This window comes from Toxorhynchites rutilus, chromosome 1 (assembly GCF_029784135.1).
Source record: "Toxorhynchites rutilus septentrionalis strain SRP chromosome 1, ASM2978413v1, whole genome shotgun sequence".
In the NCBI taxonomy this organism is placed as follows: domain Eukaryota; kingdom Metazoa; phylum Arthropoda; class Insecta; order Diptera; family Culicidae; genus Toxorhynchites; species Toxorhynchites rutilus.
The window spans coordinates 93,260,332-93,373,599 of NC_073744.1; the positions used below are offsets into that span (position 1 = coordinate 93,260,332).

The 113,268-nt window shown below is 40.6% G+C and overlaps 5 protein-coding genes across 8 annotated transcripts; 1 reads left to right on the plus strand and 4 right to left on the minus strand.

Moving 5' to 3' along the window:
- Positions 1-239: 239 nt before the first annotated feature.
- On the minus strand, positions 240-2,145 carry LOC129762312 (protein YIF1B). The gene is made up of 5 exons (XM_055760479.1): positions 1,985-2,145; positions 1,320-1,825; positions 1,137-1,260; positions 729-991; positions 240-677 (listed from the first exon to the last, which is right to left on the minus strand). The coding sequence occupies exons 1-5, from the start codon at positions 2,013-2,015 to the stop codon at positions 447-449; spliced, it is 1,155 nt and encodes a 384-aa protein (XP_055616454.1). The 5' UTR covers positions 2,016-2,145; the 3' UTR covers positions 240-446.
- Positions 2,146-6,337: 4,192 nt separating this feature from the next.
- Positions 6,338-12,768, minus strand: LOC129761193 (uncharacterized). The gene is made up of 2 exons (XM_055758907.1): positions 12,551-12,768; positions 6,338-8,242 (listed from the first exon to the last, which is right to left on the minus strand). The coding sequence occupies exons 1-2, from the start codon at positions 12,766-12,768 to the stop codon at positions 6,664-6,666; spliced, it is 1,797 nt and encodes a 598-aa protein (XP_055614882.1). The 3' UTR covers positions 6,338-6,663.
- Positions 8,225-73,659, minus strand: LOC129766153 (neuroendocrine convertase 2). Of its 3 annotated transcripts, none has more exons than XM_055766630.1 (12): positions 72,793-73,659; positions 64,826-64,937; positions 64,520-64,771; positions 61,021-61,058; positions 60,891-60,967; positions 60,354-60,831; positions 59,581-59,681; positions 59,289-59,522; positions 59,064-59,228; positions 58,882-58,999; positions 23,715-23,890; positions 8,225-8,242 (listed from the first exon to the last, which is right to left on the minus strand). In XM_055766630.1, exons 1-11 carry the CDS (start codon positions 72,976-72,978, stop codon positions 23,729-23,731), a joined length of 1,923 nt encoding a protein of 640 aa, XP_055622605.1. In that variant the 5' UTR covers positions 72,979-73,659; the 3' UTR covers positions 8,225-8,242; positions 23,715-23,728. The 3 variants fall into 3 exon arrangements, with proteins under 3 accessions (XP_055622605.1, XP_055622600.1, XP_055622595.1); XM_055766625.1 differs by lacking the exon at positions 8,225-8,242 and adding an exon at positions 22,228-22,822; XM_055766620.1 differs by lacking the exon at positions 8,225-8,242 and having other exon boundaries at positions 22,228-23,890.
- Positions 73,660-81,101: 7,442 nt separating this feature from the next.
- Positions 81,102-82,960, minus strand: LOC129761810 (uncharacterized). Of its 2 annotated transcripts, none has more exons than XM_055759589.1 (4): positions 82,741-82,960; positions 81,658-82,680; positions 81,539-81,598; positions 81,102-81,398 (listed from the first exon to the last, which is right to left on the minus strand). In XM_055759589.1, the coding sequence occupies exons 1-4, from the start codon at positions 82,787-82,789 to the stop codon at positions 81,223-81,225; spliced, it is 1,308 nt and encodes a 435-aa protein (XP_055615564.1). In that variant the 5' UTR covers positions 82,790-82,960; the 3' UTR covers positions 81,102-81,222. The 2 variants fall into 2 exon arrangements, with proteins under 2 accessions (XP_055615564.1, XP_055615565.1); XM_055759590.1 differs by having other exon boundaries at positions 81,233-81,398; positions 81,478-81,598.
- Positions 82,961-88,362: 5,402 nt separating this feature from the next.
- Positions 88,363-92,165, plus strand: LOC129761194 (uncharacterized). The gene is made up of 2 exons (XM_055758908.1): positions 88,363-91,631; positions 91,736-92,165. The coding sequence occupies exons 1-2, from the start codon at positions 88,363-88,365 to the stop codon at positions 92,163-92,165; spliced, it is 3,699 nt and encodes a 1,232-aa protein (XP_055614883.1).
- The last annotated feature ends 21,103 nt before the right edge of the window (positions 92,166-113,268 follow it).

The following is a 113,268-nucleotide window of genomic DNA, read 5'->3' on the forward strand; positions in this document are numbered from 1 at the left end:
AAACAATTTTGTTCGATAGAAGCTGACGAATACGAACGAAGCAAGGGGGAAGCAATGTAACCACACCAATACAACTCAATGTGGTTGTTTAGCTTCACTATTGCATACAATTCGTACGACCACTTTTCTGCATCCAGTGTCACCGCCGCCTAACGCAGGTGTCAAGTCTACGCCACCGAGAACAAAGAGCTGCTGCTGATCAGATTCGAATTGACTATGAAAATGGATGTAAGCATGAGTAGCTGAAACTGGTGGTTTATTAGTTGTTTTTTGAAAGGTTAACAATTTCTCACTTAAATCGATGCATAATTCCTGTTACGACTACTGATTCTATAGATACAGACCATTCACAACACAACTCCATTCTGTATTTATTATTTTCAATATCAATATTGATCGAGTTCATGCATATAACTCGACTGTGAGATTTGTTACATATAAAATTATTACGTTGTTGATGCTATTGGTACCACTGCCGCATTATTTGGAATCAAATGCATTGACAGCCAGAAAGCCAATACTGGTTGCAATCCTGTTACCAAAAACAGAAAGTACAATTTTCTCTTGCGACCAACAGTGTGTTCAAATTGCTGTTGTTGCTGTAGGTATGGATCGTACGTAGGTGGATCCTTGGTTTGTATTGGCTCGGATAACACCTTTGCCTTCAGTGTGCGAAGCTGCAATATATGTTCTTTTATTTATGTACTTAAAAGATAGTAGATTCTTACCAGGAAAAACACCAAAGCAGCACTAGCATACAACCATGCGATGTAATATCCCGGCTTCTTGAGAAAAATGCTGGTCAGTAGAATCGATACAATAGACGCGTATTTATAACCGCTCAAAGCGAGCAGATCTAATGCTTTGAGAGTTGTTGGTATGTTCGCAATATACAAGATGAGGGCATAAATGATTAGCTCAAAAATGCTATACGCCAACGCACTCGATGCCTGGATACCCAACTGTTCTGGAGAAAATCGATTTTGCAATCCTGTAAACAAAATGTGTAAGCCATTGAGTACTTTGTTCCACTCAGATTTGAAAATCGTTTATTGTTATAAAATTTATGAAATTTATTATAGATTTGATTGTGTAGAATAAGAATGAGAATAATCTAATCTAATCACGCTACATACCGAGAACCATACCAGCAAGTACAACGTAGGTAATGTATGCCATGCTCGGTATGTACAAATCAGGAGCATTAATGTCGTATCGCGGTTGAACTGGATTATCCTGATCGTATTTCAGTGACCAATCCTATAATTAAGTGGTGGTGATTATCATTTAAAAAAGAGAAGTTCTAGATTTGTCGTTACATTTTGAGTGAACGGGAAGAATATCAAACGTAATTTGTTTATCACATATTTGTTGTCAACAGCAAAATAGTATTTTAGTTTCGTCACAGGGATATATCTCTCAATATGTGTATGAACTAATTCCTTTCCTTGGTCCGCTAATTTCTGACCGTATTGCATTGCCATATCTTGCACAATCGGCTGCTGGAATACCGTAAATTGCCCCGGAAAACTAGGACCTACGCTTGCACTAGGAGTTTGTTGTTGAACAGGATTTATGTGCTCTGGCGTCATACTTGGTAACGAATGTTGTTGCTGTGGCACGTTGGCATAATTTCCGTAATTTTCATAGCCCTGGTGGTATGTATTTGTCGGAACATATTGCCCAGGATTCGTTGCTGGGTACCCTACCGGATTGATTATTTGTGCAGGGTGTTGTTCATACGAGCTGAATTGAGAAGATGCTGGGCTACCCATTACGCTTACATCACTTACACGTTTGGGCTTTTTAAGACCTCCACCTGTGGCTGGAATGAATCAGGAAACACAGGATATTTAACCTTTTTGATATGATGTCATGTTTCCACGAATCAGTGGTACATTGGTGAACATGGATGCCAAATAGATGTCTATTCGAATGCTTCGGCTCTGTCGCTGTAAACGCCACGGTAGGTGCGTTAACTTACTTTGTCGCGCATTGTTCGCATTGAAATTCATTGCCAAAAGCTAGTTCTTTTCACTTTTCTAAATATAATCAGCTAAAACATTATCGTTCTCTGACCAAGCGACACATTAACGAAATTACTATTTCTCATTACACATCATCACATAACAAATGAAATGAAAACGTCAAACAACAAATGGGTTTGAAAATTCATCACGAAAGCAGGAGAAGTTCCATCAAGAGGCATATACAACAAGGTAGGATAGTTGATTCCAAGGTGTTGTTGTAGTTGTACAGGTGGACCGCAATGTCAAAATTGTTGTTCGGCCATTGCTCGTGAAAAAACAAATTTGTTTACAAAACAAATCGTATCTTTTGGTGATAAATGTATTCGTTGGCGAAATAGCTGCTCGTGCTTTACTGTAGCTAGGCAATCTTTTGTATGTCTATTATACCAATTTCTCAAAACTGCTTCTATTTTTCAGATATCTACAATAAGCGGTCCAATCATAACAGCGCAGAAGGATGTTTTAAGTATACCTTTTCGCTTCTAGCCGCGCAATACATGCCTTTATTTCGCAGCAAGATGTACTTCTGTTTGGCTCCCATCGGTGGGGAAAAGAGTACTATTAGTTGCCGGTGAAAATAGAGTGGATATGAATCGTTCCCCCTCGAGCTGTCGACGCAAGTAAATATTTCAAACGCTGTGAATCTGCCATTGCAATGCCCTCCCCCCTTTCCGCTGCAACATTCTTCTAGCTTTTTTTAACGGTTTTGAACGAGAATTCGAGAAACGATCATTCTGGTGATATTTCAATTTTATCGATGCATCTGTGTGTTACTGTGGCGGTACACGGAAGATGTCTATAGGTGCGATACCATTGGGGTAACACTAAACAACATGAAGCCCGACACTTGATACTCGCAAATAATGCAATGCTCGTTATTGTTATGGGTTGTGGATAATAAAATAGGCAGACAGGCAGTAGAAAGCAGAACTGTGTAACCATGTCCACAAAGTCGGCGGAATATGTCGCTTTGAGGCCGCATAGGAAGCAGTGTGGCTACGTTTATTTATTTTATTTTATCACCGTCTTAGACGTACATACTGAATAGTGGTTGGTAATCTACACAATATTCTTTATCTTAATTTTAAATGTGCTTTTGGACATATTCAGATCAAATTCGTCACTGATTTTATTAAACGCACGAAGACACGAGTCGAACGGATTGTTGTAGCCGTAGTTGGTTCTATGAAGGGGAAGTGCCAACAAAGACGAACTCCGGAAACGTCAAGGTGGAACATAGAACGAGATTTGTTCCAGAAGTTCAGAACAGTCAATATTGCCTCGTAGCAAGTCGAAGACGAATAAGCGCTGCATATTGACCCTCCTGCTGGATAAGGTCTCCAAGTCGATCAGTTGGCAACGGTCGGGATATGGAGGAAGATCGATAGGATCATTCCATGGAAGTTGACGTAGTGCAAACCGTATGAACTTCCTCTGTATGCGTTCCATACTGATTATGTGCGATGTGTAGTATGGGCACCAGACAGTAGCAGCATACTCCAGTATACTGCGCACCAAAGAACAGTAGATCGACTTCAAAGCGTGTATATCGGTGAAATCGGAGGCGTGCCGGCGGATAAATCCAAGAGTAGCAAAAGTTTTAGCGGTCGTGATTCCTACGTGTTCGTTGAACCTGAGTTGGGCGTCAATGGTCACTCCTAAATCACAGATAGATTTGACCCGGTCACGTGAGTCCGCGTCCATAAAATATTCGTGATAAGCAACGTTGTAACGGCGACCGAAGGATATGATCTTACACTTCTTACTATTGACCTGCATGCCGTTATCGCCACACCATGTCAGCACTGTGTTTATATCTTCTTGCAAGGCGACATGATCCAGGGGCGAGGTGATGCACCGATAAAATTTCAGATCGTCGGCAAAAGAAAGCTTAGAAGAAGAGAGCAGTGAAGACAGGTCATTGACAAAGAGGTTGAAGATCAGAGGGCCAAGAACGCTACCCTGAGGTACGCCAGACGTGATACTGAATGGTCTAGATTTTGTATAATTAACCATTAAGTATGCGGAACGATCCGTCAAGTACGACCATAACCACTCCATAAACCAATCGGGAAAGCCCATGTGCTTCATTTTGTTGATAACAGTAATATGCGGAACAGTGTCGAATGCCTTCGAGAAATCAATGTACACCGAATCTACTTGTCGCCTGAGCTCTATTTCACGAGATAGAGCGGTGACATAACACATGAGGTTAGTCGTAGTACTCCGATGTTTCATGAAGCCATGCTGGCTATCGGAGATGATCAAAGATGACACGTTGTACAACACCTTGTGTACTAACTTTTCGAAGACCTTGCTCAAACAACTCAGTATTGATATTCCACGATAATTGCTGACATAAACGCAGTTTCCGGATTTATGGATCGGAACAATACAGGCACGTTTCCATGCAGTCGGGAATGATCGGTCGCGCAGAGAGCGGTTGAATATAAGAGCGATGGGCCCCGCCAAGGTGGAAGAGCAGTTTTTGAGAAGCAAGGGAGATATTCCATCTGCACTCGATGCTTTCTTGGTGTCAAGTTCCTTAAATTCTTTTTTTACATCTTCAGAGGAGAACTGAAGCACTGGAAATGTGATGTCATATGATGGTATGTGAGCAAAGCAATTGCGACGAGAAACGGGCGACACTTTGCTGAACACACTCTCAAAAAATGTAGCGAAGAGTTCCGCTGCTTCTACATTCGAGCTTGCATCAGATTCCCCGTATTTCACATTGAATGGAACGCGGGTAGATGATCTCCGTGTTCTCACAAAGTCTCAGAGTTGAGGATTTAGTTTCATATTCGATTGTACCATAGAAATATAGTTTTCGTATGATAACAGAAGAAGTTCTTTATAACTTGTTTCCACTTCTCGAAGATTGTTGCGCTCTCTCTCAGATTTTGTTCGGAAGAATCTTCTGCGTGCTTTCCTGAGGGTGTTGCGTAAATGTCGCAGCTCAGGAGTCCACCATGGTTTGTCAATAACGGAGGCTCGTCTTCTCCGAGGTACGTGTTCAGTTAATACTTGATTCAACTTGTCGTAGAAAGTCGAAAGTAATTCATCCGCAGTTCCGTCGCTCATTATACCGTCCCAGTCAATGTTGGTGAGTGTGTCGTTCAATCGGTCGAAATCACAGGCTTGAAAATTGTACGACACATTTTCATTGCAGTCTTCAGGTGTGCCTGAGTCGTTCACGTTTTCTTCGAGCAATATAATAAAAGGTGGATGGTGATTGTCCACAGGTTAAAATGGAGTGGATGGTGCTAAGAGATCCAATTCATCTGGTCGGTTAACAAACACTAAATTCAGCAGCCTATTATTTGTGTTCACGAAATTGCAGATTTGTTGGAGGCCAGTGGCAAACATGTTTTCTATAAGAGACTGCTCGGCCTCAGATGAAACGTTTGATGGAATGTAACCATTCACGGCATCGTCAAACTGCCACCGGAGATGAGGGAGGTTGAAGTCGCCTACCGATATGATGATGTCGGCCCCAGAAGAACCATCTGCTATGCATTGCACTGCGTCTGCGTGAGTGGAATACAAATCCGGACAGGAGCACGGTGGGAGATAGATGGCCACGATATACATCGAGCGATGTGCAGTTTTCACACGAACTACGACTTGTTCAAGACGGTCGCAATTCGGTAGAGGAACAAGTTCATAATTCAGGTGCTTTTTCACCGCTATCAGCACTCCTCCTCCCATAGTAGAATTACTGGTTAGACTACTACGGTCACATCGGAAAAGTGTGTATGCAGATGTTATTTCTGCGTCATCAATGTCGGCTCGTAACCACGTTTCGGTAAGAACAAGCACGTCGTAATCGCAGCTCAACAGCAGTAAACGTAGCTGAACAATTTTGGTGCGTAAACCTCTCACGTTCTGGTAATACACCGAGAAAAGATGATCGGTAAACTCCGGGATGCTTTGCGGTGTCCAAACTGATGATGACGAAGGATCAATACACGCTGATGGTCTGCTGAAATCGTTTGAGGTATCCGGTACAAAAATCAACGGCATACGAACATCGGACGGGTACTTGCCTGTGGCGTTAGTGTGGAAGTCCCCGTCTCCATACCCAAACACAGGACCGGGACGACTGCTGGTCAGTTGAAGCATAGGCTCGACTGTGATGGTAGGATTAGGGGCTTCCAAATTGCTAGAAATCGTTGCGTCCCGGGATGAGTGCGTCATGTTATGTGGAGTTGTTGAAGATGTCGAAGGTTGTGGTATCAAAAGCGTTGTTGATTTACGGTCACTCAAATAGAGAGTTGCGCTAGTTAAACATCTATACAGTTCGGGTCACAAAATAACTCTGATTCTTTATTTCTTGTCTGAGTTTAAAAAGGTACAGTTCGTTTTCAAATGTAGATTATTTATGCTAAACAAGGTGGCCTATTGTCCTGGATCGGTCTGAGAATGAAAAACAACACATGTTTGTAAACACATGCTGCCCAAATTCAGTAATGCTAACATCAGCATGTGGTGCGTCGCGTCGCTGGCTCGGTGGTGGTTGGTGACTCGGTGCATGTTGGTGGTCCGGGTTGTTGATGTTTTCAACATGTGGTACGTCATGCCGCTGGTGTAAGAATGTAGGTGATCGGGATCGTTGCTAACTCGTCCCCCTTTAGTGATTCGGTTCCATCTGAATCACGTCTCTGATTGACAAAGTCCTGAACGTGGGTCGGATGTTGTCCAATGGTAGTTGTACTGCTTCCGGTTTCATTGATGTATTCTGGTCTTGAGATGAGTTGTTGGGATGAGAGTTGTTAAGATTGACTTGTATTGTTCTGTTTCTGTAGATGAGAAAACATAAAAAAGGTAGGGAACCGATTATGAATGGCGAAATGGCCATTCCTCCGAAGATACTCCAATGTGGAAAATGCAGACTGGTGTTGTTTAGACGAAGCAATTCCAATTCCTTTCGAGTTTCTAACTGAAGCTTGTGAAGATGTTCCACACTAATGTTCAAGATTTCTTGTTGCATTTTGATTTCGACTCCATCCAAATGAAGTTGAACTGGATTACCTGGTAAGGTTTGTACTCTCGATGTGTATAAAACGTTGTTGACGTATAGTTGACAGTTGCTGAAGAATATAACAAATGATCCTGAAAGATTCCTTTGAGTTATTCCGCAGTTAGATGATAAAGTGAAATTTTTCATCGTATTTATAAGTATATGTCGCTCGTCAAGGTAAAGGACTTCTTCTTCGATTGGGTTTGATGTGTAATTGCAAGTCGCAGGTTCTCCTTTTAACAATTTCGGTATACAACTTGTATTATCCAGCTGAATTTCGTATGTAGCGAATATGGTTGGTTCGATTGAACCTATTCGGTAAATTTCATCATCGTGGGTTAGATAAAGCTGATGGAGTGTATGTACTTTCTTATTGTTGTGTATGATGGGGTATAGACGTATCTTGTTGAAAATCCTTGGGTCTAGCTTTGGCATCTTGATGATAAGGGCAATCTCTAAGTTATTCGATGCTACCGACGTCGTCGCATAATTTGTTGCCTCCACAGCAGTGTGAACTGTAATATTTTCCCTAGCTAAGTCTGTAATTAAAATGTCAATTTCTCTTTGGCTTAAAATTTGTTCATTAACTAATCCTAATTTAGCTAGCATTATAGTATTAATAATTTGATTTAGTTTTTCAGACAAGAAATTCAAGTGAAATAAGAGTTTAGTACAGTACATTTCTATTGATCTAACGTTAAATAACTGTATTGCTTTTTTTGTTTGAAATATAGCCTCTTTTAGTTGTAAATTAACTTCGCGATTTATTTTTACTTGTTCATTATTATTAATGATGAGATTATTTATGGATGAATTTATAATTTTCAAATCGTTGGCGTCTGGGCTACCAGCTAAGAATTTCCAAATCGTACCTAAACTATCCCAGCGCTTATGTCTTCTAATTGGGTCTATGCTTTTTAAAGCGAAATCTATTTCGTTAAATTTTTCAACTATTAAATCCGTGAACTGGTTTTTGCTAAAGTTATCAAATTGATCTCTGAGGCCTTTGATTTGTGTTCTAATGATGGTGAGATTAAAATGGTGTATATAATATTTGTAGTCCAGTCTGAGTCGTCCTTCTCCTTGGTGAAATATCAGGATAGGTTGTCGTCCTAAGTTCTGTAGATGAATTTTCACGTCATGTTTTGTTTCCAGCACTACGGGTCGAATAATGAATAGTAGCAGGAGTCTGAAAAGTAGATGAAGAGGATAAAATTTAGGTATTCCTGATTTTGATATCATTTTTGTGAATACGTCGTCCGTCGTTAGTTTCAACTGTACTTTTATTAACCTTTGAAATATTAATTTTCTTGTATCGGTTGCTGTGTTTGACTCTTCGTCGAGTCCTTTCAAAAGCGTCTATATCATTGTCAATTAATATGTTCTTTTTATTTTTGTTGTGAAAGGACAAATCCTTTGCTTGTTTTGTAGTAAGGTTTTTAAAGGTTCTCTCGACTATTGTCTGAGATCTGCTAGATGGGAGTATTACTTCATATGGGGTGAATTTTGTACTAGAGTGGACTGTCGAATTGTATTTGTGAACAGACATGTAAACAAGGTCAATTACTGTTTTTTCGGGGTTTTCCATTTTTTGTATTCGATAAATTTCCAAAAGTGTGGAATGTAATCTCTCGACGATTCCATTCATCTCGCTGCGACCGGTTGCTGTGATGTACGGTTCAATATTGTATGTATTATAAAAGTTAATGAGTTCTCCTGTCGTGAATGACTTTTCATTATCCATGACCAAGATTTTTGGTGGTTGATATTTTAGAAGAATATCTTTTATAGCTGGAGTTAAATCGATGGCAGCTCTTGATTCGATTAATTTAATTTGCGCAAATTTTGAAAATTTATCGATGTATGTCAGAAAATAAAGATTCTCTAGGAAAAAGATATCGATATGAGCAATTTGGAAAGGACCGGTGGGAATAGGGGTTTTTTGGAGGGGAAAACCAATCGGTTTCCTATCGTATTTGCATTCATGACATATACGACAGGATGCGATGAATTCCTTTAATTTTTGTTGAATTCTCGGGAAGTAGAATTTCCTGAGAATCTGTTGCTTGTTTTCCTCTGCTCCTCTGTGGGCTCGAAGATGTTCGTTTTTGATAACATCCCATTGCTGATTTTCCTCTACTACATCCTGTAAAAGGTTTTGTGTGAAACGGATTTTTAACGCTCTACTACTTCCAAATTTCTCCTTAAAGACTTCTTGAATCTTTCCCATGATATTTTCTGGCGTTAATAATCCGTTGACCTTTGTATGATCGAAATGAGTTTTTAAAATCTGAAATAGAGAAGAATCGTTAATCTCGTTTACTTGTATAGTTATTCTTGTGAAGCCTGGAAATGGTTTTTCCGTAATTATTTTGTCTGGTCCTCGTTTGATGACCACCTGGTGTTTGAACACATTAAGTGGTGCTTCTGTGGATATTATGCAAAAATCGTCACTAGTATCAGTAGAATGTTGTGTTCCTGTCATGGAGCATACGATTCTGCTAAGTGCATCCGCCACAACATTTGATTTTCCCGGTTTATATACAATCTTATAGTCATGTTCTTCTAAATATGCCTTCCATCGTTTTAGTTTGGCATTTGTGTTTTTAGGGGATAAGGCGAACGTAAGTGGTTGGTGATCGGTTAGAATTTGTAGTTTTGCTCCGTATAGGTAATTTCGAAAGGTTTGCAATGACCAGAAAATGGCAAGCATTTCCTTTTCCGGCACTGAATAACCTTCTTCAGTTTTTGAAAGTGTTCTGGAAGAAAAATGGATGGGTTTGTCTTTTCCTAGTTCTCCCTGAGACAGAACTGCACCGATTGCGAAATCAGAAGCATCTGTTGTCAAAATAAAAGGTTTATTGTAGTCGGGGTAAATGAGTATATCGGATGACGAAAGTAAGCTTTCCATTCTCAGAAAACATTGTTTTCCTACGTCGTTGAGTGAAAGTTTTCTGTTTGATTTGGGATTTCTCTCCCCCCTTAAGAGATTTGTTAATGGTTTTGCAATTTTTGCAAAATCTTTGACAAATCTACGATAATAACCCATCATTCCTAAAAATCCTCGCAGTTCTTTAATATTTTTGGGCTCTGGGTATTTGTTAATCGCCTCAATTTTCTTCTGGTTTGGTTTTATGCCATCAGCACAAATAATATAACCAAGGAATTCAATTTCGTTGTGTAAAAATTCTTATTTATCCAACTGAATTTTTAGGTTAGCATCGTCCAGTGCTTTTAGAATTGTTGAAAGATTTTGTAAAGCTTCTTCTGAAGTTTTTCCGAATATGATTACATCATCAATATAGACGTAACATATTTTTCCAATAAATACTCTTAAAACATCGTCAATCGCTCGCTGGAATATAGCAGGAGCGTTCTTAAGACCGAACGGCATACGTGTGAACTCGTATTTACCGCTGTTGATCGAAAAAGCAGTTTTTTCAATATCACATTCTTTCATTTTTATCTGGTGAAAACCAGATGCTAAATCGAGGGTGGTGAAAAAATGTTGACCTCGTAATTGATCAATTACATAATTAATTTCTGGCATCGGGTACCTGTCTGAAACAGTTTTTTCGTTTAATTTACGGTAATCCACTACCATGCGAAATTTCTTTTTGCCTGAAGCATCAGTTTTTTTCGGTACGATCCACACTGGTGAAGTCCAGGCAGAACGTGAAGGTCGTATGATTCCGTTTTGAAGCAGTTCGCTTATTTGTTTATTTACCTCCTCAGCATATGTTGCTGGATATGGGTACACTTTTTGATGAACGGGAATATTATCGGTCGTATTTATGGCACACTCTACTACGGTGCTGCAAGTTAATTTTGAGTCGGGTGTGTGAAATGCTTTTTCATGTTTGTTCAGCACTTCAAGTAACTGTTTTTTTACACTTGTTGAAAGATGAGACGTCCTAAATGTATGTTGTGGGTCATCGTTTGAGTTGTTTCCCTTTTCTTGAGGTAGGTCGGATTTGAATGTGTGGTGTGAATGGTTTTCGTTGTGTGTCATTCCTTGGGATAAATTATTGGATGCGTTTTGTCTTGGGCAATAATGTTCAAGTGGGATATTTAAAAATTCGTTTCTCTTTGAGAGGTAAAACATGCCGCTAGTGAGGTCTATTATTGCATTGAGTGCATTTAGGATTCCAGTTCCAATAATGCCTTTAAAGAAGGGATGGAAATTGTGTAATAAAAACTGAGCTTGATGATTTATTTTGGGACTGAAAAAATTCAAATCGATAGCTGAGGTTGCATTAAATTTCCCGTTGGCGCTAGCGATTTGGTCCGCTGAGAAGTTGTATGGTTTATTATTTTTGCAAGTCCATGCAAGTTTTGGGTTTATAAGATTGATATTTGCTCCCGTGTCGATTAAAAATGGGAAGTTTCCAATTGTTGTTTTCAGATTTATATATGGCAGAGTTGGCTTTACCAACTCATATTCCACTCTAAAAAATTAGCCTGGTTTGAACTAGATTCATTTGAGGTGGATGGCTGCTCGTTAGTTCCTAAATTCTCTTCTTCGGTTGGTAAAGAACAATTATCTATTTGTTCATATGGTGTCTCTTGGTAAGAATAATGTATGTCGTCTTGTTCGTCGTGCTGATCGTAATAGTCATTATGAACTTCATAGGTTTGGGGTTCAGAACTGAACACTACAGGGTTTGCTGACCTCCTAACATTCTGAGATTGTTGTATGTTTAAAATTGGCCGATTACCATAATTCACCCTTCGAGATCTAATACTCTGATCGACCTCCATGGGTTCTGGGTTAGGAAATGGTCTCAGATTATTAGTTTGCTGTTGTTGGTGTATTGGGTTATAATTGTGACTGTTTTGGTAGCTTCTTTGTTGAAAAGTTGGCCGTGGTGGTGGTCTATAGAAAATTGTTTGAGGTGTTGAATAGTTTCTGGGAGGTGGGAAGGGAGTTTGATATCGATTTGTTTGCGTAAATGTTGGAGCTGTGTGCGGTTTCCTTATCGGCGGTCTGGGTGGAGGGTTAGGTGTATTAAAATCCCTAGGTTTTGGAATTGGATGGTTGCTATGTTCGTTCCTGAATGGTGCTGAACGTAAATCCATATTGTGATATTCTAAGCAAAATTGATAAGCTTTGCTTAGGGTTTGCACATTGGCGGATTTGAGCAATATGTTCAAGGGTTTTTCTAATCCTCTAATAAATGAGTCTAGTGCTTTTTTCCTAAAATAGTCAATATGCGGCGCTGCATTTTTTTGCATAGTCTCATCCACTTGAATCTGAACAATTATGGATGAAAGAAGTTCGTTGACTCTGCTGAAATAAGAGCTTAGACTTTCATTATGCGTTTTTTTCACAGTGGTCAATTCGAAGTCCAATGTTTGAATATCTCTTTGGTCACGGTAATAAAGAAGTAAAGTGTTCTTTATTCCCTGCCAATCGTATAGAATATTGTTGGCGTTCAGCACATCTAATGCTTCGCCTACAATTTTTCGACGTATGCTGCGTATCAAAATTCCATACTCGACCGATGTTCTGGGAAGATCTCTATACAGATCAAATATTCCTTCAACATCTGCAATCCAACTTATCAATTCCGTTGGTTTACCGTCGAATTTCCCTAAGTCTTTCACAAAATCGGAAAGTTTACCGACTGTGGAAAAATTGTCAAGTGCGTATCTCTGAGCTGGTGTGGTTTCCTGCTCAGGAACATATTCATTCTGTTCGGCTGGCTGAGCCATGATGTTTCAACCGTAAAACAAGAAAACTAAAATTTCTTATAAAAATATCAAAACTTCCACAATGTTAGAATCAACAATGTAAGGAAACGGCACTTTATTTCACTAAAGATTTTCACTAAATTAGTGAATTGCATTTTCGGCGAGAAAATGTAGCCGATATTGGGCTTCCGAATCATGGTTCTGCTTGACATATGTGTTTATTAGTACGGTCGAAAATGACTATAGATTGGTAGTATTTACCAAAAAATTCGTTATATTTACTAATTATTTCTCTCAGTGTAGTGGTTCGCCCGTATCCCTAATGAGTTTCACTGACAAAATGAAGTACATACCTGATATTCCGCTACACGAAACAAAAATTCAACTAAGAAGCTACTGTGGTAGTCAAATTGAGGTGTATGGCCTTGTCCAGGCAAAGGTGAAATACAATGGTCAAATCAGTGCGTTACGTTTGTTTATTGTTAATACTAAGCGGCATCCACTTCTGGGTCGTGAATGGATGCGTGTTCTGAAACTTAATTGGAATAATGTCATGGAAAAGCCTACAACTACAGTTAACACTATTAGTCCTCACGATCTCGCTCAAAACTCGTCTCAGGATATCACTAGGAGATTGAAGGAAAAATTTCCCATTGTTTTTGATGAATCTGTCGGAAAGATAGAAAAAGTGCAAGCATCCTTAGCTCTCAAACCAAATTTCAAGCCGGTCTTCCTCAAGGCTCGTACCGTACCATTCTCAATCAAAGCGATAGTTGAACAGGAAATTGAAAAGATGGTCGAGAATGGCATACTATTGAAGGTTAACCACAGTGAATGGGGAACCCCGATTGTTCCGGTTATGAAGTCTTCCAACAGAGTGAGATTGTGCGGAGATTATAAGCTCACGGTAAATAAAGGTCTTCTAGTAGATGAGCATCCATTGCCGACAATCGATGAATTGTTCGCTAATATGGCAGGAGGAGAAAAGTTCTCCAAAATTGATTTAACGCAAGCTTACTTACAGATGTCGGTACGATCTGAAGATCAATCTATCCTTACCCTGAACACTCACCTCGGTTTATTCCAACCAACAAGGTTAATGTACGAAGTGGCTTCTGCTCCAGCAATTTTTCAGCGAGAAATTTCTCAAATATTGCACGGAATTCCAGGGGTTTCCGTGTTTTTAGACGATGTAAAAATTACAGGACCTGACGATTTTTCACACATGAATCGACTTTTCGAAGTTCTTCGAAGGTTTCAAGAGTACAACATGCGCATCAACGTATCGAAATGTGATTTTTTTTCTAGTAGCATAGAATATTGTGGCTATGTTATTGACCGACATGTTCACAAAATGAGGAAAAAAAATTTAAGCTATTCAAGCCATGCCAAGGCCACAGAATCGCGATCAGGTGCGAGCTTTCATTGGCCTTGTGAATTATTATGGGCGTTTTCTAAAAGATTTAAGTACAAGAGTTTATCCAATCAATAATCTGCTCAAACAAAGCACACCATTTGTGTGGGACTCGAACTGTGAAGAGGCGTTTAATTGGGTAAAAATGGAAATGCAATCGGAAAGGGTCTTTGTACACTATGACATTAAATTACCTTTAGTGCTGGCTACAGATGCCTCGCCCTATGGTGTCGGTGCCGTCTTAAGCCACATTTTTCCGGATGGAAGTGAGCGTTCTATCCAATACGCTTCACAAACGCTTACCATGACTCAGCAAAGATATAGTCAAATTGACAAAGAGGCATACGCTATTGTATTTGGTGTGAAGAAATTCCACCAGTACCTTTTTGGTCGAAAGTTCGTATTAATAACCGATAATAAACCGGTAGCGCAGATATTCTCACCAAGCAAAGGCTTACCCGCTCTGTCTGCAATGCGAATGCAGCATTATGCCGTATTTCTGGAAACGTTTGCTTTTGATATCCGTTATCGCTGTTCAAAGGAACATGGAAACGCAGATGGTATTTCTCGTCTCCCGATTGCCAACTCCAGTTCTAGTGTAGAACATCTATGCTTCCTGTTTCGGTTCGAGAGTTGGAAGGATGCACGTCGAAGGATTCAAATGTCAAATTCCTAATTGAAGGACTAAAATCAGGAAGAGATATAAATGGTCGAGATCGTTTTGGCGTTGACCAAAAGGAGTTTACATCACAGCAAGGATGTTTATTACGAGGCATTCGTGTGTATATTCCCCCTCTGTTACGGTCAAGAGTTTTGAACGAGCTACACAGTGGACACTTTGGTACGTCTCGTATGAAGTCATTAGCTAGATCCTATTGCTGGTGGGAAAATATCGATCGTGACATTGAAGAACTAGCTCGGGACTGCGTGGACTGTGCACGAGTTCGATCCAATCCAGCTAAAGCTTCAGTTCATTGTTGGGAAACTCCTTCAGAACCTTTCCAGCGTATACATGCTGACTTTGCCGGTCCATTTATGGGATTATACTTCCTGATAATCGTGAATGGTTTCAGTAAGTGGCCAGATGTGAAAATCATTCCATACTACTGAAACCACTATCCAGTATATGAGAGAGTACTTTGCTACTTTTGGTATTCCATCAATTATTGTTACTGACCGCGGAACGCAATTCACCTCAAAACAGTTTGAATTGTTTTTACAGAAGAACGGTATAATTCATAAAATGGGTGATCCGTATCATCCCGCCGCAAACGGGCAAGCTGAGCGTTACGTTCAGACTTTCAAAGACAAAATCAAAGCACTGAACTGTCCCCGTTCAAACGTTCAAGCTGAACTTCAGAATATCTTGATGGCTTATCGACGTACGATCCATCCAGCAACGGGAAAAAGTCCATCGATGTTAGTGTTTGGACGGCAAATGAAATCTAGGATTGATCTTATGATCCCAAAGTTGCCAACGAAATAAAAAAATAATCGGGATGAAGAATTCAATGTACGATCTTTTGAAATCAATGACAGGGTGGCAGCCCGTGATTTCCTTTCACATGTAGAGAAATGGCGATTTGGATTTATTAAAGAGAAGGTCGGTAAACTTCATTATTTGGTAGAATTAGATGATGGAAGAGTGTGGAAGCGCCATATAGACCAGCTGAGACCCGGACCTGTTCCTCGTGCTTCTGAATCAAATATTGCTGATGATTTTGAATGTCGAAGACATGGGTGTCTAAACAAACCGCACCCTATTCCGCAGACCTCGAATGTCCTTGACAATCCGGAAATTGGCTCGAATAGTAGTTCACAAATGAATCAAGAACCGTCTAGATTAGAAGGTCGGAAGGATTCGTACGTTCATGTCCTACAAACGGCAGAACACCTGATAAGTCGATGTTATCGGATAATACACTTGTTAGAAGGTCAACAAGAATCAAAAGACCACCTGTCCGATTGGATTTGTAACAAAGGGTCGCGTATGAACTAACATTACTAACATTCCCCAATCCATTAGTTCCCATCCCTAATTGTATTTCCATAACCCCGAGCAGACCGCGGGTAAACGGTCATCCAAAAACTAACAAATAAAATTAAAAGGATTTCTCTTAGGGAGAAAGAGTTGATATATATTTACCACCTTGCAATTCCATATTCACCTTGATCTATGTATGTCATGACATGACCAGTCTAGTATAGTGCAACATTGTTGATTACCTTTTTCTGTCCATCAATAAAAGAACATTCGGGATTGAGTAACCAATGAGAGAACGTGTCTTTCATCCTTTTATCCGAAAGTTTGCCCTGTACAGTTATAACAACTACCATGGAATCCTGACGCGCATCCGAGAAGCCGTGGCAACGTTGGAATACGCCGGTCCACTGGATGGGTACTATTTTCTCATACTGTCAAATGGCCAGAAGTCGGAGATCACCCCCACATCAAACTTACGAATCCTTCGTTGCATCTTCGCGAGATACGGTCAATTGAAAACACTGGTCACAGATAATGGGACACAACTCACCAGTGATCGGCTCGAATAATACTGCGTCACGAATGGTATCGTTCCCCTGAAGATAGCGCCATTCCACCCGCAGTTCAATGGACTACCCAGCAAACATTAAATCGCATAACAAGCGTATATATAACATCATATGCCCTAAAATTTGGTTGGCATATAATGCGCCTAACTGGCATATGCATGCAAAAGTGGAGGTCATATACATACATGGCAAATGCTTACCGAATTTGTTTGGATGAAAATGCAACTTTAACCGGCTATAATAGCGATTATGTTGGAATTGAATTGCGATCTAATATGAATATATTCATGAATTGTTAAAGCACCAAATACGACTTTTGCCATACTCATATACGATTTATTACAGACATGGAAAAAAAACAAATGTCGCAAAATATTTTCGTTAAATGTTTATTATAACCTCACGAATCATCATTTTTATATATGAGTATTTATGTTCGTAGAAATAATAATAGATTGATTGACTTATGTTGGGAGTGGAATATGAATGTTTAAAATGACACAGATTGATGTTTGGTGAAAACTGCTCCGATGTGGGTTCGAACTCCGGTCGTCTGGATTATCATCCACCAGCTATCTCGCGCGGCTATCTGAAATTTAATTCAACAGCGGTTAAAACTTTCGCGAGCATCAGCATTTCATTGACATTTCAATATGATGTAATATGTTCTTTATTAGGATCTAATATGATTTACTGTTTCATGATTTTCTTCAGCATGCAACACGATTTACTACAGTACTGAATCGATTTAAATTATACGCTTATACGACACACAAACTGCATCAGCGTAATATACGCATATGATGCGGATTAAATATATTTTACGACAATGTACATCATAAAATTGATGTTTATTATACCGAATTGCGACTTAATTTGATAATGATATATAAAATCGTGTTTTTATATTTTATGCAATTTCAAATATACACGATACATACTTTGATTGATATTATATGCGATTATGATTTATTCTGATTTCTTGTAAGACTTAGTACGTGCAAAATTATACGATTTTATGTTTGCTGGGTAGCAGAGTTAATACAACAGCAGTCAGCCACTCGCGATAAACAAAATGCGAGTGATCAGAATATCAATCTGCGAAACATAAACATTCACACGCTACATCAACGATCACGCCATCCGGACCGTTTCCGATAATGTGAACATAAACATCAGGTCACCCAGAGCGTTCCCACCAAATATGCTGAATTAGGATAAGATCAAATATTGTAAACTATTCCATCTAGTATAAAGTTTGCTTCAGAATGAGCGAATTCTCGCGTAACTTTTGAAAAGGTCCAATGTAACATTTTCGTCAACTCGAGAAAAACGAAGTTGAAGACCCGAACATTAATCTGCGAATTGTATTGAAAGGTATCGATCTCTATCGCTACTTTCACCACTAGCAGTAAAGAATAACTCTGAAAAACCAGTCGTAACTGTTGTTCCGTGATTTGAGATTAAAGTTGAAGACTAGGAGCGAAAAATGTTACATTGGACCTTTTGACTGCTTGCATTTGCACATTGGACATATTACGTTGCACGATGCGAATCTGAAACTAACTACTAAACAGCAATTCAAATATCAGCATTTCGTTCTAAAGACTTATTATTGTTGTTATCACTCGTTGAATTGCACTGAAATCGCTAACAACGCCTGTAAGAAACAAAAACCCAAAACGACCGAAGTACGACTTTGTGTTGTTTTGACTGCTTTGTTACTTCGGACGTTCCGAGCGTCGGAGGAAAGTGGCGTCCGAAGTAACAGCCGAGTGCTTAAAATACGAATCTGCACATTGGATATTTTTTGTATCGGCGATAAAAAGATGAAGAAGATAGATACATGAACGATTGTTTTTGTAATGCATTCAATGATTGAAAACTAAGAGCGTGCATCCATTAACTCGATTTGTTTACTTTTGTTACATAGGACCTTTTCAAAAGTTAAGCGAGAATTGTTTTCGCTAAAGTCATTCACATTGAATTACGAAATCATGCGAATCTGTCAAACTATCGTCTTTACAACGAAAACAAGTTGTACGAGATTGGTGAATCAAATTCATATTACTCACAAATGTGAGTTCAAGTATATCTTGAACTTCATACAATTCAATGTTAGAAAATTCAGTAAAGTATAAATAGAAATTTGGAAAATTATTTACTATCCTGCCGCAAGCTTGAATATTGCTCACATCGTTCCATCGATGTGAAGCTGAGCAAAATTTTTCATATCTTGTTGCACCCATCTTGATTGACTTGTTCCAACTTACTGATGTGGGCGGAGGCAACTGTCAGTGTACCGTGAATTCGTAATTTTTCGCAGCGAAAGCTTGGGAAGTTCTATATTTTTCGCTCTTTCGCAAGTGATCCCGCGCTTCGTTCTGATTGGTTGGCGAAAAAAATTCGCAAACATTCGCATGAATTTGTCTTCATTGTAAAGGATTGGAAAAAAAGCTTAAAGGGCAGGGATAATCTTTGTGCAGAGTCAGTTCTAAGTTATAATTCAAATAGTGAATGAAGAAGGAGCTTCACTCCGAAATTTTTTTTTAAATAACTTAAGTCAGAAAAGTATTAACTGCAGAGAGATTTGTCGATATGTTTCAACTAGAGGTGTGCAAATCAGCTCATCATGATGAACAGCTCTGATCATATCAGCTCATCTAAATGAGCTGTTCTTTATGAGCAGCTCTTCAGCTCAGTTGTCAGTGCCGACTTTCAATTTGGTTCCCAAACTCGATAGCCACGAAGCCAGTTTGAAAATGTTAAAATTCAAATGAAATTTTTCACACCATATTATTAATTACTTGAAACACGTATTCCAGACTATTATTTACAACAGACTCGGCGAGTACAACATTTCCGACATTTTTACTGAGGCTTTACATTACAATAGAAAGTTTTCTTCAAAAAAAAAAAATCTTATGAGATTTTTGCACCGCCTGCAAACAATGAAAAACACCATTGAAATAAAATACTCATTTGATACACAGAAGTTAATTTTCATTAATAATTTGAATTTTAAAAACGTGTTCATTCTGCCTGAGAGCCAAGTATTATTTTTGGCGCCCCCTAAACTGGTAAACAAAGCTCAATGCCGTCAACGCGAATATAACAGTTGAAAAGACGAGGGACAAATGAAACTAAACTGATGTCTTAACACGAAGAGCGAGAGACGGTCAGTTCATTTGAATCTTACAGCTCACACACTCTCTTCAATTCTACAGCTCTTTTCTCTCCTTCATCATCATCAAAGTGAGCTGAAGAGCTGTTTGATTTTTTTTGCGAGCTGTTCCGCGTCAACTCACTTCAAAGAGTCGATTCTTCGGAACAGCTCATGAGCGGATGGCACATCTCTAGTTTCAACGGTCGCTCAAGAAATTCACCGCAGTTTACCGCTTACCTGATGTATGGACGTCCGATCCGTTAGTATCCGAAAATATTGGTAGAGTAAAATTATGTGTTCCATTCTCAGTTTTTCAATGTATCGAGTATACATTACTGAATGTTATGCTTATTGTAAGACCATTGTTACAGATTTTATTCATAATTGGGTGGATATAATGCCAAAAAGGCGAAATATAGAGCTCTTTAAATGCTTCAGTTACATTATTACTAATAGCGAATTCGTTTTTAAAACTGAGTTAGTGCCAAACTGACTCTGTAATAAAAAAACGTTTTCAGTTTCACGAATGCGGTGGTTTATTGGTTTGCGTTATATAGTCTGATTTGTTTATATTTGCGACGTCAAATGTACAGTGTCGACGTTTGGTGGCGATAATAGTTCCTGGGGGGGGGGGATCTTAAATTATTCTCTATCAGATCAGAAGGGCCAAGTTCAGTGTAAAAATATAAAAGCTTGAATGAAAATTTTACTTCATATTGTTTGATCACCTACATGTAGTCCTGGCACTCACTTAACCATTTGTCGATGCTTTTTTTGTCTGTTTCACAAATAATCACTATTATAATATAAAATCATCATCAGGCACCATTTTTGTTCAATATGTTTTTGCAATTTCGGAAAAAACCTATTATTTCATCACATAAAATGAATATTGATACGTAATTTTTTATTTATAATTTTTATGTTAAAAGCATGTTAATTCCATCTGAATACCCATCATTATTTTTGCCTCCCAATGGAAGCACACGAAGCTTAATGCCGTCTACGCAAATATACTCATCCAAATCAGAATCCGAATGGGATTACGATTCCAATAACACAAACGCAAAAGCAGCAGGTCTCCATTCTCATAGTCTTTATTTTATGATTTTCCAAAACAATACTCGGAACTTGATAGTTCAGTATAGTTGTATTAGTAAACCCGAGTGCCAACCCGTGAAACATCTCAGTGCGATACTAACAGATTTCGGGGCGAACCTAGTGCTAAACTAGGTTGAAACTGAGTGAATAAAACAACATCTTGACAGCAGTTAGTGTGGCACTTGGGTTTTGGGATTTTGGGTAGCCTATATTCAATTGATGTCTAACCCCTGTATAAAACATTACTACAGTTTATTTAGGGCTATCTGAAAACGTCACTTGTGATGGCAGCCTTTAATAAGCATCATTCATGCTTATATAAGATTCGATAAATCGTCAAGTGTTTTTTCCATTTTTTTTTTCTCGGGAAAAGCCAAACAATCCAAAACCTAAACAATCGACAGAAAACATATACATTTCATGGGCCCACCCACACAGATTTATTGCAACCCTTTTATGGGTGTTATTGAGGTTATAGCAGGTTTCTTCATTATTTAGATCTGCGGCACAATGTTTGGAATGTGTGTTTCTCTGTTGTGCCTTTGCTATCTGGACCACTGTTATGATAGATAAATGAATTGAAAATAGTCCTGTTAAAACAACCGCTCAGGTACCTGCTCAAAACGAAGCATATTTTTGACCTAACATTTACACTGTTTAAAGTTTTTCTTCGACTCTGTTAAACATCCATATTATGTTTATTTTGAGACAAACACTTTGCAGTCAGATGCCAAATGCATTAATGTTTTATCCTAATGCTTGTAAGCATTATATGGTAGCACTAAATGCGCATATAGGACTTTCATTAATGCTTATTTTCATTAATTCTTATGCATTAATAATGTTGATATAAGGCCTATAAGCATAGAAAAAGCAGATATACTGTCGTTTAGCATTAGAGATGTTGAATTAATGCTACAATAGAACTAAAAGTTAATGCTTATGGTTACTTGGGTAGTAGTACCTTGAAACTTCCCAAAGCCTTTTCTTGGTTTTCTAGACATAGGATTGTCTCATTTATCGATAACAATTTCGGATCCGTTTGAAATGGGCTTCAATATTTTACAGTCGTCCATTCGTTACAAGTATTTAGTAATATAAGTAGGAAGAAGTATGGATTTTGGTTATCAGAGTTCAGCATTACCACAGTAAAGGCAGGTGGTATCAGCAGATATGCATGATTCAAATTCAGTGTATTTATCAAACCTCGGAAAAATCATCTCGCATAAAATCGCAATAACAATAATTAATTCATTTCAAGATAATTTATTCTGTCATTTTTTGTTTGTTTATAGAAGTTATTCGTTATCAATTAAATTAACATCAATTTCTCTATTTTGCGCAAAATCATATATGTTTCAGTAGAAACGTTTTCTTTTATATACGTTATTTTGTTTCCTGCTCAGGTAATGCTTTCTCTTCAAATAAATAGCAGAGTGGAATGTCTAACAAATGTTTGGCCCCTAAAAACACAAGTATTGTACAAAAAAGTTATGCGTTGTTTATACAATTCTTATATCATATGTGTATTCTGAATTTTTCATTCTCTGTACTATTACCTGCGCAGGCCTATACAATGTTTGAGCGATGAAAATATGTCATTACTTTTACTCTCTAAAATACAATGTGAATAGGTAGAAAAAGAGAACCACAGTGCGCTAAAACCTGGGCTTTGTATAAAAAATATCTTCTCTATCATATGGTTTAATAACATGCTGAATCAGATAATTCAATGTATCAAAATAAAATAAATTGGAACCGTTAAATCCATTTGGTCAACGTGTTGGCTTCCAAACTTGGAAATTACCATTTTGCGTTTGACATCTGTGTAATCATCCTTCCTAAAAACGAAACAAATAAGTGTAGTTATGAAAAGAGTGGTAAAATAATACAATTATCTTGAACTTGTCGTATGTGCATGATAATGCCACTCATTTATTTATGATTGCTTCTGTGATTCAACACGTTTACTGATTTACTTCATCATTGATACATTCAAATGCTTTCTGCATAATTTGAGTTTCCCCTCTTGATATATACATAACCAACTAGAGGAAACTTATGCCTCTCAAGAGAATGCGATATATACTATAGTCAGGAGTTTTGTTTCCAATGTTCAAAATAATTTTATAACGGATAGAACTGATTCTAGCTTGAGCTTTCATATCTATAATAATCTGGAGTAAGAATCTAGAACGGATTAACTGCTTATGAAAATCGAAATATAAAAAACTTATATGAAAAATTCGAATAAACGTAAATATTGGCGATACAAAGATCAGAAATGTGTTTTTTTTTGTCTTGAGAGAACAATTCACAATAAATATTGTAAAATTTATCCATAATTGAAATTCGTTGGCTATTATAAATAACCAAGCCAACTGAAACATTCGGCATGGTTGGAATTTGTCACGTTAGAATATCTTTACATGAATATCTTCACGAATGGCTAATAAATATTCATGGAAAACATTGTTTGGATATTTTTTATTCCTCTGAATTTAGACAATATTATAGGTTTGACAATATTTTCGATAGCACTGGGTAAATTATTGTAAAGCAATTTTTGCTTCTGGTGTGTTTTAATATACTTCATGTGTTGAGCGCGATAAACTTTGGAAACGATCGTCTAAATAAGAAACCCTCACGGTAATAACCGAAAGAATGACCAATAGCATTTCGCATCGCATAACTGTTTTCATCACTGTTTTTTGGTTGAAATTTAAAAATCACCTGCAGAAACATTCTTATATTTTATCCTGATCCTCGTGAGCTTTCTTCACAATCGCCAACTTGGAATGGGGAGAAGCTGGAGATAGCATTCTGTACGGTGGGTCCCTCGTGCCGTGTAGAACCAACGAAAATTCTTTCAACCAGCCCGTGCGTGGTTCTTTAGAGTTGAATGTTGCCTATAAATATTAGGAAAAACGAAATATTACATTTTGAATTTAAGATATGATTTTAGTATATTCCATTAATCTTCATAGGTGGTGGAATCATAATTTTGCTCCATGATTTAAGTCGATGTTTCTGCATTCAATGATTCCTGTCGCATACATATAAATAAAAACTGGAAGTGGGTTATATCTATGGTATAACCGCAAGGGTGACGTAGGACTCTCGTTGATATAGAGATCATTTGTATGAAGTTGAATCTGAATTCATTCTGAATGAATGAATATTTGGAGAACTTCGAAAACGAGAGCGTTACGTTGGAGGCACAAGGTTTTATGCATCCAATATTGGATACGGAAATATCCTACTGATGGGGAAGAATAATCTTCAGAAGCTATCCTGTTGATTGCGATTGATTGAAAAACCACAAAACCAAATGTATTTGGTCACAGTGTTACATGGATAGAAAACATTCAATTAAACTCTTTCACATGAATATATTTTGAAAATTCCCAGAGGAACTGGTAGATTATTTTCAGTAACGATTAGTTATTTCCACATTTTCCTCGATACTGGAAGCCCACCAGTGGCTAATGCCAACTCGATAACCACCTGTTAATAGCACTTGATTGAAACATATTTGGTCACAGTGTTACATGGATAGAACACATTCAATTAAACTCTTTCACATGAATATATTTTGAAAATTCCCAGAGGAACTGGCAGATTATTTTCAGTAACGATTAGTTATTTCCACATTTTCCTCGATACTGGAAGCCCACCAGTGGTTAATACCAACTCGATAACCACCTGTTAATAGCACTTGATTGAAACATATTTGGTCACAGTGTTACATGGATAGAAAACATTCAATTAAACTCTTTCACATGAATATATTTTGAAAATTCCCAAAGGAACTGGCAGATTTTTTTCCAGCAATGATTAGATCTTTCCGGAACTTTCTCGATGCTGAATGGCATCCTAACGGAAAGAGTTCTGCGCGTGTATGTGTCGATCCTTCGCCGTCCACCTCCTCCAGCACGTTAGGCAACGATGTTGTCTTGTCGATGTCCTCACGAAAAATGAATGTGTCTCACCACCAGAATATCGCTTAAGTATGCTTTTTGTGTGTGATTGAATCGAGAGAAGGTGTGGTTTACGATGGCAATTTGGAAGGCAAACTAGAGGGGAATGAACTCTCTGAGCTCGGAACTTTCGGCGACTGAGCAATAATCGATTGCGGGCGCATACAATATTGGATACGGAAATATCCTACTGATGGGGAAGAATAATCTTCTGAAGCTATCCTGTTAATTGCGATTGATTGAAAAACCACAAAACCAAGTGTATTTGGTCACAGTGTTACATGGATAGAAAACATTCAATTAAACTCTTTCACATGAATATATTTTGAAAATTCCTAAAGGAACTGGCAGATTATTTTCAGTAACGATTAGATATTTCCACATTTTCCTCGATACTGGAAGCCCACCAGTGGTTAATGCCAACTCGATAACCACCTGTTAATAGCACTTGATTGAAACATATTTGGTCACAGTGTAACATGGATAGAAAACATTCAATTAAACTCTTTCACATGAATATATTTTAAAAATTCCCAGAGGAACTGGCAGATTATTTTCAGTAACGATTAGTTATTTCCACATTTTCCTCGATACTGGAAGCCCACCAGTGGTTAATACCAACTCGATAACCACCTGTTAATAGCACTTGATTGAAACATATTTGGTCACAGTGTTACATGGATAGAAAACATTCAATTAAACTCTTTCACATGAATATATTTTGAAAATTCCCAGAGGAACTGGCAGATTATTTTCAGTAACGATTAGATATTTCCACATTTTCCTCGATACTGGAAGCCCACCAGTGGTTAATGCCAACTCGATAACCACCTGTTAATAGCACTTGATTGAAACATATTTGGTCACAGTGTAACATGGATAGAAAACATTCAATTAAACTCTTTCACATGAATATATTTTGAAAATTCCCAAAGGAACTGGCAGATTATTTTCAGTAACGATTAGATATTTCCACATTTTCCTCGATACTGGAAGCCCACCAGTGGTTAATGCCAACTCGATAACCACCTGTTAATAGCACTTGATTGAAACATATTTGGTCACAGTATAACATGGATAGAAAACATTCAATTAAACTCTTTCACATGAATATATTTTGAAAATTCCCAGAGGAACTGGCAGATTATTTTCAGTAACGATTAGTTATTTCCACATTTTCCTCGATACTGGAAGCCCACCAGTGGTTAATACCAACTCGATAACCACCTGTTAATAGCACTTGATTGAAACATATTTGGTCACAGTGTTACATGGATAGAAAACATTCAATGAAACTCTTTCACATGAATATATTTTGAAAATTCCCAAAGGAACTGGCAGATTATTTTCCAGCAATGATTAGATCTTTCCGGAACTTTCTCGATGCTGAATGGCATCCTAACGAAAAGAGTTCTGCGCGTGTATGTGTCGATCCTTCGCCGTCCACCTCCTCCAGCACGTTAGGCAACGATGTTGTCTTGTCGATGTCCTCACGAAAAATGAATGTGTCTCACCACCAGAATATCGCTTAAGTATGCTTTTTGTGCGTGATTGAATCGAGAGAAGGCGTGGTTTACGATGGCAATTTGGAAGGCAAACTAGAGGGGAATGAACTCTCTGAGCTCGGAACTTTCGGCGACTGAGCAATAATCGATTGCGGGCGCATACAATATTGGATACGGAAATATCCTACTGATGGGGAAGAATAATCTTCTGAAGCTATCCTGTTAATTGCGATTGATTGAAAAACCACAAAACCAAATGTATTTGGTCACAGTGTTACATGGATAGAAAACATTCAATTAAACTCTTTCACATGAATATATTTTGAAAATTCCCAAAGGAACTGGCAGATTATTTTCAGTAACGATTAGATATTTCCACATTTTCCTCGATACTGGAAGCCCACCAGTGGTTAATGCCAACTCGATAACCACCTGTTAATAGCACTTGGTTGAAACATATTTGGTCACAGTTTAACATGGATAGAAAACATTCAATTAAACTCTTTCACATGAATATATTTTGAAAATTCCCAAAGGAACTGGCAGATTATTTTCCAGCAATGATTAGATCTTTCCGGAACTTTCTCGATGCTGAATGGCATCCTAACGGAAAGAGTTCTGCGCGTGTATGTGTCGATCCTTCGCCGTCCACCTCCTCCAGCACTTTAGGCAACGATGTTGTCTTGTCGATGTCCTCACGAAAAATGAATGTGTCTCACCACCAGAATATCGCTTAAGTATGCTTTTTGTGTTTGATTGAACCGAGAGAAGGTGTGGTTTACGATGGCAATTTGGAAGGCAAACTAGAGGGGAATGAACTCTCTGAGCTCGGAACTTTCGGCGACTGAGCAATAATCGATTGCGGGCGCATACAATATTGGATACGGAAATATCCTACTGATGGGGAAGAATAATCTTCTGAAGCTATCCTGTTAATTGCGATTGATTGAAAAACCACAAAACCAAATGTATTTGGTCACAGTGTTACATGGATAGAAAACATTCAATTAAACTCTTTCACATGAATATATTTTGAAAATTCCCAAAGGAACTGGCAGATTATTTTCAGTAACGATTAGTTATTTCCACATTTTCCTCGATACTGGAAGCCCACCAGTGGTTAATACCAACTCGATAACCACCTGTTAATAGCACTTGATTGAAACATATTTGGTCACAGTGTTACATGGATAGAAAACATTCAATTAAACTCTTTCACATGAATATATTTTGAAAATTCCCAAAGGAACTGGCAGATTATTTTCCAGCAATGATTAGATCTTTCCACATTTTCCTCGATACTGGAAGCCCACCAGTGGTTAATGCCAACTCGATAACCACCTGTTAATAGCCGCGCGTGTATGTGTGTGTAGCGATGTCTTCCCAGGGAACCGTTTGTGGCATCACTCTCCTCCTGATAGATTCCCTTCTGGCCTAGGGTGCACAAACAGGCTCTTGGTGACACCGTTCATCCGCGCTTTCATGATAAATAAAGAGCTTCACCGCAACAGCGACAACATGCTCCAATCGCTGTTCAATTAGAACTGAGTGGATTTCCGAGCGCCGCTCGCTTATATACCGATTGGTGATTTCAATAGCCTGTTTTGAAAGCAATTTTAAGACTATTGAAACAAGTTTTTGGATCAAAAAGTAACAAGTATATAACGCGTAGACATTTTATCTTTCGAATGAAGTGTTTATCATACCATTTCGTTCAGTTGTTTAGGAGCTATTAACGCTCAAAATCTCGGTCTCCGGCGTAACGCTTTCGTTTTCGAAACTTTGATTTTACACCCCGGTATAGAAAAGAAAGACGTAGTCCTACGTCAAAATAATTCAATTGAACAGCAGAAGTATCATTTTCAATTCAATTTGATGAATGTTTTGGTCAGTATTACTGGTCCTTTGTGGAACACATTACGTTGGGAAAAAAGAAATCTATTATTTTTGCGTGAAATTCAGAACTTTGCTTAAGATGTTTCGGATTGTCCGATTTGGGTCAAATATGCACCATGTTATTGTAAAATTTGTTTTCCATTTTAAATGAACCTTTTAATGCCTCTATCATAGAAGTCTTGATAGAAGTCTTATTGGTGAAAAACTCTAGTAATCGATTTTCACAATCTTCTCTTGATACTAATTTCATTTCACTCAGTAGTTGACGACTACTAACATGCCGGTCAACTTCGATTATTTCTGTGATTTTATCGAAATTTCCAAGACGGATCTGTCTGTGCGAGGTGTGCATTCACAACTTCAGCGGCCTAGCTTGCATCTTCGCCTTTATCGAAGAAAATTTTAAAATGCACCGATTTTTTTTATTCGTTGACTTCTATTATTAACACCCTGTAACTCACAACTGAATGGAACGAACAAAAAAATAGCACATGAATTTGTTTTAGTGCGAAATGTTATCTTGACAACGAGCATAAATACGAAATTATTTAATCGATACACTACAGCCGTCTACCCAGAAAATGATGGATTTCTTTTTCCCCAACCTAATATTTCGCCACATGTGCGAGAATAAACTTCCATGATTTAATTATTTCTAGCTTGGATTGATGTGATTCTAATGGTGTTCCTTTGGAGATCAACAGGTACAAAGTGTTAAGAGTGTAGTTTAGTCCAATCAAATAATCAGTTTGCCATTACCGTGTATACAAATGAAACGTCAGAATAATAAAGATCACATTTCATTCCTGTAACTTAAAAGGTTATGAGCCCAGAATTTTCGCGAGTGATTTAGTGGAAAATTTTTCGATTCGGAACCGCAAAAGAAATCGGTCGGTACTGTGCAATGGAGGAAGAATCAAAAAACCTCAGGTTCAGGCGTTTTGACGGAACGGGGTTCAATAATTGGAGCTTCCAGATGCGCGTGTATCTCCAGCAGTTGGAGGTGCTGCATTGTGTTGAAAAGGCAGCGGAAGAAGAAGATTGTTGGGAGAGTCCCGCTAGTGCATCGGCTGAAGTAAAGGCGGATAAAGCAGGATAATAAATGTCGATCCGTTCTGATTCAAGGTGTGGTGGAGTTACCTTGAATATGTAAAGGACAAAATAAGTCCCAAGGAGATATGGGATGGAATGCATGACGTGTTTGAGCGAAAAAGTCACAGGAGGGTTGTGTCCGAGACACGACCGCATAGTTGACGTAGGATTCCGTTAGACTATCTGTTGATTTTGGATATGTTTGAAGAATTACATCGTTAAACTCTTTGATAATGATATGGTGGCCCTGAAAAGGGCTGTTTTGTTTGGTTGTTGGGTATTGTATGTTAACTCCACCAGTGTTTATCGAGTGATGATGGCAGAAGGATGGTAAACAGTCGTTGGATGGTGCGTATCAGATAAAATATTTCTCTTTTGGGCGAAGCTCCGGCGCGTTGGGCGGGTTCATTTCCTTTGGCACGAAGGTGACCCCATTGGCTTCGTACCACTCCAACACGTCCTTTGAATAGTGGCACGAAGCGAGATCCGGCCAGAAGATGGTCGGGCTGCTTCAATAGTGGTAGTAAGCGCTTCTGTAGGCACTCCTTAAGGTAAACCTGCCCGTTTACCGTGCCGGTCATCACGAAGGGGGCGCTCCGCTTTCCGCAAGAGCAGATCGCTTGCCACACCATGTACTTTTTGGCAAACTTGGATAGTTTCTGCTTGCGAATCTCCTCTGGAACGCTGAATTTGTCTTCTGCGGAGAAGAACAACAGGCCCGGCAGCTGACGAAAGTCCGCTTTGACGTAGGTTTCGTCGTCCATTACCAGGAAATGCGGCTTCGTCAGCATTTCGGTGTACAGCTTCCGGGCTCGCGTCTTCCCCACCATGTTTTGCCTTTCGTCGCGGTTAGGAGCCTTCTGAACCTTGTATGTACGCAGGCCCTCCCGCTGCTTGGTCCGCTGGACGAATGAACTTGACAAATTCAGCTTATTGGCGACATCCCGGACCGAACTTCTCGAATCACGTCTAAACTTCTTAACTACGCACTTGTGATCTTTTTCACTGACGGAGCATCCATTTTTGCCGTTCTTCACCTTCCGGTCGATGGTTAGGTTCTCGTTTTGGTACTCTGCTGACCGTGGATTGGACGATTCCCAGCATCTTACCGATGTCCCGATGTGACAACTCCGGATTCTCGAAATGAGTGCGCAGGATTAATTCACGACGCTCTTTTTCGTTCGACGACATTTTCCAAATTTAGGAAAAATTGACAGTGAAGCATGGCCAACGTGATCTATACACTCTTATCTGATTATAAGCGAAAGCTGAAGATATAATTCCTAAAAAATAAATTTCTACAGCGTTTTTTCCATGATGCAATTTGATGTGACACACCCTTTATTCAACCTAATTCAATTTTAATTGGACTAACAACACCTAATATTTCTTCACTTTTCCAATTTTTCTCGCCGTATAAACTTCCCTCGGGTGAAAATGAACACAAAAAACAGGAAGTGGGTTATATCTATGGTATAACCGCAAGGGTGACGTAGGACTATCGTTGATTTAGAGATCATTTGTATGAAGTTGAATCTGAATTCATTCTGAATGAATGAATATTTGGAGAACTTCGAAAACGAGAGCGTTACTTTGGAGGCACAAGGTTTTATGCATCCAATATTGGATACGGAAATATTCTACTGATGGGGAAGAATAATCTTCAGAAGCTATCCTGTTGATTGCAATTGATTGAAAAACCACAAAACCAAATGTATTTGGTCACAGTGTTACATGGATAGAAAACATTCAATTAAACTCTTTCACATGAATATATTTTGAAAATTCCCAAAGGAACTGGCAGATTATTTTCAGTAACGATTAGATATTTCCACATTTTCCTCGATACTGGAAGCCCACCAGTGGTTAATGCCAACTCGATAACCACCTGTTAATAGCACTTGATAGAAACATATTTGGTCGCAGTGTTACATGGATAGAAAACATTCAATTAAACTCTTTCACATGAATATATTTTGAAAATTCCCAGAGGAACTGGCAGATTATTTTCAGTAACGATTAGTTATTTCCACATTTTCCTCGATACTGGAAGCCCACCAGTGGTTAATACCAACTCGATAACCACCTGTTAATAGCACTTGATTGAAACATATTTGGTCACAGTGTTACATGGATAGAAAACATTCAATTAAACTCTTTCACATGAATATATTTTGAAAATTCCCAAAGGAACTGGCAGATTATTCTCCAGCAATGATTAGATCTTTCCGGAACTTTCTCGATGCTGAATGGCATCCTAACGGAAATAGTTCTGCGCGTGTATGTGTCGATCCTTCGCCGTCCACCTCCTCCAGCACGTTAGGCAACGATGTTGTCTTGTCGATGTCCTCACGAAAAATGAATGTGTCTCACCACCAGAATATCGCTTAAGTATGCTTTTTGTGTGTGATTGAATCGAGAGAAGGTGTGGTTTACGATGGCAATTTGGAAGGCAAACTAGAGGGGAATGAACTCTCTGAGCTCGGAACTTTCGGCGAATGAGCAATAATCGATTGCGGGTGCATACAATATTGGATACGGAAATATCCTACTGATGGGGAAGAATAATCTTCTGAAGCTATCCTGTTAATTGCGATTGATTGAAAAACCACAAAACCAAATGTATTTGGTCACAGTGTTACATGGATAGAAAACATTCAATTAAACTCTTTCACATGAATATATTTTGAAAATTCCCAAAGGAACTGGCAGATTATTTTCAGTAACGATTAGATATTTCCACATTTTCCTCGATACTGGAAGCCCACCAGTGGTTAATGCCAACTCGATAACCACCTGTTAATAGCACTTGATTGAAACATATTTGGTCACAGTGTAACATGGATAGAAAACATTCAATTAAACTCTTTCACATGAATATATTTTGAAAATTCCCAGAGGAACTGGCAGATTATTTTCAGTAACGATTAGATATTTCCACATTTTCCTCGATACTGGAAGCCCACCAGTGGTTAATGCCAACTCGATAACCACCTGTTAATAGCACTTGATTGAAACATATTTGGTCACAGTGTAACATGGATAGAAAACATTCAATTAAACTCTTTCACATGAATATATTTTGAAAATTCCCAGAGGAACTGGCAGATTATTTTCAGTAACGATTAGTTATTTCCACATTTTCCTCGATACTGGAAGCCCACCAGTGGTTAATGCCAACTCGATAACCACCTGTTAATAGCACTTGATTGAAACATATTTGGTCACAGTGTAACATGGATAGAAAACATTCAATTAAACTCTTTCACATGAATATATTTTGAAAATTCCCAAAGGAACTGGCAGATTATTTTCAGTAACGATTAGATATTTCCACATTTTCCTCGATACTGGAAGCCCACCAGTGGTTAATGCCAACTCGATAACCACCTGTTAATAGCACTTGGTTGAAACATATTTGGTCACAGTGTAACATGGATAGAAAACATTCAATTAAATTCTTTCACATGAATATATTTTGAAAATTGCCAAAGGAACTGGCAGATTATTTTCCAGCAATGATTATATCTTTCCGGAACTTTCTCGATGCTGAATGGCATCCTAACGGAAAGAGTTCTGCGCGTGTATGTGTCGATCCTTCGCCGTCCACCTCCTCCAGCACGTTGGTCAACGATGTTGTCTTGTCGATGTCCTCACGAAAAATGAATGTGTCTCACCACCAGAATATCGCTTAAGTATGCTTTCTGTGTGTGATTGAATCGAGAGAAGGTGTGGTTTACGATGGCAATTTGGTAGGCAAACTAGAGGGGAATGAACTCTCTGAGCTCGGAACTTTCGGCGACTGAGCAATAATCGATTGCGGGCGCATACAATATTGGATACGGAAATATCCTACTGATGGGGAAGAATAATCTTCTGAAGCTATCCTGTTAATTGCGATTGATTGAAAAACCACAAAACCAAATGTATTTGGTCACAGTGTTACATGGATAGAAAACATTCAAATTAACTCTTTCACATGAATATATTTTTAAAATTCCCAAAGGAACTGGCAGATTATTTTCAGTAACGATTAGATATTTCCACATTTTCCTCGATACTGGAAGCCCACCAGTGGTTAATGCCAACTCGAAAACCACCTGTTAATAGCACTTGATTGAAACATATTTGGTCACAGTGTAACATGGATAGAAAACATTCAATTAAACTCTTTCACATGAATATATTTTGAAAATTCCCAGAGGAACTGGCAGATTATTTTCAGTAACGATTAGTTATTTCCACATTTTCCTCGATACTGGAAGCCCACCAGTGGTTAATACCAACTCGATAACCACCTGTTAATAGCACTTGAATGAAACATATTTGGTCACAGTGTTACATGGATAGAAAACATTCAATTAAACTCTTTCACATGAATATATTTTGAAAATTCCCAAAGGAACTAGCAGATTATTTTCCAGCAATGATTAGATCTTTCCGGAACATTCTCGATGCTGAATGGCATCCTAACGGAAAGAGTTCTGCGCGTGTATGTGTCGATCCTTCGCCGTCCACCTCCTCCAGCACGTTAGGCAACGATGTTGTCTTGTCGATGTCCTCACGAAAAATGAATGTGTCTCACCACCAGAATATCGCTTAAGTATGCTTTTTGTGTGTGATTGAATCGAGAGAAGGTGTGGTTTACGATGGCAATTTGGAAGGCAAACTAGAGGGGAATGAACTCTCTGAGCTCGGAACTTTCGGCGACTGAGCAATAATCGATTGCGGGCGCATACAATATTGGATACGGAAATATCCTACTGATGGGGAAGAATAATCTTCTGAAGCTATCCTGTTAATTGCGATTGATTGAAAAACCACAAAACCAAATGTATTTGGTCACAGTGTTACATGGATAGAAAACATTCAATTAAACTCTTTCACATAAATATATTTTGAAAATTCCCAAAGGAACTGGCAGATTATTTTCAGTAACGATTAGATATTTCCACATTTTCCTCGATACTGGAAGCCTACCAGTGGTTAATGCCAACTCGATAACCACCTGTTAATAGCACTTGATTGAAACATATTTGGTCACAGTGTAACATGGATAGAAAACATTCAATTAAACTCTTTCACATGAATATATTTTGAAAATTCCCAGAGGAACTGGCAGATTATTTTCAGTAACGATTAGTTATTTCCACATTTTCCTCGATACTGGAAGCCCACCAGTGGTTAATGCCAACTCGATAACCACCTGTTAATAGCACTTGATTGAAACATATTTGGTCACAGTGTAACATGGATAGAAAACATTCAATTAAACTCTTTCACATGAATATATTTTGAAAATTCCCAAAGGAACTGGCAGATTATTTTCAGTAACGATTAGATATTTCCACATTTTCCTCGATACTGGAAGCCCACCAGTGGTTAATGCCAACTCGATAACCACCTGTTAATAGCACTTGGTTGAAACATATTTGGTCACAGTGTAACATGGATAGAAAACATTCAATTAAATTCTTTCACATGAATATATTTTGAAAACTCCCAAAGGAACTGGCAGATTATTTTCCAGCAATGATTATATCTTTCCGGAACTTTCTCGATGCTGAATGGCATCCTAACGGAAAGAGTTCTGCGCGTGTATGTGTCGATCCTTCGCCGTCCACCTCCTCCAGCACGTTAGGCAACGATGTTGTCTTGTCGATGTCCTCACGAAAAATGAATGTGTCTCACCACCAGAATATCGCTTAAGTATGCTTTTTGTGTGTGATTGAATCGAGAGAAGGTGTGGTTTACGATGGCAATTTGGAAGGCAAACTAGAGGGGAATGAACTCTCTGAGCTCGGAACTTTCGGCGACTGAGCAATAATCGATTGCGGGCGCATACAATATTGGATACGGAAATATCCTACTGATGGGGAAGAATAATCTTCTGAAGCTATACTGTTAATTGCGATTGATTGAAAAACCACAAAACCAAATGTATTTGGTCACAGTGTTACATGGATAGAAAACATTCAATTAAACTCTTTCACATGAATATATTTTGAAAATTCCCAAAGGAACTGGCAGATTATTTTCAGTAACGATTAGATATTTCCACATTTTCCTCGATACTGGAAGCCCACCAGTGGTTAATGCCAACTCGAAAACCACCTGTTAATAGCACTTGATTGAAACATATTTGGTCACAGTGTAACATGGATAGAAAACATTCAATTAAACTCTTTCACATGAATATATTTTGAAAATTCCCAGAGGAACTGGCAGATTATTTTCAGTAACGATTAGTTATTTCCACATTTTCCTCGATACTGGAAGCCCACCAGTGGTTAATACCAACTCGATAACCACCTGTTAATAGCACTTGATTGAAACATATTTGGTCACAGTGTTACATGGATAGAAAACATTCAATTAAACTCTTTCACATGAATATATTTTGAAAATTCCCAAAGGAACTGGCAGATTATTTTCCAGCAATGATTAGATCTTTCCGGAACTTTCTCGATGCTGAATGGCATCCTAACGGAAAGAGTTCTGCGCGTGTATGTGTCGATCCTTCGCCGTCCACCTCCTCCAGCACGTTAGGCAACGATGTTGTCTTGTCGATGTCCTCACGAAAAATGAATGTGTCTCACCACCAGAATATCGCTTAAGTATGCTTTTTGTGTGTGATTGAATCGAGAGAAGGTGTGGTTTACGATGGCAATTTGGAAGGCAAACTAGAGGGGAATGAACTCTCTGAGCTCGGAACTTTCGGCGAATGAGCAATAATCGATTGCGGGTGCATACAATATTGGATACGGAAATATCCTACTGATGGGGAAGAATAATCTTCTGAAGCTATCCTGTTAATTGCGATTGATTGAAAAACCACAAAACCAAATGTATTTGGTCACAGTGTTACATGGATAGAAAACATTCAATTAAACTCTTTCACATGAATATATTTTGAAAATTCCCAAAGGAACTGGCAGATTATTTTCAGTAACGATTAGATATTTCCACATTTTCCTCGATACTGGAGGCCCACCAGTGGTTAATGCCAACTCGATAACCACCTGTTAATAGCACTTGATTGAAACATATTTGGTCACAGTGTAACATGGATAGAAAACATTCAATTAAACTCTTTCACATGAATATATTTTGAAAATTCCCAGAGGAACTGGCAGATTATTTGCAGTAACGATTAGATATTTCCACATTTTCCTCGATACTAGAAGCCCACCAGTGGTTAATGCCAACTCGATAACCACCTGTTAATAGCCGCGCGTGTATGTGTGTGTAGCGATGTCTTCCCAGGGAACCGTTTGTGGCATCACTCTCCTCCTGATAGATTCCCTTCTGGCCTAGGGTGCACAAACAGGCTCTTGGTGACACCGTTCATCCGCGCTTTCATGATAAATAAAGAGCTTCACCGCAACAGCGACAACATGCTCCAATCGCTGTTCAATTAGAACTGAGTGGATTTCCGAGCGCCGCTCGCTTATATACCGATTGGTGATTTCAATAGCCTGTTTTGAAAGCAATTTTAAGACTATTGAAACAAGTTTTTGGATCAAAAAGTAACAAGTATATAACGTGTAGACATTTTATCTTTTGAATGAAGTGTTTTTCATACCATTTCGTTCAGTTGTTTAGGAGCTATTAACGCTCAAAATCTCGGTCTCCGGCGTAACGCTTTCGTTTTCGAAACTTTGATTTTACACCCCGGTATAGAAATGAAAGACGTAGTCCTACGTCAAAACAGACAGCTTAAACTAAACGACCCGTTCTCGAGCGGGAACACACCTTGGTTTTTAATTTTAGGAAATTAAAATAAATCGTTTCGTATATCAAGTCATTCTTAACACAACTGCTACCATATACAATTTTACACTTACACTTGTGCTAAATTTTTCACAATAAACGATCGGTCATTGATATGAAATTTCATGGAGCAATCCCCGACTTGCATATATTATATTTGCAATGCCGATTTCCCCGGGCATCTTGATTTTGATGTCTCTGTTAGGGAACACATTTCGATAGGAACAAAAGCTCCCCCTACTTTAATGTATTTGCAATACCGATTTCCCCCAGGCAGATTAGTTTTGATGTCTCTGTTAGGGACTCGCCGCATGTGTCGTCAATTTCGACCAATCGCAAGTGACGATTGACGCAAAAATGTCATCAATCCATCATGAAATGACTGAGCAATAAGAGTTTGAAATTGGACAATTATCACGATTTAATAGATTTTCGATTTTCAATTTGTACCCGAATATATTCCCGAAAGACGTAATCCTACGTCAAAAGTATCACCAACCGTTTTATTCTAAAATATCAGTTGCTGTCAATGCGGTTCAGTGAGGGAGAAAAACTGCAGGAACATTTTCTGTGGTTTGATCAACTCGTGCGTGAAATAAAAGGCGCTGGTGCAAAAATGGAGGAAGAAGACGTTATTTGTCATCTCATGTTGACGATGCCGCAATCATATGACGCTGTAACCACCGCTATGGAAGCGGTGTCGGAAAGGCTCACCATGGATTTAGTAAGGCGAAAGTATCTGGATGTCGAAGCTAAGCGCAAAGGTCAACGGCTGGAAGCTGAAACAGATGATGCTGCGTTCGCGGGAAAATCCAAAAGCAGGTTGAAGTGTTTTGGTTGTGGTGAATTCGGCCATAAGAAAGCTCAGTGTCCCAGATCCAGTACTCGAGTAGTAATCAGAAGCATGGAAAGAAAAATGCTGCTCAGAAAGCGAATGTTGGTGCGAAAACGGTATCATTTGTGGCTGCCACGGAAACTGCTGTTGCAGGCAATGTAGTTGACGCAAAGTGGTTCTTGGATAGTGGTGCCTCCGAGCATATGGCGAGCGTTGTTCGAGAATTTGGTGAAATTGGACCAACCGGTGGTCATTCAAACGGCAAAGAGTGGAGTTAACTTGCTCGCTCATTTCAAGGGACGTGTTGCTGTTAGTGCGTTAGTCAACAATGAGAAGATAAGAGTGAACATGGAAGATGTGTTGTTCATTCCAAAGTTGTCTTTGAATCTCCTGTCGCTTCGACGTTCGGAAAATACCGGAAAACGTGTGATATTTTACAATGAATGTGTTACCGTCGAGGATGGTGGTGAGGTTGTAGTTACCGGCAGGCAGCTGGGGATGCTGTACTGCATGAATCTGGTTTGTGAACAGCAAGCAGCTAACGAAAAAGCACTAGTGTCGGGAAAAGTGAGTAAGAAAATGGAATTATGGCATAATCGTTTCGGTCATCTCGGCAATGACAATCTACTGAAGCTTGTTAAGAGGAACATGGACGAGAGAGTGTACGTGCAAAGAATCGGTGAAGTTTCTGTGTGAATCGTATATCAGTGGAAAGCAGACGCGAGAACCGTTTCATACTAGAACGGAGAAGCGTGCTGGAAGCCGCTGGAAATCGTCCACTCTAATGTTTGTGATCCGATCGCCCCTGTGTCGTGGGATGGGAACAAATATTTTGTTACGTTTATGGACGATTTCACACATGTAGCTGTAGTGTACTTACTGGGATCCAAAGACGAAGTGCTCGATCGGTTTATAGAATACGTGGCGATGGCTACCTCGCATTTTGGAGTGAAAATCGGACATCTTCGGTGCGATAATGGTGGTGAGTACACCGGAAACGCAATGAAAAGTTTCTGTAAGCGGAAAAGTGTTTGTTTGGAGTATACAGTGCCATATACTCCCGAACAAAACGGGATTAGCGAGAGATCGAATCGTACGATCGTAGAAAAAGTGCGAATTATGCTGGAAACAAGTGCCGTGCCAAAATCGTTGCGGGAGAAACTTGATGTGAAAAGCTTGTATTCATCGGATACGCGTCGAATGGCTATCGCTGCTGGAACGGGTATAAAGTGTTCGTGTCGCGTGACGTGGTTTTTAATGAATGCGAGTTCGGTGGATTAAAAAATGTGGAAAGTGTCGTAGATACGGGTACAGTGTTGATCAAGGATCGACCATCGAGAGCATGTATACCGGCTGATGAACTAAATGAACCGGAGCAAGTTGATAATGGGTCGAATGATGCTGATGCTGTAGATTCGAGCTCGGATGATATGCATTCTCTGGATGCTGAAGAAGATTCGCCAACTATGGACAGTGGTGCCCGAAGAAGTCAACGTGTGGTTGCTCCACCGGTGTGGTATAACGATTACGAAGTAGACATTTCGACGTTTGCGCTAAATGCTGAAGAGTTTGTTGAAGACATACCTTCTGATGTAGAAGTTTTGAAAACGCGTAGTGATTGGCCAATGTGGAAGAATGCAATCGAAGAAGAACTTTTGTCGTTGGAGAAAAATGCGACCTGGTTGAATTACCCAAAGGAAGAAGAGTGATTGATAACAAATGGGTGTTCAAGATAAAAAGAAATGGGGAAGGTGCGATCGAGCGATACAAAGGAAGGCTTGTTGCTCGTGGTTTTTCTCAGCAGTACGGCTTTGACTATTCGGATACGTATTCCCCGGTTGTGAAAATGTCAACGTTGCGTATTTTACTCTCAATGGCCAATCAGGAGAATTGGCACGTACACCAAATGGACGTTAAGTGTGCGTTTCTAAACGGAGTATTGAACGAAGAAGTGTATATGTGTCAACCGTCTGGCTTTGAGCGGGGAGGATCACTGGTGTGTAAGCTGAACAAAGCCATATAGGCAAGCTTCGCGAAAGTGGAACGAGCGGTTCCATGATTTCATGAACCGTATGAAATTCAAAAGGAGCGAACAGGATTACTGTTTATACTTTAGGCCAGTAAGCGGTATGGTGATGTATGTTGTAATCTATGTCGATGACATTCTTATCATCGGGAATTCTAAGAAGACGATCTGGGAGCTGAAGCAAAGGCTGTCGTCTGAGTTTGAGATGCGGGACCTGCACGAGGTGCGGAGTTTCCTCGGTCTGAACATTCAACGTGATTGGAAATCGGGTGTGATGATCATCGAGCAGAAGGCGTACGTGAGGAGTGTTTTAGAACGGTTTGGTATGATAAATTGTAAACCATCTATGATTCCGATGGAACCGCATTTGAAACTTGAGAAAGGACAGGACGCTAAGCAGTTCACTAACAAACCGTACAGGGAACTGATTGGCTGTCTTATGTACCTGATGGTGACGTCAAGGCCGGATATGTGCTGCGGTAGACTATTTCGCAGGGTTCCAGTGTTGTGCGACGGACGAACACTGGGGATTTTTTTTTATATCTGTATTATAGTGATTTTCAACTCACTTGGCTGGTTCGTCACTTTTTACTTCCATTTTTTGGAAGAATGTCGGGAGTGAGAATTGAATTCGTGACCTTTAGCGTGATAGGCATGGATGTTACCACTACGCCAGATCGCTTCCAGAACACTGGGGATACTTAAAGCGAGTGATGCGCTACCTGAGAGGTACAATGAATTATCAACTCATATATCGACGGCAGAATTCGCCGGAAGGACTTCTGGCATTTGCGGATGCAGACTGGGGCAATGACCCGAATGATCGACGTTCTGTTTCGGGACTCGTTATTAAATTGCACGGATCAACTGTTGTGTGGGCAACGAAGAAACAATCGTCGGTAGCCCTGTCGACTACAGAAGCGGAATTGATGGCGCTTTGCTTGACTAGTTGTGAGCTGATCTGGGTAGGCAATCTATTAGGATCGATTGGCTGTAACATCAAAGAGCCTTTGACGGTCTACGTAGATAATCAGCCGTGCATCGCGTTGAATACGGTACCTCGTAAGCAGAGACGGATGAAACATGCAGCATTTCTTTGTGAGGGAGCTCATCGAAAGAGGAAAATTACGTCTTGAATATGTGCCTATTGAACACCAACTGGCTGACGTGATGACAAAGGGACTGGCTGCACCTAGGTTTCGCGTACTTCGCGATTTATTGGGATTATTGAATTAAAGGGGGATGTTAAGAGTGTAGTTTAGTCCAATCAAATAATCAGTTTGCCATTACCGTGTATACAAATGAAACGTCAGAATAATAAAGATCACATTTCATTCCTGTAACTTAAAACAAAGTTACCGTCGTTTCCAGGAATCAAGGTTATTGCAGGTGAAACAGACATCGGAGGAATGGATCTCTGTATTTTTGAACGTGAATGTGGGAGACATCCAAAACTAGCGAATATTGATCTACAGATAAGATATCCATTGATATCCAAGCGTGGCATTACGCGAATGCCCATAGCTTCATGTTTGGCGTACACTACCACAACAAGTTACACCGTAATATACCTCCATCTCGTTTCCAAATATGGGTAGAGTGGCAAGAAAAGTCCAATCCGATGCTTGAGTATGGTTCTGGGGGATTAGTTCGCGATAGCGAACGGGTTTCGCAATAAGGCGAAAGAGTTCACGATTACTTCTCACGATCTTCCTTCTAATGCAAACAGGATAACATGCAAGGTCATGTATCAGCATGCATCATGGGGACGTGGGGAAACAATCCTGATCCAATACTTTTTCGACAGCTTATCTGTGAAGTTATTTTTTAAGACTTGTCTTACTTCTTGACTAGGCGAACCTAGCCAGAATATTCACCTGCCCGGGCTTTTGAATGCCAAAGGGGACTAGGCTCTGCGAAATGCACGTATCTGCAAGCTCGAGCCTTTTAGTCCGGACCGAGGAATTATCGGATAATCGCGCAGGTACTAAGGATGACCGACTTTTGGATGCCGGCCAAGTCCTTCTTCATGTTCAACACCTTTGTCGCTTCCAAAAGAGTCTTCGGGGCAATTCCAGTTTCAGAGAGAACGACTGGAACAATTCTTGGGACCTCCCTTAGCCCCCACAATTCTTTGAGTTCCAAGACCAATGGTCGGTACTTGTAAATTTTCTGACCGTGTGTCTCCTCCAGATTCTGGTTCAGTGGAACAACGACATCGGTGATGGTGACGTGTCGGTCGCTCTTGTCATACACCATACTATATGGATAGTTGTGGTGGATCGAAAGGTCGGTGAGAAGAGTGCGATCCTAGTACAGCTTGAAACGTTAGTATCCAGGATAGGTGCAGGCAGGTACCGGTAGTTGAGTACGTTGTCTTCCAATAGACCACATTGAAGCGCCAGTTATTGTGGCGCTCGGTGTAGGCTGCGTTGGCCAAAACGAGACAGCCTCGGAACAGTTGATTGGGGTGGGCATCATACACTGCCTTCTACATCCAAGCTTTAATTTTCTTCTCCACTGTCTGTGGATTGCAGTTGAAATGGTACTCCACTTAAGCCAAGTGCAGAGCGCTGTATCCTCTGTCAGTGGCGCAGACAGCCCGGTATAGCGCGTTTTGGTTGGCGCGTTCTGCGAAGTTCTCGCGCAGTTATCGTACCTGGGCAACACACAGTGCAGATTTGTCGACGATTCCAAGTCCCCTTTCTTTGCGTGGTAGTGATTTTTTTCCCTTGTTGGGTGTGAACCACTGCGTCCATTATTTTTGAATTATTGTGGTATGCCCCATTTTTTGACGTAGGACTACGTCTTTCATTTCTATACCGGGGTGTAAAATCAAAGTTTCGAAAACGAAAGCGTTATGCCGGAGACCGAGATTTTAGCGGTAATAGCTCCTAAACAACTGAACGAAATGGTATGATAAACACTTCATTCAAAAGATAAAATGTCTACGCGTTCTATACTTGTTACTTTCTGATCCAAAAATTTGTTTCAATAGTCTTAAAATTGCTTTCAAAACCGGCTATTGAAATCACCAATCGGTATATAAGCGAGCGCCGCTCGGAAATCCACTCAGTTCTAATTGAACAGCGATTGGAGCATGTTGTCGCTGTTGTGGTGAAGCTCTTCGTTTATCATGAAAGCGCGAATGAACGGTGTCACCAAGAGCCTGTTTGTGCACCTTAGGCCAGAAGGGAATCCATCAGGAAGAGAGTGATGCCACAAACGGTTCCCCGGGAAGATCTCGAAGCAGTCGCTACACACACACATTCATACACGCGCGGAATTCTTTCCGTTTGGATGCCATTCAGCATCGAGAAAGATCCGGAAAATAATCTGCCAGTTCCTCTGGGAATTTAAAAATACATTCATGTGAAAGAGTTTATTTGAATGTTTTCTATCCATGTAACACTGTGACCAAATATGTTTCAATCAAGTGCTATTAACAGATGGTTATCGAGTTAGCATTAACCACTGGTGGGCTTCCAGTATCGAGGAAAATGTGGAAATTTCTAATCGCTACTGAAAATAATCTGCCAGTTCCTCTGGGAATTTAAAATTATATTCATGTGAAAGAGTCTATTTTAATGTTTTCTATCCATGTAACACTGTGACCAAATACATTTGGTTTTGTGATTTTTCAATCAATCGCAATTAACAGAATAGCTTCTGAAGATTATTCTTCCCCATCAGTAGGATATTTCCGTATCCAATATTGTATGCGCCCGCAATCGATTATTGCTCAGTCGCTGAAAGTTCCGAGCTCAGAGAGTTCATTCCCCTCTAGTTTGCCTTCCAAATTGCCATCGTAAACCACGCCTTCTCTCGATTCAATCACGCACAAAAAGCATACTTAAGCGATATTCTGGTGGTGAGATGCATTCATTTTCCGTGAGGACATCGACAAGACAACATCGTTGCTGAGGGTTCTGGACGGCGAAGGATCGAGATCTGCCCTGAAACGCAAGCAGTTTGTTTGAACCAGTGAGGGAGCACAGAGAAGCTGATCCTTCAGGAGAAGAGAAGGTGACCATCGAAGCAGCCGATACATACACACATAAACGCACGGAATTCTTTCCGTTTGGATGCCATTCAGCATCGAGAAAGATCCGGAAAATAATCTGCCAGTTCCTCTGGGAATTTAAAAATACATTCATGTGAAAGAGTTTATTTGAATGTTTTCTATCCATGTAACACTGTGACCAAATATGTTTGAATCAAGTGCTATTAACAGATGGTTATCGAGTTAGCATAAACCACTGGTGGGCTTCCAGTATCGAGGAAAATGTGGAAATATCTAATCGTTATTGAAAATAATCTGCCAGTTCCCCTGGGAATTTAAAATTACATTCATGTGAAAGAGTTTATTTTAATGTTTTCTATCCATGTAACACTGACCAAATACATTTGGTTTTGTGATTTTTCAATCAATCGCAATTAACAGGATAGCTTCTGAAGATTATTCTTCCCCATCAGTAGGATATTTCCGTATCCAATATTGGATGCATAAAACCTTGTGCCTCCAACGTAACGCTCTCGTTTTCGAAGTCCCCCAATTCATTCAGAATGAATTCAGATTCAACTTCAAACAAATGATCTCTAAATCAACGATAGTCCTACGTCACCCTTGCGGTTATACCATAGATATAACCCACTTCCTGTTTTTTTACTACGCTTCAAGCCTCTCTACTGATTATTGATTAAGAAGTAGACTGAAAACTATAGCGAGATAGGTGCCAACCAGGAATAATCTGTTTGATAAAATTTATAGTTCTGATCGGCGACATAGACCAAACTTCCTTGGGTTCCAGAATGGCCTTATCAAGGTATTGAAGTCTGCGTCTTATTAGTGCTCCGCATTTGCAGAGCAAATGTTCCGAGGTTTCGCTTTCGGCATTACAAAAGCGACAAATATCATCTTGCACTAAACCTATGTTTTTGAGATGGTATTTACTCGGACAGTGTCCTGTTATAAGACCAGTGAATGCGCTGAAGTCTTTCTTATTAAGACTCAGCAATTGTTGAGTAATTTTAATGCTCGGCGTGATAAATTTTTTTGACTGGTTAAGTTATACAGCCATCCAGTTGGCTGTTACTTCCCGGTCTTCCCATTTCTTCAGCTCACTCTTCAACACACATTCAGAAATTCCACAGCGTGGTTCTGGACCAGTGAAGGGTGAGCTTGAGCCGCGTCTTGCGAGTTCATCTGCTTGTTCATTTCCCTCTATACCGCAATGGCCAGGAATCCAGTACAGTTGTACCGAACTTATCTGACATAGTTACCGTAAAAGGCAAAAAAGTAGTGATACTCTCTCCAGTGCCGATTGAGGATGGTGCATTCCGGCCTCTTTGAATGCTTTCTTCATTCTCCTCCCAAGCTCTTCTAGGTCAGTTTTGATCCACTTGACTACTTCAAAACTGAAGGTCACCAAGGGAATCGCAAACGTGTTGATCGCGCGTACCTTGTTCCCCGTGTTGAGGAAAGTCCTTAGAATACAGCTCATTCGACTCAAGAACATGTCTCACAGCTCGGTCTTGATGTCGGAGTGGCGAATCCCGGTGTGCTGTCGGAATCCAAGATATTCATAGAATTCACCACGAACTATGTCTCTTATCTACTCGCCGTTATAGACTTCGTAACCTCCGGATTCGGCAAGCTGCCCTTTCAGCAGATGGACACAGCGGCACTGGTCGATGCCGAACTTCATGCAGATGTTTCTGCTAATATTTTCGAAAACACGGATAGCTACACATAGACGCTGATGTGAATCAGCGTAGATCTTGAGATCGTCCATGTAAAAGGTATGGCACTTCTTGGTGGGCGCCATCGCCATCGCCATACCTTATTTTATAGTCATGACCGTTTCTTTTATGTGTCCTACTGAGGGGGTTCAGTGCCAGACAATACCAAACTGGGCTGAAAGAGTGGCCTTGGAATAGCATCCCTGATTTCACCGAAGGGATTGGGACTGAGTTTGCTTTCTCAGAGCACCAATAAGCATGTTGGTTTCCACAAAGTATGTAGTAAAGACATTATGTGTCTCGGAGGATTGAAGGATTTCTTGAAGCACTCTGCGACTGAAAAGCAATAAAAGCGACAGCTGTGATCATGAATATTCTCGAAAATAGTGAATACGAGGAGCCCGTTAGTCATTTGCGAAGCAATCTGTTCAGATTGATTGTCGACGAATAAACGGATCTGTCGAAGAAATAGTCACTAGCCTCAAGGTGGTCGTACACTGTTTTTCCGGAGGTCAAATAATTGACACTTTTTTACAGATAAAGTTTGGTTCAAAATTTGTACAAACACTATTTTGTTTGCCACTTTTAAATTATCAACAGTCAATAATGTCAAATATCGAACATGGAAAAAAAAATCGACTGAAATATTTAAGGTAACCTAACCTTACGCCGATAGGTTCGAAGAACAGACCAAAAATATTTTAGGCATCCAATAACTGAATATTTGCTTATCGTGTTTTGTGTCGAATATATTTGATTAGTAAACGTTTTTTTTTATCCAGTTCATTTATTTGTAAGGCTCAATCGCATAAGCTTTGCGGAGCCGCTAATTCAAGGTTTGTTTATACAAAGTTTCAACTAATTTCTATGTTTAGTAGGATTCGACCGAATACTCGCGGTTTACTCGAGGTTAAAAGGGCAACATTTTTGTGGGACGGGTCAGGTTGGGGATATGGATATGAGGTATCGTTGTCTCAACCGAGGGTTGCCGCAAGCACTGTAGCATTGTGCATAATGACCAGGGATAGCATCTGCTGTTCGACTAGCTGTCGAGGGTGGGCGACGGTGAGATGGGGGGACAAGATAAACAAACTAATAACGAAAAAGAAAAACACAAAAGCATTAAATACTTATACTAGACCGTTTCACAAACATATAGATCAACTGCATATAGCAGATGTCGCAAGTTCCCAACACGTCTCTAACAGGAACATAGGGTTGTCTTCCTTGGACCTCAAGGGCATTCAAAAGGTACTCTCTGGCTGCGTAATTATCCGTACATTGCCAAACTGCGTGATCGATGTCATCGTAACCGTTTCCACACCGACAGACGTTGCTTTGAACAAGATTTATTCTGTGGAGATGCACATCTAGCGAGTAGTGGTTGGACATAAGTCTACTCATTACACGAATGAAGTCACGACTTAAGTCCAAACCTTTGAACCACGCTCTCGAAGAAACCTTTGGAATAATTGAATATAACCACCGCCCAAGACTTCCAGTGTCCCAATCGGTTTGCCAACTCAAGAGGGAACTCTGACGCAGTAATTGGAAAAATTCATCGTATGAAATCTGTCTATCAAACAATTCGCCTTCCTGGGCACCCACCTTTGCGAGAGTGTCCGCCTTCTCATTGCCAGGAATTGAGCAATGAGAGGGGACCCAAACAAAGGTTAACTTAAAAGATCTTTCGATCAGTGCACTCATCTGCTGTCTCACTTTTGTGAGGAAATAAGATGGGTGCCTACTAGTTTTCATCGACTGGAGAGCCTCAAGCGAACTGAGACTATCCGAGAAAATGAAGTAATGGTCTGCAGGCTTGTTGGAGATCATCCCCAATGCGAAGTCGATTGCTGCCAGCTCAGCAACATAAACGGAACAAGGTTCCTGCAGTTTACGGAAGGCGCTTGAATTTTCATTGAAAACACCGAAGCCAGTGGATCCATTGAGGCGAGACCCATCAGTGAAGTATCTTTTCGTGCAATTGACTTTTTGGTACTTTCGGTTAAAAATACGGGGAATGAAAGTTGGTCGAAGCTGATCTGAAATCCCAAGTATTGCTTGTTTCATCGACAGATCGTATTCAATTGAGGAACTGCTGATGGTGAAGTGAGCACGGTCTGGAGTAAACGATGGAAGACAAATATCTGATGAAATATAGTGATGATAAATTCTCATAAACCGAGATTGTATATTTAGATGAAGCATTTTATCAAAGTTTTCAATCACAAGTGTATTCGTGATACCGCATTTCACCAGTATTCTGAGAGAAAGTTCCCAGAATCGGTTCTGTAGAGGAGTTACTCCTGCCAGAACCTCGAGACTCATGTTATGCGTTGAGTGCATACAGCCGAGAGCTATACGCAGACAATGATATTGAATTCGTTCCAATTTTAGAAGGTGACTTTTAGCTGCTGAGAGAAAGCAGAAAGAGCCATACTCCAGAATAGATAGAATAGTTGTTTTATAAAGCGTTATGAGATCTCCCGGATGAGCTCCCCACCACGTGCCGCAAATCGAGCGGAGAAAGTTGACTCTTTTTTGACATTTTTGCTTCAAATACGTAATGTGGGTATTCCAAGTGCATTTTGAATCAAACCAGACACCAAGGTACTTGAAGGTCAATGATTGGGTAATGTTTCTCCCCAAAAGCTTAAGTTGCAATTGGGCTGGGGACCGCTTTCGAGTAAACACTACCAGTTCTGTTTTCTGCGGCGAGAATTCTATCCCTAAGTTCCTTGCCCAAGAAGACAAGTTATCTAGGGAATTTTGCAATGGTCTTTGCAAGTTTTCGGCATGGGGACCTCTGACGGAAACCACACCATCATCTGCAAGTTGTCTTAGCGTGCATTGTTCTGCCAAACAACTGTCAATATCTTTCACATAAAAATTATAAAGAAGGGGGCTGAGACATGAGCCTTGGGGTAGACCCATATAACTATTTCTGGAAGTTGTCAGCTGTCCAAGGGTGAAGTTCATTTGCTTTTCTGACAACAAATTGTACAAGAAGTTATTCAAAATTCCAGGAAGTCCACATCTGTTCAGATTGTCTGACAGAATTTCTATGGAAACTGAATCAAAAGCTCCCTTAATATCCAAGAATACTGAAGCCAGTTGCTCCTTGTGCGCAAAGGCCAGTTGAATATCTGTAGAAAGCAACGCTAGACAATCGTTTGTTCCTTTGCTCTTGAAAAACCCAAATTGTGTACTTGATAGCAAATTATTTGTCTCGATCCATTGATCGAGTCTTCGAAGGATCATTTTCTCCAGCAATTTTCTAATGCACGAGAGCATAGCAATCGGACGGTATGAGTTATGGTCAGACGCTGGTTTGCCAGGCTTTTGAATTGCTATCACTTTGACCTGTCTCCATTCGGGTGGCACAATATTGTTTTCTAGTAGAGTATTGAATAAGTCTAGCAAGCGTCTTTTCGCGATATCGGGAAGATTTTTTAGAAGAACGAATTTAATCATATCGCTTCCGGGTGAAGAGTTGTTCGATGAAAGAAGAGCCATAGAAAATTCCAGCATTGAGAATGGTCTGTCCAGAGGTCCACCGCTCGGAGACGTTTCTCGAAGAATATGTTGGGCTGGAACTGAGTCTGGACAGACCTTTTAGCGAAATCGAATATCCATCGGTTGGAGTATTCTTCACTCTCGTTGGTAGATGAGCGGTTACGCATGTTGCGAGCTACCCTCCACAAGGTGCGTATTGAGGTTTCACGAGAAAGACCTTCGATGAAATTGCGCCAGTAACCGCGTTTTTTTACTTTAACTAGTTGTTTCAGCTGTATTTCAAGCTTTGAATATTCCTCGAAGTGTGTGGATGTTCCATGTCTGCGAAAAGCTTTGAAAGCATCAGATTTTTTCAAATACAATTTTGTGCATTCATCGTCCCAGCCAGGAGTGGCTGGTTTTCTTTTAAATGAAGCACTTGGAACTTTTCTTTTTTGTGCTTCCAGTGAGCTTTTATACAATAAATCGACGAAGAATCAATATTCTTCCAATGGTGGAAGTATATCTATTGATTCGACACCGATTGTTACCGCCGTTGCAAATTTTTGCCAGTCGATGTTCCTTGTTAGATCAAATGGAACTCGAGATGGTTCAGTGAATTGCGGGCTACACTTGATTGATATATTGATTGGCAAGTGATCGCTACCATGGGGATCATTGATGACCTTCCACTGACAATCTAATGATAGCGAGTTTGAGCACAAAGATAGATCGAGTCGGCTTTCCCGAGCCGGAGGTTTTGCAATTCGTGTCACTTCACCAGTGTTCAAGATAGTCAAGTTGAAATCGTCACATAAATCGTAAAAAATAGCCGCCCTAGCGTCATCATAAAGATCGCCCCACCCAGTACCATGGGAGTTCATGTCACCCAAAATTAGAACTGGGGTTGAGAGAATCGAAATTAGATTCCAAAGTTGACTGCGGCTAATGGAAGTATTCGGGGGAACGTATACTGAAGCTATGCAGAGTTCTTTATTCTTTGCAGTTATTTGACAAGCGACGATTTCGACGTCTGATAGAGCTGGGAGAGGAATTTTATAGAAAGAGTAGCACTTTTTGATCCCTAAAAGTACTCCTCCATAGGAATCATCTCTATCCAGGCGAATAATATAAAAATCGTGGAAGTTGAGTTCTGTGTCAGAAGAAAGCCATGTTTCGGGAAGAGCGAATATATCACAATCATAATTTTGAAGTAAAAATTTGAACGAGTCTAGTTTAGGCACTAGACTACGGCAGTTCCATTGTAGCACATTGATCATTGATATCTTCTACTACGTTAGATGAATTATCCATCGAAAGATATGATTGATGCAAGGAGGGGCCATGAAGCAGTCAATTGCTTAAGATAAGACTTTAAAGATGGAAGCAAGGCAGAAATAAGGCTTCTGAGGGGGTCTTGAATTTTGAACGTGTTTAGTATGAAGTCCACAATGTCCGAAAAAGCTATCAATCCTCGATTAGACGCGAATTTTCTACGAGAAGATCGAGGAGCAGCTTTTTTATTTCTCTCTTCTCTGGGTAATGACGTAAAATCCTTGCTGCAACCAGGAACTGGCGGAGAAGGAGCCTTCGGATTCGTTTTTTTGCAACTATTACCCTTGGAATTAGACAATCTTCCGAGGGTCATTTTAGCTTTCTTACGGTGCACCATTGGTGAAGAGAGTTTTCTTTTTGATGATTCATCCTTTATTGAAGATTCTGGTGCAGCCGAAGTATGACCCTCATCAGAATCAGAATCCGATTCTTGAGATGACAAAACCGAAAATTGGTTTTCATTTTGAGCGGCTGATGCGGTCTTTAGCATTTCAGCATAAGTCCGCTTGGAGCGTCCAGCGATAGAACGCTTCACTTTATCGGAGTGCTGTTTGTACCTTGGGCACTCTTGTAGAGGGTGAGGATTCTCGCCACAGTGAATACATTTTTCCACTGTTTGAGTGCAAGAATCCTCACTATGTTTATCGCCACATTTGCCGCAACGAAATTTGTTGCCGCAGTGGCTAACCGAGTGTCCCAACTTTTTACATTTGGTACAATTATAAACCCGCGGTACAAACAGGCGCACTGGGAAAAAAACATTTTCTACTTTCACATAGTTTGGGAGAACAGAACCGGCGAAAGTAACTCGAAAAGAGTGCGAGGGCTTATAAACTTTTTTATTTTCTTCCAAAGATGCTGAATGCAGATTTCTAACATCCAGGATCTTTACAAGATCTCCAATCATCGAGTTTTTGAAGGAACCCGACGCTTGTTTTAGTTCATCGACACTCAGACTCGCGTCGGTTACTACGCCTTCTATCTCCACTTCTCGAGAAGGGATGTAGATGTGATACTCCCTGTTAAAAACTTCGTGGTCAACAATCTTGTTGGCCACATCAAAAGTCGGTGCTTCTACACACAGTTTGTCCGGTCTCTCTTTATGTATCGAGACGCCCTTATAATTACGCAGCAAATCTCTTGAAATATCAAGAGTTCTCAAAGCTTTTTCCTTGGGCCGAAAGAAAACAACCCATGGTGCCTTCGAGGACTGTTGATAATAACGCGTCCGCGCAACATTGGCATCAGCAGATGTCATAACGGTTGCGCAGACGGTGCGCAACCGCCTATGAAAACGAAAAAAAAACTCGCACGCACACACACAACTCACACGCACACACTCGCGCAAAAACTCAACTTAAAACTAACTTAGACTAAAAACTAACTTAAACTAAAAACTAGCTCAAATCAAAAATCTTCTTGAAAAAAAACAATAATTTCGTAAAAAAAAATTTAATAAATAAAAACTCAATAAAAAAATTTAGTCTGATGAGTTCGAACAACTTGAACAACCCTATTCAGAGAGCTATACAACGCTGCACGCTACGGTATAAGCACAATAGCGAGACGGCAAAAGCTATTCTATTGTACTTCTCTGTTTGATGTTCGGTGAAGATACAAATGTGACGCTCAATGGAACCAATTCACAGAACACCGGTCCAGCGTCGCTGGAGAGGTGCTGCTTCCTCGCTGTTCTGGATGCGTTGGCACTTAACTTGTCACCAATGGACGAAAGAAAAAAAAACAACAACCAAAAATCACTTTGGCGGAGGGGGAAAAAAAACTTTCCAGCTTCGATATTGTAGCGGAGGACGGACAATGTGTGTCCGTCTCTTGCAAATAATCGACGAGGAATGATTAGTAAACGTTGATCAAGTGCTATTAACAGATGGTTATCGAGTTAGCATAAACCACTGGTGGGCTTCCAGTATCGAGGAAAATGTGGAAATATCTAATCGTTATTGAAAATAATCTGCCAGTTCCCCTGGGAATTTAAAATTACATTCATGTGAAAGAGTTTATTTTAATGTTTTCTATCCATGTAACACTGACCAAATACATTTGGTTTTGTGATTTTTCAATCAATCGCAATTAACAGGATAGCTTCTGAAGATTATTCTTCCCCATCAGTAGGATATTTCCGTATCCAATATTGGATGCATAAAACCTTGTGCCTCCAACGTAACGCTCTTCGTTTCGAAGTCCCCCAATTCATTCAGAATGAATTCAGATTCAACTTCAAACAAATGATCTCTAAATCAACGATAGTCCTACGTCACCCTTGCGGTTATACCATAGATATAACCCACTTCCTGTTTTTTTACTACGCTTCAAGCCTCTCTACTGATTATTGATGAAGAAGTAGACTGAAAGCTATAGCGAGATAGGTGCCAACCAGGAATAATCTGTTTGATAAAATTTATAGTTCTGATCGGCGACATAGACCAAACTTCCTTGGGTTCCAGAATGGCCTTATCAAGGTATTGAAGTCTGCGTCTTATTAGTGCTCCGCATTTGCAGAGCAAATGTTCCGAGGTTTTGCTTTCGGCATTACAAAAGCGACAAATATCATCTTGCACTAAACCTATGTTTTTGAGATGGTATTTACTCGGACAGTGTCCTGTTATAAGACCAGTGAATGCGCTGAAGTCTTTCTTATTAAGACTCAGCAATTGTTGAGTAATTTTAATGCTCGGCGTGATAAATTTTTTTGACTGGTTGTGTTATACAGCCATCCAGTTGGCTGTTACTTCCCGGTCTTCCCATTTCTTCAGCTCACTCTTCAACACACATTCAGAAATTCCACAGCGTGGTTCTGGACCAGTGAAGGGTGAGCTTGAGCCACGTCTTGCGAGTTCATCTGCTTGTTCATTTCCCTCTATACCGCAATGGCCAGGAATCCAGTACAGTTGTACCGAACTTATCTGACATAGTTACCGTAAAAGGCAAAAAAGTAGTGATACTCTCTCCAGTGCCGATTGAGGATGGTGCATTCCGGCCTCTTTGAATGCTTTCTTCATTCTCCTCCCAAGCTCTTCTAGGTCAGTTTTGATCCACTTGACTACTTCAAAACTGAAGGTCACCAAGGGAATCGCAAACGTGTTGATCGCGCGTACCTTGTTCCCCGTGTTGGGGAAAGTCCTTAGAATACAGCTCATTCGACTCAAGAACATGTCTCACAGCTCGGTCTTGATGTCGGTGTGGCGAATCCTGGTGTGCTGTCGGAATCCAAGATATTCATAGAATTCACCACGAACTATGTCTCTTATCTACTCGCCGTCATAGACTTCGTAACCTCCGGATTCGGCAAGCTGCCCTTTCAGCAGATGGACACAGCGGCACTGGTCGATGCCGAACTTCATGCAGATGTTTCTGCTAATATTTTCGAAAACACGGATAGCTACACATAGACGCTGATGTGAATCAGCGTAGATCTTGAGATCGTCCATGTAAAAGGTATGGCACTTCTTGGTGGGCGCCATCGCCATCGCCATACCTTATTTTATAGTCATGACCGTTTCTTTTAAGTGTCCTACTGAGGGGGTTCAGTGCCAGACAATACCAAACTGGGCTGAAAGAGTGGCCTTGGAATAGCATCCCTGATTTCACCGAAGGGATTGGGACTGAGTTTGCTTTCTCAGAGCACCAATAAGCATGTTGGTTTCCACAAAGTATGTAGTAAAGACATTATGTGTCTCGGAGGATTGAAGGATTTCTTGAAGCACTCTGCGACTGAAAAGCAATAAAAGCGACAGCTGTGATCATGAATATTCTCGAAAATAGTGAATACGAGGAGCCCGTTAGTCATTTGCGAAGCAATCTGTTCAGATTGATTGTCGACGAATAAACGGATCTGTCGAAGAAATAGTCACTAGCCTCAAGGTGGTCGTACACTGTTTTTCCGGAGGTCAAATAATTGACACTTTTTTACAGATAAAGTTTGGTTCAAAATTTGTACAAACACTATTTTGTTTGTCACTTTTAAATTATCAACAGTCAATAATGTCAAATATCGAACATGGAAAAAAAAATCGACTGAAATATTTAAGGTAACCTAACCTTACGCCGATAGGTTCGAAGAACAGACCAAAAATATTTTAGGCATCCAATAACTGAATATTTGCTTATCGTGTTTTGTGTCGAATATATTTGATTAGTAAACGTTGATCAAATTTTATCTGTCAAAAAGAGTAAAATATTTGGCTTCGGTCAAACAGTGTATGAGTACCCTTAGTAGCCAGCACTAGCTATTGGAAGGAGGGGTTTTTATGGTTTATATAGGACGAAATGTTTTTATGGTTTTTATGGGACGAAATGGTTTCGTTGTTCAAGAGGGACAAACTTGCATACCAAATTTATTTGATTGGCTGGAGTCATTGGTTGGAGCAAGAACCATGACTTCACTAGGCAATTCACTTGGCGCTTTCCTTAAAAGAGATTGTCCATCGCTTTTCATTATGAAGTGTATTTGCTGTAATTTCTTCGTATGCGTGTAAGCATATTCCAGATGAAATTGAGCAAACCAAAAGCTGTATTAGCTGCAGTCCCCTGCGGCTAGTGAGTGTGATGAGATTCAGGAAATTCTTGAAATAAAATCCTTGAAATTGCAGCATCCATGCGTGACTAGATGGCTTTCACTGGAAGCAACGGCGCAAAGAGAGCTTGACAGAAATGAACCACTCCGAATCTACTCTGGATTTGTGAAACATATTTATCATGTTGATAACGCCAAAGTGGTAGACTAATATTTATTGAACATTTTTGTCGTACATACTCAAAGTGATTAACAACAAGCTATTTCAAAGTGAGATTCCTACCGATTCTTCATTCGAGAATTTCACTTTTCCGCACGGTATTGGATTTTTGTTTTCACAAATGAGTTCATACAAATGCTAAAATATCTGAATAAAGTTGCGTTTGATCAATAAAATTACGAGAGCTTGAAAAATGTGTAAGTTGGGACAACGACTGAACTACTCATTAGAGAGTGCGTAAACGATGGAAAAATATCTGTTGATTGGCTCAACGAATTTATGGGTAATGTAATGCATCAACATCAACTTCAACGACTCGGTTCTGATAAATCTGACCATCAATCTGAGCCGTCCAATGTCAACAGAAGAAAACATCAAACCATTCTGCCGCTTACTGATTTTTTTCATGATATGGTTCCCAGAGAAATGATTCAGCCAATTGATGAGGAATTCAGAGAGCTGCGCACTGTTGTTTGTTCAGACTCTTCTTCGGATGATCGAACCAACGTAATCATGTTTTAGGCTGCAGTTCTAGCCACAAATGCCCGTGGGGGCGAAACGGTATTCCCGTAATTGAGAAAATTCATCCCAAAAATTTACTGAACACCGATGAAAGTGGTTCGGTGCACATGTCTGCAACCATCAAATTTAAGTGTAATGTGTCGATATATGATAAAAAAAAAAACAGTTAAACCATGTTTTACACATCAGACGTAAAAATGTTGATTGTTTGATTGTGTTGAATTATAGATACTTTAAATTTTTGAAGTTTCTGAGGAGGTCCCTTGTGAACAAACTCAATCTAAACTCCTTCTTCATCTGCCTTGAGAAAGACACTTCATTTGTCATTGCTCGTCAGCAAACCGTGTCCGCTCCCACAAACATCAAACGACGCTCTTGTGAAAACATTCAATAAAATTCGCAATTAAATATACACAATGTCGACAAAATCCAGACAAATCCAGACTTTTGATTTTCCAACATCCAGATTTCTGTTCTATACGCCTAGCAATCCTGGCTTAACTCTTTATAAGGTCGTGGAAACTAGGCAAGAGAACGACTCAAACTTCAGAGATCGTAATCTTTACATGAGGAAGAACACATTATCTTTGATAAAAAATAAACTATTGAAACGGTTGAAAAAATTGGTGGCAATATAGTTGCCACTGCCCGTTAACCCTAAAAACACTGCTTGCCGCTGCCTTGGAGGCGTTGTACCATTGGTTATACAAAATTTAAAACAATATATCTAGTGCATTGAATTTTTTTTTCATATAGACTTACAATGAAAAAATATAAAATTTGAATTTTTTTTATCAAATACACAATTTTTGATTTAATAAACTTAAAGAAATTACATAGTAGATCCTAAATAGAACGCTTCCAGTGAAAAACTTCTAAGCATATAAGCTTATAAGCATTCCCTTTTGAACAAAAATACCTTTCACTACGAAAAGAAACGATGACCCTAATACGTTTAAAAATTTCCATAGAGTCGCTATAAAACCGTGGCTCTCAACGTGTTCAGCAAAATATCAAAATGATATTTCAAGTGCGAAGAAAACTTCTATGGATGGCAATATAGTTGTTACGGCCTTATAACAGGTTAATCAACCGCAAAGTCTTTAAATTAGTAAGAATTTTGTGTGAATGAGACTAAAACTAGGACTATTCTTTTTTTAATTTTGGCTGTAGGGGTCCGAGGTATCACTTAATTCTGGAATAGGGGTCTATTTCCCAACATAGTTTGAGAACCCCTGCTATAGCTTATATAATTATATAGGCCATACTTAGGTTCCACTGATTGTATTCCGCTTGTCCGACTATGGCTGCGTCGATGATGTCCTGGTCTTTGCAGCCATGCGTATTTTTCTTGCATTCTTTCTGCTTTTCTGCGATGATATGATGTTGTTCACAGTGGGCAAAAATACATGCGGTTATGACGCTGCTAAATAGTTTGTACATACTCGATAGGCACGTTAGCGGTTTGTACTTTGATGGGTTCGATGTGTTGCTGTCTTTCGAGAGTAGGAAGGTGGCACCATGGGTAGATTGTGTGGGTCACATAGCATCTTGTTGAAGCACTCAGCCATCTTTGGATGTGCGACGGTCAGCTTCTTGTGTCAGAAGCAAGGCCCGAAATCTTCGAAGGTGAAAAATGAATACCAACTCTACTCTCAGTAGTTTCATTTCGACTAGAACTGCTTTGGCAGTCGTCATCAATGAAAATTAATTGAGTGCGTTGACTAGCGAGGATGACTGATGAACTAGTCCAGTCAGTGGTTATTCTGACTGACGCGACTAATGAATACAAATCTGCCTCTTCATTCAACTGACTTCAATCGACATTTCTACCCCCCCTAGGAACGAAATTGTTACCCGCGTACGCAAACTTATATTTACGTCCATATAGAGAGGAACGAAAACTGGATTTCTGATGCAAAAAAGTAGTTACCCCATCAATGAACGGTTTATTGTCTATCCATCGTGAACTAAAACTAACGAACTTAGACATTTATCAAGTATGCTATAAAGGTCCTCGCGTAAGTATTAGTAAATAACGATACAAAAAAATCTAGCTCACCTGTAGCGTATGTCAAACTACGTTGAACTCAAACATCGATGTATGCATACATGATACATGGTAGAGAGAGGAACGAATTCATTTTGGGGGAAGTCACTTCAAGAATGCAATGAAGACAATTTGACTGGGAAGAAGAAATGATATAGTCGAGTCGGTAGAGGGAGATAGCGACTAAACGCACGACTGACTGTTTAGTCGTTTTGGTGAAGGAACTGCGTGAAGAAGCCAGAAGTCATTTCCGACTGAATACAGATGTAGTCAGTGAGATAGTCACAGCTGGCTAGTTCGTCACTTTTTCCTTCCATTTTGGAAGAATGTCGTGAGTGAGAATTGAACTCGTGACTTTTAGAGTGAGAAGTATGGATATTACCACTACGCCAGATCGTTTCCACTGTCCGTGAAGTTAGATTCCACTTGAGTCAACCAACCAATAAACCTGTGTATGGAATAGATAGTCTAAAAAAAATCCCTCAAAACTTCCTAACTATGAGGACCGTTTAAGATCAATTTGGCTGTATTACAGTGTTACAAGTACGCATTAAGAGTGTGTCGCATGTTTAATCGCTTTTCAACGTCCTTTGACTTTCATTTGACACATTTATTATTGAAAAAGATTCTCTCTCTGAAAATTTGAACTCAACCATGCACCTACAATGTGCCACAACAAAGCGTGGCAGGATACAGCTAATTTAATATAGATTCAAGTCGATTTTCCATATGGGTACTCATGTTCAGGTCTTTTGGTCAAAATAATAAAAGTAAATAAATGATGGTAACAATTGTCTATCCGTAAAAATTTGAATGATGTTTGTTTATGAGTTTAAAAAATTGAGGTTGACAAGGTGCAATTAAAATTGTATATAGTAGATAAAATTTCTAGTACCTCTAACAGCCATGTGCCGTATGGATATTCTCCCCAGGTATGTGTAGTCATAAAGGGCCATTTAGTAAAGCCATCTCTACGATCATCATCGTTAGAACGGCGACTGAGAATCATTGACCTGGAAGAACAGAAACAAAATCATGTAAAACAATAATGTAATTGAACGCATAGTAATGTAGCACCTTGTACCCATCGGAGACGTGACGAAAAATTCTAATTCTCCTCTTCTTGTTGCATTTGCGGTGATAACAGCCTGTACATGTTCCAAATAACGAACTTCCGTGTCGGACCCTCTGCAAGCATCAGTTTTAATATGCAACTTCAACGACCCTGTGGATGGAATTTGGCTGTGGATTATGTAAATATCATTAACCATGTTTTTTGTATATCTCAAGAAAATTACATACTGAACGTCTATGATAGCACCGGCTTCGCAATGGTAGCGAGGTGGAACAGTACGCCATTTTTTAGCTAAAGAAACCATTGCTCCAGCATCTAATACGCCAAAGCCGAATAGATGATTAAATTCCAAACCGACCCCGTTCATAGTCCAATGGAAACGATTTTTGGCGTCAAACAATGAGTTCCTCTTTGATGTTAGTACGGTCAGATGTTGAATATCACGCCATGTTAGGGATGGGCTAAGAACAGAATGAACGTTATTTCGAACACTTGGTTTTCTATCGAATGTTAACCAACTTGGCTTCCAGAGCTAGAGCGAAAACTCCCGCTGCCTCGGGTGCTGCAGCGCTGGTGCCAGAATGTGTGGTGGTACATTTACCATACAGATCAGTGGTCGCCTTGTTCAAGAAAGTGCCGATAAGTTTCGATTGATACAATTAAGTTATACGTATAACTATTGAAAACAAATGGACAAAGATAGAAGAAGAAGAAAGAAGGAGGCACAATTTTCGCCAGTTGCTTCTCTGGTTCCGTGCGGTTTGTTCGCATCTAGATCATTTGACTCGGAATGCTGCTTAGACATGCACAAACAATTTTTGTTCGACGTTTGGAGCGGTGACTACACACCCGGACCAACGACTAGTTGATAGATTCTCTCTAAGTTAAGAGTAGATTTACAGATGACCTTTTAGAATCTAAAAACGAGCGAATTTTAAAGCTTCAAACTAGAAACAAAGGAAGCTTTTGAAGTCTTCAATGCCTTGAATAGACGGTTGAGCAATTGTGTTCATTGTTTTCGTGAAGGCGACACGATTTAATCAATCATTTTCAGAAGCTTCTATAAAATTTTAGATTTCGTTTTATTTTGAAATAATATCAAAAGTGACAAAATAAGCGAAATAAATACAATTATTTCCTAGTCCCATGTCAACACTACAATCTTGTCTTATTCTCATGTCTATCATATTTTTTGTTCTCGGAGTTTTTATAAATGGAGTACCTTTAGGAACTCCACAGGTTATATGAAGACGAAAATTTATAGATTCAATTGAACAGCATAAAAAACATACCACGCCTGTATTTGGATCCTTCGCACCATTACTAAAAGTGCTAGCAAGTGTTGAACTGCAACTTTCATCGTAATGAGCATTCTGTCCATCGTTGATTGCGCTGTTTATTGAAATAGTCCACATGGATGCAGCATATCCATCGCAGTTGCAATCGTCCTCTTCCCCGCCATCACCCGATGCCCAAACATAGATATTACCGAGCCCGTTCCGTCCTTCATTTACTCCTTGGACAATGGCTCGCATTGTGGCATTCCGTGGACCATCGACCGTTTTGCCATCATCAGTAGGACCCCACGAAGCACTGTATATATGTATTTTGTGGGGCTCATGACCCATTGAATTAGCTTCAATCAAGTCTGTCATGTATGGTTGATCCAACATTCGTATACCAGCGATTTTTGAATCATAGGCAACACCAACTCCACAAATTCCGTTATCCCTGGCGGCCGCTACTTCTCCTGCGCATCGAGTTCCGTGGCTGAAAATAGATTAGTTTTATATTTCTTTTGCGACTCTGGCAACATCATTGTAACTCACCTATTGAACCAGTCATCTGTATAACGCGGATATGGATATGGATCATTACTACTAAAATCATAACTAGCTTCTGCATTCTGTAAAAAAATGTTGTTAAGCCATATCAAACAGATGAAAGTGAAGTACTTACATAATTGAATTTCAGATCTGGATGCATGTAATCAACACCTAAAATGATGCAATTAAAAGATGTTTTATTTGAAACACGAGCCGTTATGATTTAACAACAAAAATGCAATAACACTAAGTTATAAGTAAGGGTTCATGTACGCAGACTGTTTCGAATATAACGTTTGCATTAAAAAAAGTGGGTTATATCTGTGGTATAATCGCAAGGTTGTTTCCAAGGGACAACTGACAGATTATTTTTCAGCAATGATAACATCTTTCCGGATTCATCTCAATGCTCGATGCCCACCAGTGGTTAATGCTAACTGGATAACAACCAAACGAAAAGAATTGCGCGGGTATATGTGTGTGTGTCGGCTGCTCCGATGCCTCAAGCGGAACCAGTTTTCGATACTGTTACTTTGTTGGTCGTCTTTTCACTGACATCACTCTCCTCCTGATGGATTCCCTTCTGACCTAAGGTGCAAAAACAAGCTCTTGGTGACACCGTTCATCAGCGCTTTCATGATGAACGAAGTTAGCTTCGCGACAACATGCTCCAATCGCTGTTCAATTATAATTGAGTGGATTTCCGAGCAGCGCTCGCTTATGTTCGGTGATTTCAATAGCCTGTTTTGATGCTATTGAAACTAGTTTTTGGATCAAAAAGTAACAATAATATAACGCGTAGACATTTCATCTTTCGAATGAAGTGTTTACTATACCATTTCGTTCAGTTGTTTATGAGCTCTTAGCGCTCAAAATCTCGTTCTCCGGTGTAATGCTTTCGTTTTCAAAACTTTGAATTTACACCCCAGTATAGAAATGAAATACGTAGTCCTACGCCAACATGGACAAATTTTAAAAATATAATGTAATGAGACAAGTTTCCCATAAAACATAATTCTATTGATTATCTTAGAAAAATATTTCGACGCCCTGTCGGGCAGCCTTCCTACATCGTCAAGTACTTTGAGTCCACCGGATAGGCTCGTTCCAGTATCCAAAGTATTCTCACAGTTCTGGAGAACTATAAACTTTTACTTATTCGCGGCAATACATACACAAACTCTTTACAGATACACGGGCCAAAGGTTGTGCAGGCCACTGATCATTCACCAAGAGCTGAGGATTGTACGTTCATGACAACTCTACAGGAGCTGATGATTGTGACGGCTAGTAACCATTCTACCTTGGATTCCTAGAGTCGAGAAAGATGCACCATGCTAGATATGGGGTACAGCGTTGCTGATTAATGGTCAGCTACATCCAAATAGAAAGTATCCCGTGTCATGCACACGTACAGAGCATTGGAGACTACAAAGTCCCAATCATGAGAACACTTTGTAATACTAACCTCGAGCTAACAGCGAGTAATCGGTTACATATTACTAACACAGATGCGAAAAGAAATTTTAAAAATATTGAACTCCCGGCTCCGCCAGGCCAGCGCCATATGAGTCTTGATAAAAATATATACATTTTGGAAAAAAAATTAGAGCATTGAACGGAAGCCTGGTTCCGGTCGTCCGACGGTGCTACGCGAGCTTAGACTGCAGCTGAAGCTAAAGCAGAAGATGGAGGGAAAGGTTTCTAAATCGTTTCGGTCTGTGGCCATGAAGTCGGAACAACGGACCAGACAGTAAAAAAAAAAAACATTGCGAAGAAGAACATTATCATGGAAGTTAACCTCAGGGTCGGCATTCAACCAAGAACGGAGCAGACTCACGATCAAGAATGTAGAATCGTTATATTGATTGGAGTCGACTTTTAATAGGAAGAAAATGGTAAGTGCATTTGAATTTTATTATATTTTCTTTTTTTTCAGGTTATTGGTTAGTCAATCAATGCGGCCGAGCAGGAATCCAGGTGAGTGTATCCAGGTAAGTATAGATTAGGAGAGAGAGGTAGGTTTGGGTTTTGTTACTCACGCACGATGCCTGCGCACAGAGGCGGTCTCATCGGTCCAGGTACGATGAGCGGGGGCCAGGCTCTACCAGACCTCACCGTACTGGCCTCCAAAACGTTGAACCGACTCACTTGTGTGCGTGTGGAGCAGCGATAACGGTGGGGGTTCGCTGACCACCGGCATATTCTTTAGGTATCTTCTCCGTCGGTATTATAGCGAGAAGGGTGGATGCCGCCCGTCGTGGACGGTTCCCGGGAACAGTAGCTTCTCCATCCACTATTTTCTCTCGCACTTCACTTTTAGAATTTCTCTTCTTGAATCTATCACGATTCGATTCCTCCGACGGTCCGTGCGCTGGGAAGGAGTAGAATTCCTTCAACCTACAGTCATTTGTAGTCCGGAAATATCCCAAACGGTTCCAAGATTTTTGCTGTTAATTTTGACTATTTGTTTTCTTTTCTTTGACAGCATGCATTGTCTTCAACATGGGTAGGCATTTATAGCAGTTAAATTAGTGTTGGTTAATTATTGTTGGTTTTAATTTTTTTTTTTGTTTCATTCGGTTCTTATTAAATTTTAAATAATTTAATTTTGTTCCGGTTTTATTTTTAAACCGTAACAACATGAAGTTCCCAAAGAAGATGCTTGGTTCCGCTTCACCCATTACCCGAGGAAGTCGCCGGAGGAGATGAACCGCTTGAAATCGACGTTGTTCCGAAGTCCGCCAACCCTCCGAACGTTCCCCAGTTACGCCTTATCGAGAATTTCTGTGCAAACCTAGAGCGGAGGGTCTACTCCAACAATTTCGTGTCGAAAACGAAGAGGAACTAATAAATAAATTTAGGAAAGAATAGAAAATCATGCCAACAAATCTGTTTTCGACAACAACCACAGGAAGGCCGCCCGACAGGCCGTCGAAATATTTTTCTTATATGGTCAATAAAATTATGTGTTATTGGAAATTTGTCCCATTAAACTTTCTTTGATTAGAATGAATCGAAGCATTTGTCGTGGCCGAACAAGTAGCGCTAATCTAGCGCCCTCGATTGCTCAAGTTGCTAATAATACAATGCTATTCATTCTTGTCTCTGTAGATTTCGACCGAGTGAGTGAGTTTTCATTCTTTTTTTGAAACTAAATAACCAAAATGAACTCTAAAACATAATTTAGTTGCCAAAACGGGCGCATGGAAGTTGTACAGCAAGTTTTCAATGAGGTACCAGAAACTTTTACCGAGTACTATGAAGAGTTTACAGACCAAAGAATTAATCTCAATTAAGGTTAAGGTCGTTTTCCGACAAATTTTTGGCAAGAAAACGCATGAAACCCGGAATTTATGTTAAAAACTGGACTATGGACTCGATATATATAAAAAAGCCTGAAAAGCAAGTTTTATCATACATCTTTATATAATATCTCTAGTATAAGCAGTAGCATCGATGTTGGACTAATATAGTCCATTGTATGATTAAGAAACAGAAGCATATAACAACATAACATAATTATATCGTAATACGTTTCTATTTTTTATCCAGTAGCCATTCATTCATCCATTCATCCTTCACATCTGAAGTCATTCATCGTTCACAACAACTATATATTTATCGCATACCGTCATCCATAATAGCTGTGGTAACGTTTTTCCCTGTTATTCCTTGATCCCATGCTGCCTGCACGTTGAGATCGAGACGAGGTTTTCCACCGTTTTGACCAGTATTGCGTAGGTACCATTGCATCGGAAAATAAGGATCGGTTGGTGTTTTTCCCACGTTAGGATCTGTTTTGTCCGGAATGAATACGGCAGGGATAGCAGGGCGCATACCGCGTTTAACGCGTTTGAATCCAACTTGTTGAATAGCAGTTTGTACCTAGAAAAATGTTATGAAGTTAATTTTTATCATCGCACTGGGTTTCATAGGTACCAGTGGATGCTTTTTCAATACGCGGACGTGTGTTATGCTACGACGGGTTCTAGCATGGGGCAATCCTGTGTGCTTGAAGTGATATTCTCTTCCGGAGCTACCAGGGAGCTGAAAATTTGAAATTTAATTCAAAGACTATTAGATTACTCTATAGAGAGGAGTAAATTTTTGTTTTGAAAAACTATTGTTATGCGCGATACACTATCGGATGAGACTGAGAAGTTGAAACCAAATTTTCTTTAAATACTAATAGGTATGCTGGTAAGTTTCTTCGTTTTTTTTAAATCATTGCTTTATTCTGCAAAAATGGTTACAAATTTTCAATATTCAAAGTATTGTCCATCGCTAGTCACTACTTTCCCATCTTTCTCGCAATTCACGGATCCCTTTGATTATTTTTGACTTCAACAAAATTGGAGGAGTGCTGGTCAACCAGGCCATGTTGCATTGATCGAAAAAGGTAGTAATCGGACGGAGATTGTTCCGCTCAAGAGATTGCTCCATCCGATTACTCGTATTGTGGACGTTTTTTCTTCAGCGCACGGCTCAAACGCATGAATTGTCATCGGTAGAGGTCCCCCGTAATAGTTTCATTCGGTTTTAGCAGCTCATAGTACACCACATCCAGCTGGTTCCACCAAATAGACAGCATAACCTTTTGGCCGTGAATACTCCGCGCGGCCGTCGATGTTGATGTATGGCCGGGGTATCCATACGTTCCCTGGTGTTTAGGATTGTCGTAATGGACCCACTTTCCATCGCCAGTAACGATTCGATGCAAAAAACCCTTTCTTTTATGCTGTTGTAGCAGTTGTTCGCACGTAAAAAAACGGTGTTCAACATCTCGTGGCTTCAATTCATACGGCATCCTTGTGGAGGCGATCTGGCGCAGTGGTAAAATCCATACCTCTCACGCAGAGATCACGTGTTCAATTCTCACTCCCGACATTCTTCCAAAAAATAGAAATAAAAGTGACGAACCAGCCGGAATGTGTTGAAAGTCACTATAATAGAGAAAAAAAATACGGCACCCAATGTCCTATGTTTCATATCATTCCTATTGCTTTTAAACGATCGGATATGGTTTGCTGAGCTACTCCAAGTGTATCTGCAAGTTCTTGTTGCGTTTGTTATGGATCTTGATCGAGTAAAGCCTCCAATTCTTCATCTTCAAACACGTCTGACACGTTCGCTCAGGTTGATGCGATGACTTTCCGCAGCTTTTTTCTTCATATTGAAGTAATGAAGTAACATTCCCCGCAAAAACACTCCCGTTGGTACGAAATTCGACATATTCGAAGTGGCAAAAAACTATGTTGTTTACGCTTCAACTTTTTGACATATACTGACATATAAGACGTGCAAGACAGTAGCTTTCCAACAAATGTCTGGAAATTTTATTCACTAGAATAATAATCAAGTTACGCCATTTGTTGTAAAACCGGAGAAACTTACCGGTACACATAATACATTTATGTGGCGTTATATGAAAATGTTTCGATGCCCTGTCAAGCAGGCTTACGGAAGTTGGCAAGAACATTAGCCATGTTCGATAAAAAGATGGATGTTAGCATTTTCTTCAATTCTCTCATGGCATTAGTGATCAACTGATCCTCGTAGATCCTCCAATTGAGGTTCGCCCAAAAATGTTCTATTGGTCGCAGCTGGGAGAAGTTGGGAGGGTTGGCGGCTTTCGGTACAACGTTTACCTTACGCTCGTCCATCTCTTCCAGTGATTTTTTGGCATAATGGGCTGAAACTAGGTCCGACCAAAAGACCACATTTTCCTTCGGGTGATATTTCTTGATGAAGGGGGCAACTTCCGGCAGGCACTTCGTACTGTATGTTTCCGATGAGACTCCCTTGATCTCTTCTTCTTTAGCTTCGGCTGTACTTTAAGAGTTTGCAACACTGTCGTGCGGCCGGAACTAGGCTTCCGTTCAACGCTCTCACCATTCTCTAGAAGGGAGAGGATGTTTTAAATGCCGGATCGACTTCTTCGCTGTGGGGTGGAGTTGGCAGTACAAACAGAGCGACGAGTATGGCTGCAATTTCGTAGCTTTCGCCATGGCTACTGCAAATCAAATGATAAGGGCGTCGAAGTATTTTTGTAGAACACTCAATAAACTTGGAATTTAAGGAAAAATTGGTCCATTGAATAATATTTTTTTTCCATCACACTCCCTCATTCGCCCATTTTTCAATGCATATGTTATAAATATTACATTTTTACTACGATAAATCGCCAGTTAGAGCTCTACTTTCGTGCGAACTGTTCGCGACCAAACCATGCATTTTAAAATGCTTGTTCAGAACAGTGCATTGACATGAAAGCAAGGCCTACAGGTGCAACATTGAAGGGTAATCCGCACTAATCCATTGGTTGATAGTTTGGTTGATATAAGTCGACACTATGAAAAAGGGATGAATTGACACATCGTGTTGTTTCAATAAAAAGACTTTGTGTAGTGTGCGTTCGTCCATAGACTGCATGAAATGTCGGCTTAAGATTTTTTTAACTTACCCGCTCGTATTTACTGCTTTGTTCATTCGTTCACTAAACACAAATCAGGTCTGGGTCACCGATCAGTCAACAGTTTTTCTCAAAGCTAAGAATTGATTTTACAATTTTCAAATGCTTTTTCTCAGAGTTATGTGAGATTTTTTTCTTCTTTTAATGTTCAGGACTATATACGAAGAAAGGAAGCAGAACACAAGTTTCTTATCAGATAACTACAGCGTGAAGAGTCTCAATATGCTACATCTCCAAAACCGATGGATCTACTCTCAACAATGTGATCGTGTTGTAAACAGGATTGCCATAAGAATTTGGGTGTTTCAGTTTAGAGTATTTTGTTCAACTTCTTAATAATAGGCAAAACATGGTTCAGAAAATATGGTCAACGAGTCGTTGAAATGATTCTAATTTCATTTCACAGTTTGTTTATGGTCATAGGCAGCCAATGTTTTAATTTAAACTGGATTCTTCCAGTTTTTTTTCGATCCAGTAAAACAGTTAAATCCTAAAATGTTCCATTTTTTTTAAATATCATCCAGTTTCATCCAGTTTTTTTATATGTGTTCCAGTTTAACCCACTTTATGTAAAATAAATTCACAATGTATAAATATTAGCTCTCCCAAGGTTGCAACAATAAAATCTGTGTTTTTTATCTAAAAAATCCTTTCATCTTGTTTCTTTTTTCAGGAAATCTGTATTGATATTTGCATTGAAATCTTTAAGAACAATTTTGAAAAATAATCTCAGCTTTAGTATTATTTAGTATTAGTATATATCATAGCATATGACCATTGCCTAGGATACGGAAAGGTTGTAATAGAATTTCCTCTTTCTAAATAAATTAATCGGGTATGTTTTTATTTAAATTAATATTTTTTATTCGAGCTTTCGTCGTTCAAAGGTTTCACGATTCCGCAAATAGTCTTAAAAGTTATTTTCCTGCTCTCACCCAGTTCAGTGGCTTCTGTTTGTACAACTTCAACACCAATGTGGATATATTTGGCTTCGTTAGATGATGTTCAAAATCTACATGTTTTTAGTAAGTGCTTTAGATGATGTTCAAAATCTACATGTTTTTAGTAAGTGCTTTAGTAAGAGAAAGGCGAACAGTGTTATTTATTAACTATACCGCTAACCGATGGCGCAGACTTTTGGATTGCTTTGCCTTAAATCGAACATGTGAAGGCAGGACATCACGTTACATATGAATGTCAGAATATAATGACTCTTCTGATTCAAAAGATTCAATGAATAAAATTTGTGAGGGTGGAAAAAAATATTATTATTGTCATCAAGCCATAACTAATATTGGAACGTTGTTTGAATAAAAAATCTGTAAATTCTACATGAATCCCAAAAATGGATAATCTGTAACTACAGATTCTAAGTTTCTGCTTGCTGATGAGCTTATAGTTTCATTGTTGAATGCTCCGCCAAGCCCTGATTTAATAAATGATTAATTTTTTTTCGCCATTATCATCGCCAGACAAAATTGACCAATTGATTTTCATTGAAGCCAATATTCTTACCCTTTTCACGGCTGTAGTCCATATTATTTATGATGAATGAATTCGCATTGTGCGGCACATTGAATTCATTAGACAATGTTTGTCTTTTTACTACCCTTTTCGAACCTTTGAATTATGTCCAATTTATTTTAGGCGTTGAAAATTTTCGTGTATTTCAACCCATGTTGGGCAGTGAATGTTTTCGAAGTGAAACAAACGATACTTCAAGCTATTGCCTGAATTTAATATCAAAAGCTTTATCCAAATAACAATTGCGCAAACAATACATTATTTTTTAAATTTATTGCAAATTTAATGCAATTTCATTCTAGGGCGTGATTCTTATTCAACAATTCTTCGATTAATTTGTTTCATTAAGCTTCCCCCATCTTTTATGGTTTAAATTTATGTTTTTGTAAGTATCCGAAAATTTAAATCAGTTGGGCGTGAACAGATGTTCAAAGTTGATTAAATCTTATAATACACAACATAGACTATTTACGTTCGTGGGCACTGACATTGACACATACACTATGAGTGGAGTAAAATTGAAAATTGTCGCAATAGAGAATGATTTGTATGAGCAGAAATTTGTCGCTACAGGGAATGGTCGTTGTAGGGAAATGTCGCAATAAAGAAATGAATGTCTAAGTGATTTTGAAGGAAGCTTTGGAAATGTCGTTATAGAGAGATTTATCGCTATAAAGATTGTTGTTATAGAGAGCTTTGACTGTCAATCAATTAAGTAGATGTATAGTATTTATCATTTTAACAGTTGCATATATTGAACAATAAACCGGTGGTATTGAAGGCCAGCACGTGACGTAATTCTCGCTAAAAGTGAACGACTCTTCTTTCAGACCTTTATTTGATAGATTTTCTGAAAAAAACACATAAAGTCTTTTTATTTTATGAAATATTAATGGCTGGGAATCTCGTTTTGTTGATTCAATTTCCATTTTTGATGGTACAATTGAGGTACACTACTTGGCCACAGATCGATTCTTCTCTGAAGCTATATCGGCGATCTGTGAACATGATGCGACGTTGTCTGAAACTTGTCTGATTAGATTACCGAGCTAACTTTTCGCATTTATGACTTAAGGGGGAAGTACATTATGAACATTTGGAAAAACGAAAAAAATTTAGCCTAAAAGGTTCTCTGGGATGTCTACTTTACTGTAGTTTGCCCGATGATCCGCTCCGAAGTTACAAACCAAGTAGTGAACCTATGTTTTGCGTAAGGAGCGCGTGCAAAATTCGCGCAACGCACACATCAGTTGCTTGCGGGAATGGATATCCTTCTGGCTACCAATGCTATCGAACAATATAAAGAATGGATATATCTAGATTGATTTTTGAATTGGTGGATTTGTGACATTGATGCATGCAACCAAAAGTCTAAAGTTTTACGGTCCAGGAATTGCAGACTGAAGATACGATGTAAAATACGAAATAAATGTATCCGAAATATGAAACGCATTTTTCTCAGAACCATGTTTTGCAAACCGATGGGAGTTCTACCTCTGGAACGGTCTATCCGATTTTGAAGTAATTCTCCACAAAATGTCCTGTCATCGTACTTAGGATTTTTTTTATATTAAAAAAAAAATAATTTTTTTACAAACCATTTTGTAAAAATAAATATTTCGAGAAAATCCTGCGATGATAGGAAATTTATCCGAGATAACGTAAAAATGGTAGAAATCGGTCCACTAGAAAAATTGTACAATTCCCATCAGTTTACAAGGTTTTGGCTGTAAGGGTTCAACAAACCGATTACAGCTATTCAGGATCAGTCCAATTGACACAATTTTTTGGTTGGTTGAGAAATATCTATATATATATAATTGACCCGTAGTTTTCCAAACAGAACAAATATATATTTACGTTGTTCAATGACAGATGGCTACGTTCGCTTCATCGAACTACCATCCACACATGCTCCAGTAACATCAGTTCGGTTAAAACCAGGTGCATTGTCGGCGAACTGGAAGCCTTTTTGAATGAGCACAATCAATTATTTAAATTCTTCATATCATACATGCTTGAATTCCAAGGTGACAACCAATCATCAATCCTGATAAAACTGGAGAACATGTGTGTAGATCCAATGCGCATGTTGTTGAAGACTTTGCTGGAATCCTGGTAGAAGACTGCACAGCGACTCGAGTAATCGTGATTCGAAGAAGAAACAATAATCTGGAGTTCGTCGTTGACACACATCTTCTTCTTCAATGATACTAACGTTCCTAAAGTTCCTTACGTTCGCTGTCTGATCGTAGAATTACTTGCGAACGGTAGAGAGGTAGAGAGCGAACGACTACGATTCCTATGACACAATAAACAGTGAGGAAAAATACATTCACTTGCGAGACGCTATCATGAGCAACGCCGACCATGCCTTTGCTATTACCATCACGTTTGTTCAAACAAAAAATGAAATTTTCGATGACCAGTTACAACATCAACCCGATCGCCATATTATATAATCGGGCTGTGCGAATATAGCAACCTTGAAATGCAATTCGATATAGATATCATTGAGCTTCGTGTTTCGTGTTCCGTGCGAAAAGAGAGAGAAAATTCGGGTGAAATAAACACGCTTTTAAAACATCAATTATAATGAAAATAGACCCTACCAAAAAAACGAAAATATGCTCTAATATGAGTTATATGTCATAGAATAACACATTCTCTGCAAATGGATAAAAATCGGAGAGAGATTTATAGAGTACGCGTCAGGACTATGTCTCTTTAGTATGTAAACAACATCGAGTAATAATTTCCATTCAATTTTTAACAATTTAAAATTATTTTCGAGTCTGCTAATGATGGATTATGAGTGACTGTAAGATACTTTTACCACAAACATGATTCATGGCCCGGTGTCGATCTAAAACTATTATCGCCTTGATGAAAAATGTACATAGCGTTATCCCAAAGATTTCACCAACGACACGAGGGCAAGCGTAGGCGGATGTCCAATATATCAACGAAGAAGTACTGATAATGGCGGACAACCATTCACAAATATCAACATTCACAATCGTTGGGTAGTACCATACTTGCCTCAGCTGAGCAAAACATTTAAACATTCAATGCTCATACTAATGTTGAGTTCTGCAAATCGATGAAGAGCAATAAATACAATTGCAAGTCCGTGAACAAATATGGCTGTGTTTCAAATTCAGAATACCGATGTGAATTCTCCTCGATGAAATGACAACGACGGAATAATGCGCTACCAAATTCGTCGGTACATCACCTCCAATGAAGTTGTCTGGCGTATCTTTGGTTTATAAAAACGGGTTCTAGCAGTTATAAATTTAGCCGTCCATATTGGAAACAGCTAACGTATATTTTTCACCAAATAATGTTTATGACAAAACAACGTTTGCCGGGTCAGCGAGTATATATATATATATATATATATATATATATATATATATATATATATATATATATATATATATATATATATATATATATATATATATATATATATATATATATATATATATTTTTTTTTTTTTTTTTTTTTAATAAAACCGTGTTATAAGATTAATCATAGTAGTTCATTTTCTCGTTGAAAAACATCGCGGAAATCGCATAATTTTTATGGTGTTCATAGTGCACTACCCTCTTAAGTTTAAAAGAAATAAGTAGTATATCTAACATATGTTCACAACCAAGTGTGTGCGTAGATATGTAAACTATTACGAATTTGGCAAGCAGAATAGAGCATTGGATATTATTTTCGTGTCACAGGATTTTATAACAGACATCGGTAACTTAATTGGATATTCCATTCAGAAATGTTTCCGTCGGAGTAATACGATGTATAAAAAATTCGAATATTGTATTTGATTTGCAAGAATGACTTTTGGTTTTGCAAGAATGACTTTTTAGTCATTCTTGCAAAAGATTACTTACCACTCCGAGATTAATAAAACCATTCCGTTCGGCTATTCCTTGTGCCAGTTGAGCGTTTTCATTCCGTTTGAATTTTACCAGAAAGGAGCTTGTAAAAACATTGTTGGATGATGGCTTCCCATTAATGACGGCTAGTGCAGAGCACAGGAACAACCCCGCGAAAATATGATACAATCTGAGTAACATATTGCAGGGATGTTTGTTGTAGCACCAGATGTTAATCCTATTTTTCTTCAAATATACACGCAGTCGGAGATTTATATATGACACAAGGGATACAAGTGTTTTGACGCAAATCAACCACCAGCGGTACGTGTGTATGGGAGAATACTAGAAAATCAATATAATCTTCTTTTCAGAAGTTCCGTAGAATCATTGATTTCTCTGAATTAACTACACTATCTTCCGTGCGGACTCAAATACTTATTCTATTGTTGGTTCCTTAAGGATTCTTGAAAATGAGCACTTTTATGACCACCATATTGTAGCGAATGTTGAAAAATGCATTCCGACAAAATCAAAGCTTATTTATCATACAACACTTTTTGTTGAGAAAATCACTGAGAAACGGCTGACAAAGAATTCGATTTTTTTCCTTCAAGTAAAGCTCCTGAATCAAGTAAAATAGAGGCGATACACCTGATCTACACAAAATTGTACAACTATTCCTCTCTGGTACGCGTATGTTTCACGAATGGGTGATATATCATTCAACATAAGCATATAATCAGCCGAAATATACTCTCGAAACGTGTCACTTGTCCGGTTGGCGAGGGTTCAGTGGTCGGAGCTTGCCATTACCTTTGTGGAAAACTGAATGGAAACATGATTGTATATAGGAACTGCTGTTCAGCAATTGAAAGCTCGTTTTGATACGGTATAATGCAAACTTTTGGAATTGAGCTTTTCGTGAAGGAGAAGTGCACGCGTTCCATAGCGCATACCACAATGCGCACATGTCAAGGGAAACTGTCATTTTAATGTTACATGTAAAATCTCGGGAAATTGTCATTGGTCATCAGATGGTATCCAGATGGTACGTACTGCCGAAAAGGAACACGAAAAAGAAAGATGGGAAGCATGTAAATGTTCTTTACTCCTGATAACATTAGATGAACAACATTTATTCGTCTAGAAAAAGTATGCTCAGCTTGGAAAAAATCGTTTTGGACTAGTTTCCCATCCAAGATCATATCTAATCAATTAAGTGAATCCAAGACTGTTTTCAACGGACAACTAACTTCCACTTTTTTTAATCAGAAATGAGAATGAAAGTTTTTTTTAAATATTAAAATACCCTCAAACATCTAATGAACATTTATGGACTTGATATTCGATTGAACCAGCTCAACGTATTGTATAAAGTCAAAAACGACTGAAGCAATCATATGCAATCGGTATCGATGTTGACGTAACGTGTTTGAGCTAGCATTAGAACACATCTACCATACGATAGTGTGTAATGCTTGACTCCATGTTGTATAGGTGATCAATATATTAGGTTGGGGAAAAGTAATCCATTATTTTTAGGTGAAACTCAAAATTTTCTTTGATATGCTTCGGATTGTCCATATGCACCGTTTTGTTGCAAAATTTGTTGCCATTCTAAAGGTAGCTTCATAATGGCTCTCTCATAGAAGTCGTGGTCCTTACTGGAGAAAAACTCTAGCAATAGATTTTATCAATTCTCTCTTGACCCCAATTTCTTATCACTCAGGAAGTTTTATAATGCAAGAAAAAGGTGGCAAACGCTTGGTGATGGAACAAAACACCTCCTCTGTTGGCCGATTCTGGACGTTGCTGGTCAATCGTTCAATTCTGGCCATATTAATAATGCGAAATGTAACCTTTACAATTGGACAACAATCAGAGCATTGAAAAAAAGCCCGATTCCGGACGGTCGACGACCTTGAGCGACAAGAAGCTCCAAAGGATGCTGAAGAGGGAGATCGAGGGAGAAGTGGCTACATCACTGCATGCACTTGGCCAGGAGGTCGGTGCAACCGGCCAAACAGTGAATAAGTATCTGGCAAACATGGAAATATATGTCAGGAAGCGGAAGTCCCGTCCACTGGTCTCGGAGCTGCAGGCAACGACGCTGCGGGAGCGGCTGAATAAGATGACCAAGTCGATTTTCCCGATTAGTCGCGACGTGGCGGTGGTGATGGACGACGAGACCTATCTCACCCTGGATGTCAATGACTGGCAGGACACTTCGTATTTTACTTCCCGCACGAAGGAAGTGAGCTCCGAAGTGAAGTTTATTTCACACACCAAGTTCCCCAAGAAGGTGCTGCTGTGGCTGACAATCAGCGAGAAAGGGATGTCAAAGCAGCTCTTCTTTAGCTTCACTATAGTACGAAGTGTCTACCGGAAGTTGCGTCGTTCATCAAGAAATACAGGGCCTCTCAGATTAAACGCTCACCAAAAAAATCGTATAACTAATTATAATTTTTTTTTCACTCCGTCGATGGTAACATGACATTCCCCACTTCGGGACGATAATATTCGGCTGCTCGCTCAGTCTGATCGGATGGTTTTTAGTGTCAAGATGTACAATTTACAAAAACGTGTATTTTTAGTGAAATCGTATTACTCGAGCAACTGAACCCTTATGAAACTTTGTCCTCTTATGGTAAGAATTTCAACATTTCTCATCGTCGATTACTTCCTCTGGGGTATGTGAAGGACCGTTGCTATGTAAATAAACCACAAAATTTTGGAGGAACTTCTTTTTTTTGGAGGGCATTAAAGTCCCCAGTGGAACTTTTGCCTTCTCAACGTAGTATTACTTGCGTCATTTTTGTTAGTAGTACTAAGTTGAGATTTCTATGCCGGATAATACGCCTTGAATGTATTCTGGAGTGGCAAGCTCTAGAAAACGCGTGACCACAGTGCAAGTCGGAAGAAATTTTTTTTGACGAAAGGAGAAACTTAAAGAAGAAACAACTTTTTCAACAGTATCGAAGTAGTAATGTTAGAGTTGTGTATAACGAATTTTGTTCACCGTTTAAAACGTTTATTCGAAAAAAGTTCGAATATGTCCTAAAATAAGCTTTATGTTCCTTTTTTTTCAAATAAAATTAGGTTCGGATCTTTTCACTGTTGTTCGAGCATTTTCAAACACATTCGATGCTTGGTCAAAGAAAATCCGTTGTCTGTCCATTCTATTTTTGTAATTCACCGGCATCTGGAATCAGTTATCCGGTTCCATGCTGCTCGCTCTCAGCTCTCTAGAGCACTGAGAGCACAATGCAGACAATCGGATATCCCCGTCCGGGATATCTTAGGTAGCCGGGATCCTGATCTTCTGCTTCATCTATACCTGTTCCTCAGAAACGCCGATGTCAACGTTTAATGATGTTTCCTTCGTTGTGTCCCCGTTTCATATCCCTCCTATCCGATCGATAAACTTTTACTTAGTCGCGGTAATACATACACACACTCTTTACAGATGCACGGGCCGAAGGTTGTGCAGTCCACTGATAATTCAACAAGAGCCAAAGGTTGTACCGCTCATGACAACTCTACACGAGCTGATGATTGCGCCGGCTAGTGACCATTCTATCCTGGATTCCTCGAGTCGAGAAAGACGCACCACGCTAGATATGAGGTACAGACTAGGGGGGCGTTGCTGATTAATGGTCAGCTGCATCCCAATAGGAAGTATCCCGTGTCGGGCACACGTACAGAGCATCGAAGACTGCGACATACCAATTATGAGAACACTTGTAATACTAACCTCGAGTCAACCGCGAGTAATCGGTTACATATTACTAACATAGTCTAAGCAAACATTGTAAAAATATTGAACTCCCGGCCCCGTTAGGCTGACGCCATATGAGCCTTAATAAAATATATATTTTGGATAAAAAAAAAAGGAAAAGAAGAAGAATGAAGGGGAATACTTGCTAGAGTATAAACAGTGGATCTCGCTGAGGCAAACTTTCATTCGGCATCGGACTGTTGAGTAATCCAGTTCGCTTTGCTTTCGCTGCGCTTCGATCTAAGATTGGACCCCACCAGTGGTAATACAACTTGGAAATCGTAGTTTGATTTTTCTGTTCGTTTTTCGCGTTATTCGTATCGTGTGTTCTTCTTTAGAGGTGGGCAAAACGGTTCACTTCAATGAACCGTTCACTGACCAACCGTTCACTTAGGAGAACGTTCTTTTGAGCAGTTCACTCACTCTTTTGCTGGTGCAACATGTATATAATCGACTGTAGCCGAGTCTATGTCAATTTCGAAAAAGGCCACCGGAATAGCTTTTGAGGTAAATTCAAGTTTTCTTGCTTCAACTATCGGACAGCAGTCTATCTCAATGCTAATGTCACACACAGCGGTTTTATTCGATTCCAAGGAAGAATGAAAGATAGATACCGCACATTATTGTAACCTTTTGTTACAGGATTGTCGGTTTTTTTTGTTGAGTTTTGATGTTTTTAAAAAAGTTTTCACTTTTTTGTGGTAGGATATATATTTTGTTGAGTAGGGAAGTAAATGCAATTTGTTGTAATTTTATTGTAAAATCAGGCGATAATGGTGGCGTCTCGATATGGCAGGACACAGTTAGTATTGCGAGAGAAAGAGTTAGCGATAAGATGCATATAATGGATGCGATACGAATAAAAAAATCAATGAGGAATCAATCGTGCATGTGACCGTAGAAATAATGCTGCATAATATTATGAAAGATTGCCTTTATTCTTCGAATGATTCGATCACTTGTATGTTCATTCTGTTTTCTCTATTATATATATATATATATATATATATATATATATATAAAATATAAAAAAAACGTAACAGTTATTATAGTTTTTAGAATATACTTATTTGTTTCTATTTCTAACTCTGGCTGGTTGGTCAGTGAACCGTTCACTTAGGAGAACGTTCTTTTGAGCAGTTCACTCACTCTTTTGCACAGTAGAGGGATATGTCAAAGCAAGAATAAAAAGGTGTGGGATGTTATGTAAGACTGTTCTGTTCATTCATAAAATGCTATTTATTAGCAAATAATTATTCTCCGAATTTTGTGAAAAATATCTCAAATCAAATATTGATTTTGAAATTTTGATTTAGTTCGAACCGTGATTTACTTTTCTCAGCACAAACTAGCTTTGTATGCTCTTCTTGCGATGTTTGGCAATAGCTGCTATAGTAAAACTATACCAAAACACGAACGCCTATCTCAAAATTATGGAGCACAATATGATATGATAGAAAAAATTATTCATATCAGCGACCCGAATATTCATTTACTGTTTAACAAGACTGTTTGAAACATTTCGTTTTCGACTGTATTTTCTTGGGGAGGTTGATTTACATATCATCTTACTGAAATGTTAACTCAACTCAACTCTCAACTTAAAAATATGAAATTATAATTTTGTGTGATCAATAATCAAACAATTTAATTTAAAAACCATCGTATCCTGAAATGCTGCGTTTTATTATGAAAACGACAATACAGACATCTTATTTTTGTTGTTTCATGGGGCTATCGTTTGTTTCCCTTCGTTAATTTGAAGGCCATTCACCTTGCAACACCATTCATCTATCACTCGTTCGTTTTCTTTCCTCTTATACATCGATCACCCCACACAGTTCGTTCTGAACTGTATGCACAGTTCAGCCAGCGGTCAGTTCGTTCTGAACTGTATATACAGTTCCGCCAGCGGTCATCGTACACAGTTCGTTCTGAACTGGTTCTGAACTGCATACACAGTTCATCGTTCACCGTACACGGTTCGTTCTGAACTGAACTGTATACACAGTTCAGTCAGCGGTCAGTTCGTTCTGAATTGGGTATACAGTTCATATGAACTGTTGCCCAGTAGAAAAGAACGACCGTTCGTTCACTCTTTTTGATGAATTAGTTCTTTTGAACAGTTCATGAACGGTTTGCCCATCTCTATTCTTCTTTCCTCGTCATAAATTGGACGCTTCGCGTAGTGTGCGATGAGCAAGAAGAAGAGGAAGGCAGGCTCGAGCCTTGCAAAAAACGAACGCATTGCCAGGGGCAATAAAATTTCGAGGTAAGCGTCATCTAATGATGCACGCGGTAGAGGTGTGCAAATCAGCTCATCATGATGAACAGCTCTGATCATATCAGCTCATCTAAATGAGCTGTTCTTTATGAACAGCTCTTCAGCTCAGTTGTCAGTGCCGACTTTCAATTTGGGTCCCAAACTCGATAGCCACGAAGCCAGTTTGAAAATGTTAAAATTCAAATGAAATTTTTCACACCATATTATTAATTACTTGAAACACGTATTCCAGACTATTATTTACAACAGACTCGGCGAGTACAACATTTCCGACTTTTTTACTAGGGCTTTACATTACAATATAAAGTTTTCTTCAAAAAAAAAAAAATTATGAGATTTTTGCACCGCCTGCAAACAAAGTGTTTTTCATTGAAATAGAATACTCATTTGATACACAGAAGTTAATTTTCATTAATAATTTGAATTTTAAAAACGTGTTCATTCTGCCTGAGAGCCAATTATTATTTTTGGCGCCCCCTAAACTGGTAAACAAAGCTCAATGCCGTCAACGCGAATATAACAGTTGAAAAGACGAGGGACAAATGAAACTAAACTGATGTCTTAACACGAAGAGCGAGAGACGGTCAGTTCATTTGAATCTTACAGCTCACACACTATCTTCAATTCTACAGCTCTTTTCTCTCCTTCATCATCATCAAAGTGAGCTGAAGAGCTGTTTGATTTTTTTTGCGAGCTGTTCCGCGTCAACTCACTTCAAAGAGTCGATTCTTCGGAACAGCTCATGAGCGGATGGCACATCTCTAGCACGCGGTGTTGGTGCAGTGGAAAGCGCTCGCACTGAACCGAGCCTTCGCGAATGTGACACCGCGCCGAACAACAGCGAAGTAGGCGATTTCGGCGCGTCGGTCGAAAATGTAAACGCCCAGGCAGCAACCAAAATCAAGCTCCCCCCCGCTGGTGGTGAAGGCGGTCGCTCTTGACAAACTCATCAGCGAATTCGCATCGATGGGTGTTACAGCAGAGTACAAGCTGTGTGGCATAATTCAGTCTTTTTCCAAGCGTTAACATTGTTTATTTTCCGTCTTCATACGGGCTTCGTTGGTGCCTTTGAGAATGCATCAATACATTAAACTGATGTTATGGCGAAGCAGACGGTAAGGTTTTGCACCAAAAAATTATTTGGGAATACCAAGCATCTTGAATGTCTTACTGGAATGTTATAAGTTATTTGGGTTCGCGTGCCAGTCGCAAAACTGCCTGCAACTAGGATTGCATTTGCGCTAATATTGATCATAATGAAGCATTGCTACTGTTTTCGAGGTTGTTATTAACAAAAAGAGTTTATTTCTCTTGTTTAGTCATCAAGAAAGTAAATGTTCTGGAATTTTGTATGTGATTAGGTTTTGCTTGCCAGTAGCAAAACTTCCTCCACTAAGGGTGACAGCTGCGCTTCTCTCAAGCATGAGAAAAAAAAATGCAACTCTTTTCGAGGCCAGTAATATTAATAGAAGCGTTTCTTTTGAGAATAGCTCAAAATGGTGAGAAATGTTTATATTGCTAGTAGTTTCAAGCCACCAATGTATGGCTCTGTATGCATGCTATGGTGAACGCTTGTTTGGCGCTTGGTTTACGCTTAGTTTGTACGAACGATATCTAGAGGTGCGATTCCTTTGAGGCACTACTAAATAACATGTAGCATGATATTTGATACTTGCAAGTGTTGTCATTGTTGTTGTTTACATGCGGTGCCAAAGATATATTGATGTAGTTATGAGATATGGAATAATGGTGCTGGTGCAACATGTATATAATCGACTGTAGCCGAGTCTATGTCAATTTCGAAAAAGGCCACCGGAATAGCCTTCGAGGTAAATTCAAGTTTTCTTGCTTCAACTATCGGACAGCAATCTATCTCAATGCTAATGTCACACACAGCGGTTTTATTCGATTCCAAGGAAGAATGAAAGATAGATACCGCACATTATTGTAACCTTTTGTTACAGGATTGTCGTTTTTTTTTGTTGATTTTTGATGTTTTTAAAAAAGTTTTCACTTTTTTGTGATAGGATATATATTTTGTTGAGTAGGGAAGTAAATGCAATTTGTTGTAATTTTATTGTAAAATCAGGCGATAATGGTGGCGTCTCGATATGGCAGGACACAGTTAGTATTGCGAGAGAAAGAGTTAGCGATAAGATGCATATAATGGATGCGATACGAATAAAAAAATCAATGAGGAATCAATCGTGCATGTGACCGTAGAAATAATGCTGCATAATATTATGAAAGATTGCCTTTATTCTTCGAATGATTTGATTTCATGTTCGATCACTTGTATGTTCATTCTGTTTTCTCTATTATATATATATATATAAAATATCAAAAAAACGTAACAGTTATTATAGTTTTTAGAATATACTTATTTGTTTCTATTTCTAACTCTGGCTGGAATCTCTGAAGGATGGTTGTTTTGTATGAGGCGTTTCAGTCGACTTGCTTGTTGTCGTTTCAATGCTTCTTGCCGTTTTTTCTCGATTTCCTCCTTAGTACACCATCTTTCCTGCAGTACCTTGTCACGCGATGTTGAAAATGAGGCTGAAAATTAAAAAAAAACATTTCAAATCATTTTGATAAATTTTCAAATTAGGTTAATTATGAAAATTCGATAACTCACTGCATTCCACTCGAAAATGTATTATTCAACATGATATAACAATTAATTATTTTACACTTACTGGTTCCAAGCTTCAAATCATCAGATGGAATGTATTGGTCCTTATGTATTGTCGGTTTGGCTGCAATGTAGATATAATGTATTTATTTAATCCCGCAACACGACAAATCATTTAATTACCATTTGAACTACTTGAGTTTACTGAAAAATTATTTCCTGTTGTCTGTTTCGTGGAATTATGACTGTGAATACTGTTTGGAACAGGTTTGTGTCTAGGAGATTCTGGCATTGATTTATGTCGTGTAAATGGAACAGTCTTTGTCGAGCTCGAATTTGACGATTTCGGAACCGAGTTTACTTCCAAGATTTTCTGCTCTATCATTTGCGAAGCTTCAATTAGATAATCATCCAATTCTGAATCGTTAAACAAATCATCCTGAATGGAGTTTAGATTATCTGACGTAAGACTTTTGACCAAAGATCGCCGTTTCCCCGGCGGTTTTTCTATGACATTTCGTGCATCAACTTTAGTTGTTTCTGGTGGTTCTCTAGCCGTGCTTAGACCTTTATTTTCAACTATCTGGCTTGCCTGTAGCAAAAGACTATCGAAACATGAATCATTAAAGGAATCGGATTGACTTCGAAAATTTTCTTCTTCTGTTTGCTGTGGTGGATCATTTCTGCTCTGTTCTGATAGTGGGCAATTTGCTTCGTTAGGAAGCGAAAACGAAATGAACATGTTTTCGCAACCGGGCGACGAAGGGATACGAGATGTTGCCGAATCTGTTTCAATTTCGAAACAATCTTCTTCTTCACAGCTATTTGGGGATTCAGTGCGTTTTTGTAGTAATTTCAATTCTGACTGAAATTTATAGAATCCTGTTAACTCGTCCGATTTTTTCTGTGTTCGTGAGCGTTTTAAGTTGTTGTTGGACAATACATTAGACAACAATAGCGGCCTCGGACGTTGCTTACATGCAGTTGCGATTGTCCTTTTAGGACTATTCCACTCCCACGACACACCAGTAAGTAAATTGTTTGTATCTTGCGACATTGGAATTGGTAGAGAATCGTTGTCCAAAAGTAACGGAGAACCATCGTTACATACTTTTCTTGCATCTACTGATGAATTGCTCGGAGATGTGTTAACATTCGGCTCAATTTTCGTCAATTGGGCTCGAGTGATCGGAGATTTAGGAGAGTCTATAAATATAATAATTTATAGTAAACATTGAAACACAAATTACCGAAAAATATGCTCACCGCATTTACGAACAAGAGATAGACTCGAGCGATTCCGACGAGATCCCATAATTCCACTTGGGTTGTTTTGAATAATATTTCTGTATGTTCAAGTCTATCTGCTTTAAATGTTAGTTTATATGAAGTATAAGTAACGAAAATGAGATTTATTTTTAAAGATTTTCTGAAAGACTGTTAATCAAAAACGAATACCGTATGTTTATGTCGAACTGTCATACGAGCGCGGGTAAAATTCGGCGAGCATCACAAGCATCACAGTGACATTTAAAAAAACATGGTGTTTCGAGTAGTGGTGATCTTACTCGTTGAAATCGTTTTGCGGCCATCTTGAAAGTTTACTGTATTTTGTTCGTGAACAGAGCACAATACGATTGTGCATGGATTATCAAAAGAATGCTTGTGATCAAACGCTCTATATCTCCCTGAATTGGGCTCCCCGCTGACAGTTCTGTTTGTAAAAAAGTCGTTTGTTTAATTATTGGTTTTCATTAGACAGTTTCAGAATTCATAAGTATTTTCAATGAAAAACTCAAAACAATCGGCAGATTTACACTTCAATAATTACTGTTTACTATTTACCAAATTCTGCAGAACGAATTTCTCAATATTTTCCCAGGTTTTAAAAATTGCGGTCTTGAGTTCATTAACACGCGCATAGGTCGTGAGACCGAGAAATCAATAATTCTTTCATTTCTCAGAAAATATCAACACTACGACTTTGTGATTCTCTTTATACTCCTCCCTCCCCCTCCGTAGACAAGCATAGACATTTTCATACCCCTCCCCCTGTTGTGCACGTGGACATTTTTCCTTATTTTATCAGAATAATTTAGAAAATGACATGATTGCACATAAAATAAATTTTAATTCTATTTAAGTTTATTTTGTTTCAAATTTTACTAGCTGTACTCACGCTTTACTGTGACACATTGAAGTTTTTTGACAGAGAAATGACAAAAACTCATATTAAACACATGCAAAACAAAGCATGTGTTTAATATGAGTTTAATTTTGAAATACTTGTAATACTTTGTTTTTCTATTATCTGCGAAGCCATGAAGCCTATCTGGTTTATCAACACGGAAACGTGCAAAATACAGTTGAATAATCCGCATCCGAATATAAATTACACAATTCTGAAGACATATCTTGAGCAACGCCAATCGAATAAAAATGAACGGTTTTGAAATCTTTATCAGAAACAATTTAATTGATTTATGTCGTGTAAATGGAACAGTCTTTGTCGAGCTCGAATTTGACGATTTCGGAACCGAGTTTACTTCCAAGATTTTCTGCTCTATCATTTGCGAAGCTTCAATTAGATAATCATCCAATTCTGAATCGTTAAACAAATCATCCTGAATGGAGTTTAGATTATCTGACGTAAGACTTTTGACCAAAGATCGCCGTTTCCCCGGCGGTTTTTCTATGACATTTCGTGCATCAACTTTAGTTGTTTCTGGTGGTTCTCTAGCCGTGCTTAGACCTTTATTTTCAACTATCTGGCTTGCCTGTAGCAAAAGACTATCGAAACATGAATCATTAAAGGAATCGGATTGACTTCGAAAATTTTCTTCTTCTGTTTGCTGTGGTGGATCATTTCTGCTCTGTTCTGATAGTGGGCAATTTGCTTCGTTAGGAAGCGAAAACGAAATGAACATGTTTTCGCAACCGGGCGACGAAGGGATACGAGATGTTGCCGAATCTGTTTCAATTTCGAAACAATCTTCTTCTTCACAGCTATTTGGGGATTCAGTGCGTTTTTGTAGTAATTTCAATTCTGACTGAAATTTATAGAATCCTGTTAACTCGTCCGATTTTTTCTGTGTTCGTGAGCGTTTTAAGTTGTTGTTGGACAATACATTAGACAACAATAGCGGCCTCGGACGTTGCTTACATGCAGTTGCGATTGTCCTTTTAGGACTATTCCACTCCCACGACACACCAGTAAGTAAATTGTTTGTATCTTGCGACATTGGAATTGGTAGAGAATCGTTGTCCAAAAGTAACGGAGAACCATCGTTACATACTTTTCTTGCATCTACTGATGAATTGCTCGGAGATGTGTTAACATTCGGCTCAATTTTCGTCAATTGGGCTCGAGTGATCGGAGATTTAGGAGAGTCTATAAATATAATAATTTATAGTAAACATTGAAACACAAATTACCGAAAAATATGCTCACCGCATTTACGAACAAGAGATAGACTCGAGCGATTCCGACGAGATCCCATAATTCCACTTGGGTTGTTTTGAATAATATTTCTGTATGTTCAAGTCTATCTGCTTTAAATGTTAGTTTATATGAAGTATAAGTAACGAAAATGAGATTTATTTTTAAAGATTTTCTGAAAGACTGTTAATCAAAAACGAATACCGTATGTTTATGTCGAACTGTCATACGAGCGCGGGTAAAATTCGGCGAGCATCACAAGCATCACAGTGACATTTAAAAAAACATGGTGTTTCGAGTAGTGGTGATCTTACTCGTTGAAATCGTTTTGCGGCCATCTTGAAAGTTTACTGTATTTTGTTCGTGAACAGAGCACAATACGATTGTGCATGGATTATCAAAAGAATGCTTGTGATCAAACGCTCTATATCTCCCTGAATTGGGCTCCCCGCTGACAGTTCTGTTTGTAAAAAAGTCGTTTGTTTAATTATTGGTTTTCATTAGACAGTTTCAGAATTCATAAGTATTTTCAATGAAAAACTCAAAACAATCGGCAGATTTACACTTCAATAATTACTGTTTACTATTTACCAAATTCTGCAGAACGAATTTCTCAATATTTTCCCAGGTTTTAAAAATTGCGGTCTTGAGTTCATTAACACGCGCATAGGTCGTGAGACCGAGAAATCAATAATTCTTTCATTTCTCAGAAAATATCAACACTACGACTTTGTGATTCTCTTTATACTCCTCCCTCCCCCTCCGTAGACAAGCATAGACATTTTCATACCCCTCCCCCTGTTGTGCACGTGGACATTTTTCCTTATTTTATCAGAATAATTTAGAAAATGACATGATTGCACATAAAATAAATTTTAATTCTATTTAAGTTTATTTTGTTTCAAATTTTACTAGCTGTACTCACGCTTTACTGTGACACATTGAAGTTTTTTGACAGAGAAATGACAAAAACTCATATTAAACACATGCAAAACAAAGCATGTGTTTAATATGAGTTTAATTTTGAAATACTTGTAATACTTTGTTTTTCTATTATCTGCGAAGCCATGAAGCCTATCTGGTTTATCAACACGGAAACGTGCAAAATACAGTTGAATAATCCGCATCCGAATATAAATTACACAATTCTGAAGACATATCTTGAGCAACGCCAATCGAATAAAAATGAACGGTTTTGAAATCTTTATCAGAAACAATTTAAGTTCACGATTTTTGAACACTTACAAATAAATGTGTTGCTATCACACATATTCAATAAACTCACAATATTCAATATTCAATACAAGAAGGTTAATTTACGTTCACAGCTTCGTTTCAGAAGTGTGCTTATTCCATCTGGAAATCTTAAAGCTTCCTGAGACGTTGGCAATTGCAGCAACAATCTTTGAAGTGGATTGTATATTGTGCATATAGCGTACAAAAACGAACAAAACAATTTTATATACATAGATTTTTTTTATCAATTAAAAAAAAATTTCAAGAAAAGATAAAGCCTTTTTGGTTTGTGTTCCGAACAGCACCGAGCACAAATCACCAGTGGGTTATCCAGCGTTACAGGAACCCGTGACTGAAGACATTGCAGACGAAAAAACAATAGATTGACAGATCATGAACACACAATTGTCAAACACTCACTCACACATACGAATACTAAAATATCTAAAAAATAACATGTATACTAAAATATATCTAATAACATAACATTCAGACAAACAACAAATCACAAAGGAACACATTGGACGTATAATTAAAAGCAGCACAGTTCAAATCTGGTTAAAATACAAATATTAGCACCTTTCGTGGGACAGCAGATTTCTAACACAAGTAGGACTAAAAACGTAATTATTTATAAATTAAACATGAATTATAATAAAACCAAATAAAAATTACAGCTTAAAAGCAACTCAAAATAACCTCCAAACGAGTTTGCTAAACGGTCCGAAGTCTTGTCGGCTGTGCCAACAAACTTTTAAGGTTTTTAAGCGAAAATCTTGCTAGATGCCAAGGTCGAAGAACGCTCCCGCTGGTTCGAATCCGCTTCCAGCTGCCGATGAACGATGCTCATGCGGTCGTCCGGATGAAGCTGAAGCGAACATGGTACAATGCGAGCGCTGCACCCGATATTACCACTACACTTGTGCTAACTTGACAGCTAGCATTGAAGCGGAAGATCGACATTTCGTGTGTGCGGCCTGCATCCCGCCGGCTGTACAGCTCCCAAGTGTCGCAAGCTCAAGATCCAGTCGATCAACAGCGAGTGCCAGAGCCAGAGCAGTGCTTGAGCTTCAACGTCTGGAGGAGGAAAAGGAGGTGGAGAAAAGGTATCTCGCCAAAAAGTACGATGTTCTCCAAGCTCAACTGGACGAAGAGGAAAACGGGAGTGTCAGAAGTCGTCGATCGCGTCGCAGTACACAAAGGATACAGGAATGGGTTCAGCAGTTAGTCCCGACTACGAGTGTCAGTACCGGGTTACCAATCCCCACTAGTATTCCGTCTCGGACCGGAACCCTACCGAAACAAATCCTTTCAGTACCAGCACCGCAAGTGATGCCAATTACATCCGAGCTCACCGCACAAAATGTGCAGTTGCAGCCTACCGTTCTTAATCCAGTCAGTACCGTATGCAACAATATAGCTCCAGCCAATACTCGAGTGTCTGTTCCTCGCAATATGGGTATGCAGCTTTCCAACACAACCAACGCTAGTGGTTTACAAAGTGAAGCCATTGGAGGATTAGACAACTACCCGTTCCGGCAGAATCACCAGGTGGATTTTTCTATCTCTGCAACGCAGCATCCCGATGATCTGATGCAGCACCTGTTTGAGCTGCGAAAACGAATGGATGGTCTACAGCTGCAGCTGGCGAAAGAGCCACCTCAGAACACACTACCAGTCACAGCACCCAATCTGTCGGCATCGCAGATTGTTAGCAACTGATTCCTGAGTATGAGTTTCCAAAGTACAAGGGTAATGAACTTGTTAGCAGTTCGGTAAGTCAGACGTGCTCAAAGCCAGTAGACACTATCAAGAGAGGTGTGTTAACGAATACAACAAGCATTTCAATTTTCGATAAAACCCCGCCGTGTACAATGCCAGTTGAATCAATAAATTATAATGCACCTCCCACTTCGACCGGTCCATGCCAAACCCCCCCTGCCTTGTCGTTCGTTCCGTCGCTTATGAGTACTCCGCAGCATCGCATTCCACCCCCCTCCGCAAATACAGTGTCCGCTTGTTTATCACCAATCGTTTCACCGATGGTTATCGCACCTATTTCCAATCCCGCCACCGTTTCGAGACAGTTATTCTGTGGTCCCAGTTTACAACAACTCTCTGCCAGACAAGTCGTTCCCAGAGAACTTCCTATCTTTTCGGGCGATCCAGTCGAGTGGCCGTTGTTTCTGAGCAGCTTTCAGAATTCTACAGAGATGTGTGGATATTCAGATGGAGAGAATTTGATGCGTCTTCAACGTTGCCTTAAGGGAAACGCATTGGAAGCGGTCCGGAGTTATCTGATGCTTCCGTCGTCAGTACCTTCGATCATCGATACACTGAGAACATTGTATGGGCGTCCAGATTTGATCATCAGTTCGTTGTTAGCTAAGATACGAGCAACCCCAACACCTAAACCCGAGAAATTGGACACGTTGATAAGCTTTGGGCTGGCCTGCAAGAATCTTTGCGGACATCTTCGAGCAGCTGGGCTTAACGATTACCTGTCGAACCCCATGCTTTTACAGGAACTGGTGAACAAATTGCCTGCGAACATAAAATTGAATTGGTCCCTCTTCAAGCGACAACAACGAGTCGTAGATCTCACTACGTTCGGTAGCTATATGGACGACATAGTAACGGCGGTCAGTGACGTCACCTTCACTTACGAAGCCGATGAGCATCGCGTGAGCAGGCACGAGAAACCCAAACCCAAAGAAAAGTTGTACGTGAACGCACACGCTACAGACATTTCGAAGCCGAATATCAGCATAGTCAACCACAAAGGAGTTACACCGAAGCCGTGTCCAGTCTGCCAAAAGGAAGGGCATAAGGCTAAGGACTGCTACACTTTCCGAAGTATGACCTTGAACGACCGATGGAAACTCGCCCAAGAGCAACATTTATGCCGCCGTTGTCTGGTATCTCATGGAAAATTTCCGTGTAAAGCGTCCACTTGCGGTGAGAATGGATGTGAGGAACGTCACCATAAACTTCTTCATCCTGGAAAGCCACTGGTGTCACAGATCGTTGAAGTTCCGAAGACAACTAGTATGGTTACTGTGCATCGCAAACTCCAACCAACTATCCTTTTCCGAATACTGCCTGTAACACTGCATGGGAATGGCAAAGTCATTGATACATATGCGTTCCTAGATGACGGTTCATCCACCACACTGGTGGAATCCCACATCGCAAAGGAATTGGGAGTGAGAGGCGACGTAAATCCACTCTGTCTTCAGTGGACAAATGACATCGAGCGTACAGAAAACGAGTCACAACTGATTAATCTGGAAATCTCTGGTGATGGTCATACGAAACGGCATCCATTAAGAAGGATCCACACAGTTGAAAAAATGAATCTACCAGTTCAGTCACTGAATTATTCGGAAATCAGTCAACAATTTTCTCATCTTCGTGGGTTACCAGTCCGTAACTATAAAAGTGCAGTTCCTACCATTTTAATCGGTTTAGACAACTCATATTTAAAAACATCTCTGAAATGTCGTGAAGGTTCCAGAAATGAACCGATTGCTTCCAAAACTCGGTTAGGTTGGACGGTTTATGGAGCCATCAACGCTGGTCCTGATTCTAAGGTCCAGTTACAGTTTCACATCTGTGCTCGTTCGCCCGATCAGGAGCTCCATGATCTCGTGAAGGACTTTTTCGCTTTGGAAAGCGTTGGTTCAATTTCACCGATCGTAGAAAGCGACGATGACATTCGTGCAATACTTGAGCGCACTACGGTTCGAACACCTACGGGGAGATTTCAGACGGGCTTGCTGTGGAAACACGACTATATTCAGTTTCCAAACAGCAGACCAATGGCGGAAAGAAGACTCCAGTGCCTTGAACGTCGCTTGGCGTCCAAACCAGAGCTTTACGACAAATTGCGAGGGCAGATGAAGGAGTATCAATCCAAAGAATATGCCTACAAACTCAGCCAGGTGGAACTAGCCGCATTAGACGCGAATAGGACTTGGTTCTTACCGTTGAACGTCGTAATCAATCCAAGAAAGCCAAACAAATTACGTTTAGTGTGGGATGCTGCAGCCAAGGTCCAGGGTCAGTCATTGAACTCCAATCTACTAGCTGGTCCTGATCTCCTTACTCCGCTTCCCGCTGTACTTTGTCCATTCCGACAATTCCAAGTCGCCATCACAGCGGATATTTCGGAAATGTTCCACCAAATATTGATACAACCGGAAAATCGATCGGCGCAGCTGTTTCTTTGGAGAGATCATCCGTCGAAACAATTTGAGGTTTTCGCAATGAAAGTGGCGACGTTTGGATCTACGTGCTCCCCATCCGCAGCACAATTCATAAAAAATCGAAACGCTCAAGAATTTTCTAAGCAGTTTCCACAAGCGGCTGAAGCGATCTTAAAACATTACTATGTGGATGATTTTTTGTACAGTGTAGACACGATGAAGGAGGCGGTACAAATTGCGCAACAAGTGAAGGAAATCCACTCAAAAGCTGGCTTCCATATCCGTAACTGGCTCTCGAACTCCAGCGACTTTCTAACACGGGTCGGGGAAAGGAACGTGGAAACGTCGAAGTACTTCGCAGCGACCAAGTCAACTACTAGTGAACGAGTTCTCGGCATGATTTGGAAACCAGATCCAGATATTTTCGTGTTCCAAGGGTTGTTTCGCGAAGAAATGCTACCGCTGATCCAGGGTAATTACATTCCAACCAAGAGACAGACCCTTCGGATCGTGATGAGCATATTTGATCCCTTAGGATTGGTAGCTGTTTTTGTGGTCCACGGAAAAATGCTCATTCAGAACATCTGGCGTTCGAAAATCGGATGGGACGAGCGTATACCCGATGAGCTAGTTAGTCAATGGGAGCGCTGGTTGACCCTGTTGCAGCAACTTGAGCAAATACAAATACCCCGAAGTTACTTTCCTGGCAGTTCAAGTGAGATCTATCGTTCATTTGAGCTGCATATTTTCGTGGATGCCAGTGAGGAGGCCTTTGCCGCTGTCGCTTATTTCCGAATCATCGAACAACAAACAGTTCGCTGCGTTCTTGTTTCAGCGAAGACAAAGGTTGCTCCACTAAAGCCCATATCGATTCCTAGATTGGAATTAATGGCGGCCGTTCTTGGGGTGAAACTTGCCAAATCGGTCGGAGAATACCACACCCTAGCTATTACACGCAGAGTATTTTGGAGCGACTCCAGCACCGCACTTTCGTGGATACGTTCAGACCAGAGAAAATATCGACAGTTTGTTGCATTCCGGGTGACTGAGATTCTTGAGAATTCTCAGGTAGACGAGTGGCGATGGATTCCTTCTCGTTGGAACGTAGCGGACGAAGCAACGAAGTGGGGCAAGGGACCTTCTATCAACAACAGTAGTCGCTGGTTCCAAGCACCAGCTTATCTCTATCAGCATCCTGATCTATGGCCTCATCAAGATCTACGTGTTACAGAGACACCAGAAGAGCTTCGCCCATCCACATTCACCATCAAATTGCAATAGTTGAGCAGCTGATTGTGTTCGGAAGGTTCTCAAAATGGGAACGCTTGGTGCGAGCTGTAGCGTATGTTCTCAGATATCTTTGGAAACTGCACCGCAGAGTCAAAAAGCAAACTGCAGGAACGACGAATTGGTTGAATCAGGACGAGTTACGAAAGGCAGAGTCAGAGATTTTTAAGCAAATCCAGCAAGAGGCTTACGGAGATGAAATCATCACACTCATTAGAAATAAGCAGCTACCGATGGAACAGCAACTAGGTTTGGAGAAAACGAGCAAGCTTCGCAAGTTATCACCTTTTCTGGATAAGCACAGTGTCATTCGTATGGACAGTAGAGCTTCGATTTCCGAGTACTTGTCAACAGACTTCAAGTTTCCTGTAATCCTTCCGAAAGGCCACTATGGAACTCAGTTGCTGATAAATTGGTACCATCGTCAACTCAAACATCGGAACGCAGAGACAGCAGTGAACGAGATGCGTCAGAGATTCCACGTATCAGAAATGAGAGCGGCGTTTCGACAGGTCAGATAACTTTACCAATGGTGTAAGATCTACAAAGCGGTCCCTGCAGTACCTAGGATGGCTCCCTTGCCCCCAGAGAGGACCACATCCTACATTCGTCCATTTTCTTTCGTTGGCGTGGACTACTTTGGACCAATGTTAATCAGACAAGGACGCAGTGATGTGAAGCGGTGGGTGGCGATATTTACTTTCCTCACTATACGTGCTGTGCATTTAGAGGTGTCGCACAGCTTGTCCACGGAGTCCTTTAAACTGGCAATTCGGAGATTCATCGACAGGAGGGGGGCTCCTGCCGAAATATTTAGCGATCAGGGAACCAACTTTGTTGGTGCAAACAACGAGTTGAAGAAGGAGTTGCAGCAAATGTACACAAGTCTGGCTTCAACGTTCACTAATACAGCAACGCAGTGGCGTTTCAACCCTCCGCTTTCACCGCATATGGGGGGGTGTTGGGAACGCATGGTCCGGTCAATCAAGAGTGCTTTGGCTTCGTTGTCTACAATTCGTAAGCCGAGCGATGAAATGTTTTTGACATTGTTGGTCGAGGCGGAGTCGATCGTGAATTCGCGGCCACTTACCTATTTACCAATAGAATCAGAGACGCACGAAGCACTGACACCGAACTGCTTCTTGATGCTGAGTACGAGTGGAGTAAATCAACCAACGAGGCACTTCATCGACGACGAGAAGTTGGGAGCATACTCAACCTGGAACACATGCCAACAACTTTTAGACCAGTTCTGGAGTCGTTGGGTGAAGGAGAACCTCCCAACAATTACCAAGCGGACGAAGTGGTTCAACGACTGCCGACCAATTCAGGTGGGGGATCTCGTAGTCCTAGTTGAAGAACATCTTCGTAACGGGTGGCTGCGATGACGTGTACTACGAGTATTCCCAGGTCGAGATGGTCGAGTACGCAGTGCGGTAGTGAAGACAGCTTCGGGAGTCATGCATCGGCCAGTGGTCAAAATGGCAGTTCTGGAAGTTGCAGGTACAACTGGAGTGAACTCGCAGCAATACGGGTCGGGGGATGTTCCGAACAGCACCGAGCACAAATCACCAGTGGGTTATCCAGCGTTACAGGAACCCGTGACTGAAGACATTGCAGACGAAAAAACAATAGATTGACAGATCATGAACACACAATTGTCAAACACTCACTCGCACATACGAATACTAAAATATCTAAAAAATAACATGTAAACATTCAGACAAACAACAAATCACAAAGGAACACATTGGACGTATAATTAAAGCAGCACAGTTCAAATCTGGTTAAAATACAAATATTAGCACCTTTCGTTGGACAGCAGATTTCTAACACAAGTAGGACTAAAAACGTAATTATTTATAAATTAAACATGAATTATATTAAAACCAAATAAAAATTACAGCTTAAAAGCAACTCAAAATAACCTCCAAACGAGTTTGCTATACGGTGGTCCGAAGTCTTGTCGGCTGTGCCAACAGTTTGTTTTCAATGCTTCTACAGATTTTGAAAATGTATTCCCAATAACAATTCAATCAACCTGATTATTTGGCTTCCATTTGATTCATAGAAAGTTTCAGTAAAAATATGTACTACAGAGGTATTCTCTATCGAATGAAAAATTCTCCTTTAATTTTGAATTGAGAATATTTCATGAAATAATGAACGCACAGCAAATCTGCCCATCGCAATCTTGAAAATATTTTATACAAGGTCCAGTTGTTGCTTTGACGGATGCATCATTTTATAACAGAGTTACAACGTTTCAAAAATCACTCAAAATTTCGATGTCGCGTTTTGCTTCTCGATTTTTTTTGTCGAGTGTAGTTCTTTGCCCACTTCGGAATACGATCGGTCACAGGAAATGTCGGTTCATTTACACACTCGATTCACTTTTAGTCCCCAGCGTAATACGAAACCTTTTCCGCAATAGTTCAGGATATTTTCAGAGAGTACTAATAGCGTATTAAAAATATTTTCAATATTTATATTTTTTCAACTGCTTATTGACCATTCTGCATTGAGTGTCTAATTAGCATTCTACGCAAAATTTTCTTATCTTTCGAATGAACAGTATACTTATTCTAAGTAGCGTGCTTTCTAAATGAGAGTCAGTTCAAGACATAATATTAGTCCCAAGAAAAGTTCAACAATATCCTTGTTGAGAGTTGACCATATGCGTAGGATTTTTTCATCAAATATGATTCTCTATCGCCTCCTAAAATATCCCGAATCAGCTACCTAATTTAATGTATATTTTTATCAGAACACTGGCTCAATTGTTTTAAGATGACGACTAGTGATGCATGGATAAACCCATGCAAATGTAAATATTCATTCCTAGAAATTGATAAAATGAAAATACTATGGAAAAATGATTTTACACGCAATTCTGTATGAACAATTATACAGACATTATTATCGAGATATTACAAAATGTATAGAAAATTATATTTGATAAAAAATCATTTACGCGTGTCATTAAATCTCAACCATCATGGAATCGTTTATTTTTTTATAGTTTTGGTCTATGCATACCCCATAACTATAAAAATTCGATCATAGGAAATAGTTTGGTCATTCACGTGAGATACTTTTATAATACAGATTTCATTGAAGAGGATTAATGATATGAGAAAAAAATATATATGAACGTTTGACTGGGCAGCATTCTCAGGCGGCTCAATCCGTTTATTGATAAATACAGAGAATTTCTTGAATATGTGTTTTTTAATTGAATTTTGAATGTATAGGTGGTTGTATTAAAAAAAAAATCTTCCTGTTCACGTGGACTCAGTCTATATCTCCTCCTCCCTCTCCGTGGACAAGCGAGGACATTCTCTTACACCCACATACCGAGTGGACAACTTTAGGGGGGCGTGGGTTACGAAAATGACCACGCTTGTCCACGGTGGGGGAGGAGAGAGCTTAGATAATGTCCACGTGGATACGTTAGACGCGTATTTTGGAATGAAAATTATTTTTGTATTTAACAATAAGTCTATTCATTCGCTATCCAACTCTTGACGAGTAAAGTTCAGTGCGATTGGTATAGTGTACGAGTGAAGGTCATTGCTGTCCGCTTTCGAATTGACCTTTTGTGAAGTGGAACAAAGGAAGCAGCGCTCTTGCAGCTTGCAGCCCTTGGCGGCTGTTGAACATTGGCATAACGGGATCGCCATCGTGTGGCTGTCGTTAACGGGAATTATCATCACGTGACCGTGTGAGCTATTCTTGCGCTATTGTGTTGATCCATAGCGCGTAGCCTCTGTCTCTCCCTGGTTAGGGCAGTAGAGCGCAGTATCGGAACAACTTTTATATTAAGGTACACATATTTAATATTAATATTATTGTTCAACTCATATGTTCATTGCTTAATATTATCATCATAATTTTTTGTTTGTTTGTTTTGTTATTTTTTTTTTGAGATTATTGTTAAAATCAATAATAGATTAGAAATAAGACAAATTTTTTTGTAAAATGGAGAATAGTGGAGGATCTCCAGAGATGTCTACAATTCGTAAGCCGAGCGATGAAATGTTTTTGACATTGTTGGTCGAGGCGGAGTCGATCGTGAATTCGCGGCCACTTACCTATTTACCAATAGAATCAGAGACGCACGAAGCACTGACACCGAACTGCTTCTTGATGCTGAGTACGAGTGGAGTAAATCAACCAACGAGGCACTTCATCGACGACGAGAAGTTGGGAGCATACTCAACCTGGAACACATGCCAACAACTTTTAGACCAGTTCTGGAGTCGTTGGGTGAAGGAGAACCTCCCAACAATTACCAAGCGGACGAAGTGGTTCAACGACTGCCGACCAATTCAGGTGGGGGATCTCGTAGTCCTAGTTGAAGAACATCTTCGTAACGGGTGGCTGCGATGACGTGTACTACGAGTATTCCCAGGTCGAGATGGTCGAGTACGCAGTGCGGTAGTGAAGACAGCTTCGGGAGTCATGCATCGGCCAGTGGTCAAAATGGCAGTTCTGGAAGTTGCAGGTACAACTGGAGTGAACTCGCAGCAATACGGGTCGGGGGATGTTCCGAACAGCACCGAGCACAAATCACCAGTGGGTTATCCAGCGTTACAGGAACCCGTGACTGAAGACATTGCAGACGAAAAAACAATAGATTGACAGATCATGAACACACAATTGTCAAACACTCACTCGCACATACGAATACTAAAATATCTAAAAAATAACATGTAAACATTCAGACAAACAACAAATCACAAAGGAACACATTGGACGTATAATTAAAGCAGCACAGTTCAAATCTGGTTAAAATACAAATATTAGCACCTTTCGTTGGACAGCAGATTTCTAACACAAGTAGGACTAAAAACGTAATTATTTATAAATTAAACATGAATTATATTAAAACCAAATAAAAATTACAGCTTAAAAGCAACTCAAAATAACCTCCAAACGAGTTTGCTATACGGTGGTCCGAAGTCTTGTCGGCTGTGCCAACAGTTTGTTTTCAATGCTTCTACAGATTTTGAAAATGTATTCCCAATAACAATTCAATCAACCTGATTATTTGGCTTCCATTTGATTCATAGAAAGTTTCAGTAAAAATATGTACTACAGAGGTATTCTCTATCGAATGAAAAATTCTCCTTTAATTTTGAATTGAGAATATTTCATGAAATAATGAACGCACAGCAAATCTGCCCATCGCAATCTTGAAAATATTTTATACAAGGTCCAGTTGTTGCTTTGACGGATGCATCATTTTATAACAGAGTTACAACGTTTCAAAAATCACTCAAAATTTCGATGTCGCGTTTTGCTTCTCGATTTTTTTTGTCGAGTGTAGTTCTTTGCCCACTTCGGAATACGATCGGTCACAGGAAATGTCGGTTCATTTACACACTCGATTCACTTTTAGTCCCCAGCGTAATACGAAACCTTTTCCGCAATAGTTCAGGATATTTTCAGAGAGTACTAATAGCGTATTAAAAATATTTTCAATATTTATATTTTTTCAACTGCTTATTGACCATTCTGCATTGAGTGTCTAATTAGCATTCTACGCAAAATTTTCTTATCTTTCGAATGAACAGTATACTTATTCTAAGTAGCGTGCTTTCTAAATGAGAGTCAGTTCAAGACATAATATTAGTCCCAAGAAAAGTTCAACAATATCCTTGTTGAGAGTTGACCATATGCGTAGGATTTTTTCATCAAATATGATTCTCTATCGCCTCCTAAAATATCCCGAATCAGCTACCTAATTTAATGTATATTTTTATCAGAACACTGGCTCAATTGTTTTAAGATGACGACTAGTGATGCATGGATAAACCCATGCAAATGTAAATATTCATTCCTAGAAATTGATAAAATGAAAATACTATGGAAAAATGATTTTACACGCAATTCTGTATGAACAATTATACAGACATTATTATCGAGATATTACAAAATGTATAGAAAATTATATTTGATAAAAAATCATTTACGCGTGTCATTAAATCTCAACCATCATGGAATCGTTTATTTTTTTATAGTTTTGGTCTATGCATACCCCATAACTATAAAAATTCGATCATAGGAAATAGTTTGGTCATTCACGTGAGATACTTTTATAATACAGATTTCATTGAAGAGGATTAATGATATGAGAAAAAAATATATATGAACGTTTGACTGGGCAGCATTCTCAGGCGGCTCAATCCGTTTATTGATAAATACAGAGAATTTCTTGAATATGTGTTTTTTAATTGAATTTTGAATGTATAGGTGGTTGTATTAAAAAAAAAATCTTCCTGTTCACGTGGACTCAGTCTATATCTCCTCCTCCCTCTCCGTGGACAAGCGAGGACATTCTCTTACACCCACATACCGAGTGGACAACTTTAGGGGGGCGTGGGTTACGAAAATGACCACGCTTGTCCACGGTGGGGGAGGAGAGAGCTTAGATAATGTCCACGTGGATACGTTAGACGCGTATTTTGGAATGAAAATTATTTTTGTATTTAACAATAAGTCTATTCATTCGCTATCCAACTCTTGACGAGTAAAGTTCAGTGCGATTGGTATAGTGTACGAGTGAAGGTCATTGCTGTCCGCTTTCGAATTGACCTTTTGTGAAGTGGAACAAAGGAAGCAGCGCTCTTGCAGCTTGCAGCCCTTGGCGGCTGTTGAACATTGGCATAACGGGATCGCCATCGTGTGGCTGTCGTTAACGGGAATTATCATCACGTGACCGTGTGAGCTATTCTTGCGCTATTGTGTTGATCCATAGCGCGTAGCCTCTGTCTCTCCCTGGTTAGGGCAGTAGAGCGCAGTATCGGAACAACTTTTATATTAAGGTACACATATTTAATATTAATATTATTGTTCAACTCATATGTTCATTGCTTAATATTATCATCATAATTTTTTGTTTGTTTGTTTTGTTATTTTTTTTTTGAGATTATTGTTAAAATCAATAATAGATTAGAAATAAGACAATTTTTTTTGTAAAATGGAGAATAGTGGAGGATCTCCAGAGATGGAGATCTCCGATAATGAATCCCATTCAAGATCTGGGAAAAAACATAAACGAGTCCCTCAAAAAGAAGATAATTCTTCTGGGGACGAATCTGCTCATCCTTCCAAGCCCCCCTCTAAGAAAATAGCAAGCCTCCCTTCTGAACCCACTGTTACTTCCACTCCCCCTCTCCCATCATCGATTTCGCTTCCCCCTTCTGATGTTTCCGATCCAACCCAATCCTCGTCCTCGTCGTCGTCCTCGTCTTCTCCCTCTGTTGTCTCCGCTCCACGTGTCAGAGTTTATCCAGAAGATGCACCTGGAACTGGCCCGTGGGTTGTTTTCCTCCGGCCAAAACCAAAAGGAAAAAGCCTTAACGTGATTCAGATCATGAAAGATCTGGCCAGATACACTTCTGTATCTGAAATTCGCAGGGTTAGACCGAACAAATTGCGGGTTGTCGTGAATGAACGGAAACACGCAAACGAGATTGTTGCTGACCAACACTTCACTCTCGAATATAGAACATTTATACCCTCCCATAACGTAGAAATTGAGGGGGTGATAACTGAAACGGGTCTGACGAGCGAACAAATAAAAAAAGAAGGAAAAGGCAAGTTCAAGAAGCTTCCCTCAATGGAAGTAAAGATCTTGGACTGTCGCCAACTCGGGAAACTCTCCCATGATGGGGACCAAACTAAATTTACGCCGTCAGACTCGTTTCGAGTCACCTTTGCTGGTGCCGCCCTCCCTGACTACGTTATGGTGGACAAATTGAGACTACCTGTGCGACTCTTCGTGCCAAAGCCCATGACTTGCAACAAATGCAAGTCAGTTGGTCACACTTCAGATTATTGTGCCAACAAGGAGCGCTGTGCCACTTGCGGAGAGCAACATGAGGGGAAATCCTGCAGTGCGACTGAGCATAAGTGTCCATATTGCGGAGGATCCCCACACGCGCTCTCAGCTTGTGAAACTTACAAGAGTCGCTGGGAGAAACAGAAGCGCTCTTTAAAGGAACGCTCGAAGCGCACTTTTGCGGAAATTTTAAAGGGCGCTTCTCCACTGGCCCAACAACAACAACAACCAATCTCAACACACAATATCTTTTCCACGTTGCCAGTTGATGAAATGGAAGCGGACACAGCTAGCGGGGGCACACCGTTTATTTTCAAAGGGAATCCCCGGCGCAAAAATGTGACCACTCCCAAAGTTCAAGAACAAGTCCCCCCGGTGATACCCCCAGTTAGCTTGCCTAAAAAATCGAGTGCAGCGGACAAGCAAAATCAGGTTCCTCCTGGCTTCCGTGGGAATAGTTCACCTTCGAACGACCCAGCACTTGAGGGGACATCAAAAACCCCAACTGTCCCTGTTTTTCCGTCCAGCTCAACTTCCCAATCGGGATTTATAAAGTTGTCTGACCTTTTGGACCAAATCTTCAAGTGTTTTAATGTTTCCGACTCCATCAGAATCATTGTCATTTCAATGCTTCCAGTATTAAAGACTATTTTGCAACAATTGATGCAAACATGGCCCCTCCTTGCAATGATTATCTCTCTTGATGTCTAATTTAAATAGAGAGGTCGGAGATATCACTGTTTTACAGTGGAATTGTCGTAGTCTTATCCCTAAATTGGATACATTCAAATTTTTGATTCATAAGTTCAATTGTGATGTTTTTGCTCTGTCCGAAACTTGGCTTTCTTCGCGAGATGATATCTCTTTCCACGATTTTAATATTATACGCTTGGACCGTGATGATAGATACGGAGGGGTGCTTTTGGGGATCAATAAGTGCCACTCATTTTTTCGAATTGACCTTCCACCTATTGGAGGGATCGAAGCTGTTGCTTGTTATGCAAACATCAGAGGCAAAGACCTCTGTATTGTCAGCTTGTATTGGCCTCCGAGAGCTGCGGTTAGCCGCAAACAACTTGATGACATGTGCTCACTCCTTCCTGAGCCACGATTGATCTTGGGAGACTTCAACTCTCATGGAACTGCCTGGGGGGAACAGTACGACGACAATCGTTCATTGTTGATATATGATCTTTGTAACAACTTCAATATGACCGTTTTGAACACTGGGGAAACAACACGTGTGCCTAAACCTCCTGCTAACCCAAGTGCTCTTGACCTCTCGCTTTGCTCGAATTCACTATCGTTAGATTGCAAGTGGAATGTAATCCAGGACCCCAACGGTAGTGATCACTTGCCAATCAAAATTTCCATCACCATTGGGTCGAATTCTTCTGAATCTATAAACATGGCATATGACCTCACAAGACACATTGACTGGAAAAAATATACGGACGCGATTGCTCTAGCCATCAATTCCAGAGATGGTTTACCTCCATTGGAGGAGTATAACTTCCTTTCTCGTTTGATCTATGACAGCGCGGTTCGCGCTCAAACGAAACCCATCCCAGGTTCCACTATTCATCGAAGGCCTCCCAATCTATGGTGGGATAGCATATGTTCCAAGCTTTATGTAGAAAAATCGAATGCATTTAAAGCTTTTCGAAAACGTGGAACCCCTGAAAATTTTCAGACGTATTTGGACCTTGAAAATCTATTTAAAAACTTGATCAAAGGGAAAAAACGTGCTTATTGGCGAAATTTCGTGGGAGGTTTGTCACGAGAAACGTCAATGAAAAAATTATGGAAAGTGGCTCGAAACATGAGAAATCGCTCTTCAACGAATGAAAGCGAAGAATATTCACATCGATGGATTTTGAATTTTGCACGGAAGGTTTGTCCTGATTCCGCTCCTGTGCAAAAAATTGTTCGAGATATACCACAAGATAGGTGCGATCTTGATTCCGAGTTTTCGATGGTAGAATTCTCTCTTGCTCTCCTTTCATGTAACAATTCTGCTCCGGGATCGGACAGAATTAAGTTCAACTTGCTGAAAAATCTTCCTGATGTGGCGAAACATCGCTTGTTGAACTTATTCAATCGGTTTCTGGAGCATAATATTGTTCCAGATGATTGGAGACAAGTACGAGTTATAGCTATTCAAAAACCCGGAAAACCCGCGTCCGACTTCAATTCGTACCGCCCAATAGCAATGCTGTCTTGTATACGGAAATTGTTGGAGAAAATGATCTTGTTTCGCCTTGATCGATGGGTTGAAACGAATGGGCTACTCTTAGATACACAATATGGGTTCCGCAGGGGCAAGGGGACGAATGATTGTCTTGCGTTGCTTTCTTCAGAAATTCAAATGGCTTACGCCGAAAAAAAAACAAATGGCTTCAGTATTCTTGGACATAAAGGGGGCCTTTGATTCTGTTTCAATAGTGGTTTTGTCAGACAAATTACACTCTCGGGGTCTGCCGCCTCTATTGAATAATATGTTATATAACTTGCTTTGTGAGAAACATTTGAACTTTTCTCACGGAGATTCGGCAGTAAGTCGGGTCTCTTACATGGGCCTCCCCCAGGGCTCATGTTTAAGCCCCCTTTTGTACAACTTCTACGTAAGCGACATCGACAATTGCCTTACACAAAATTGCAGCCTAAGACAACTTGCAGATGATGGAGTGGTGTCTGTCGTAGGATCAAACGAATCCGACCTGCAAGGACCCTTACAAGATACTTTGAACAATTTTTCAACCTGGGCCATTGGGCTAGGGATCGAATTCTCTACGGAGAAAACAGAGATGGTGGTTTTTTCTAGGAAGCATTGACCAGCAAAACCAAAGCTGGTGGGGAGCCCATCCCGAAGATCTTATTATGTTGTATCGAACAACTATTCTCTCAGTGATGAAGTATGGCAGTTTCTGTTTTCAATCAGCTGCCAAAACACACCTCATTAAACTCGAGCGAATTCAGTATCTTTGTCTCCGTATTGCGTTGGGATGTATGCCCTCAACGCATACCATGAGTCTCGAGGTTTTGGCAGGCGTACTCCCACTAAAAGATCGCTTCAATTTATTATCTCTTCGGTTCCTCATCCGGTGTAAGGTTATGAATCCATTGGTGATCGGAAATTTTGAGCAATTGATCGAGCTAAATTTTCATTCTGGATTCATGAGTTCATATCATGAATTCACCTCTATGCAGGTTGTTCCTTCTTCGTATATTCCCAACCGTGTTTGTTTTCCTGACTACATCAATTCCTTCGTACATTTCGATCTGTTCATGAAGGAGAAAATCCATGAAAATCCAGATTATCTTAGATTGGGGTTCGTTCCTACAATCTTCAATGCAAAGTATGGGCGTATCAATTGTGATAATATATACTTTACTGATGGGTCCTCTATGAATGAGTCCACAGGATTTGGAGTGTTCAACGTATTTTTTAGCACCTCACACAGTCTTCAGAATCCTTGCTCGGTATATATTGCTGAATTGGCAGCGATATACTGGGCGCTGGACAGCGTCGCCTCACGACCTGTTGAACACTATTACATTATAACGGATAGTCTTAGCTCTGTCGAAGCTATCCGTTCAGTGAGGCCGGAAAAGCACTCGCCGTACTTCCTTGAGAGAATACGAGAAATTTTGAGTGCTTTATCCAGACGCTGTTATGTCATTACCTTTGTCTGGGTCCCTTCACATTGCTCAATTCCGGGTAATGAGAGGGCTGACTCATTGGCACAGGTAGGTGCAATTGAAGGCGATATTTATCAGCGTCAAATCGTCTTCAATGAATTTTATTCTTTAGTTCGCAAAAATACCATCGCTAACTGGCAACGCAAGTGGAATGAAGATGAATTGGGCCGGTGGTTTCACTCGATTATCCCTAAGGTTAGCCTCAAACCGTGGTTCAAAAGTCTAGACTTGAGTCGGGACTTTATCCGCACCTTCTCCCGACTCATGTCCAATCACTGTTCGTTAGATGCACTACTCTTTCGTTTCAATCTTGCCAGCAGCAATCTCTGCGTTTGTGGCCAAGGTTATCACGACATCGAGCACATTGTTTGGTCGTGCGAGGTGTATCTGGTCGCCAGATAGAATTTAGAAAACTCCCATAATTGGGTTCTCAAATGGGGATCAACATAGGGTGGGAGCCTGCCTGTTGGTCTCAAATGTTCCTATCTCACGCCTCCACGAAGATCATATGACGACATTTTTAGATCGGGCGTGAACTGGAAACACACACCTGGTCTTGGCTCCGAGAACGGGTGTCGAAAGTGGCTAAGTGAGGGGGTGCGAGCGAGTCAGAGCGCTATATCTCTCCCGGGGAAGGCCTCCCGGGTCATGGAGGCCTTGCCAACCCGCTGTCTCCCGGGCAAAGGAGATACACCCAGAAAATGGAGCTACGTTCACGAAGAGTAATTAGAATGCGATCACCCGAGGAGGGTCCCCGAACTGGAGCTGGTCCTGGAACGGGCGTAAGAGCGAGCGGCCAGCGGCTGGAGGGCGATGTGCAAGAGCGGGCCACCAGCCGGGTTCAACCCGAAGAGCTACCGCCACACGGAAACAGCAGCCATCGACATCACCCAAGAAACGCTGCGCCTACGAGACGTGTTGCGACTGCCAGACGACAGTCGTCCACACTTGTGGGTACCACTAGGCGCCGGATCATGCGGACACACGAAATGAATGAATTCGTGATCCGCGCCTATTACATCTGCACTGCTTTGGAGACGGACATGAGCGGTCGCCCTCGAATACTAACAATGTTCGAGGAAGCGTATCCAGAGTTCGTCGGGAGGCTTGATCAGAACGCGATGAACGCGAGGCGTAGAGCGATAGTACGCAACAACATGCTCTCCCAAACGCTAATCGACGAGATTAAGCAGCAGGTGCAGAGAGAAATAAGCTCCAGGAACAACAGAGCAAGCGATGTGTCGAGACGAAGTTCAGTACGGCTGAGCAATTCATTCGCGAGTGGGGCACGCGAATCAGCACTGTGGTGGAGGCCACAGTACTGCAACCCCCTGAGCCGGAAGACCCACAGCCAGATCAACAACTACTACGCGATCTGGTCTTCCACTACGACGAGGCGATCTCACAGTTCCGCGACACAGACCCATTGTCGCGCCCCAGGATCCCGAAGTTGCAGCATTCCCGCAGGCTGACAAGTGCAGTAAAGCTCATGAACGAGCACGTTCTTCCGCTGCACTTGGTTGATGCTGAGAACATGGAGGAGCTGCAACTGAAAGTTTACTGTGCTGCTGTGGCGACCGCCAAAAGTTTAGGATACCGTATTAGGCCAAGAGGCGGACTGCTCCAACATCTCCGTGAAAGGCGTGAGTCTCCATGGCGAAGGAGATTGGAGCAACGGATCCTAAATAAGCGCGCCGCAATTGGAAGACTGATGGCGTACAAAAGAGGCAGCAGATCGGCGAAATTATGTCGCCAAGTTGCTGTGATCGTGCGGCCTACTGAACTTCGCCAGCTGGGAGCTCACCAGCTGACGGAAAAACTCGACACACTGGTACAGCAATTGAGCGTCCTAACTAAACGGCTGAAACGTTACTCTGACTCTGCAAAGCGCCAGGAACAAAATCGGATGTTCAGAGATAACGAAAAAGCGTTCTACGACCACATTAGCGACGAGAAGCCCGACTACCGCGAAGGTTTGCCAGATATAAGCGATGTGACGAACTTCTGGGCTGGTATTTGGGAGACCCCAGTACAACATCGCGACGGGCAAATGTGGTTAAGACGGGAGGAGGAGAGTTGTGGTGAAATTGGAGAGATGCCAGCTATCATCGTCGAAGAGAACGATGTCCGCGAAGCCTCGCGGTACCTGAGGAACTGGGCAGCACCGGGCCCCGATGGTGTTCAGAACTTCTGGCACAAGAAGCTGACCGTCGCACATCAAAAGATAGCTGAGTGCTTCAACAAGGTGCTACGTGACCCACACAACCTCCCTGAATTCGCCACCCGTGGCGTCACATTCCTCCTCCCGAAAGACAGCAACACATTGAACCCATCAAAGTACAGGCCGATAACGTGCCTATCGAGTCTGTACAAGATATTAAGCAGCATCATAACCGCCAAAGTTTCTGCCCACTGCGAACAACACCATATCATCGCAGAAGAGCAGAAAGGATGCAGAAAAAATACGCATGGCTGCAAAGACCAGGCCATCATCGACGCAGCCATAGTCGGCCAGGCGGTTTATAACCAGCGGAACCTAAGCATGGCTTATATCGATTACAGGAAGGCTTATGACTCCATACCTCACTCGTTTCTCGTCCGGGTATTGGAGCTCTACAAAATTGATCCCGTCGTCGTTAGGTTCCTGCAGCATGCGATGAGGCAGTGGAGCACGTCTCTGCACCTTAGTGATGGGGAAAATGTGTTGCAGTCTAGAACGCTGCAGATAAAGAGGGGGATATTCCAAGGCGACTCTTTCAGCCCGCTTTGGTTTTGTCTGGCACTGAACCCCCTCAGTAGGACGCTCAATAGAAACGGTCATGGCTATAAAATAAGGTATGGCGACGGCGCCCACGAAGAAGTGACCCATACCTTTTACATGGACGATCTCAAGGTCTACGCTGATTCACGTCAGCGTCTAGGTGTAGCTATCCGGGTTGTCGAAGACATAAGCAGGGACATCTGTATGGAGTTCGGCCTCGACAAGTGTCGCTGTGTCCACCTGCTGAAAGGACAACTTACCGAATCCGGAGGCTACGAGGTCTATGACGGCGAGTTTATAAGAGACATGGTTCGTGGCGAATCCTATAAATATCTTGGATTCCGACAGCTCACCGGGATTCGCCACTCCGACATCAAGACGGAGCTGCGAGACAAGTTCTTGAGTCGAGTGAACTGTGTCCTGAGGACTTTCCTCAACGCGGGGAACAAGGTACGCGCGATCAACACATTCGCGGTTCCCCTGCTGACCTTCAGTTTTGGTGTAGTCAAATGGAGCAAAACTGACCTAGAGGACCTTGAGAGGAGGATGAGGAAAGCATTCAAAGAGGCCGGAATGCACCATCCTCAATCGGCACTGGAGAGAGTTTCACTACCACGCAAAGAAGGGGGACTTGGAATCGTCGACATTTCTGCACTGTGTGTTGCCCAGGTACAACAACTGCGCGAGTACTTCGCAGAACGCGCCAACCAAAACGCGCTATACCGGGCTGTCTGCGCCGCTGACAGAGGATACAGCGCTCTGCACTTGGCGCAAGCGGAGTACCAACTAAACTGCAATCTGCAGACAGTGGAGGAGAAGATTGCAGCTTGGAAGCAGAAGGCAGTGCATGGTGCTGGGGGTGGGGGTCAACTGGACCGGCCACACGTCGACAAGGCCGCATCTAATCTGTGGCTAACGCGTGGTGAACTCTCTTCAGTAGTAGAAGCCGACATGATAGCCATCCAGGACAGGATAATGCCGACGAGAAACTGCAGGCGGTACGTCTGGCATCAAGACGTTGATGACATTTGCCGGATGTGCCATCAACCAGGTGAAAACATAGAGCACATTCTGGGAGGCTGTCCCGTTTTGGCCAACGCAGCCTACACCGAGCGCCACAATAACGTGGCCCGTATTGTTCATCGACAACTGGCGCTCCAATGTGCTCTGCTGGAAGACAACGTACCAAACTACCGGTACCTGCCTGCACCTGTCCTGGAAAATGACCGTTTCAAGCTGTACTGGGATCGCACTGTTCTGACCGACCTCTCGATCCACCACAACCGCCCAGATATAATGGTTTACGACAAGAGCGACCGCAAAGTCACCATCATCGATGTCGCTATTCCACTGAACCAGAATCTGGAGGAGACCCACGGTCGCAAAATCTGCAAGTACCGACCATTGGCCGTGGAGCTCAAGGAACTGTGGGGGCTAAGGGAGGTCCCAAGAATTGTTCCAGTCGTTCTCTCTGGAACTGGAATTATCCCGAAGACACTTCTGGAAGCGTTAAAGGTGTTGAACATCGAGAAGGAATTGGCCGGCATCCAAAAGTCGGTCATCCTTAGCACCTGCGCGATTGTCAGACAATTCCTCGGTCAGGACTAAAACAGCACGAGCATGCAGATACGTGCATTCCGCAGAGCCTAGTCCCCTTTGGCATTCAGAAGCCCGGGGGCAGGTGAAAATTCTGGCTAGGTTCGCCTAGTTAAGAAGTGAGATAAGTCTGCCAAAAAAAAAAAACGGTTCTGGTTCTCAAATGGGGCTCAACATAGGGTAGGAGCCTGCCTGTTGGTCTCAAATGTTCCTATCTCACGCCTCCACGAAGATCATATGACGACATTTTTAGATCGGGCGTGAACTGGAAACACACACCTGGTCTTGGCTCCGAGAACGGGTGTCGAAAGTGGCTAAGTGAGGGGGTGCGAGCGAGTCAGAGCGCTATATCTCTCCCGGGGAAGGCCTCCCGGGTCATGGAGGCCTTGCCAACCCGCTGTCTCCCGGGCAAAGGAGATACACCCAGAAAATGGAGCTACGTTCACGAAGAGTAATTAGAATGCGATCACCCGAGGAGGGTCCCCGAACTGGAGCTGGTCCTGGAACGGGCGTAAGAGCGAGCGGCCAGCGGCTGGAGGGCGATGTGCAAGAGCGGGCCACCAGCCGGGTTCAACCCGAAGAGCTACCGCCACACGGAAACAGCAGCCATCGACATCACCCAAGAAACGCTGCGCCTACGAGACGTGTTGCGACTGCCAGACGACAGTCGTCCACACTTGTGGGTACCACTAGGCGCCGGATCATGTGGACACACGAAATGAATGAATTCGTGATCCGCGCCTATTACATCTGCACTGCTTTGGAGACGGACATGAGCGGTCGCCCTCGAATACTAACAATGTTCGAGGAAGCGTATCCAGAGTTCGTCGGGAGGCTTGATCAGAACGCGATGAACGCGAGGCGTAGAGCGATAGTACGCAACAACATGCTCTCCCAAACGCAAATCGACGAGATCAAGCAGCAGGTGCAGAGAGAAATAAGCTCCAGGAACAACAGAGCAAGCGATGTGTCGAGACGAAGTTCAATACGGCTGAGCAATTCATTCGCGAGTGGGGCACGCGAATCAGCACCAGTGGAGGCCACAGTACTACAACCCCCTGAGCCGGAAGACCCACAGCCAGATCAACAACTACTACGCGATCTGGTCTTCCACTACGACGAGGCGATCTCACAGTTCCGCGACACAGACCCAGACAGTTGCAGCATTCCCGCAGGCTGACAAGTGCAGTAAAGCTCATGAACGAGCACGTTCTTCCGCTGCACTTGGTTGATGCTGAGAACATGGAGGAGCTGCAACTGAAAGTTTACTGTGCTGCTGTGGCGACCGCCAAAAGTTTAGGATACCGTATTAGGCCAAGAGGCGGACTGCTCCAACATCTCCGTGAAAGGCGTGAGCCTCCATGGCGAAGGAGATTGGAGCAACGGATCCTAAACAAGCGCGCCGCAATTGGAAGACTGATGGCGTACAAAAGAGGCAGCAGATCGGCGAAATTATGTCGCCAAGTTGCTGTGATCGTGCGGCCTACTGAACTTCGCCAGCTGGGAGCTCACCAGCTGACGGAAAAACTCGACACACTGGTACAGCAATTGAACGTCCTAACTAAACGGCTGAAACGTTACTCTGACTCTGCAAAGCGCCAGGAACAAAATCTGATGTTCAGAGATAACGAAAAAGCGTTCTACGACCACATTAGCGACGAGAAGCCCGACTACCGCGAAGGTTTGCCAGATATAAGCGATGTGACGAACTTCTGGGTTGGTATTTGGGAGACCCCAGTACAACATCGCGACGGGCAAATGTGGTTAAGACGGGAGGAGGAGAGTTGTGGTGAAATTGGAGAGATGCCAGCTATCATCGTCGAAGAGAACGATGTCCGCGAAGCCTCGCGGTACCTGAGGAACTGGGCAGCACCGGGCCCCGATGGTGTTCAGAACTTCTGGCACAAGAAGCTGACCGTCGCACATCAAAAGATAGCTGAGTGCTTCAACAAGGTGCTACGTGACCCACACAACCTCCCTGAATTCGCCACCCGTGGCGTCACATTCCTCCTCCCGAAAGACAGCAACACATTGAACCCATCAAAGTACAGGCCGATAACGTGCCTATCGAGTCTGTACAAGATATTAAGCAGCATCATAACCACCAAAGTTTCTGCCCACTGCGAACAACACCATATCATCGCAGAACAGCAGAAAGGATGCAGAAAAAATACGCATGGCTGCAAAGACCAGGCCATCATCGACGCAACCATAGTCGGCCAGGCGGTTTATAACCAGCGGAACCTAAGCATGGCCTATATCGATTACAGGAAGGCTTATGACTCCATACCTCACTCGTTTCTCGTCCGGGTATTGGAGCTCTACAAAATTGATCCCGTCGTCGTTAGGTTCCTGCAGCATGCGATGAGGCAGTGGAGCACGTCTCTGCACCTTAGTGATGGGGAAAATGTGTTGCAGTCTAGAACGCTGCAGATAAAGAGGGGGATATTCCAAGGCGACTCTTTCAGCCCGCTTTGGTTTTGTCTGGCACTGAACCCCCTCAGTAGGACGCTCAATAGAAACGGTCATGGCTATAAAATAAGGTATGGCGACGGCGCCCACGAAGAAGTGACCCATACCTTTTACATGGACGATCTCAAGGTCTACGCTGATTCACGTCAGCGTCTAGGTGTAGCTATCCGGGTTGTCGAAGACATAAGCAGGGACATCTGTATGGAGTTCGGCCTCGACAAGTGTCGCTGTGTCCACCTGCTGAAAGGACAACTTACCGAATCCGGAGGCTACGAGGTCTATGACGGCGAGTTTATAAGAGACATGGTTCGTGGCGAATCCTATAAATATCTTGGATTCCGACAGCTCACTGGGATTCGCCACTCCGACATCAAGACGGAGCTGCGAGACAAGTTCTTGAGTCGAGTGAACTGTGTCCTGAGGACTTTCCTCAACGCGGGGAACAAGGTACGCGCGATCAACACATTCGCGGTTCCCCTGCTGACCTTCAGTTTTGGTGTAGTCAAATGGAGCAAAACTGACCTAGAGGACCTTGAGAGGAGGATGAGGAAAGCATTCAAAGAGGCCGGAATGCACCATCCTCAATCGGCACTGGAGAGAGTTTCACTACCACGCAAAGAAGGGGGACTTGGAATCGTCGACATTTCTGCACTGTGTGTTGCCCAGGTACGACAACTGCGCGAGTACTTCGCAGAACGCGCCAACCAAAACGCGCTATACCGGGCTGTCTGCACCGCTGACAGAGGATACAGCGCTCTGTACTTGGCGCAAGCGGAGTACCAACTAAACTGCAATCTGCAGACAGTGGAGGAGAAGATTGCAGCTTGGAAGCAGAAGGCAGTGCATGGTGCTGGGGGTGGGGGTCAACTGGACCGGCCACACGTCGACAAGGCCGCATCTAATCTGTGGCTAACGCGTGGTGAACTCTCTTCAGTAGTAGAAGCCGACATGATAGCCATCCAGGACAGGATAATGCCGACGAGAAACTGCAGGCGGTACGTCTGGCATCAAGACGTTGATGACATTTGCCGGATGTGCCATCAACCAGGTGAAAACATAGAGCACATTCTGGGAGGCTGTCCCGTTTTGGCCAACGCAGCCTACACCGAGCGCCACAATAACGTGGCCCGTATTGTTCATCGACAACTGGCGCTCCAATGTGCTCTGCTGGAAGACAACGTACCAAACTACCGGTACCTGCCTGCACCTGTCCTGGAAAATGACCGTTTCAAGCTGTACTGGGATCGCACTGTTCTGACCGACCTCTCAATCCACCACAACCGCCCAGATATAATGGTTTACGACAAGAGCGACCGCAAAGTCACCATCATCGATGTCGCTATTCCACTGAACCAGAATCTGGAGGAGACCCACGGTCGCAAAATCTGCAAGTACCGACCATTGGCCGTGGAGCTCAAGGAACTGTGGGGGCTAAGGGAGGTCCTAAGAATTGTTCCAGTCGTTCTCTCTGGAACTGGAATTGTCCCGAAGACACTTCTGGAAGCGCTAAAGGTGTTGAATATGGAGAAGGAATTGGCCGGCATCCAAAAGTCGGTCATCCTTAGCACCTGCGCGATTGTCCGACAATTCCTCGGTCAGGACTAAAACAGCACGAGCATGCAGATACGTGCATTCCGCAGAGCCTAGTCCCCCTTTGGCATTCAGAAGCCCGGGGGCAGGTGAAAATTCTGGCTAGGTTCGCCTAGTTAAGAAGTGAGATAAGTCTGCCAAAAAAAAAAAAAAATAAAAATATTCTGCAATTCCAAGAAAGACCATAGTTATCAATAAACGGGTTGAGCCGTCTGATATGTAGTATTTTCTGGAATACACTTCTTTTGGGTTGTCCTGATCAAGAATAATTCTCAGTACACATCATTCACATCAAATAACATATTCATTACAAATATTTATATTCATGAGCACCTGGTAAACCTTGGTTACGTAAAACGCTGCAATGTATGGGTTCTACAGTATTTGACCGCTTTATAAACGCAACGAAAACTCACACAAGGATATCGTGATGGGCGATGAAAATTTTAGTCATTTACAACAATGTTGATCGAAAAAACTTTGGGGCAAGCGAAATGAACCACCATTAGCTACCCCCAAAGGCGATTTTCACTTGGAGGAAGATGTTATTTGTGGCTGATGAGATTGAGAATTTTGTGTTATGAATTTAGAAAGAATCTACATCACATGAAGGTGGTACCTCTGAATTTAGAGAAGACGTAAAACCGGATCGGATTCCACAAGTTCTGAACACATTGACATATTGGGAAATAGACACTGCACTTTATAAAAAACCTCCCGACAAACCGAACCTTTGAGGTATAAGTTTGGTACACCAGCTCCAGGCGCCTCCACGAAGAAGCTGGTGTACCTCAAGATTCAGTCTTAGTGTTCATATTTACCTATGCGGACGACAACCTTTTAGTAGTGACAGAGCATCAAACATCAAGATCTAAACGGCTACCGATGCTATCGGTAAATGGGCTGTCGAACGAGGATTCCGACTGACCAGAGATAAACTCTTAAACGCTCTATCTCCGATTTACAAAAACGCGCTGTGGATTATCTTTGGCCTGCAACCAACAACACCAGCAGTCTCGGTATGCGCTAGAGTAGGGAACCTCCGTTTAACATCCTCGTGGGCGCAGCAATAGTCTCAAGAACTGCGAGCTTGAGCTTTTACTAGATCACCGGGAGCACTTGTGGTCATCCTTGGTGATAACCCTTCAAAAACTGCGACACTGCTTTGTCTTCTAAAAAGATGCCAGCTTGTATTTCAAAATTTGAATAAGAAATCCAAAGATCTTTTTTTCCTTCCTCCTCGTGATAAGGGAAACAAGAACAGTCGGTATCTTCAAACGGCGGGTATTCACCATTGGCCTGGGATCTTGGCAATCGGACATCTTCGCGGAAGGACTAGGGAAAAGAACTCAATGCGTAAATGTGTTGAAATTCTCGCAATATAAAAATTTTAAATTGTTTATCCGTATCTGTATGTAAAATCAATTAATGTTGGCAATAAGTTCATTGCTAACAAATCTCGTGGCACTTATTATGTTGGTTTTGCTGAGACTAACCAGTCCAGTAGTCTCTGATGAGGAGAGGATAGTTGAAAGTCTAAAAAAATAAAGAATGAAAACATATTATAACGTAACAACAACGTAAATGGGATTTGGAAGAAACTAAACAAAAATGTTGGGGAGCAAATCAAAGAATTGAGAACAAACTATTACTA

Bases quoted from the DNA above. Each gene is read 5' to 3' on its own strand.
- LOC129762312 (XM_055760479.1), bottom strand. From the start codon at position 2,015: ATGAATTTCAATGCGAACAATGCGCGACAAA. The intron at 992-1,136 runs GTATGTAGCGTG...TTTTGTTTACAG, and splicing joins ACTTGCTGGTATGGTTCTCG to GATTGCAAAATCGATTTTCT. The intron at 678-728 runs GTAAGAATCTAC...CATATATTGCAG, and splicing joins CTGCTTTGGTGTTTTTCCTG to CTTCGCACACTGAAGGCAAA.
- LOC129761193 (XM_055758907.1), bottom strand. From the start codon at position 12,768: ATGGCTCAGCCAGCCGAACAGAATGAATATGTTCCTGAGCAGGAAACC. The intron at 8,243-12,550 runs GTATGGAATTTT...TCTACTTTTCAG, and splicing joins CTTCCCAGAACATCGGTCGA to ACTCCTGCTACTATTCATTA.
- LOC129766153 (XM_055766630.1), bottom strand. From the start codon at position 72,978: ATGTTACTCAGATTGTATCATATTTTCGCGGGGTTGTTCCTGTGCTCT. The intron at 64,772-64,825 runs CTATGAAACCCA...TTTTCTAGGTAC, and splicing joins GAAAAAGCATCCACTGGTAC to AAACTGCTATTCAACAAGTT. The intron at 59,682-60,353 runs GTATGTTTTTTA...TTCTTGAACAAG, and splicing joins AGGATCCAAATACAGGCGTG to GCGACCACTGATCTGTATGG.
- LOC129761194 (XM_055758908.1), top strand. From the start codon at position 88,363: ATGTGTGGATATTCAGATGGAGAGAATTTGATGCGTCTTCAACGTTGC. The intron at 91,632-91,735 runs GCAATAGTTGAG...ACTGCACCGCAG, and splicing joins TCCACATTCACCATCAAATT to AGTCAAAAAGCAAACTGCAG.
- LOC129761810 (XM_055759589.1), bottom strand. From the start codon at position 82,789: ATGGGATCTCGTCGGAATCGCTCGAGTCTATCTCTTGTTCGTAAATGC. The intron at 81,599-81,657 runs GTAATTAAATGA...TCTACATTGCAG, and splicing joins AAACTCAAGTAGTTCAAATG to CCAAACCGACAATACATAAG. The intron at 81,399-81,538 runs GTAAGTGTAAAA...TTTAATTTTCAG, and splicing joins TGATTTGAAGCTTGGAACCA to CCTCATTTTCAACATCGCGT.